The 136,923-nt window shown below is 59.6% G+C and overlaps 6 protein-coding genes across 12 annotated transcripts in view; 4 read left to right on the forward strand and 2 right to left on the reverse strand.

The window, feature by feature from the left end:
* Nucleotides 1-5,426: 5,426 nt before the first annotated feature.
* Nucleotides 5,427-61,983, forward strand: LOC117641132 (transcriptional activator cubitus interruptus). Its single transcript, XM_034378249.1, has 13 exons — nt 5,427-5,928; nt 45,010-45,185; nt 54,297-54,383; nt 56,225-56,413; nt 56,585-57,075; nt 57,162-57,311; nt 57,422-57,586; nt 57,866-58,285; nt 58,365-58,790; nt 58,864-59,094; nt 59,181-59,525; nt 59,631-60,142; nt 61,232-61,983. Exons 1-13 carry the CDS (start codon nt 5,726-5,728, stop codon nt 61,329-61,331), a joined length of 3,495 nt encoding a protein of 1,164 aa, XP_034234140.1. The 5' UTR covers nt 5,427-5,725; the 3' UTR covers nt 61,332-61,983.
* Nucleotides 61,984-62,822: 839 nt separating this feature from the next.
* Nucleotides 62,823-66,947, reverse strand: LOC117641812 (endoplasmic reticulum chaperone BiP). The gene is made up of 9 exons (XM_034379459.1): nt 66,800-66,947; nt 66,066-66,209; nt 65,590-65,956; nt 65,273-65,509; nt 64,898-65,164; nt 64,599-64,781; nt 64,135-64,485; nt 63,828-64,052; nt 62,823-63,740 (listed from the first exon to the last, which is right to left on the reverse strand). Exons 2-9 carry the CDS (start codon nt 66,191-66,193, stop codon nt 63,519-63,521), a joined length of 1,980 nt encoding a protein of 659 aa, XP_034235350.1. The 5' UTR covers nt 66,194-66,209; nt 66,800-66,947; the 3' UTR covers nt 62,823-63,518.
* Nucleotides 66,948-66,959: 12 nt separating this feature from the next.
* LOC117641813 (tRNA N(3)-methylcytidine methyltransferase METTL6) lies at nt 66,960-68,702 on the forward strand. 4 transcript variants are annotated; one of them, XM_034379465.1, is made up of 3 exons: nt 66,960-67,097; nt 67,716-68,381; nt 68,462-68,702. In XM_034379465.1, the coding sequence occupies exons 2-3, from the start codon at nt 67,726-67,728 to the stop codon at nt 68,628-68,630; spliced, it is 825 nt and encodes a 274-aa protein (XP_034235356.1). In that variant the 5' UTR covers nt 66,960-67,097; nt 67,716-67,725; the 3' UTR covers nt 68,631-68,702. The 4 variants fall into 4 exon arrangements, with proteins under 4 accessions (XP_034235356.1, XP_034235354.1, XP_034235355.1 ...); XM_034379463.1 differs by having other exon boundaries at nt 66,990-67,118; XM_034379464.1 differs by lacking the exon at nt 66,960-67,097 and adding an exon at nt 67,125-67,367.
* Nucleotides 68,703-68,858: 156 nt separating this feature from the next.
* LOC117641814 (uncharacterized protein C05D11.13) lies at nt 68,859-70,879 on the forward strand. Of its 3 annotated transcripts, none has more exons than XM_034379466.1 (6): nt 68,859-68,984; nt 69,592-69,705; nt 69,781-69,918; nt 70,104-70,241; nt 70,339-70,664; nt 70,746-70,879. In XM_034379466.1, exons 1-5 carry the CDS (start codon nt 68,874-68,876, stop codon nt 70,603-70,605), a joined length of 768 nt encoding a protein of 255 aa, XP_034235357.1. In that variant the 5' UTR covers nt 68,859-68,873; the 3' UTR covers nt 70,606-70,664; nt 70,746-70,879. The 3 variants fall into 3 exon arrangements, with proteins under 3 accessions (XP_034235357.1, XP_034235359.1, XP_034235358.1); XM_034379468.1 differs by lacking the exon at nt 68,859-68,984 and adding an exon at nt 68,997-69,044 and having other exon boundaries at nt 70,746-70,874; XM_034379467.1 differs by lacking the exon at nt 68,859-68,984 and adding an exon at nt 69,063-69,215 and having other exon boundaries at nt 70,746-70,874.
* Nucleotides 70,880-74,624: 3,745 nt separating this feature from the next.
* Nucleotides 74,625-87,147, forward strand: LOC117641096 (phospholipase DDHD2-like). Of its 2 annotated transcripts, none has more exons than XM_034378201.1 (13): nt 74,625-74,803; nt 81,885-82,988; nt 83,065-83,309; nt 83,575-83,722; nt 83,804-83,994; nt 84,075-84,242; nt 84,501-84,651; nt 84,735-84,973; nt 85,057-85,299; nt 85,386-85,734; nt 85,818-85,957; nt 86,031-86,218; nt 86,298-87,147. In XM_034378201.1, the coding sequence occupies exons 1-13, from the start codon at nt 74,656-74,658 to the stop codon at nt 86,605-86,607; spliced, it is 3,624 nt and encodes a 1,207-aa protein (XP_034234092.1). In that variant the 5' UTR covers nt 74,625-74,655; the 3' UTR covers nt 86,608-87,147. The 2 variants fall into 2 exon arrangements, with proteins under 2 accessions (XP_034234092.1, XP_034234093.1); XM_034378202.1 differs by having other exon boundaries at nt 84,075-84,218.
* Nucleotides 87,148-87,294: 147 nt separating this feature from the next.
* The window catches only part of LOC117641100 (spondin-2-like), a 468,689-nt gene continuing 419,060 nt past the window's right edge, over nt 87,295-136,923 (reverse strand). Inside the window, exons 3-9 of the mRNA XM_034378209.1 lie at nt 96,628-96,839; nt 94,138-94,242; nt 93,848-94,027; nt 89,642-89,847; nt 89,305-89,570; nt 89,001-89,226; nt 87,295-88,812 (exon numbers count right to left, since the gene is read on the reverse strand). Of these exons, the coding sequence (XP_034234100.1) occupies nt 89,030-89,226; nt 89,305-89,570; nt 89,642-89,847; nt 93,848-94,027; nt 94,138-94,242; nt 96,628-96,839 (1,166 nt within the window). The 3' untranslated portion in view covers nt 87,295-88,812; nt 89,001-89,029. The remainder of the gene's footprint in view (nt 88,813-89,000; nt 89,227-89,304; nt 89,571-89,641; nt 89,848-93,847; nt 94,028-94,137; nt 94,243-96,627; nt 96,840-136,923) is intronic.

Raw genomic sequence — 136,923 nt, forward strand, 5'->3', positions numbered from 1 at the left:
CGATGGGTCCGCGGAGCAGCAACAGCAGCGGGCGGTGGAGGAGGAACAGACTACTGAAATGAATGGAATCGGAGCTCAATCAAGAGACGTGTGTGATTGCACCAGCTGCCTTTTCGGTCCAGGAATATTATTGGCAGTAAGTGCGACGGGAAACGGGGCTCAGGTACAATGAATGGATCTATTTGCCAGGCGTTTCTCTAACGACGGCACCGAAGGCGGGCCTAGGGCGGGCCTAGGGCGGGCCAAAGGCGGGGCCCAAACAAAGGACTCGGCCAACATTGACAAGCCCAGCCAATCAATCAAGGGGCTTTTCACCGCCTCAAATCAGACTGGGAGACCGCAGGCCGTGGGGCAAATAAGCCCAGCGACCACGGAATGAAGTTCCAATGCCTCCCTTTGCGCAATCACCGGTGGCCTGCTATGCCTGCTGGACGTGCTGCCGACAGTAGTCCCGAGAGAGAAACCCGGACAAACCGCACTGGGAAAGGCGCTGCCTGATTTGCATCAGAAGGCCTTTGCTACTTGGTCACCGCGAAGCCCTTTGGGTTGACCCAATGGCGAGAGCCCTGTGTCGTGCCACCCCACCCCAACTCCGCAGCCGAGTCGGGACCAAAGTCCTCCACTCCGGCACCGTCACCCCTTCGACGCGATCGACCGATGGGACGCGACGGAACATGAGTACCTGTCATGTTTATACGGAACTCTGACCATCTTGATGCGTACTTTTGTTTGGGCGACGGAGATGTCTGCCCTGGATTAGGCCCCGCTCCGTCTTCATAATTCTGTCTGGGACTCTGTTGAAGGGGCGCTGCGCCTCGGCGCTGTTCTCCGCCTCCGACGTGGGGAAATTGACACGCCGCCGGTTTCAATTTGCACTTCCGAGTGGCCCGACAATGTTGCATGCTAAGAGCGGCCATAATGGCCAGCGGGAATTGGTGGCAGAACATCAGTCGATTTAATTGAGTCCACACGTGTGTGTGTGTGTTTGTGTGTGTGCGTGTGAGTGTGTGAGTTGCGGGTGTGGCTGTAACGAGAGAGTCGCATCGCGTGTGGCTGAAATGAGCCCGTGTTGTACGCATAGGAGGGCGCTTTATAGTGCTGAGAAAGCCACGAGGTCCTCGCGTGAAATTCCTTGCGCGTCACCGCGGGCTGGCACGCATATAACAAATTAATTGAGCTCGACCTGTCTGGACTCGACCGGCCGGTCGGCCCTTGGGCCCTTCGGCCCCGTGAGTCATTTTTCCAGTCTCCTTTCGGAGCCCCCTGCAGGGCCCTGTGTGTGACGTCGCAGAGTTGAAAGGGCTGCGGAGTGTCTTCACACAGTCACACATGAATACAAAACTTATTGAAAAAGTGGAAAAAAAATAAAATCGAGAATTTGTGAGAGCTAAACTGTATCACGGGGTTAGGAGACACGCAGTTTGAACGGTATTTTCGGTCAGCGTAGAAGGCCTTTTACATGGAAAAGATCATAAGTGCAGTATAACCATGAAATCATCCAGATACAACTTGAGAACCCTTTTTGGCACCAAACTGAACAATTCCTGTCGTGGTTGCGCCTTCTTGGTGAGGGTTCGGATGTCGCTGTGTGCGTGTGCGGTGCCATGGTCCGCTGCCATGGTCCGCTGCCATGGGCCGGTGCCATGGGTCGGTGCCATGCGGCGGGGCTGTGCCCAGGCTGTGCCCTCGCATGAGCGCGTGTCGTTTGTTCCGGGCCGTCACCTACGCACGCCAGCGCGCCCAGCCCGCGCACGCGCGCACGCGGCTTAAACAAAGTCATGAACTGGCGGCGGCAGTAATCTAACTCAACAGGTGTAATCCTCGCAACAGCGCGCTGCAACACACGGCCACAAACTGGCCGCTAAATAATTATGCCGCTTCGGGAGATTGTTTAGTGGGCGGTGGTCGGGCGGTGGGGCATTTTTCCGCGGGAAAACTTCCGGGCCGCCATGCCAGCCTTTGGACACGGGCTGTGATTGGTCCCCGCGAACCCTTGCCAAACTGCGGTGCGGTGCGTGTCCGGCCGGCACGAAGGGGCACGAACGGCCGGCGATAATTCCGTCGGCGTAATAAACATGTTAATACCCGTGTGTGTCCCCGCCACCACGCCGTATCGACCGAGCTCACGTCGGCCAGCGTCGGCCGGACTTATATTCGCACGAGCACTGGTTATTCGCAGGCCCGTGTGCGCCAATGCCTGTACACGCAGGACGTATGGGAAGACCAAACTCAGCACTGCTGGTGTGTTCCACCAGTTTAAGTCAAATACTACCTTAAAAACAACGCATTGAAAATATTTTTTTCGCAAGTTCGCGAGCCATGCCTGCTGGCTGGCCAGGGCGATGGGCAACTCCTCTTTTTCGGCGGCGGCCGCCTGTCCCCTTTCTTGACGCGCCCCGTTCGATTTGTGGACCGCATCATGACCCGATCCATCACACTTTGGCCGGTCCGGCCGCCCCGTCGGGCCGCCCCGGCGAAACGGACCGGACCGCTCCGCTCCAGAGCCACTCGGACGGGGGAAGAGAGCGCTTGTTGCTCTGACTGTGCTGAAAGGAATGCCCTGCTTCTCCCCCTTCCCACGCGCAAATGCAGGACGGCTCAATCCAACACGTGCCCGTGCCTTTTGGCGAGTTACGCCCTTGGCTTGTTGCAGGCGACGCCCCTGCATTGAGCTGCATGTGCAGGCCGGGCCTGGCGATAACATCGGGATCTGCAATGCAAAGCAGCGAAGCAGCGAGCGAGCAGAGGGCCAAAGTGAGCCGTCGGCAGCAATGCAAACAAAACGATTGTTTTTCTGGCTCCGCAGTGCTCCGCAGCCCCAGCTGCACCGCGGCAGGACAAGCCGAGGGAGGCTGTGCGACTTGCTCCAGCCCAGCCAGTGCGCCAGCCAGGCTGGCCAGCCCTTCCCTTCCTGACCTGGACACGGACACAAACGTGTTGACACAATGAAATGGAGGTGGCCGGCGCGGCTGGCGAGGCCGAGCTGGCCGTGTTGGTGTGTTGCCTCACAATTAGGCGGCGCCCGACTGCCCCGTGTGCCCCGTGTGCCCCGGCCCCTGCCCGGCCCGCCTAGCACCCCTCGGTAAATCAGCGACCGATTGGATTTCTTTCCGACCATCCGACCGGACCGGCGGCAGGCCTGCGGGCTTTATCTCTCCATGTTGTGAGTGTGTGTGCGCGCGCGTGTGTGGGTTTGTTTGTTTGTGTGCGTGAACGGGAGAGCGATTTCGCTTGCTTCGCAGAGCAGCCGTGGCCTCGATCGAAACCGTTTTGGATGATTGTGGATACAGACTGGCGCTACTAATAGGTTCATCTTTATTTCGTCATCCCACAGCTCCACATTTTATCCCCGCTGCGCGGCTGCGCGCGTCAGCTCAGCCCCAACAATCGTAAAAAGAAGAAGATCGGGGGACGGGAGAAAATAAAAGGTTTGTTTTCAGAGGAATAGGTCTCCGGATTCCAGCTCTGTCGGGAGAGGTGTTCGTGAAAGTCATTGTTTTTGATGACTTTCGTGTTTGTGATAAGGCGAACCCGTCGTCGCGTCTGGCCGTCCCTTTGCAGCAGGTCAGCGAGAAAAATAAAACCCACGCTTTTAACACTGCCCGCTTATAAATGGTTTGTTCTTTATAAATTGCTCGTTGAACAAAGCAGAGGTGCCTGTGTGTTTGGTCGCTTAAAATTAATTTGTGCTGTGCTTTCACATACCCAGCATGGTGATTTGTGTCCCTGCCCACGCAGGCCCTGCTCGCCCTGCTCGCCCTGCACAGGTCCTCCATTATGCACGCTCACAAACACACTCCCGGGGGCCGTACGTCAACGGGGCGGGGAAACGTTTTCCCATACCGCACCGGGCCGCGCCGCGCCGCGCCGGGCTGATAAGGTACTCCGAGTGCCTCGCGAAGTCCTTCGGGACAGGTCGACGGCCGCCTTGTTGCCGCTGATGTTGTTGTTGTTGGGCACGCAGAGTTTCCCTCGCGTCCCGGTGCGGTCCCGATGCTGTTCAATCTGTCCGCGGTCACCCTGAGCTGCCGCGTCTCTCCCTCTCGCGCCCCCACGGGGCATCCCACGAGGGCGAGAGAGACAGAGCGACGAGAGCGCTGGTAGGAAGCAGCCTGCAGGTCTGCCTGTGGTCGCAACCCTCTCAATCCAGTCGCTGCTGCATTCGAATCGCCGCGCGGGGAATCATGCATGCCACTGCACCATTTCATGACCATTTCGGCGGCCTCGGCAGCGCAGCGTGCGCTCGCCTTCTTTCCCATCTCCTTTCCCCGTCCCTCATAATTAAGGGCGATTATTTAGCTCGTGGCGTGCACGCGCGCGCCCCGCCTGCCCCGCCCACACGGTGACGCATCAGAAACGCCACGACACCGTAAAACAATATCCCGCGGAACAATGGCGAGTGTGAGTCTTTGCCGTGCCGCGTTGGTCGTGCGGCAATGAGGGGACCAGACCAAACGGGACGAAAGCGGAGAGAGAGAGAGAGAGAGAGAGAGAGAGAGAGAGGGGGACGGGAGGGGGGCGGATGCTGCTTCTGTTTTCGTTCCTCGGTCCCTTCGCCTGCTTCGCCTCGTAGATCTGTCATGCCTCTCCCGCGGCAGTCAAAACTCTCCTTGACTCGTGATCCAATTCGATAGTATCGCGCGGTCGGACAGCGGGAAGACCTCGGGCTGCCCTCGGCTGTCCCGTGGTTGGACTTGATGGTGTAGACGGGAAGGTTGGATGCGACGCGGCACCTGAGCGCGCCCGCCGAGTGCGGCATAGGCAACCCGACCGGCCTGCAGCCTCGACACCCTGTAGCAGTGCAGCGGCCAGCAGGCGGAGCGGCGCAGCAGGCAAAGACCCGCACCCTCGCCGCTAATCCCTCATCAGCGTGGCCGGAAGGCCGAGCAGCCGGGGGTTGGGTGGCGGCCACCGCGGCCACCGCGGCCTCGGCCACAGCGGCGGCCTCTGCTGGGGGCCTCGCTCGCCTTGCTCGCCTTGCTGGGCGGGCCCTGGGGTCGCTGGGCGGGTCGCTGGGCGGGTCGCTGGGCGGGCCGGGAGGCGCGTGCTTGGTGCTGGCTTGGTGCAGCCAGGCAGCCAGGCAGCGCCATGCCAGCAACGTGATGCCCGCCGCACCGCGCCGCCGCCGTACCGCGCCTACCGCGCCCACCGCGCCTACCGCGACGCGCCGCCGCGCCGCGCTACGCTGGGGGCAGCCACCTCTCGCCTCTGCTCACGCCCCTCCCTGCCCCTCCCCTCCTGTCCCCTCCCCCCGAGACGCCTCCCCCTTCTTTGTCTCGCCTCGCCTCTCGCACCTCCGCCCGCCCCCTCCCCCTCGAGAGGGCGGCGGTGGGGGCAGCCCGGCGGCGGAGGGGAGGGGAGGCGTTCTGGGCATGCGGCGGCGGCGGCCTGCAGGCGAGGCGAAGGCATGGAGTGTAGTGGCTTGCCCTGGTGGCGTGGTGTGTTGTGTGCCGCAGCCGTCTTGCCGCCTCGCGTTTGCCGCGCCGTCGCCGTCCTCTCGGTTCTGTGCTTCCCTCGACGCGGTCCTCGTCCTGGACGCGCTCCTCGCGACGCCGCGGCAACGTCCTCAAGAAGCAGGCGACAAAGTGGATATCAGTGAAGTGATGTGCGTGCAGTGTGCAGTGATCTTGTTGTTGTGACGGAGGGTGACCCGGCCACGCCCGGGCGCCCCTCCCCCTCCCCGCTGGCGCCCCTGGACCAGGAGGGTGACACGGCCGCGGCCAGGATGCCCGAGCGGGAAGCCTTCCCGCTGCACCTGCCGCCGGCCCCATCCGCCCTCCCTCTGACGTTCCCGTCGGCGTTCGGGGCGTTCCACGCCCCCGTGGGCCCCATCCCCGTGGACCAGCGCACGCACGAAGGACGCTACATCTGGGACCCCGCGCTGGCCGCCCGCGCCGCAGGCCTACCTGGATTCCACCATCCCCATGGGTAAGCCCCCCCTGCCCCCGCCCCCGCCCAGGCCCCGCCCCCGGCTACCCCCACCACCCCGGCCCTGACCTCCGGCCGGCGGCCGCCCCTGCGCACCTTACAGTGCGTCAGGCCCAGATTGGGGCGGCTTACCGGGTGCATTGTCTCGTCGACCTCATTAGGAACAAAACGCAAAGCCGAAAGCCGAGCCGGCGTGCATCCTGGGCGTGCAGGACGCCGGCAGAGACAAGTCGTTGCCGGGCCGTCGACGCTCGGCCCGGCTCGGCCTGCCCGGCCTGCCCGGCCCCACAAGCACTCTAAGCACCACGACCACGCCAGCCACGCCACGGCGGAAACGGCCGGACATTCGATCCGGCGTGGCAGCGTGAGCGGCTCAATCCGCACTCCGCAAATTATGTGCGCGCGTCGGCCGCGGCACTGGCGGTACTGGCGGCACTGGCCGGGACGCTGACAGGCTGGAAGGGTTGGACGCAGCTGCGGCCCCCGCCGGCCCCGCCGATATCAAAACAAACGGCTCTCAATCGACTTTGATTCGGGCCTCGAATTACGCTGTCAGCCACGCGGCGGCGCGGAGCCCTTCGGCGGAGTTCGCCCTTTGATGTCCCGTCGGGAATCATTGAGAGACGCAGCAAAGTAATTGAAAACCCTTTTACGAAAAGCAATATGTCACTTGGGCACAAACAACAACGGCGGCGTCGGCTACCCCGTCCGGGCCGCGTGCAGAACGCTGTGCTCCAGGACGCCGTGCTGCAGGACGCCGTGGTCCATAGGACGCCGCTCCACGACCTCTTCCAGGTCGCCGCGTGCTCCAGGAGGACGCCGTGCTCCAGGACACCCTCGTCGGCTGTCGCCTCATTAGCGACATTAGAGACGTGTCGACGGCTCGGCGCCGGCCGATGTGTGGTTCCGGGGCAGTTCGCCACGCCCAACATGTGCGTCGTCTCCCCTTGCGTGCCGGGAGCGCCGCCAGCACCGCCGGCAGACGGTGGGGCGGCCGGTTTCGGCTGTCGTTTGGCGGCAACCAGGAGGAGGATGAGGATGCTGCGGCGGTGGCGGCGGTGGCAGTGTGTTTGGGCTGGGAACGGCCTCGGCTGGGCCTGGGCCTCGCCAATCGCACGCGAATCACGTTCTCTCGCTCGGTTTCTACATTTCCAGCTTCTTCATGTCTTGCTCGCTGCCCTCGTCTCGTGACCCGCCCCTTTGGTTTCCTCTTATTTTAGCAGCATGCACACACTCACACACACTCACACACTCTCGGGCCCTGACGTGCCGCACTGTTCTCCGAGCGGTAATTACACTTTCGTGCTCTTTGGCTCCCTCCATATTTCACCCATCCGTGGCGTGTTTGGCGTTTTGCTGTATCATTGCCCCGCGTGAAATCGGCAAAACGGCGGAGTGCTGCAGAACATCTCGACGGCCCCGCCGGACCGCGCCAGTCGCCCCTTGGCCGTTTCAGCACACGGCTCGCGCGTACAGCGCGTACACTGTAACGGGCCAAACCACAAAGCACTCAATTTCCCCTGCCCTGCTTCGCCCTGCTTCTCTCCGTCCCGGTGTTTTAGAGGACGCGTGCGCGCGCTCGCAGCGCCCCCCAGGGTCGTGCGGCCGCGCTCGGAAACTCCGGCGGCGTCCGTCTCCGTCGCGGCCGCCCTCCGCGCCGTGGGTGCGACGAGGACGGCCAGCCGCGGCCGGCGTGGACCTGGCCGGGCCCCGGTGGAACGGAGGAACGGTGGAACGCACGCATACATTATGGGAGCATCGTGCATCCCTGCAGGCCCTGCGGGGCGGGTGCATGCCCTGCCCTTTGGGCCCCCCGGCCCCCCCGGCCCCGTCCCTCCGCGCCGGGCCCCGCACACACACACAAACACTCACCCACACACACAGGCAGGTATTTATGACTAGCGCTGGATTTATAGCGTGAGGAACAATACCTAGGTAAGCCCCTGGGCTGCTAACATGTCTGCTGCTTTCCACTTGCAGTGCCTCGCAGTGCCTCGCCTTGCAGGGCCGCCATGCTGCGTCCTGCGCGTCCAGCGGCATCGGGCTTTCCGTTTCGGCCGGCTGGCCGGGCTGGCCGGACTGGCCACTGGCCACTGGCCTGCCCATTAGATCTCTTAGACGCCGTCCTTGCTCTAATTGTTCGGCCGAGCGCCGCGCCAGCGCCACGCCAGCGCCACCGTCTGCGGGCCGTGGGCGTGCTGGTCGAGTTGGTGGCCGTGTGTTGCTGCCGGGTGCGAACGTGCCCGCGGCCGCGGCCCGCCTCTTACACTCTCACCCCGCCCTTGTTACGCCTAATGCCTGCCAGGCTCGCGGCCGCACGGCCCGGCGCGCCCGGGGGTGGCAACCCTACGGTTCCCACTATAGGGTTCCCACCACCCCGCCCGGATCACCGCCTGCTGTTCGCACTGGTGTTGCCGACAACACACTGTGAGTCCCCGCGCTCCGCTCTGCATTTTTTTGGAGACCCCCAGAACGTCTTCCGCTGCGTCACCCACCACGCCTCACCGCGCCGCCGCATGGGGGTGCCTTATGGCCCAAATCCCCGGCCGCGCCGCACCAGACCCCGACGCGTGGCTGCCTTGGCTGCGCCGCTGAGGAACGATGCGCCTCCGGCGGACGGTCACTCCTCGCAGTCTCGGCCGGCCTGCCCCGTGGACCCGCGGCCAATCACCGACCGCTGCCTCTGGCCCATCATCGCGGAGCCGAATTTGAAACGTCCCGGCCGCGCGTGCGGTTGCGCCACGCGGGGGCGAGGCGGGCGAAGCGAGGGGTGCGTGTTCATTAGTGCGGGGCTGGCTGATGCAGCACCCCGCCGCGCCCCGCCGCGCCCCGCCGCGCCCCGCCGGGTCACTGACTAAGGGTTACAGGGCCAGAGACTTACCGGCGCGCCGCGCCCCGCCACGCTCCACCACGCCGACAGCTCAACTTAGCTCGCTTGATCGGATTTCTGTCGAGGTTGCGGTCGCTAAGTCGTCGCGGCGTGCATTTATAACGTGTCAAGGAATGCGCTTTAATCTTTTTCCAGTGCGGCGGCAGTTTGGCACACGCCAGGGTACAGCGCGGCGTCTGCCTGAGCGGCAAGCGGACCGCCTGCCCACCGGCCGCGGGGGCCTAACTGATTTGCTCGGCTCTTGGCTGGGAGTGTACCTAAGTGCACACAACGTCTCTATATCAGCTCATAAGCCATGTATGCCTCGGGATAGTGTGCACTGCCCCCCCTCCCCCCACTGGAAACCGCACCGCAGTGCCCCCCACCCCTCCCTACGGTTATTCCTCGCAAACACGTATCGCTATGTCGACCTAAGCGCACCCATAAACTGAGATGAAGTCGTCAGGAGCGGTTTGGCCGGCCGCCTGGCTGGGGGCATGCTGGCCGTGCTGGCCGTGCTGGCCGCGCTGGCAGTGGAGTGGAGGGGGTGAAATAAAGACGACGACCCACGTGGTCTCCGTCTCTCTCAACATTCTTCTTGGCCGTTTTGTTTTCGCCTTGCTTGCTCACTCTTTCTCCATGCCTGCCTTCCCTCCTCCGCCCTGGAATTCGTGTTGTTCTGTCGTGCGGATTCGTTTGCTCGTTTTGCGCCGTTCGGCCGCCTCGCCGTTGTTCCTGTGACGCCGAGAGGCGGGAGAGAGGGAGAGGAGAGAGAGAGAGAGAGAGAGAGAGAGAGAGAGAGAGAGAGAGAGAGAGGGAGAGGGGCGCAAGGTGAGTGCGCTGAGCAACGCTGCAGACAGATAGGACGGCTAGCGATATCGACTTAATCAGCGAGGCTGTCTCATTCCAACCCAAATGACTACCGTGTGTGTCTCTCTGTTTTCGTCGTTCACTCCGTTTCAGGGATCGAGAGTGTTCTTTTCACCAACTTCAGCCCGCCGCTGATTTTCCGCGACCTCACCAAATGAAAATGTCGTTGGACGCGCGCGGTGTAGTTCTCCGCGTTCGAAGCCGCGCGCCGCGCTTTTAACAGTCATTTTATTCCCTGTCCCTGTCTTATTGTGTGCCTCCCTCCCCTCCCCGTTCGTACAAGGGCCTTCCCTCAGTGCATAATGCAGAGATATCAGTACAAGCGTTTTAAGTCAGTAAATAAATGCAGACTGCACAAAAAGAGGAGTGGCTGCAGCAGCGCTGCGGCATGAGGACGGCGCGGTGGCGCGGCGGGGCGGTCCAGATAGTGCCATTGGCACGCTCGCCTCTCTGCCTCCCTGATTCGCCGCTCCGTCTCGCTCGCACTCGGTGGGCGTGGCGCGGTGTCGCGAGAGAGACGGAGCCACACTGTTCGGAATCCACCTCCTATGCGCCGCTCCGCGCTGCTTCGGCGGAAATTCGCCGCACGAATCGAGCCGCCGAGCAAAACAAGGCAAAAGTGAAGAAAAAGTGTCTCTCCTTGGCGGGACGCTGCGAGACGCTGCGCGAGACGCGGCGCGGAGGCCGGCCAGCCTCGCTGATGGAGACGTCTTCTGTGTGCTCGCCTCGCCCGGCTTTTAATTCACGACCTGGGAAATGGGCTGGCCAGTGGCCATGCCAGTGGCCATCCCAGTGGCCGATTCCGAGCACAGGTTGTCACTCTGCCTCTCTCGCTCGCAGGGAAGTCCCTGGCGAGAGAGCGACGAAAGCATTTCTAAAGTCAGTGCATGCCGGCGAAAGTCACTGAAAGACACTGCAAGTCGCTGAAAGTCGTGGCTTCAGTCGCTCCCCGTAGTTCCTGGGCCGGCCGCCCGGGGCGCTAGTAGCGCGCTAGCGTCGCCCGTTTCCGCCTCTATGCCGTGACGCCGCTTAGCAATTCAGCCGAGGTGATAATCAAAATGACCAACGTTTACAACGGAAACAGAAAAGTTTATTTTGGCCTCTTTTTGTCTTTTTATTGTGATACGCGCCACATAAATGTCACGCCGTAATTACCGCCGACTGTAACATTACACATTTCCGCAGGTGATAGAGGCGAAAATTATGCAGACGGCCGCCGGCTTTAATTTTATGAGTGTTGTGCGGTGCGTGCGCGCCGCGCGCCGCCCGGTCGCGGCACTGTTGCCAACTTCGGCGCCGTTTTTCGTTTTTCACTTCCCAGAACTTGCGATTCCTACGATGGACGCGGAGCGACGCGAAGCGCCTCCGCCGCAGCGTTCAAGCAGAGCGTAGCGCTGCCGAACGCGAACAAGGGGAAGGAGGAAAAAATACATAAAGAGCTGAAGGCTTGTGTGAGATGTCTTTGCTGGTGTGTGTGTGTGTGTGTGTGGTGTGTTGTTGTTAGAATTGCTCCGCGGTGTGTGAACTGCCTGATGGCCCTGGACACGCATTATTATACCCGGTGCAATTTAATAGCGACCCACAGCAACTTTTACACACACACACACACACACACACACACACACACAGGGCGCACCTGCCGTCCGCGACACCGCGAGGCACTGGTCGGCCGGGCGCAGGCTGGCGCTGGCGTGCAGTGGTGCGCCCAGACGGAACCACACTCGTCGCGGCGGCGTCCTCGCGAGTCGCGGACCGCCGCCAGGCCGCCACGCCCGCCACCCTTTGGTGCGAACGACACACCCATTACCGCGTCGGGCTGACTCCGAGCAGAGAGAGAGAGAGAGAGAGAGAGAGAGAGAGCGGCAATCGGAAATTAGGCGTGCAGAATGGAGATGATGGCGCTACTGTAAGGGTTGCACTGTAATACGGGGCGATAAACAAACGCAACAGGTGTTCAAAGAGCGCCGCCGCCGCTGTGCCGCCGCCGCCGTGCCGCCCCGGTGCCGCCAGCTTGACGTACTAATTCGTGGAGCTGCCGATGCGTCCGTTGATCCGTGACGCGCTCATTGGTCGACCTTCGCTCGACAGTGGCGCTGCGTGCCGGCCAGAGCGGCGTAACTGCGGGGCCGGGGCGCGGCAGTTGCGTGGGTCCTAGTGGGTCCGGCCGGGCCCCTCCCCTTTCCCCTTTTGTTTGCTCTGTATAATTGATGGCTGTGCAGGTGAGCCCCGCGGTGGCACTGCCTCACTTTTGGGCGCGGATTAATTCGACGTTGCTGGCGATGCTGGCGATGTCAACAAGGGGCTGTGTTCGGCTGCAGCAGCCCTTGCTTTCCCCGGATTGTTATTAGGACCGTCTCCCTGCCTTATGAAGCTCAGTGAGGAAGAGGTTCCGTGTTGATTATGATTGTTTCATCCCCTCTTTTTTTTCTGCGAAATGATATCCTAGAAAAAACGGAAGGGTTGTCCGCCCCGCCTCGGCCCTGCCTCGGCCCTGCCCGTCGGGGAGGGTTAGGGCTGTCGGTGTTCCAGTGACTGCTCAAAGGCAGCCGAGTGGCAACGGAGTGGCCCGGAGTGGCCTAGGATGGATTTCGGGGATCAAAGAGGCGGTGTCGTCATGGTAATCGGAGGGCAACAATAAACTTAACCGGCCACACTGGACAAAAACGTGGCGGGCACCGCTTCCCGACCAACATTTTGACTCAAAATTTTCAATGTGGAAGCTGGCACACTTTTCTCTTTTTTTTCCTGGAGGAAAAAGGGAAGAAACGCATTAAAAAAGAAGAGACGGATTCCCGGCTCCGGCGAAAGGGGTGGGGGGCATGGCCGCGGCGGTGACAGCACAGCTGTGAGAAAGACGCAGGAATGTTCGAACATAATTAAAAAGCCGAAAGGGAAGGGGGAGGGGGGCCGCCGGGGAAACTTCCCACGACGACGTGCGAGGGTCGTTCGAATTAGCCGCCCCTCAGTTTCGAGGCAGGGAAGCAGGCTTGTTGTGACAGAACCGAGCAATCGGGTGCGTTTCTGAATTCAAATCGTTTCTTAGACTCCAGGAAAATCCGAAGACAGTTTCAGTCGTCTCTGGGGTTGCTTTTTCCATTATGCGGGAGAAAAACTTAAGGTGGAGGGGACATGGCCGCGACGGGCGAGTGACACTGAAGAGGCCCGGGGACGGCGTTCGGACATGGGCTGCTCGCGACGCAGCGACGCAGGGACAAGCCGCGTAACCCTGCGGGGCTGGCCGCCAGTTACAGCCGTGTGCACCGGGAGGCTGTGGAGACGTGTGGCCGAAAGGCCGAAGGAGGCGCGCCTCCGGCCTGAGATTTCCAGGGCCGATACCCCGGGCAGCCTTGAAAAGTGTTTCTGTCAGCCCGGCCGGCCCGGCCCAGCCCAGCCCTTACGGCCGCCCGGGACTGCCCTCAGCCAATCAGACAGGCCCTTCGGGCCTTGGGCCCTTCCCCCGCGGCTCGCCGCGGCCCGGCACGCTTGTACGCGGCGATTAAAACATTTTCATCTGACTGTATCGAAAATTTAAATCAGGTAATAAAACAAAACGATGAAGTGATATGCAGGACCACCTCCTCCTCCTCCCAAATATAACTCAATTTACGGAACGTCCCCACCCTCGGGATATCCGTACAAACATAATAACAATGATGAGACAGCAGGATGGGGATCTCTCAATCCCAAGGCCGCGACGGCCCACGACGGCCACTGCCAGTATGACCGTACAGTTTTAACTGTCATTGTTGTCGGAGGTGGTAACGACACGCCATTGTGCCCATGCAGACCACAACGACAACCTTTCTATTTCTAGAGGGCGACAAGCATAATAATAATAACAGCCGAGGAGGTCAGCCCTTTTCCCACTTTCTCGTCGACTGGTCGAAAATTTTAAATAAATTACTTTGGCATTGTTGTGGGAATACGCTCGGCTGGAGGCTTTCTTCGCTCACCTGTACTCCCCTCGGCGTCCTCCCCTCCCCTCTTTTTGTCGCCCGACTTGTTGGTTATCCACACCCCTAATCATGCCCTCCACCATTTCCGACCCGAGAGGATGAGGGTCTACTTGGCTACGAATAGGTTCGCGTACGTGTCTGTTACGCATCGACCCCCACCGGCCGCCTCATACCCGCAAGCCGCGGCCGCGAGCGCGGATTTACCGGCCGGGTTGCGGGTCGTCCTCTTTGGGGGGCGGCGAGGCGAACCAGACCGGAGGCTGTTTGAAAGTGTATGGCCCAGTTTTGGGAGCGATGCGTCTCGCCGGCCGGCCGGGGCCTTGAGGAAGTCATCATCTCGATCCTACCTGCGGCCCGGGGCCCGGGGCGCAGGGGCGGTCGGCGGGGCGGCACCCACACATCACACGGCCACGCCCCGCATGAGGCTGCCGATGCAGACACTGCAGGCACGGTGCAGGCACCGACCCGAGCAGCGAAACCCACCTCTCGATCCCCCAGCGTTTGCACCTGGGTTTCACACTGTCCTTTCGCGACCCTTCCGCCAACGCTGCGCGCGCCGTTCTAACGAATTTGTCTCTCCGTCTGTTGCAGGTAAGTCCCTCTCGCACTCGGTGACACTCGGTGTTGTCCCGCCGATAAATCCAGGAGGCGAACGAGCGTGTCAGCCGCTTCAGCCGCGCCAGATGCAGCGACGCAGCGCCCCGGCATTCGGCACGCCGAACACCTGTCGGAGGCTGCGGCCCCAAGCCCTGGCGGCCCTGGCCAGCCCGCCCCCGGAAGGCGGACTACCTGTGTGCTTCTAATTTACTTTTCAATTTCGTGCGTCCGCAATCAGAGAAGCCCGATGATCCATCTATCTATCCATCTCTCCGGCCGACTCCGTGTGTGTCGCGCTGCCGCACGCTCGGACTGAATCGCTGGCCAAAAGAATTTCCCGGCGGTTCTCATCCGCTCGCCCCGCGGCGCGCCATTGAACCGACGACCCCCCGTGGGCCATTTCTCGGTGAAAAGCAACAGGACATTCGGTTTGCCTTTTATAGCCCAATATTCATCACGGGGTTAACACGCGGGGAGCGAGAGAGACGGCCAGGTCCTTTTGAGGTCTCTTTTTATTGTCACCGGCGGGGCGGCCCCTCCTCCTGGAGGCCGGCAGGCTGGCCGGCCCCGCAGGTGACTTGTGCCGTACCCGCCCGGCTGCCCGGGGCCCATTATTGATGCTGGGACATTTTTATCAGGCGTGGGTATCATGCTAAGTTTGGACTGGAGGGTACCTGCTGCGTGTCACTGCGTTACCCCTGGGCCATTAAAGTGTCCCGGCCGGCGTGCGAGGCCGAGGTCGCGGGGGACGCCGTCGAGGAGACGGAAGCCAAGAGCCACTTGACGAAAATTCCATCCGATTCCAACGTAACCCTTACATCTCGGCAACGGCGGACGCTACGAGAGCGATTCAGGTTGATACAGATTTCAGTGCTTTTCCGTGCTATTCCGCGCAGATTTCCAAGTGAATACTTAGAACGCCCACCGTTCTGGAGCTGCAGCCCGACGTCGAAATGATGCTTGCCGACGCTTTGAGAAAGAATCGGTGAGGTGCTGCTCGGTGCGCGACGAGCGAATGGCGAGTACTTGTCGCGGAGTCAAACTCCAAGGCAGAAGGCAGGCTGCGTCCTCATTACCCCTCTGATGGCAGCAATTAAGGCCGAGATTGAATGCAATTGTCTCGATGGGCATCAAGGGCCGTCTCAAGCAGCAGCTATGGCAGCTATGGCAGCGGCCGACGCAGTGGGGGCAGGCGCGGCTCGGCGCGCCAAACGGATGCAAGGCTCCGCGGCGCGGTTCCTCGGGTTCGAACCCCGGTCGCCGCCGCAACCGGTTGCGCCTTTTTCTAGAGTGCGCTGCAAGCGCACCTCCGCCGGCGAAGCCCGGCGAACGCCAACTGCTGCTGGCATTGTCGTATTAAGAAGGGTATAAATTTACGGTCTCCTCATCCCCGCCTTACTCATGTTTCCCGGCGATGCGTCAGTGCGCGGCCCCGGCGCGGCCCCGGCTGAGTCCCTCGGCGACAAACACCTTGCAGCGCCTCGCAGCCTCGCAGTTGGTACCCGGCCAATCCCATTGAACGGCCGTCGCGTCCCCGAGGAGTCCGGCCGGGTCCCCGCCAGGTCCCCGCCCTGTGGGAACAGAATGCGGTTGCCACGGGATCCACGCGCAGCCGCTGAGTCGCGGAGTGAGTGGACGCCGCGACGCCGCGACGCGGACGGGGCGCCGCGAGCTCACCTATCCAGGGGGACGGAGAGCTTCGCGGCGGCCGGGAATTTTTCGATTGTCTTGCCCGGCCAAAACGCGCGTGTATTGAAAACCAACAAAAATTGTCGAGGCGTCGAAGAGAATTGACGCCCGTCGTCGCTACACCCCGCGCGGAAGGCACTGCGGGGCCGAGTCGGCACGCGGGGTATCGGCGCGCGCCCGTTTGTTGTCACTGATAGCACTGGGTATCGCCGATTGTGTGCGTGTTTGTTTGTCGTCGTCGTGGTGCTTTCATCTCGTCTGCCCGTCCCCTTTTTTTGTCGTTTGTCTGACGAGAAAGCGGCGCGCATCGCCAAGCGGCGATTTCGCATTGTTTTGCGCAATGCGATGACGAAGGGGAGGGGGGGGGAGGCTCCCCGCAGCGCCACCGCGGGGCCATGCAGCGCGATGCAGCGCCGCGCTTTGTTTGTTTGCTTGCCTTCGCGCGCCACTATTTTATTTCGCCCCGAAAAAAAAAAAAAAAGGCTTTCACCTGGACGCGTTCGCGCACAAAAGGTGGTAATTACCAAGCCTTTGTCGTCAATTAAATCAACGCTCTGGTGGTGTGTGTGCGTGTGTGTGTGTGAGAGCAGTGTGTGTGAGAGTGCGTGAGAGAGAGAGAGAGAGAGAGAGAGAGAGAGAGGAGAGAGGAGACGCGGTCTGTGTGTGCGATTCTATGTGTATATAGGTTTACGGTGGAAACGTTGGAAACGTGCGTGAAACCTGTGTATGCTCTCCCCCCCCCCTCCCCTCCCCGCTGTCCGTGGCGTCTTCTTCGCTGCGCTCCTCCCCGCAGTATCTGATCATCTGCCGTCGATTAGTCCGGACGTCAACAGATTACTACAAGGTGCGAGGCGTCGCGGAGGCAGGACGAGGCAGGACGAGGCAGGTGGGTGCGGACAGGTGTACGTCACACATTGTCGCCCCGCGTCGCCACGTCCGTCGCCGCGTCCCTCGCCGCGCGGCGGACAGCGCAGCCCCCTTTTCCCCTTTATTAAAATTTTTCAATTCCCGCGCCCCTTCCGCGCCCCACTCTCCGCGTCGCGCGGCAGTGACTGATGCACCTTCTCCTATCCGCCCTTGTATTTCTGTCCCGCTTGGGGGTCGCCCGCGCCGACACCACTCTTTCTGTTGTTTTCTGCCGTGTGTGTGTGTTGTTTTTTTTGCTTTCGAGAATTTCTGCGTGTTTGAAGAAGCGGGGAATTGCTCTGCGTGCTTGCTGGCCGCGCTGGCTGCATGTGCTGCAGGAAGACCGAATGCGTCGCGCGCGGCGGAGCGTCCGAGCGAGTGCCAGACTGGTGCCCGTCGGTCTGTCTGTCTGTCTGTCTGTCTGTCTGTCTGTCTGTCTGCGCGCCTTTCGGTCCATCCGTCCGCCCGTCCACGCCCGTCTATTTCTGGTTCAATTAATAGATTTTTGCGCCATGTCCCTCCGCGGTGTCGCGGTGTGTGAATGGGCGCTGTGGCGTCGCATCCCCCCCCCCCCTTCCACGCGTCGCCGCGCCCTTGGCAAGCCGGGCCGCCCTGGCCGCCCGGGGGGCTTGGACGGTGTGGACAGCGGACTAGTGGCTGCAGCGGTGTGACGGTGTGACGGCTGCGTCGCGAGCGTCGCGAGAGAGGGGCGTGTGCCCCCCCCCCCCTCCCCTCCCCCGCTCTCCGTTTTGATTTATTCCGACGCATCATCACGTCGTGAATTTCAATTACGGATCGTTGCCGCGCTGCCGCGCGCTGCACCACACGCGCGCGCTTCGAACCTCCCGCGCACGTCACGCGCGGCGTGCGGGTTCGAATCCCGCCGGGGCCCGGGTTCCGCCACGCTCGAGAAAAAACCGTACCGACGTTTTCCGACTTCTTCCTTTTGCCGATTTTGAACTCGGAATGGCGCGCTGGTGCGGGCTGTGTAGTACTGTGTGGCAGCATATTGTCTGGCGCTGCTCGCAAACCACTTAATCTGACAATAATTGCCCGGGGAACAATGACCACCAGGCGGCAGCGCGCTGGCAGCGGCGCAGCACAGTGGCAGCCAGCAATCTGGGGCTGAGGCCGAGACGAGACCACAGCCGCGCCGCCCCGCGTGCTGCCATCTGGCGGCGGGAAGCGGCGACGTCGACGTCGTCGTCTCGAACGACGCCGGCGTGCCTCTCGTGCGGCTAAACGGCGGCCAGTTTGACGGCATCGCGAAGGTTCACAGCGTTAGTTTGTTGCGAGCAGACCTCACTGCATGTGAGTGTGTGCGTCGCGGGGCCGCGCGCGGGGTGCAGCGAGAAACCCGGTCGCATGGCGTCCCAGTTTTGCGACCGCAGGGGTGCTTGCCCTGCCGGACGAGCTGACGGCTGCCTGCCTGCGGTCCGCGGGGTTCGGCCGCCAGCTCGGGCTGCCGGCAACCTCTGACCGAATAATAGCCCCAGTTGGTTTCAGCAGTGATACTACACTATACCGGGCCGGGCTGGCGGTGAAAGCTGCACTTCGCCTGCCTTCCATGTCGTCGCGGCAGCGCCTCCTGGACGCGACCTCTCTCTCTCTCTCTCTCTCTCTCTCTCTCTCTCTCTCTCTCTCTCTCCCTCTCTGTCTCATGGAGGAATGCCACGGTGACATGAGGCCCTCATGTCTCAATCCCTGGCTGCCTACGGAAAAATGACAAAAATTCGCTAGCAGCCACAAATTGAGTCGGCTCGGCCCTCGGGCTCCAAGGCCTCCCCCCCCCCCCTCTCTCTGTCTCCCTCTCTCCGCAGCCGGTCGTGTCGCCGCAGCATTGTTTTTCTCCCTCTCCGTCTGAAGGCTGCGCCTCATGGCTGCGCTCTGTCGTCCTTTTGCCGTGGAACTTGTTCCTTCTCTCGTTCGGACGATCGCCTTCTCCATCTCTCTCTCTCTCTCTCTCTCTCTCTCTCTCTCTCTCTCTCTCTCTCTCTCTCTCTCTCTCTGTCGCTGCCGCGATTGCCCCGCCGCCACCCCCATGTGTGTCCTTCGGCAGGTCCAAACAGCGTTCCGCGGCTCTACGGCTCTACGCCCCACGAGTGCGAGAGAGACAGAGAGACTCCCCCCGGCATCGCCCTCCCGCGTCGTTGCCGTCGCGTAAAACCGGGAAACTGCCGTCCAGCACTTCCGCCACTTCCGCGCGAACAGCGGCGAGCAGCGGCGAGCAGCCACAATGTCATATTTGTTTAGTCTCGCACGACCCGGCCGTTACGGCAACGCCACATACCTAATTCTTTTACGGGCTGACGGACAGCCGGGCCCTCGGACAGACAGACAGAAACAGACAGCAGAAACAGACAGACGACAGACGGGAAAAAGGGACGGGGACCCGGCGGGGGCGGGGCGGGGCGCGGGCTGAGTCCGCTCGGTCCCGAATTCTGGACAGGACAAGAAACTATTAGTCGTCCGCTCGGTGGCCGCTCGGCCCGGCTCGGCTCGGCTCGGCTGGCCGCGAGGACCGAGGGCCGTGACTTATGCCTCGGCCGCTTCGTGTTGCGTCTTCTTGGCAAGCTCGCCGCCCCGGGGCAGTTGGCAGCGGGCGTCAAAGTAACTTGTCTCTCCAGGAACACGACCAGACTAACTCCACAGCCGTCGGACTAGCCGCGCGGGAGGGACAAAAACAAAACGAAAAGAAAAATCTGGGTGCTTTTTGAACCCACGACCGTTTTTGGCGGTCGGCAACGAGGCGGGAAAACTAGACGAGGGGCGCGGCCGGCAGTGCGACAGAGACAGCGATAAGCGACGCGGCGTTAATGGATGGGCCGCTATAAAGGAGAGGCGACGATAGTGTTTTGAATCCATTGATGGGCCACGGCTGTATTCTGCCAATTAAGCCGATAGCGCGGCGGGGCGGGGCGGGGCGGGGGGGGGTGGGGCGGCGGGGACCCCATCGGGTGCGACGGAGACAGATCGGAGTCCCCTCTAGGAGGACGATTTAGAGTGGCTGAGCCCCAATCTGATGAGGCTCCCCTCCTTTTACGAGGAAAGCCCAATTTACGTACCTCCTCGCTGGTCCGATATAGTGGTCGGGGCAGTGGCGGTGCAGGCCATTCAGATCGGGCACCTCGGACAGCACTTGGTGGAGGTGGACCACTGCCTGAAGTTGAAGCGGGCCGCCCGCCGCACCGGCCTGCGTCGCGGGATTGCCTACCCGGCCGTCGTCAGGCGCTCCGTCCTGCCATCTTTGATTCACGGCGCGATGCCCATGTGTCCCCCCCCCCTTTCCCTTTCCCCGGCGTTTCTTTTTAGACGCCGTGTGCGGCGACGAAAAAGAATAACGCCGAGTATTTTTGAGTCATGCAGCCCGCCGAGCCCGCCCGCCCGCCCCCAGTGGCGGCGCGGGGCGGCCGTCGGCGCTGCGTGCCTCGGCGACCACGGCGGCCTCGCCCCCCCCCGCCGCCCCGCGCCGCGACCGGGACGATGAGAAATTTCCGAGCGAATCGCCGAGCAGGCCCGGAATCCCCGAAAACGATGTCGCCGGCTTGCGTTTGGTGGTCCTGGCGGCGGCGGCGGCTTTGCCGGGGGCCTCCAAGTGGTCCTCGCGGAATGCCCGACGCGCGCGCCGCCACCGCCGCGGCCGGGCCATGGCTCGGCCAGCCCGGCCTGCACGTCGCCGTCGTGCCAATGACCGGCCGGAGCGTGGCGCTGTCTGATACCGGGCCGGGTTGTCCCGGGAGGGGGGGGGGGGGGCCGTTTGGGCGCGGCTCCCAGTGCCGCGGACGCATTCGGCGGCTAATTTGCGACACATTGTCAGACTGCCGATCGGCCGGACCCACTGGTAATAGAAAAGGCGGCCTGGCCGGCCACGCGATGCGGGCCGCGTTGTTCAGCTAGCGGCCGAAAACCAGATTCGAGTCACCGGCCGCGCCGCCATTATTTTGTTGCCTCACTTTCTTCTTTTCTTTTCTCCTGTCGATTTTTCTTTTAAGTCCCATGAGCAGATAGAATTAGTGTTTTCAATTCGATTGGATTCGCGTTCGCGCGCGCGGGGCGTCCTCCCTCACGCGTCCTTAGACTGTGTGTGTGTGTGTGAGTGTCTGTGTGTGCGTGTGTGTGTGTGTGTGTGTCTGCCTGTGTGCTCCTCATGATCCTCATGCCTGACGTCCGGCACGACTCGTGTCCGTCAAAAGATGTGCATACGAACTTACGCAACGCGCGTGCCGCTTGCCTGTGCGCCTCACGTACCGTCAGCGGCGTCAGCAAGTGAGGAAGTTTGAGCGCGCGCGGGGGTGTGTGTTTGTGTGTGTGTGTGTGTGTGTGTGTGTGTGCGTGTGTGTGCGCGCGCGTGGGCTGGCACCGTGCGGGGGTGTGCCAAAGTGGGTGTAGGTGTCGTTGCGTGGGACGTGCAGGCGGGTGCGTGCACTGCTAGAAACGTTTTCCGTCATAACTCCCCCCCCCTCCCCTCCCGATTTCGTTTGGGCCGCCGCTTTAGGTCCCGTCCCCGTCCCCCGGCCGGCCGGTTTGTTTGACGGATGCTCGGACGGATGCCTTGCGGTGGCAGCGGCGGCGAGTGCGACCGTTTCTGGTGCCAGATTTCGACTTCGGCAATCAGCGATCTGTTCCAGCCTTCCAGCGACAATGGCGCGGCGGACTCCAGCGGGCAAGTGGCGGCGTGGCGGGCAGTGGCGACCACTCCGAACCCGACCCCCAGAGTGAGAGGCAGAGTGTGCGAAAGCTATCGCTTCCCATAATCCACGGCCGCGGCTGGCGCTGCTGGCTCGCGCTAGCTTGCGCCAGTGTCGCGTCGCGCACCGCGCCGCGCCGCTCGCCGTGCAGGCCGCGCAGGCCGTGCGGGCGCCCAAGATGGAGGCGGGAAATCGGGGTGGTGGGCGGTGCCGTGGCGGCGCCCTGGCGGTCGAGAGGTGTCAATGTGCACGTGCACGCACGGCGCGCGTGCGTGTTGGTGCACGAAAGCGGGCCCGTGCGTGTGTGTGGGGGGCGGTTGCATACGCGTGCGTTTATGCGGCTCAGCAAGCGGGGCAGGGAAAGGGGAGGGGGAGGGGAGGGGGAGGCGAGGCGCGTAGCGAGAGCAGGTGGCGTTCTACATGAATATGGCTGACTGGTTTGAAGTATTCACTGAGCACTCACTCCACGTAACACCCGTCGTCAGCAACAACAAGGGGAAGTGAGTCGACGCTCACTTCGTATTCGTGCTGGGGTGCGCAGCGCGCTGGCCGTGCCGTGGCCGTGCCGGGGACACGTTCTGTTTCTGTCTCTTGTCGGGCTGCTGGAAGGAAGCAAGGTGGAGGCGTTTGACGGGCCGTCGTCGCCTAGAGACCCTAGAGCCGCATTCCCGTGCGGCCGAGACTGGTTTTGCTGCCGCTTCGGAATCGGCACCCCGTTCGGCTTTCGGCACCTTGGCACCGCCACACCGGAAGCGAGTCCTCGGCCGGAAACCGCACCGCTTGAAGCGCGCGCCGCGGCCAAATATGATTCTTGGCGCGCGGCCGCGCGAGGCTTCCTGCGCTTTGAGCCTTGCAGCTCGCAGACTTGCAGTGGCGCGACGCTGCACCGATGCGTTCGCAGCGTTCGCAGTGACGACCAGCACGGCGGCGTGGCGGCGGTTCGCGCGGACCGAGCCGAACCGCGGCGTGCCCCGCTTTGGTGATTTACGCCGCTCGGCCCAAAGAGCGCGCTGCCTGGCGTCCTGGCCGCGTCCTGGCCGCGTCCTGGCGTCACAACAGTCACAACGGCACGCACTAATTGCTGCTATTTGTCATTATCTCGTGCTCCTCATCGCCATTTCTCCCGTCCGTCCGTCTGTCTCCCTGTCTGTCTGTCTGTCTGTCTGTCTGTCTGTCTGTCCGTCCGTCCGTCCGTCCGTCCGCCTCATCGGGGCTCGCGCGCGAGATCTTGATCGCGGCGGTGAGCCTTTGGCTGCCTTTGGCCTCAAGCCTTTGAGGTCAACTCGGCAGGATATAAATCTGTCAAACGGGAGGAGGGGGAGGGGGGAGGGGCACTGTCGCGTTACTGCTGCGGTCCCGCCGCGCCGCCACCGACCGGCTTTCCAACGCGTCGTCTCAAAGGCGCGACAATTGACCGTTTCCAGTGTCGAAGGAATAGAAGAAGGAGGAGGAGAGGGGGAAGGGGCAGGGCGGCTCGGCGGCGACGACGGCGGCGAGGTGTCGCGTCGCGGCGCGGTATTGGCGGCAGTGTAACCCACATGTTCACGGAGCTACACACGAGTCGGGCTATTTTTCAGCCGCAAGTGGAACGTAGTGGAACGCGCCGCTCCGGTACTGAAAGGTCGTTGTCGGCAGCTCGGCAGCGCGGCGCGTCGCGGCACGGCTTGGCACGGCACGGCACGGCACGGCACGGCACGGCGGGGTGCGTCCAGAGCGGCACTAGACACAAAGCCCCCCGCGTCCTCCTCCGAGGGTCCTATCTCCTCCGCGGCGGCGGCCCGACGGACGAGTTGAGGGGTTTTTGGACGGGCGGCCGCGGAATGCAGGCAGGTGCTCCAATGAATTCATTCAGCGTGCCGTGCCCTGCCGCGCCGTGCCTCGCCTGGCCATGCCGCGCCGCGCGGTAGCAGGCTAGCGGCCTTGTTAGGGCAACCATCGTAAAGAACACGAGGCAAAAAAAATAATAAAATTGAAACAAATTTCGCCGTTTTCCTTTCCTCACTTCGCTCGGCTGGACACACGCACGCACGCACACACACACACTCACCCACGCTAGCGGCGCGGCGATGAGTTGCTGTGTTGTTTGCCGTTGTGTTGTTGTCGTTGTGTTGTTGTTGTTGTCGTCGTTGTTGTTGCTCGGTGCTTCGGCGCAGCAGCGACCTCGCATGTACGGAGCCGCCTGTCGAAAAGCAAAAGAATACATCTAAACGTCGCGCGCGGCTTGTGCGCCGTGCCGGGCGCACTGCCGGGCCGTGTGCGGCCGGGCGGCCACGGGGAAATAAGAAGGCTGTTGTCGTGTGTGTTGCAGAACAATGGTGACGCCGGCGCGGCCGGGGCTGCGATTGGCCGGCGCATCAAGATGGCGTGGGGCGTATCTCGCTGTGTGTGTGTGTGTGTGTGTGCATCCAAGGAGGTCCAGGGCAGCATTGCAGCCCAGTCCAGTACACTGTTTACACTCCACGCGGCCCCGGCGAGGCTATGCTTGAGGCAGGCTGCCGTCGCTGCTGCAGGTGCCCCAGGAGCCCCAGGTGCCCCAGATGCAGCGTTTTCGCCGCCGGTTTGGCGCGCGGCAGCTGGTCGAGGAGTGCTCCGTCGATGACCCGATCGATACGTATCGGGCAGCGCGCCGCGCCGAGTCGCTTGTTTGATCGATCGGTTCATTTGAATACGGAGCCACGCGGAGCCACGCGTGTCCGAGAGTCCGGCCGTGTGTGCAGTCAGTGGGCCAGGGACCGCTGGCTGCAGACTGACGCCGGAGAGTCGCCTGTCTCCGTCGCACTCGTGGAGAGAGAGAGAGAGAGAGAGAGAGAGAGGAGGGGGGGGGGGAGAGAGACGGCCCCTCTGGATCGCCCCGCACCACAGTGGAGGCGGACGTAGGCTAGGCACGCTTTCGGCTCTAGATTTACTCACATGCTGTGGGGCTCGAATCCGACCGACGGATGGCGTTTCGAAGGGGGAGTCCATCGCGTCCATCATACGCTTGATTGGAGTCGTGTCGGAGGAGCTGGAGAGCTGGAAAGGGAGTGTCCACGCGTCGGTGACGTCACTGCTAGCGCCTGGCTGGGTAGGCCGTCCCGCCGAGCGCCGCAGTGCGACGGGCCTGCCCGCCGGCCGGGGGCTTCGCCCGGCCTCGCCCCTCCTTGCACACGCACACGTTCTCATCCGGGCTTTTTGTGTCTGTCTCCAGGTAAGGCGCCGGGCCGCTGCCTCGCCGGATCTGATATCATCGCGTGGCGCGTTCGACAGTGTAACGGTAACCATCGTGCCGCCTCCGGCTGCCCTGCTGCTGCCGGCTGCTGCTGGCGCACTCTCTGTTCCATTTCGCAAATTACAAGCATCATATCGACGGGTGAAATTGAAACGTATACCGTGACGGTAGTGGCTGAGCATCGCGCGCTCTGTGTGCGTGTGTCTGTGAGCGTGCGTGTGTGTTCAAGGAGCGCTATGTCTTCTTATTGGCTCAAGTGCGGTAGCGTTGGGCGTAAATGCTGGGATTAGCCGGGCCGTGTCGAGCCGGGCCGCCAGACCGGTGTGAGGCTGGCCGGCTGGCTGGCTGGCTGGCTGGCTGGCCGGTCTGGCCGGCCGGTAAATCAGCGCCGCGAAATAAGACATTTGGCTCGTGATTGGGCATTGTGGCCGCGACCGTCGCCCCGAGCCGTGGAGCCGTCGACAGCAGGGATTAGGCCAGACCGAGTCAGGCCGCCAGCCGACTCGGATTCAGCTCGGTGGTTGCTTAGGACTCGAAAAGTCTTTATCATTATTCAAAAACGTTTTTGTGGGTGTGGTCAGTCGGCCGGTGGACTCAATCGGCTCAGGCCACAATGAAGCAGAGGTCATGTTCATGTTGGTGAGATGGCAACTACTTCAACAACGCTTAGGTGCTGTTTCAGACATCGATGATGTCTGACCAATGCGGAACAACTTTTTTTTTCAGAGCTTTTCCGGCCAAGTTTCCTTTTTTTTGCAGTGTGGTCGCTGAATGCATTGAAGCCGCGCGCGCCTCGATTCATCACCGCGGCGCATAACTGATGTCATCTCAATCCGTTAATCCGCGGCGCCGCGCGACCCCCGCGAGAGGGAGCGAGAGAGACAGACAGAGAGAGGAGTGGCGGCGTCGCGCCTCCAGCTCCAGCCGCTCCAGCCAGCCGCCTGGCCGGGCCGCCGTCCCGTCAGTCTCATTAATTCCGCCACTACTGGTCTAGCGACGCCGAGCGACGCCGAGCGACGCGCGCATTCCACACGCGTTTTGACGCCTTAGCGCGCCTCAGCGCGCCTTAGAGAGACTGTCACGCTTGTCCAGCAGTACGACACCCCCGGCCAGCCGGCCGGCCGCGTGTCTGCGCGCTGGAGCCTGCGTGCTGGAGCGGGGCGGGGCGTGCGCCTGGTTTGCATATCGTTTGGCTGTTGAGTCGGCCTGACCAGCCTTTCGGACCTAATCTATTTTAATGACACCGCGTCCACTGACAGCTCTCCCGGCCCCCTTCCTGCTGGACCGCCCCTCGACGAGTCGCACCGCGTCGCCCCGGACACTTGTGCCCGTTGTTGTTGTTGCCGTTTTTGTTTGTTGTCGTTTTTGTCCGTCGCTGCCCGCGAACCCTGCGCTTGCACTGCGAGGCCATGCTCACGAGCAACTCTTGCCAACCCCGCGGAGTTAAGATATTTCCCGCACGGCACGCCGCGGCACGCCGCGGCACGCCGCCTCGTTGGCCGGCGTCGTTGGCAACATTGCTGCGTTGGGAGTCGTGCGAGCTGCGAGCACTACTGCTTGCTGGGGTCCACCGTGAGCACGCCGACGAGACTTCTCCCTAACGAAGCGTAATTTTCGTTTTGTGTGCAGTGGGGAAAGTTAGAAGAAAATTCCATAAAAACGAAGAAGAATGGACGAAGAAGAAGAAGAAGAGAAGTGAAGAAGAAGAAGAAGAAGAAGAAGAAGAAGAAGAAGAAGAAGAAGAAGAAGAAGAAGAAGAAGAAGAAAAGTGAGCGGCAAAAAGAGGAAGGGTTCGTTAGGGTGGCTTGCCTGCCTGCCGGGATTAGCGCCTTGCTGAATTAGCCGATTCCGGCGCGAGGCCGCGAGGCCCTGAGAAACGCGGAGAAGAAAAGGGCCGCGCATTTCCATTGCAAAGCGTGCGGCGGCCCGGTGCGAACACGCGTATATGCTCTTCTTTTGTTTTCGTTTTGTTTTAGTTTTTTCTCGGGTGATTTGCGCGACTGTGCGCTGGAAAGGCGACACCCTGGCCGCACGCCGGCGAGCATACCGCCAGCCAGCCTTCTCCACCTCGTGCGTCGCGGTGAGGCCGACTTTAGGGACGGCCCCCGGAGGCTGCGCCCCGCACGGCCCCGTGCCGTTGACCGGCGCCAAGCACGGCACGCCGCTCGCTGAGCCGCTAATATTGCCTCCTGCGACGACGGGGAGGGGGGGGGGGCACCTAGCGCTTATGCCCTGGCCTTGCCTTGCCTGCTGTCTGCGGCGACTCGCTTATGACATTTTTCACCGGAAAACACGACCGGTTACTCTAAATCTCGACTACGTTTTAGATTTCCTTCATTTATATTTTTGGGAAAGAAATTAAAATGTGATACGGTTGTTATTACAGCGTGTTTGTTTGTTTTTTGAAAGGCAGTGCATGGTACCTGCCCTGCCCTACTGGCCGAAAATACCGGTCCTTGCCGGGGTCGCTCGCCCGGTCACGGCCCCCGCCGCGGGGGTGGGGGGGGGGAGAATCCCCCAGGGATCCGTCCAACGGGACCCCGCGCCGGTCCCCGCTGCCGATGTCTCAATGTTTACACTGGGATCGATCCTGTTGGACTGTTCGATTACCGACCGGCGGCCGCCGGGGAACCGAGGAACCTAGGCCAATCACATGCAGTAATTGAGACATTACGACTCGTGCGGTGAATATAATCTCACCCGATATCCCCTGGACGAAAAACGGCGGCGGCGCGCGGCCGGCCGGTCGGTCACGCTCGCAGCACGGCGCGCACTAGCCGGGTGCACTGCGAAAAAACGAAACTGGTGAAATGAAAACTCTATTCCGATTATTGCGGCGCGCTCGGCGGTATTTTCGGGGCGGGCCGCCTTACGTAAAGAAAGAAGTGCCTTACATAAAGCGGCCCGGCCCGCCATTGGCTGCGTGCGTCGAATGGTTAGCGAGGCAGCGACCGCGCCGTGCCGTGCCTCGGCCGGGCCTGCGGTCGTGATGTGACAGCGAGGTGCAAGCAACTCGTTACTCACAGAGCGAGCAAATGACTGATTAGCCACCTCAGCGCGCTAAGCGCACTTCTGGCGCTCGGCGCGGTGGCCACCATGGCTCGAGCAGCTCGCCTGGATCTTCGCACTCCACGCCGCGTTCCTCGGGCGCGCTTCGAAATCCGCGTGTCGCTCTCCTGCTCGGCTATTACCACGCCCCGCCTCGTCTAGAGCGTTGCACTCCGCGGGCCCCGCCCCGCCCCGCCCCGGCGCGGAGCGTGTGCCCGGTAGAGCACCGGCACACTGCTTTGTTTTGGCTCCAGCCCCATTTAAACTCATTACGGCCGAGTACATTGTGTGATGCTTTATGTCCGTTCGGGGAATTCCACTTTGTGTGTACACTGTACGCTGCGCTTGCTGGCCGCCCTTCGGGGCCCTTCAGGGCGGAGCATCGGGATTTAAAGAGCCCTCGGGGTCGGTGCATGGGGTCATCACCTCTCTGGTCCGGCACGGTCCGGCTCGGTCCGGCGTGCCGAGCCAAGTCCCGGGTTCGAATCCCAGGCTGCGCTCGCACTCCTCGAGGGTCGCCCCGCCCCTGCTGAGCTTGCAGTGCACTTGCTGCGACAGTTTGGCGTTTCCGCCGCCAAAACAAAGGCGAAACAATAAACGTGTAAAAAGCGATCCAGACAAAGCTGGTCCAGCAGTGAAGGGCACGGTGTGGCACGTCACGTGAGGGAGAGAAGGGGATAATGACGGAGAGGAAGGAAGAGGAGGAGGAGGAGGAGGAGGAGAGAAGTAAGACATTTCCATTTGACCGGCTGGCGGGCTGGCTGCCCCGGCTGGGCGGCGCGAGCGGGTCCGCCGCAGTTTGCAGGTTCGCGCCGCCTGCCTGCCCGCCAGCCCCGGCTGTCCCGCCTCCCGGCTCGGCTCGGCTCGGCCAGGCCCGGCTTGCCCGGCTCTGGCTGCAGGAGATTGGTGGCCTCCACTTGGGTGGTCCCCTCTTCCCCTCCTCCGCCCCTCCCCCGCCCTCCTCGCGCTGCCGGGTAGACCGGGTAGGGGCATGCGGCGGCCCTGCGGCCCCAGAGCTCCAAGCCCGAGAGAGCTCGCCTCCTCAGTCTGTGTCTTCATTTCCACTAAACCACAGCCCGCTCGCCGCCGTCGCGTTTTCGCCCCTTTTTGCGCCCCGCGGCCCCTGGAGGCCCCCGGAGGCCCACCGCTGGGCCACCATGCGACCGCGACTCCCCCAGACGCGCAGCCCCCCCGACCGCGCAGCAGCCAACCCCCTCGCCGGCGCCGTCAAGAGCCCCCCGTCAAGTGCATAGTGCAGTGTAGTGGTGTGCCTGGCTCGGCTGAGCGAAACCCTCATGTGATGCGAAACGCTGTCGTGACCGGCAGCCCGCCCGCCGGGCAGTGTGTCTGTGTGTGTGAGTGAAGTGTCAAGTGAGTGAATCAGTGATGACGGCGACCTGACGGATACCAACCTAACGGATTCACCACGGCGCGCGGCGGCGTCGCCCACCGCGGGCCTCTCCATCTCCCAAGGTAAAGGCAAGGGCCGCCTTTGTCGAGTCGGTGCGAGGCGGGTTGGAGGTGGGTGGCACCCCTAGCGCCACCCGGCGCCACCGGCCGTGTCTGTGGCCGCGGACAGGTGGCACCCCTAGCGCGGCTCGCCGGCGGCGTGCCTCGTCGACTGTGATGGATCGCGGTTTGGCCGAAAGCCCGTCGCCGAAAGCCCCTGTCGCGCTCACCTGGCGGGGCGCCGCATCGCGTTTCAGTGCTTTCAGCTTTCAGCGGCTTTTAGTGGCGCAGCGCGCTCTCAGACGCTCTCGTCGACAGGCACTCCCCGCCCTGACCCGAATCAATCGCCTTTCCCAGTGTGCACGCTGCCAGGCTGCCAACGTGAGAACAGGCACTGACATTGTGGCGGTGGGAAAGCAACAAAGCGACCAATTTGAAGTCGGCGCGGCGGCATCGCGCCCTAACTGGATCCGGAAGGCCCCCACACTGCCCTCTGTTTGTGTTTACAGATATTAATCTGGGCGTGTTTGCCGTTTGCGCGCGACTCTGTTTGAACCAACACGTTAGTTTGCTCAGCCTTCTCGCTGCCGGCTCCCGTGCCGTGCGCCTCCGGTGCCTTTGGCCCCTCCGCTGGCTCCAGTTTGCTCAACGGAACCACACTGAACACACCTGTCCTGTCGCGTCGGTCATTCATACCCCAGCCGGGGGACCGCTGGGGCCTGAGAGAGGGAGAGAGAGGACCGATGTTCTGTTGGGTGTTCCACAGAACCTCGACGTGCAGAAGAACATGTTCTGCCTGCATCAATGCATGCATGCACTGCAAACCCAACTTACTGTACTTGGTCAGACGATCAGTGGGCGTATGAGCGTGCACCAGGCACGATTTGAGCTAAAGTGGTATGAGATGAACGCGTGGCAGTACCAATAGATTCCTCGTTGGACGAAGACCTCTGCGCTTGAGAGAGCGCCTGCGGGTCTCGGGGTAGGCAGCTCCACGAGGCGGCCGTGCGCGACGGGCCGGCCTACCCCGCCGACGGCAGGCGCTCCGGGGCTGGCGCAGGGCACGCACGGCACACAGGGCTCGAGAGGCGAGGCTGCGTGGCTGCGATTGGCCGCCCGTCCAGTGCAGGAACATGCCGGGCAGGACGGCCAGGACGGGCAGGACGGGCAGCCTTCACGAAGGGGCCTAATTGCCGAGGCGGTTTCGGGGGCCGGGCTGCCTGGCCGGCCGGCCTGGCTGGCCTGCAGCGTGCAGCCAGTGGACTCCCTCGGTGCAGCACGGGTGGGGTCCGGCCCGCCGCGGCCCGCCGGCCTCGTATTCGATTACCGAGAGGTGAAGTTCCGGTAATAATAGGTTGTGATATCGCGATGCATCGTGGCGGGGCGTGGCGGGCGGGGCGTGGGGCCGGGATAGATCCAAGATGGCGGCGATGCTCGCCCACCGACACCGCGCTGCCGCGCGCACGACTCTCCGCGGGACATTTCCCGCTCGGCGCGCGGACGGCGGGAGAATTCCCGCGGCGTGCCGCTAATAGAGCGCGCGGCAACCAGGTGTCACTGGAGTGCGTGACTGCGGATACGCGGCTAGTTGCCTGCCAATAGCGCCGTGGACGTTGTCGCGTTAGCGTGTTCCTGATTGGCTGGGCAGGCAGGGCAGGCCGTCCGTCGCTGGCGTGACCGAGCGGCGCGCGGAAGGGAGGGGCAGAAGGGGCCGTAACGAAATGCAGGGCTCGAGTTTATCGCGTAATCGGTGAGAGTAACAGCGTCACACACAGGGAGAGACTTCGCTCTCAAATTGGGGGTCCCTATTGTTGTTACTCTAGGGCAGCGGTTCTCAACCTTTCTCGGCTCGCGACCCCAAATTTGAAGCCAAAAATTTCCGCGACCCCCAGGAAAAATTTCGCGACCCCACGGGACCCCTCCTTTAACATGCCACGGCGTCTGATCCGAGGCGGGCAGTTTGCTCCCTCAACGGGCAGTTGGTCTTTGGACCTTCCTCTAGCATGCCTTTGTTACGGAGTGCAATTATCAGTCTTAGTTTGGGAGCAGTATTGTCTCAAAGTTGGCCGAAACGCTCAGAAATGTCTATGAAAAATCGTGTTTTGGGCCGATTTTAAGCAGCCACTGCGTCTGATCCGAGGCGGGCATTTTGCTCCCTCAACGGGCAATTGGTCTTTGGACCTTCCTTTAGCATGCCTTTGTTACGGAGTGCGATTATCAGTCTTAGTTTGGGAGCAGTATTGTCTCAAAGTTGGCCGAAACGCTCAGAAATGTCTATGAAAAATCGTGTTTTGGGCCGATTTTAAGCAGCCACTGCGTCTGATCCGAGGCGGGCATTTTGCTCCCTCAACGGGCAATTGGTCTTTGGACCTTCCTTTAGCATGCCTTTGTTACGGAGTGCGATTATCAATCTTAGTTTGGGAGCAGTATTGTCTCAAAGTTGGCCGAAACGCTCAGAAATGTCTATGAAAAATCGTGTTTTGGGCCGATTTTAAGCAGCCACTGCGTCTGATCCGAGGCGGGCATTTTGCTCCCTCAACGGGCAATTGGTCTTTGGACCTTCCTTTAGCATGCCTTTGTTACGGAGTGCGATTATCAATCTTAGTTTGGGAGCAGTATTGTCTCAAAGTTGGCCGAAACGCTCAGAAATGTCTATGAAAAATCGTGTTTTGGGCCGATTTTAAGCAGCCACTGCGTCTGATCCGAGGCGGGCATTTTGCTCCCTCAACGGGCAATTGGTCTTTGGACCTTCCTTTAGCATGCCTTTGTTACGGAGTGCGATTATCAGTCTTAGTTTGGGAGCAGTATTGTCTCAAAGTTGGCCGAAACGCTCAGAAATGTCTATGAAAAATCGTGTTTTGGGCCGATTTTAAGCAGCCACTGCGTCTGATCCGAGGCGGGCATTTTGCTCCCTCAACAGGCAATTGGTCTTTAGACCTTCCTTTAGCATGCCTTTGTTACGGAGTGCGATTATCAGTCTTAGTTTGGGAGCAGTATTGTCTCAAAGTTGACCAAAATAGTCACAACGATTTTTCAAAGACACTTGCGACCGTTTTGATCGACTTTGAGACAATACTGCTCCCAAACTAAGACTGACTATCGCACTTCGTAACAAAGGCATGCTAAAGGAAGGTCCAAAGACCAATTGCCCGTCGAGGGAGCAAAATGCCCGCCTCGGATCAGACGCAGTGGCTGCTTAAAATCGGCCAAAAACACGATTTTTCATAGACATTTCTGAGCGTTTCGGCCAACTTTGAGACAATACTGCTCCCAAACTAAGACTGATAATTGCACTCCGTAACAAAGTCATGCTAAAGGAAGGTCCAAAGACCAACTGCCCGTTGAGGGAGCAAAATGCCCGCCTCGGATCAGACGCAGTGGCTGCTTAAAATCGGCCTAAAACACGACCCCAGCATCGCCGCGACCCCTTAAAAAAATTTCGCGATCCCGCTTGGGGTCGCGACCCTAAGGTTGAGAACCACTGCTCTAGGGAGGCCTTCAACGCTTTCAGTGCTGAATTGATTTCCCATCCGCACGGATATTTTTCAGTGAGGTCCCCGCCGCTGTTGAGGACTCCAGACTGCGTCGAACGGCATCGCCGAGCCTTTGGGCGCGCGGGAGGCGGGCGGCGGACTGAGGGGCGTGCCGGCGTGCAAAGACAGCCCCGCTCCCCAAATAGCCCCGTCCGCGTGGCCGCGTCGACGGCGTCGCCCGCCGCGGCCAGAGCGCGGCAGCGTTTCCACTGCCTTTCGCGAATTCCGCGCGCTTCGCTCCGCGCGGCTCGATGCTCAGCGCTCAATTGACGCGATTGCTGCGACAAGTGGCCTGGCCTCGTCACTGATTCCACTGGTCCATTAGTGCCCTCCGTCTCTCTCGCACCCCCGCGGCCGCCCGCGAGAGAGAGAGGGGGGGGGGCGACCGCTCTCATCCAATGTCCGCGGCGGCCGTGCATAGTTTTCGGCGATCCGCGCAAGCGCAGCTCGAAGCGCGGGGCAGCCAAGTTTCACTTTTCAGTCGTGTTGCACAGTGTACACGATCCGGGGGCACTACATGGCCTTCTGTGTGTTCGTCGGGCGGGGTTTCGCTGCTGGCGGCGGGGTTCAGGCAGGAGCGGGGTCGAGTGGAGCGAGATGGATATCAAAGTGCAAACGCAAACGCTGAAACCACGCCAGTCCGTCTTCCCATCGAGACTTTTTCCTGTCGTTTCCAAAGAGTCGCTGAGCGCGATGTCCTGGCACCTCGGCAATGCGGTCCCATCGGTCGGACGACGCCGAGAGCGCCGCCGGTCCGTCTCCCTCACACGCACGGCGCGCGGCGCGTCCCGCAGGGGTGCGAGGGAGACGGCGCGGAGACTCATGACTTCATTAGCGCGACATTATACGGGCCTTCGGCCTTCGGGACGCTGGACACCATTAGCAGCAACAAAAATTGCTGCACGCGAACCATAATCATAAAAGGCGGCCGTTTACACGGCGGACGTGTTCAAACAAGAAGGCGAGGGACGGGGCGACAGGATTAAAGGGGAGGTAATTAAAGCTTCCGGTGACACGGCCTCTGCCATCGGCCTGCCGGAACGCAGTGCCGGAACGGTGACGTCACGCTAGTGCCGGGTCATCGTCCAGAAAGTGAAACCTGGATTTACCTGTCTGGACTCGAATCCGGCTATAATCGCGAGACAGATAAAGACCCGCGCATTTTTCGCGCGCCCGTTGTCTCTGGCTGAATATGCGCGCTCGCCCGGCCAGCCGGCCTCAACACATTTTTGCATCGAGATGCGCCTCGGCAGTGCTAAACAAGGCTTTAAACAGTCATTGCTCTTAATTAGCACATTTCCCCGAGTCGCCGGCCGGCGTGGCAGCGCTGGCCTGGCCTGGCCTGGCCGGGCCGCCAGCAGTAGCCCCCTTCTTTGAAGCCGGAGATACCATCGGCCGCTATCAACTCATACTCAGATCGCATGATTAAATGCACGGCTATTTTGACTGCTCTTTGAGGCCATTTCTCTCCGGCCGCTGCCTCTGCTTGGCTTCAGCCCACGCGGCGCTGGAATGCATGCTCTACGCAGCGGAAGACGCTGGTCGCTACTTTACAATTGTTTTACAGCACTTCTTTTTTTTTGCATTGCAATTTGTAACTGCCGCGGTCGTGTCCGGGAACGGGTTTACAGAACCCCAGAGTGACCGTCCGGGACCATAACCCTGGCCGGCTGGCGGGCCGGCTGGCTGCGGTCGGAGCCGTCCGGCTGTGTTCCCATCTCCAGCGAGGCGACAGCCAGCCCGTCGGCCAGCCAGTCGGCCAGCGCCAACGCGAGGATCAATTACGCCCCGATAATGAAATTAAACTGCCGGGCGACCGCAGTGCGCGCCGCTCAAGGGGAAACTGTGGACACACATGCATGTCCGGCAGAGTGGCGGCACAGCGGAGATGCCTCGCTTCGCCTCGGGACGGACTTTGACATTTTTCGAGACGCAGCGTCGCAGCTCAACCCGGGTTTTTTTACTTGACCGCTCTGGATTGTACAGCTGCTTCTCAGTTTCGCCCCACTGTTCGACCTGAGTTTTGGGTTTGCGCTTTGGCGTTCTTCGACGCTGCTTCAAGGCCCTCAGCTTTGTGCGAAATTGTGCCATCGGCCAAATGATCGACCTCAGACAGCGGCTTTGCGTCGTCCTGTGCGTCTTCTCGACGTCTCGGGCGTCCTTCGTTTTGGTGCAGAGAGAAAAGTGCAGCTGCATTTCATGCGCTGTGCCCAAACGACATACCCCCTCAATAGTTACAGCGGGCTGTTGGCAGTGTCACGTGGCGTGGCACCCACCAGTGGCGTGGCGCGGGGGTCCCCGTGCGGTGCAAAGACCTACCTAGACGCGAGTGCGAGACTGCGTTTCATCGCTGTCGCTCGGTGGCTCGAACAGTATGGAGCATACCACCGCTGGCAGTAGATTCCGAAAGTGCGCGTGTTGCGCTTTGCGCCAGGGTCCCGTGGCAACCCCATGGCGTGAGACAAGACCATGTTCGGCTCGGCCCGCGGAGGCCGCCCGTGCATGCTCAAGTGCTCACTACTCTGACAGTGCCGTGCTGTGGGCCAAGGCCGGGCAAAGTGGGCAACAGCTCCCCTCGGCTTGTAGTTGGGGTGCCCCACAATGCCCCCACCATGCTCTGACCACAGCTAGTTTGGGAGCATTAGCTTCACAAAGTTGGTCAAAAAGTGATTGAATCTCCGAAAGTAGCCGTTTTTGCTGACTTTGGGCGGCCAGCGTGTCCAATCTACGTGCGGTCAAAGGCCTCCCTCGACGCCTTAGTATTCTTAAGACCCTTCTCTTCCATGTCCCGCCTCGGGAAGGCTCTGACCGCAGCTAGTTTGGGAGCATTAGCTTCACAAAGTTGGTCAAAAAGTGATTGAATCTCCGAAAGTAGCCGTTTTTGCTGACTTTGGGCGGCCAGCGTGTCCAATCTACGTGCGGTCAAAGGCCTCCCTCGACGCCTTAGTATTCTTAAGACTCTTCTCTTCCATGTCCCGCCTCGGGAAGGCTCTGACCACAGCTAGTTTGGGAGCATTAGCTTCACAAAGTTGGTCAAAAAGTGATTGAATCTCCGAAAGTAGCCGTTTTTGCTGACTTTGGGCGGCCAGTGCGTCCAATCTAGGTGCGGTCAAAGGCCTCCTTCGACGCCCTAGTATTCTTAAGACCCTTCTCTTCCATGTCCCGCCTCGGGAAGGTTCTGACCGCAGCTAGTTTGGGAGCATTAGCTTCTCAAAGTTGGTCAAAAAGTGATTGAATCTCCGAAAGTAGCCGTTTTTGCTGACTTTGGGCGGCCAGTGCGTCCAATCTAGGTGCGGTCAAAGGCCTCCCTCGACGCCTTAGTATTCTTAAGACTCTTCTCTTCCATGTCCCGCCTCGGGAAGGCTCTGACCGCAGCTAGTTTGGGAGCATTAGCTTTACAAAGTTGGTCAAAAAGTGATTGAATCTCCGAAAGTAGCCGTTTTTGCTGACTTTGGGCGGCCAGCGCGTCCAATCTAGGTGCGGTCAAAGGCCTCCCTCGGCGCCTTAGTATTCTTAAGACTCTTCTCTTCCATGTCCCGCTTCGGGAAGGCTCTGACCGCAGCTAGTTTGGGAGCATTAGCTTCACAAAGTTGGTCAAAAAGTGGATGTGATTCGACTGTTGTGGGACTTGCCAACGTCTGAATCGACTCGCCAGCGTGCCATGGCCCTACTACCGTCTCCGAAGGATGGGTGTCCTGGCTCTGTCTCTCTCGCACTGTAGTTGGCGAGTGCGAGAGAGACAGAGCGACGGAACGGTCCTTCGGAATCAGACGGCTGGCCGTGTGAGTCACCGCCCGAAGCTGGAGATAAAGTCCCCCAGCCCGGACAACCGGTCGCACGGACTCGTCCTCGAGGGGGGGATCCACGGCCCTTAGGACGGCCGGGGTGTCATCGCGCCGGCTACCCGGAAGGGGTCACGCCGAGGCCCGTCGTCACACCGTAAGTTCCCACTTATCAGATTCCGAAACCAAAAAATTTCGGATGAAAAGTTTTATTACAAAATCGAATCGTGTCCCTCTATCTCTCAAAGAACAAGAAGGATCATTTTTCGCAAAGTACGGAAAGGATGGTAGTGTAATCATGAACAAACGCATATTTAGCTTGATCAAAGATCCAAGGCTGTGCGCCCAGCCCGACGAACGTCGCTGTCCTCCGTTTCCCACGTGACAGTCTTCACTTTCGAGTCTCATTTTTTGGGAGGACGCATGCTGCGGTTTGGGGATGCCGCGGTTTTTCCTTTCTGTCCGCGGCGCTGGGGCGCTGCCTGGGCGCTGCCCGCCTGATTGACTTGCTCACCTTTTTCAGTGGTGGGGCTTGCTGCCTGGCTGGCTGGCTGGCCCGTTTGGCCGTACAAAAGTCGGTGTAACCGTGTAACCCGACACCCGCCATCCATCCCGCATTATCTCGCATCGCAGCCCGTCCGACCGCCTGCCGGGGCCTGCCGGCTAGTGCTGCCCACTCCCCGCCACTTTCACCGTCACTCGGGAAATTCGGCCCGCCGCCCGGGAAATGACGGGGAAACGCGTGGAAATCGGGAAAGGTCAGTAGTACCGCGCGCCCCGCGGCACACACGCCGCGCCCGGCCGGACTTGGCCGCGCCGGCCTGCCACCATCACCGCCCTCGCGGAAAACGTTCTTCATTCATTTATGCGCTTCGCAAGTTTGCGCTGCTTTGTGGGCAGCCTGCTGGCCGTGTGTGTGTGTGTGTGTGTGTGTGTGTGTGTTCCTTGTCCAGTGTGTGAGTGAGTGTGTGCACCAAGGAGCCCGTTGGGCGCCGCGCGCGCATTCCAGAAGATGGTTGGCTACCCGGTTAAAATAATAATCATCGCAATTAGTTTTTTAATTTCTTCGGGGTTCAATTTTGTTTTTTTGTTATAACACTTGGGATGTCTGCAGGTGCACCCTCGGGGTGCATCCCTCCACCAGGGGCCTCGCCCTGCTACGGCGGCGCGGAGCAGGTGCTATCCAAAATGTGTAAATGTGGAACAAAAAGTTATGAATCTTGGTGTTCCTGTTGATCGCGCTCGCGCCACGATTGAACACTCTTGTCGGTTCACGTTGCTCTTCTTCCTGGACTGGTGGCAGTGACGCGCACGCAGCCACGCGCGCCGTCCCCGCCCCTTTCCGTAACCGGAGAGTAATTTATGGACTAGGTGTACGTACGCGGCGTGTCCCCAGCCCCGCGGCACCCCGGGCCGGGGTCGTCCGGAGCGCCGCGCCTTTTCCTTTTTATCTTAAAATTAGAAGGAATGCGCGGCGATGCGGCGATCGGATTCCTGCCGCCCGTTTTCACAGCAGGACGACGGCCTATTTGGCGGCCGCGGCGCGGGGCGGCGCGGGGCGTGCGTGTCAATGCTCTCGGCTAGTACAGTGCAGTGCGCGCGAGGCTCGTATCGAGTGCACCGAGTGCGCTGCTTTCCTCGGCACCTCATTACCGGAATGCGGTGGCGCCTGTTCCTTGGCGCCGCCGCGCGCTCACGCGACGCCGCGGAGGGGAGAGGGGAGGGGGAGCGCGGACCGCGGCGGCGCGCCGGGGCGTGCAGGCGGTCCAGATTGAGTTACACCAAAGCCCGCGCGCTGCTTCCAATGCCGCTGACGTTAGACAAGCCACCGCCACAAGCCCGGCCTGGGTCACACACTCACACACACACACTCACACTCACACACATACACACACACACTCACACTCACGCACGCATCCTGCCGCGCGTCCCGACCTGCTCCAACCGCGCGGCCGCGCGCGAAGCCCGGCGCGGCGCGTCGATCAACGAATGCCGAACGGTGTAACAGTGTATCAGCGAGATGGATCGAGTGCAGCCGGGCCGTGGCGAGCCGGGCCGAACGGAGGTGAGCTGCACGCTCGAGCGGGCCTGCCCCGCCTGCCCGGTCGGCCGGCCTGCCCGATGGTCACTAACAAAGACGCGATTCTCAGAAGGTCCTCGTCCGTAGTGTGGCTGCACGGCTGCGGTGCTGCGGCTAGGCGCTGTCGTGGCGGCGCGGCGGCGTGCCGGAGGAGCGGCTCATGGCAGCCCAATCAGACGCGGGCAGCGCCGCGACGACGACATGAAAAGGAGAGCGCCGTTAGGGCCGCGGCCATGCCGCCCGCCAGGGAGAGGGGGAGGTTGAACGTGCCCGCGGCGTCGGTCAGCGGCCCCCGAGGCGTCGCCGACGGCACCGCCCCCTCCCCTCTCTCGCACAGTGGCCTTGACCTCCATCAGCCAAGGCCACCTGCAGCTGCGCGCACCGCCGCACCTGGACGCGCCGTCCGGGCCACCCGGGCCATCCATCCCCGCGGCCGCGGCGCGGCCGTGCCCGGGCGGATGCGGATCGACCGCACCCCCACTGGAAAGGCGGCGGCGGGCGACAACCCTCCCCGGCGTGCCGCAGGCCCGCAGGACTGCGTCCGGCGAGCGCCCGCCGAGTCGAGGGTAGGCAGCGCCGCCACGCAGGGCCTCGCGCCGGGGCGGCCTACCCGCACGGCGCTCCCCGTCCAGACACCGAGGCGGCTGGCTTGGCGGTGCGGTGTTGGAACCCGGGCCCCGCGGCCCCGCGCGAGGGTGCGAGATGCAGTAAAGGGCGTCATGTTGACGGCCACATGGTTACCCTGGTGTTATACGGGCCCTGAGCCAGTCGTGGCCCCGTGCGCCGTGGCGGTGGCGTGGCGGTGCCGAGGCCCTCCCCGCGGCCCGGGCCGGAAGTGGCTGGCGTGGCGGCGCGGCGGCGTGGCTGGGGAGGTTGTTGTCGGCGCTAAACAGAGGCGGCTCACGCCGAGGCTCACGCCAGATTTACGCGCTCCCTCCGTCTTCCCGTGACACCTCTCTCTCCCTCCTGCTTCTAACCCTGGGCGCGGCGGGCGGACAGACAGACAGTCGGGCAGACGGACAGACAGACGGACAGATAGATAGACGGACAGGCCAGCGCGCATGCACCTGATTGTACGTTTACCTGGTTCTTGGCAATGTGGCTGGACTTACTTGGCGGCATTTCAGCCGAGAAAACTGCCGCCACCACTTTACAACAGCCACACAGCCAGCTAGACAAAGTTAGCGCATGAAATAATAATAAACTCATAAAAAATGGGTAAACACAGATTACACGCGTGCTGGTGCTCGCGTGCCAAAGTTACGAGTGTGATGCCATCGCGCACGGCCGTGTTGCCGTGTTCACATGGTGCCCGCGGACATGAATAAGAGATGAGCGTTTTCAATAAGCGGGAATTGTGAGAATGAAATGCTTGTGTTTCGCCGGCCGTTGCTGTTGTTGATTTCCCTCCTTTATTGAGAATTCTTTTCTCGGCGGCCGGTGCGGCGCGATCAATTTGGACGGAAATTCTCGGCCGCTGACGCCGCGTGGGGGAGAAGGAGGTGGGGGGGACGTGTGGGGCGGACACAGCTGTTGTGACAAGTTAGAGAAATTAACAAGCTGGCGACTCCTCGGCGGTTTTCCGCGAAGACAAACTGCCGCACCGCGGGCCTCACACGCCGCGTCGCACACCGCGTCGCCGCGTCTCGCGCCGCCGTCGGCGGCCGTCGGCACCTGCGGGTGGCGGCCACCGTCGGCGCGCCGAAAGCTCGGGCCGCCCCGACGCCGGGCCGCGGACACGGCGGACTCAGCTTGGGCGGGACGGGCTGTTGAAAGTCACAGCTGTCGGGGCGTGCTGCGCGCTGCGCGTCGACCTGGGCGCCCTGGGACGGTGGAGCGTCTAATGAGTGGCCTCCATGGCGCGGCCGAGCGCGGAGCCTCTCGGACGCGACTTTGTTGCACGGCGCCCCGCCGCGCCCCGCCACACCGAGCCCCGCCGCGCCCCGCCGCTCGCCGGCCGAGTTGCGCTGGCTGCTGACCCGAGCTGTGCCGCCGATGCACTTCCTCTCGACCACTTTTGCTGTCTAATCTCTCCGTTCCGGCAGCAGCACAGCAGCCCGGCCCGGCCGCCCTGACTTTGCCTTCGGCTCAGCCGCCCGTTGGCTGGCCGTTGGCTGGCCGTTGGCTGGCCGTTGGCTGGCCGTTGGCTGGGCCTTCTTGTGATCCTCGCCGCCCCCCGCGGAGCCCCGCAGCCCCACGCAGGGGCTGCACATCCTGCCCCGCCCCGCCCTTGGCATTCACGGCCCGAAAGGCCCCGAAAGAGCCTGAAAGAGTCTGAAAGGCCGGCGGGGCTGTAATTGTTGACGATAATTCACCTGAATTGAAACATATTGTGCGGCCGCGCAGCCTGGTGCAGCCCGGTGCAGCCTGCACAGGTACGGGCCGGCCGGCCTGCAGGCCTGCAGGGATGCGGAGATGAATGCCCGTCGGGCTGAGGCTGAGCGGGGGGCGGCGGCCGTAGCACTGTAAGTGTGGCTCGCAGCGCGGCAGTTACCGGCCGGCCCACCTGCGGCTTCCACCCCTACACACGCTCAACATAAAGCCCCCCTTCCCCCTCCCACCGCTCTCCCTTGACGTCATAATCGGAGATTGTGTGCTTAGGGCAGGCCGGACTGCCGTGCCGTCGGAGCAGTTTGCTTTTCTGTTCGGGTTCGCTGCTCCCGGACAGCGTCACAATATTGCAAGGATGAATTTGCTTTATGTCACTGGCTAATATTCCCCCGGGATTTGTTCGCCCATGGCGAGCCACGCGGAGGGAAGGAGTGCCTGTGGGAAAGGGGATCGGTGTCGGGGGATCGGCGGCATTCCTGGAACTGGGCCGGGACGCAGGGCTTCGCCACCTCCAGCGGATCCCCGCGCTATCTTGATGTCGCCCACACCAGCGCGCTGCCCGCACTCTGGCCACTCTCTTCCCCGTCCGTCGTCGCTTTGTCCGTGGTCGCTGAAATTCCCGGACGGCCCCCGACGAGCGGCCGAGCGCCGGGCAGCGCCGGGCAGCCAGTTGGCGAGCAGGGCAGGGCCGGGCAGGGCGGCTGGGCTGGGCTGCCCCGCGGGGGGTGTGCAGAAACTGTGCAGGCCGCCGCTCGTCTCTCCGCAGTGCAGGCCCTCAGCCAGGCCGCTCTGCAGCGCGACTTTCATGGTGACGCAGGATCATATGTCACCCGCACGGTACTGCACCGCTGGAGTCTGGAGCCCGGCCGAGCGGTGCTGGAGCGGTGCTGGAGCGTCAACAGGTGGCCGGGTCGGCGAGCGAGCACCGCCTCCGTCCGTGTCGTGTGCACTCGGTCATGAAGGCTTCCAGGAAGGCCCTGCCGCGCCGCTCGGTTCGGCTCGAGGTTCGGCTCGAGGTTCGGCTCCACGGTTTCGGCGTTTAGCGACTGCACCCCGTTTGGCGACGGCCCCTGCGAGCGCCGCAGCGTGCCGCAGCGCCGCGGTGCCCCGATGCTGTTTACGTTTATTGCGACACCTGCCCGGGATGCGTTTGCCGCCCGGCCGTCCTCCGCCGTCTGGTGGGCCTGCCTCGGCCCGCCTCGGCCCGCCTTGCCGGCTCATTCGTCGCTCTGTCTCTCTCGCACTCTCTCGGGACGCCCCACGGGTGCGAGAGAGACAGAGCGACGAAAGCAGTCTTCGGAAGCAACCCCCTGGCGCTGGGCTGGCGCTGGCCGGGCCGCGCCGGGCCGGGCCCACTTCAAGATCGTAAATCGCGCTCGGCGCCACAGAAAAGTGTGTCCTCCTTTCAGGAACGTCTTTTTTCGAGACCGTTAAATTTTACGATTTTGTCTGCGACTTGTGCGTGTGAGCTGGTGGTGGTGGTGGCGGATGGCACCGCGCAGAATGGAAAGAAAGGCAAGTTTTTCGGTCCTTTTGGGTGCTGCGATTGGTTCGGCTACCTCTTGGTCGGGGGCGGTGGCGGCGGGGGAGCGAGGGTGAGTTGCGTGAACGGCAACAACTTAATCTGTAAAGTTACGCCCTCGCTGGCGCGGTGGCGGGGCCCTCGAGCCTGCCTGCCAGTGCCTGCCAGTGCCTGCCCGCCCGACGGGTACCTCACTGTATGGAGGCTGCCGGATAATAGAGTTATTAAATCCGACGGGCAGAGGGAGGGCTGGTGATTAAGGAATAAACATATCACGGCTTGTTGACTCACCCCAGCAGTGCGATGTGGGTGGGGTGGGGAGGGGCGGGGTGTGGCGCGGCCCGGGGCTCCGCCGCGCTCCGCCCTGCACCACACAAAAGGTGTGCGTCCTACCTGGCGGCGGCCAAGGGCCTGGCGGCCCCTGCGGCGCGGCAACGCCGCCACCTCGCCGAGGAGGCCGAGAACACCTTCATCCCCGACACCGCACCACCACCAGCAGGCAACAGCAGGCAGCCTCCAGCAGCCTCCAGAGGCGGCGGGCTCTGGCTCGCCTTGCTTTTGCGGCTCCAGTTTCTCATGACCAATCCCGAATAACTTTCCGCTCCACTTGAAAAATAAGATAACGCGCCCTTTTATTTTCACCCCACTTGTTTTTGGGCGTGCCGTTGCGACCGATTTGAATACATTGGGGGCCGGGCGTGGCGTGGCCTGGCGGCAAGGGCAGGCGGCAGGCGGCTGGTGTCAACGGGGGCGTCGGGGGCGTCTGCCGTTATCGGGGGCGGAATCGGCCGTGCTGCCCAAACACATGGGCCCCGCTAACGAGAAGACGGACGGCAGGGGCGGGGAGGAAGAGCAGCAGGAGGAGGAGACGAAGAAGAAGAAGGAGGAGGAGAAATATTACGGGGGCGCCCGCTGACTCTCTCCCGCTTGTTCTATTCATTTGATCGCTTTTACTGGCGTTGCCAGGCGTTGCAGATGACAGGGAGAGGTGTTGTGACGGAAATAACGCGTTCACGACCAGCCCCTCCCCCCTTCCCCCCTCCCCCTCGGCTCTCGGGCGTGACTGGCGGCAAGTGCATGGATTTCTCGCGGCGGGGGAACGCCCACGAATTCGCCGTGAAAACGCTTCATTCTTCGACGCTCTCCGACCGTCCAACTCCGCGCCGCGGCCGAGATTTTCGTCGTACGAATGCCGCCGTGCCGCGTCGCGTCGCGTCGTCTGCTTGCTCGTGTGAATCGTAGGATCGCCGTCGGCGCAGGCCTTGCCGCCGCGACGCACGCCGCGCACGCCGCGCACGCAGGGGCTCTGTCCCTTCGGTTGGAAATAGCCCCCTCCTCCTGCCGCGGGGGCGGAGGCGGGGGGAGGGGGGAGAGGTCGTCTACGCCGCGCCCCGATCTTGCACCGAAGCCAGCCGAAAGCGTTCAGGGAAAATCACCTGATGACCTGGCCGGCGTTGCACCGCTCCGGTTCGCTGAGTGCCTGCGCTGCCAGCACACTGCCAGCACGGCAGCGGGGTGCCACTAGGGGGTGCCATTGCTGGATTGCAGGGGAATCGCATTTGCATTGCACTGCCTCGACTGCCGGCCATCCAGGCGAGATGAGCCTCGAGCAGCCTGCCGCGACCTGCCCGTGTTCCTGTGGGCTGAGGTGGCTGAGTCACAGCGTCTCCGGCCAGCGCCACCACCACAACAACAACAAGATCCGTTTTGCGCTACCATGAGACACCACCAGCATCACCAGTATCACCACCAACATCACTACCAGCATCATTACCACCAACATCACCAACACCACCACCACCAACATCACCACCAGCACCACGATCATAGCCATGAGCGACGGCCGCGACACTGCAAGGGGTAGTCCGCCAGCCCGGCGCCAGCAGGCGCACCATTTCTCACCCTTTAGTTGACGCGTCCGCCCGTCGGGCTGTCGGCCTGTCGGCGAGGTGCCCACACTGTGCACACCGCACACCTCCCTGCCTTCTGCTTCCTGGGGGATGCGATGTGCAGCCTCTCCGCCCCGCCGTCCCCGCCGTCCCCCGGGGGCGTCGTTTCGGAACAACAAGAAACAGCAAATGGGCGAACACGCCGCGCCGCCACGCTGCCAACGCCAGGTTCCGGGAAAAAAGGTTTCTCGTTGCGTTTTCGTGTTTTTCGTGTTCCGGCGCGCAAGGTGGCTGGTGGCTGCAGCGCGAATGGGCCGCAGACGAATGGGAGACGAACGGCCGCGCTGACAGCGACAACATTTTCCAGAGCAGGAGTGAGCGGAATGGCCCTCGCCGCAAATTAACGACCTTCTCTCTCTGTCTCTCTTTCTCGCTCTGTCTGCAGCTTGCGCCCTGCGAGAGTGGCCAGGCGCAGTAGGGGCGCCACATTAGCGCGAGGGGCGGCCAGCGCGCCGGAAATGCGTGGAGTCTGTGCAGTTCCTCCACGACCATCCCCTACAGTGCCTTGACGCGATGCACTTGTTTTTGTTTTCTGTGCACCATGCAGTATCGCATCGGGCGTGTTTGTCGCAATGCTGGATTCTGATTGGCGCTTGTGTTGCAGGTTGAGCGGCTCCGGCTCCAGCCTGCCGGAACTCCAGCTGCTGGCCGCGCGGCGGGCGGCTGGCGCGGTGGCGGGGGCGGGGGGCGGGGGCGCCGCGGGCGTCGAGCACTTCCACCCCGCCTACCGACTCAACCCCTACATGGAGCACCTCTACTCGCCGGCAGCCTCTCTACACGGTGAGTGTCATTTCGTCACTCTGTCTCCCCGAGAGCGAGGGAGACGGTGCGCCGGCGTCACGCGGTTTGCTAATTGTCTGGTTTCCGACACGTGTCCGGCCCGTCCGGTCACGACTATGCACGTGTGGAGGAAGTGGAGGGGGCCGTAGGCGTCGGGAATACGCGACGACGTCCGCCAGCCTTCGGGGACCTTCGGACACCTTCGGGCCAGCGACCGCTAGCGACACCGGTCGATCCATCGCCATGCGAGGCACCTCTGTGCGAAACCTCTCCAAACTGATTTGGAAAGTGCGGCTGCCCGTTGAGACGTTATGAAATCTGCCACCGCCACTGTTTTTTCGGATGGCGCGGCCATGCAGGTTGGCTGCGCGCGCTGCCGGTGGACGCGGCGACACTCTGAAAACAAAGCCCCTCCGCCGCGCTGCGTCGCGCTGCGTCGCGCTGCGTGCTGCGCCCTTCCTGCGCACGCCACGCCGCACGGCCCGCAGCACGGCCTGCAGCACGGCCTGCAGCACGGCCTGCAGCACGGCCTGCAGCGCCTGCAGTGAGCGGCACTTGGCGCCTCCTTCGGTTTATAATTACTCATCAACCGGAAAATGATACTTCCTCCGCCCCTCGCCGCGCCACCTTCTCCTCCTGCTTGCGCCCCGCTTCTTCTCCATCCTCTTCTTCTCTTCCTCTCTCGTCTCCTCCTCCGGCGCGACACTCCATCGAGTAGCTACACGCAGTCCAATCCAGGAGAACAGAACGAGTCGAGTCCCTAAACCACTTTATACGTCTGGAGATCCAGTTCTCAAACGAGCACTGCTGCCCCTCGCCTCCTCGCCGTGCGCGTCGCCGTGCCGGGGCCGCGGGGGCCTGCGGGGACCGCGGGGACCGTCCGCCATCGCAGTGGCGCTGCGCGGCGATGCGCTCCCAAATAAATTCCTCTCCCTCGCCAATTTCCTTTTTCGTGCGGTTGTAGTCTCCTCACTTTGGTCTGGGGACTTGACTCGTTGAAAATTGTGGCGGGAAACAAAACCGAAGCACCAATGCTAATCGACAAAACGACATCGCCCTCGATCCTATCCTGATCACGTCAAGATGACGCGTCAAGCTGAGTCTCGTCCCGTGGAGGGCAGGCTGCGGCCTCGTTGGCCTCGTTGGGGATGCCCTCTGCGTCCCAGCTCATTCCTCGACGGCCCCCGGACGCCAGGTTCCAGTCGCCCCGGTCCGGCACCCCCGACGCGTGGCCGAGGGCCGAGCCCTGGTGGTGCCGTGGTGCCGTGCGCGGCCCTCTAATAAAGACGTTATTTACCGGCAATTTATGGTAATTGGGTCCTAAGTGACGCGCCTGGCCGCGACACGCAGCACCACGCAGCCGGGGGCCGGCCGTAAGCGAGTACGGCGGCGGGGCGGGCTGGAGCCGGGGGCCGGTCGTAAGTGAGTGAGTCATGAGGGCCGTTGGCGCGGCGCTGTGCGCGGTCAGCGCGGCCATTGTGGGGACAGCGGCCGCCATGTTATTGGGCCCCGTGTTTTGTTTAGAGCGGCCCACGCCTTGGCTCACTCACACACACACACACGCACGCGCACACACACTTCGCTTTAGGCCCTATCGGGGGCACGCCGCGCTATCCCCTCGTCGTCCTTCGGCGGCTGTCCGGAGCAGTCGACGACGAGCACCACGACGAGGACGACGAGGACGGCGAGGACGTAAAAGAAGTAACTGTTGCGGTTTTCGGTGCTGCATTCCGGATCGCAGGTCGCCGCGCCGCCATGCCGCGAGGGCCGCGAGCCGCGCTGTCAACCGTCCATCCATCTATCCATCCATCCATCTCGGACTGTTTGCAACAATAGTGGCGGTGATTGTGGCTGCGGTCGCGACACGCCGATCACGTGCCAAAGACCTCGCGGAACGGGTCAGGAATGACGGGCACACCGACGGACGGACGGACGGACAGGCAGACAGACAGGCAGACAGACATACACGGATAAAAAAGGACGAGTCAGGTTGAGGCTTCCATGTGTGCGATGTGCCCCTCGGCGCACACGTGTCCAGGACGCCACGCCGGCTGGAAAAAAAGCACAATAAAAATAGAAACATGCGCATTAATGGGGCGGCAGGGAGGAGAAAAGAGTTCCATTTCTATAGGAGAGCATTTTTCATTTCATGTATTGGGGTTCGGGGTTCGAATCTCGGTGGGGCCGGCGATTTGCCACGCTTGTTTTCTGATTTGATTACCCGGCGACCTGCTTCATCACGACAGACAGTGTAGCGGTCATGTTGTGCCCGTGGGGGCCGTGGCGGGGCGGGGCGGGGCGCTGCGTCCGTGGGGGGCACTGGGAAGTAATCAGGGGGCCCCCTGGACTGCAGGCCCCACGTAACTATAATCTCTTATTCTCACAGAAAAACCACATCAATATACATTCATCCTTTTCCGTGTTCTGTGAACACGACTGCTGGGAAAAAAGGATCAAACAGAAATTGTTCCGCCCTTCAAGAAAAACGTCTGTTGCGGTGGTTTTCTCTCGGTTGTGTGGTTGTGTGCGTGTGTGTGAGTGACGTCCCGGGAAGAAATTCGTCCGGAATATAGACTTTCTTTGCGCGAGACATTTTCTAAAGAACAAGCTCGTGCGTGAAGGAGAACGCAGACAGTCACACACACACACACACACACACCCCCTCTCTCTCTCTCTCTCTCTCTCTCTCTCTCTCTCACACACACACACACACACACACGCTGCTGGCTCGGCACCTCGATCACCGCCTCATAACAGATTTCTCGTTTGATTCCGGCATCGAATTATTTCATTGCCTCGATCGATAATCTGGACTTTGATGACTTCTTTTTCGTTTATTAATACCTGGGGGGCTCAGGCCGCATGCGTGCGCGGCGCGGCGGCGCGCGGCCCCACACGGACCCCCTGTCATCTTCGGACGATTCTTTCGGACCGGCTATAACGGCCCGGTTTGTGAAGGCGAAAAATGATGAGCGTGAACCCGGACTGCGGCGGCTGGAAGAATATCGTTGTCTGCATTTGCATTTGCTACTTTCTGCGTTGCGCACAACCAAATCCGGGTTTCGGCCGTTTCAGTTTTTGTGCAGTTTCCTCTTTCCTGACCAAAAACTTGTTGAATTTGGACGGCAGGCACAAAGGCGTGAGGCACTTCTTCGGGCGCGGCAGGCAACCCGCGGCGGTGGCAGCCACACCTGAGCCGAGACAGCCAGACAGCCCCGAGGACCCCCTTTGGGGCCACTCGCTGCCGCCCACGGCTCCGCGGCCCCACCGCGCGGGGCCACCGCGGGGCCCACACTGCCTTCTCCCAGTTTCGTTTCTTTTTCATCCTTGTTGTTGTTGTTATTATTAATATTATTTTCGGGGCGCACGAGATGAGACGTCGGGGCGAGTCTCATTTACCGCCTCCGGTATCTCCCTCCGGCATCCTGCGCGTCTCCGCGTCCTGCAGCCCCACACTGCCCACACTGCAGCCCCACACTGCAGCTCGGGACTCATTCATCCCCGAGAAGTTCGCGTCGAGTTTGTTTGCCTATCCGCCGATGGAGCACTGCAGTGTTTGCGCTGCGGATCGCACACTGTAAGTGCATGCCCTGCGGGTGGATTGTGGATTCAGGGATTCGGCTATTCAGTCATCCAGTCAGGGAGGAGGCTGGAGAGGAACGAGACGGAGACAACGACGTCCTGGACCTGGAATCCCGGAATGGTATTGATAAAGCTGTTTTGTGCCTCTCATTTCTCGGGGCCCGTATCTCCGCGGCCTGATCGAGCGTGTCCCGGGGAGGGCCGAGAAGGGCCCGGGGCCCAGCAGGACCGGTGCCGCCCCGCCCCGCCCCGCCCAGTAGAGGGCCTCGAAGGGCATTAGAAGGAAGGATGTCCGCGGCGTGACGGCGCGCCATCATCTTTCCAGAAAGTGGAGGGGGCGAGGTTTCTATCGTAAAATGGTTAGACCGCGCCATGCCGCGATGAATGGCCCCCGTGCGCGCTCTTGTGTCTGTCCGTGTGCTTGGCCGTGCTTGGCAGTGTGCTTGGCCGTGTGCGTGTGCAGACTGCGGCTGGAAGGGCGGCTCCGCGTCGTCGTCATAACAGCTGCCAAGCGACAAGTCTTATAAATCAGGTGCACCTTTGGGGTAACGACCGTGCGGTCGCGGGTCTGCACGCACACGCAAACGCGCTCGCACGCACACACACACACACGCACGGACTGGACCAACCAGACGGCGACGTCTCCTTCAGTCATTCCTACACACACACCGGCGGCTGTGCACCGCTCTGCCACGCTCTGCCGGCACACCGCCACTCGCGCGCTGTAATTTCTCAATTTCCTCCGAAAGGAACGATCCCGGACCCTCGGCCCCTCGGGTACCCGGATCGCTGTTAGGCCAACTCCTCCCCTTCCGACTGCTGCTTCGCAGGTACACACGTCGCCATCATCGTCATCACCTTTGCCAAAAAAAGCACGCCCCGTGTGTAACAACAAAAAGCCCGTGTTTTTGTTCGGCGCCTGACCCCGTCCCGTGCCAATGAGTTCGCGATGTTGCATGGCGTCATCGGCCGGCCGGTTGGCGGGTTGGTCAGGACTCCACCAAGACGCCGTCGGGCGGCTGTAGGCTGAAGTATTACGGCGAGGTGGCTCAAGTTACCCGCGCCCCCGTACGCCGCCACGCCCCACGCCGCTACGCCCGTCCCGCAGTGCGTCCCGGACAACGTGTCGGACGAGGCGGCTGCCGCCACAAAGGGGCCGAGTAGTGGAGGAAATGAGCGTGGTGTTAGCAGGACGATTGTTGGCCGCTCCCCACCGCGCCTTTCTCCCTGGACCGTGGCTGCAGCCTGGAGGAGGCGGGCATGGCGGCGGGCCCCACCTGGAGGCCCTGGAGGCTCTGGACTCCCTGGAGCAGCCCCGCTGGAGAGGGCGCAGCCACGGCGCAGCCGGATTGGGGCGTTTCATCTCAACATACCAATTACCGGCACCCGGGAGTTCCCGAGGAAGTACCCGGTACCCGCGGGGAACGCATACCACAGGCCGTGGCGGCCGTGCCGGCAGTGCAGTGCCTGCAGTGCCCCCCACGAACGAGTAAAGCCTGCCCGCGTCCTTGCGGTGGTCCTTGGAGGCCACCGCGCCGCGCCGTGCCGTGCCGGCTCCTTGACTCGCAATCACTCAAGGACACTTTCTCCGTCGAACAAAAGGCAGCACGCTGCGAGGATGCGTGTTGATTTGGTCCTCACGGCGACGTCTAGCCCGACGGCCACGTGATCTTGTCGCGCGGATCAGGTTCGACGGCCCCGCTGCTGCCGGCGCGGCGCGGTTAACTAATTATCTCATTAAGGACCTTATCGCTGGCAGTCCAGGTGCGAATCGGCTCGACAGCCTCCGCCGGGTCGCCTTGTTTCGAGAACACGGCGCGGCCAGCGCCGGGCACGCCAGGCACGCCAGGCCGGCCAAGAGCGAAATGGCGGACGAGGGGCCGAGGCCCGGAAAGGGTCCGGGGACTTGAACGCGGGCGTCGCACTAGCGTCGCACTTACCAACTGTAGTAAGCGTGATACCGCCGGCCGGCAGGGCCAGGGCAGGGCCAGGGCAGGGCCAGGGCAGGGCCAGGGTGGCCAGGGCAGGGCGGGCCGTCGACCCCACGCCGGAACACGGAGAGCTCGTCTTGGGGCGGAAGCACCGCGCTTAGCTACGCCCCTGTCTGGGTGGAGCCCTCTGGCCCTCTGGCCCGCCAGCCGCCAGCCCGCCGGACCGGGGAGGCTGAGGCCGAGGCTGAGGCACTAACTATAACACCTGACTGGCTGATTACCGTGGCACCGTGGCCGGGCGGACCGAAAGGAACCGAAGGAACAGAGCCAACGATGCTTGATTTCTTAATTCGTGTTGTCCTCCTCCTCCTCCTCTTCCCGCTTATCTTCTCCGCCTTTCTTCCTTTTTCACGCTGTCCGCGCTGCCTCGCCGCCCAACCGCCCGCCGCTGCAGCCGCTGCACCACCTCCCCTCCACTTCTTCGCGCCCGCCGCGTCCGCGGCCCTCTCTCCCTCTCTCTCCTCCATGCTCCGGCCCTCGTCGTTGCGTGCGCCTTCCTCCCCATTCATCCTGCAGGCCCTGCAGCCTGGAGGGACGGGAAGGGCTGCAAGGGCTGCAGCAACTCGATGCGGGAAGATGGCCACCGCCTGCAGATTCCGGCGGACCTGGAATCACTCCAGAAAGCGTTTCAGCGCCACTCCGGGCGGCTGGCACGGCCGGCCATCCCCTGCGTCTGCACGCCTGGAACCCTGGAACGGCTCGCTGGAACGCCACACTTCACCCACACCGCACCCCGCCACGCCCCGCCACGCCCCGCCACGCCCACCGCGAGCCACCACGTCGATGTATGATTTATCAATCCGACGTTTCAGTAAATAAAAACGAAATGTTCGCCTTAATTAAAGCCTCGCCCGTCGTGAGAGCATGCACACACACGCACGCACACACACACACACATACACGCGCGCGCTGGAGCGGTGCTGGAGCGGGAGGGGAGGAGGAGGCGGCCCCGTCGTTGTAAACCCAAACAGTGACTTGCATCCGAGGCCGATGTCTCTTTTCTTCTCTTCTCCGGACTGCACTCGTTGCCTTGCGATGCGATTCCAGCGATTTTCCTTGTTTTTCTTTTCTTTTCCCCCCGTTCTTTATTTTTCTTATTTCTTCTCTTGCTCTGCCGAGAACGCTGCTGCTGCCGTTGTCGTTATACTGCCGCGCCGCGCGCATGGCGTAGCATGGCGTCTCCGAATGACCCTCGCGTCCTGGCTGTCCTGGCCACTCGCCCTTTTTTGGAAACGTGTGGAGCACACACACACACACTCGCACGGAAGCACCACACACTGCTACCGCCGGGCGGTGCTCGCGGTGGGCTGGACAGGCCGGACGGCCCCCTGCGGACAAGTCCCACCCAAATTCTTCTTCTCCTTCTTCTTCTTCGCACTGCCGGCCTCCATCCTTCCGGTGGTGTTGCGCGGCCCGGCGTCTGACGCCTTCTCATCAACCCGCGCCTGTGGGGGCCAGGCCTGGCCAGGTGAATGGACCCCGTTGTTGTGGGCGGCATGGTCACCTTAGTTCGCCTTGGTGCAGTTTGGTCGCCCCGCACCCCCCGGCCACCCCCGGCGGTGCCTGCGTCCAAGTCGCACTGAAAGGAATGCCCGTTTTTTTCCCGCCCCACTATGCCAAGGCCTCGCCAAGGACCATGGACCCTGCTCGGGGTGCCGGGCGGGGCGGGGCGGGGCGGGCGGCTGGGACGCCTTTTCCTCATAAAGCCGGCGACGTCTTGCTCGGGCTGCTCGCTGCGCTGCAGAGTGCCTCGCCGACAACACGGCGAGCGACAAGAGCAAGAGCACTGCTTCCTCGCCTCCCTCCTCCCACGCGGCCAACGCGGCCCGAGCCGAGCCGGCCGGCCAGCCGACGTGCCGAAGCCCCCCTGCATTGCTGCGGTGCTCGCTGCGCTCTTCCTCCGCTCCTCCGCCATCTAGAGACCCTCCCGTGCCGGCTGCTCCCCCTCCTCCTCCTCCTAGTCCTCTTCTTCTTGTTGGGCTCGCCGCTCGTTTCGGCCCCGCCGCTCGTAGCGCGCCGGGGCTCCGACCTTGCCAGCCCCCTCCCCCTCCCCCGCCCGCCGCTCCGGTCTCATCCTCCTCCTCCTCTCCTTCTTCGTTTTCGTCTCGTTCGTCAGTGCTAGCTGAGCCCCCGCGCGAGGAAGGTGTGCGCCGCGCTGTGGTCGTGCCGTAACGTTCCGTACCCGTGCTGGCCGGCCCCTGAGCCGATGCGTGCGTGCGTGTGTGTGCGTGTGTGCGTGTGCCCCAGAGTGACATGATCGAACCGCGGGTCATGTGGGGAGCCAGTGCACTGGGGCCGCGGCCCATGGAGTACTGCCACCCGCCTGGATACCAGCCCCTGCCACCCTTCTGTGAGTGCCCCCAGTGGATATCCGGGCCAGCCGGGGCGAACCCCCCGCAGTGTGTGCGCGTGTTTGTGTGTCTGCAAGTGTGAGCTTGTGAGTGTGGCGCCTAGAAGTGCTTCGGGAATGCGCAGAGCGCCGCTCGGAGCGCTCCCAGGACAGATAACTTCGAACCGGCGCCGCCAGAGAGGAGTACCAACCGCCGGAAACTATAAGTGGATTCCCCGCGAGTGAATTATGCCGAAAGGACTTTCTGAAGGATTGAGTTTGGAAATGCCGAAGTGTATCTCCGCCCTGCTGGCGGCAAGGCGGCGTGCAGTGCGCCACCCGGAGGCTGCGCGAAGTGACGAGGGAGGCCGCTGCGTTGGCAAAACTGCTGCTGGATTTTTCGACAGCCGCAGTGTGGATGCATTTGTCGATTGGGTGCCGTTTTCTTGCATCGGCGAACGTCTGCGAGAAATCACAGGACGGTCGGGTGCATTGCTGCATCGGAATGCATCTCAGTGCATGATTGCCGTGCGTTGACTGCGGTGCGATGCACCCATGCGATGCACCCCTGATGGTGTAGTGCTGCCGACGAGCGCGAGGGACACCTCCCCGTCGGCGCGCGCAAAATTAGCATGTTTCCACGACACTTTGCAAATATTACCTCTGCAGTCGTCAGCGCGGCGAATCGCCGCCATTTTGAATTGGTTTTCCGCGTCCGATTTTCTCTCCCGCTCGCCGCCGTGCGTGGCGTGCGTGCCGGCAGCGCTCTGGCAGTGCTCGGACAATGCGCGGGCCTCATTGTCCGATTGTTTCCAGTCTATTTTGCCTTTGCCCGTCTTCGCCGTGTCTTCGCCCCAAAGGGACCCGGTGAACGTCGTGGCCTCCACGCCGCGAGCGGCTCGCGTCCTGCAGGCTGATTCCGATCGCCGTCTTGGTCGGTACACGTCTCTCTCGCACTCATGGAGCGCCCGCTGTAGGTGGGAGAGAGACAGCGACGAAAACGACAGTCGGAATCGGTCTGCAGGGGGTCGCCGGACGCTCCAGGGCGCGTCCAGGCTCACTGAGCCTGCAGGCCTGCAGCCGCAACCCTGTGCTGGCCCTGCTGGCCCTGCTGCTAATGTTCGCTGCTTGTGACGGTGCACGTGCACCTTGCTCGCGGTGACCAGCGCGTGTACCGACGTACTGACGTCGCCGTCCTCCCTGTTCCAGGGCTGGGGCTTCCTCCGGACTACCTGGGCTCACTGCAGCCGCCGCCGTCCACCCTGGCCAGCTCCGAGTTCCCGTTCTCCATCGAAGGTGAGTAGAGTTGGACGTGCGGACGTGGAGGAGGGACGTCGCGGACGTGGACGTCCTGGACGTGCACACAATGACCGCGCTTGCACACTGTTGAGATTGTCAACAAATCTGCCGGCCAGCCGGTCCGACCCTGTGTCCGACCCGGCCGGCCGGGCTGTGCGCGCTGTGCGGACAAAAGGCGGGCTGGGCTATTCGCGTGATCAGAGAGAGGCAGAGGCAGAGAGAGAGACAGAGAGACGGCTAGGCTCGGTAATCCCCCACAAGTGCATCGCCAGCATCGGCAGGAATGCGTGGTGCCGTCGTACGGTACTTTTTTTGTCCGTCCCTCCTGTCCCTCCCGTAAAGGCGCGGGTAAGGTGGCGTGGTGCTATCCGCGCGTTGCCGTTTGCAAAATTTTTGTTTTCCTGTCATCAATTAGCATTTTTTTTATCCGCGTCGTCTATTTCATTTTTAAATTTCGAGACGAGCGGATGCATTTTTGACAAGCGGGAAATTTAAATGCTGGATGTACGGATATCGCGCCATATTTTTGCGGCTGTACTCGATTGGGTTATCCGTCCCTTTGTCAGTAATCTTTGTTCTTTATTCGTGTGGGAGGTTTTCCTTTCAACAGTCAACTCTATTTACAATTTGTTTTGAATCCAATAGGTGGAATAGGTGTAATAAAGTCCAAAACGTAATTGCACAATGTTCACTGAGTAAGCACATGTCAAGCCACAGAGGTGAGTGCCTCCTCCCCGCAGAGCACAGGCAGAGCGGTGCGGGGGAGGGGGTGGGGTGGGGGTGGCCAGTTTGTGCCACTGGGGACGAAAAGGCCAGAATAAGAAAAAGGCCGGTGGACAGCCTGGCCGCCGCCCCTCCCCGCCCCTCCCCGCCCCGCCCTGCCTTTCCGAGAAGGTGCAAGGGACGCGCACTAAACCTAGGCAGGGCTGCGGGCGACGTGCCCGCTGCCCGCCGTTGGCCCGTCCCTGGATGCCCCGCTGCGACACAGTGCTGCGACGCGTTCGGACGCGTCTCGTATTTCGGCCCGAAAAATGTTTCCAGGAACATTTCCACCTTCGGCCTTCCAGCACTGGGAGAGGGAGGCTGCCGCTCTGACGCGGGCCGACTTTTGCCGCCGTCTGATAGAAGTCGTTGAACGTGTTCCTAGAAGGGCTTCGATAGCGAGAACGCGTCACTCCCGGCGGCAGTGGCGGATCCAGGGGCGGCCTTTTCGGGGGGTGGCATCTTGCCTACCGTACTTACAGGTGCAAAGTATGGCTTTTTGCCCACCTTTCAGGCGGCTATCTAGAGCCCTAAAATCAGCGTTTTTTGTTGTTGTTTTTTGTTGTTTTTTTTTGGGGGGGGGCTGCTTGCCGCCGGCATACAGGGCACGGCTACGGCTTGATCTGTGGTGTTCTGTGATGCGGTTTTGCAAATCCCGTGAGGCGGAACTAACGCGATGGACTAATACGATGCGAGACAATCAGCCAAGCGGGCAATTAGGGCGAGAGAGAGGGAGAGAGAGAGAAGGGGGGGGGGGGGATGCTCGGCCACGCAGTCCGGTGGCGACGTCCTGACGGCCTGCCGCTCTGCTCGGCGCACCTCGGCGCGCTTCAGGCTTCAGGCTTCAGGTTATTGTTCGCCGGCGCTTCCTTGTCTGCGCTTTGGCCTGAGAGTCCTTTGGCTGCGCGCCGCCAGCGCCGCCAGCCCTTCACGCTCGGCCTCCCTCACCTGGCCGATTGGCGATTGGGCGGCCGGCTTCGGCTTCGGTGCTTCGGAAGCAAGACGCGGCAGTTCTACACAGTTGCAACACGCGAACGGACATCCATTTGAAATTTTGCCTTCCTCTGCTGTTCCAGGGTCTCGACTGGCCAGTCCGCGGCCCGGCAGTCTACGGCAGAGCCGCAAGAGGGCGCTGTCGTCGTCGCCGTACTCGGACTCGTTCGACATCAACTCCATGATCCGCTTCTCCCCCAACTCCCTCGTCTCCATCGCCCATGGATCGCGGTCGTCGTCCGCTAGCGGCTCGTACGGCCACCTTTCAGCCGGTAAGATGCAGTAAGATGGCAGGCCAAGAAGGCCCTCCCCTCGGCCACTCGGCGCGAGGCTGGCCCGTGCGATGGGTTGCCTACCCTTCGGGCGCTCCCCTCGCGCCGGGTCGGCGTGCGTTGGGTTGCCTACCGCGCGGGCGCTCCGTACTGACTCTGTTTGCTCCGCAGGTGCCATCAGTCCCGCCCTGTCCATGCACCCCGGCATGGCGCCCCACCTGCAGCAGCTGCAGGAGCACCTGCTGCGGGCCAGCTCGGGCCGCTTCCAGCCCCTGCTGCCGCCGCTGCAAGGCCTGCACCCCGCCAGCCCCTTCTCCCTGCCGCCGCACCCCCTGGCCGCGCACCTGGCCGCCCACAAGGCGGACATGCAGCTGCAGCTGGACATGAAGCTGGAGTCGCCGCCAGTGGCGGGCAGCGTCACCGCCGAGGCCGACACGAGCGCCTCGGGTTCGACGCCGCGCAAGGCCCACCGCATCAAGCGGGAGCCCGGCACGGGGGGAGGCGGCGCGGGCTCGGCGCTCACCTACCAGCAGGAGAAGAACCACCCCTCGCCCGGCGGCGCGGACTGCAACGACGAGCCCGCCGACGACTTCGTGGAGACGCACTGCCGCTGGAGGGAGTGTGCGGCCGGCGAGTTCCCGCACCAGGACGAGCTCGTCAAGGTAGAGCGCACCGCCCTGCCCGGCTTGGATCACTCCGTGTCCTCAGTTGTCCGCAGGTGTTGACGGGAGATTTTGTCTGTTCACAGCACATCAATAGTGATCACATTCATGCCAACAAAAAGTCCTTCGTCTGCCGGTGGGAAAAGTGCACGAGGGAGGAGAAGCCCTTCAAGGCGCAGTACATGCTCGTCGTGCACATGAGAAGACACACGGGAGAAAAGCCACATAAATGCACGGTGAGGCCTAAGGGTCGATTCAGATTATTTTGAACAGATTAGTCCCAGTTTGGTTCTTTACCATCATCATTGCAAGTGACACTTGTTCATTCGTGATTTCTCTATTGCAGTTCGAGGGTTGTTACAAGGCGTACTCCAGGTTAGAAAATCTCAAGACCCACTTGAGATCACATACAGGGGAAAAGCCATACATGTGCGAGTACCCCGGCTGCAGCAAAGCTTTCAGCAATGCTTCGGATCGAGCCAAACATCAAAATAGAACCCATTCAAATGAGGTAAGACAAAGATAGATTTCTGTTCTCTGGGGCACGCCCCATATCTCCTTCTACCTTCGTCTCTTCCTAACACTTCTTCTCTTCCTGGATGCAAGCGTATTCAAGGGATGGACCGCTAGGTAAGACACCCTGTAGCCGCCATCCCCTACAAGCGCTGCCTCCGGGTTCGAATCCCCAATCTTGCTGCTATCTTCTGTCTCCCACTCGCTGCAGTCGCTGATGTCATGACACCCCGACTTGTCGCAAACGCTAACGCAACCTCGTCCTCTGTCCGTACAGAAACCTTACATCTGCAAGGCGCCGGGCTGCACCAAGCGGTACACGGACCCCAGCTCGCTGCGCAAGCACGTCAAGACCGTCCACGGCCACGAGTTTTACGCCAACAAGAAGCACAAAGGTGACTTGGGCGGTGACGGCCTGGGTGGCGACGACGGTCTTGGAGGCATGGGCGCGCTCAGCCCCAGCCGGTCCGAGGATCTGCTGAGCGGCAAGACGGCGTCCATGTCGAGCCCGAGCGTCAAGTCCGAGGAGGCCAACTCGCCGGGGCAGCAGGGCAGCCCGCTGGGCCAGCAGCACGGCGGCGAGCCGCTCAGCGACTGCAACGTGTCCACCTCCACGGCCAACATCAACAACGGCGCCAACAACCCCGCCGCCCTGGCGCTGGCCGAGCCGGACGAGTGGGAGGGCGAGGAGATGGAGGTAAGGCTGCCTCTCTCACTGCGAGGTATTCCACTCCGTTAGTCTTCCGAAGGTCCTAACCAACCCTTTCCGTCCGCAGCTCCCGGACCTACCTGTTGCGCTTCGGCAGGCCGTGGGCCTCGGCGCCGGCGACGGCGTGGCCGAGGTGTCCGTCGACCGCAACAGTCGGAACCGCTTCAAGTCGCGGCTCCAGGCCAAGGGGCTGGCCTCCCCCAGGCACCACGGCGGTCACGGCCTCGGTGGCCACGGCCTCGGGGGCAACGCCGGCAACATCGGCATCGGGGAGATCAACCGGAGAATCAGCGACCTCAAGGTGGAGAGCGGCACGACGGGCACGACGGGCAGCCAGAACATCATGGACCTGCACGCCAGGCTGGCGCCCCCGGGCACCACCACCGGCACCACCACGGTCCCCGACATCCGCAGGGACTCCAACTCCACTGTCAGCACGTACTACGGCAGCATGCGCAGCGCGGACCTGGGCTCCAGCCGTCGAAGCAGCGGGGTGAGTCCTCTTTCTGCCTCTTCCCGAGTGTCGGCGTGTCCGCCAACAAGTCTAACGGTGCGTCCCCTTGCAGGTGTCCGCCGTCTCCTCGCACCACCCCAGGCTCCTGGCCACGCCAGGCTCGCTCTACGACCCGATCTCAGCGGGGAGCTCCCGCCGCTCGTCGCAGCAGAGCGCGGCGTGCGTCTCGGCCTCCACGTCCACCCTCAGGCACAGCCTGGGGCCCAACCACAGCCACGCCTCGGCGCCGGGGCAGCACAACCAGCGCCACGATCTCTACTCCACCTCCAACCTCGTGCTGCAGGTAAGGGGCGCAGACCCTGACAGTGTTCAGACGTTTTCAACCCGGTCCACGAGTCCGATTTTAACGTTCATGTCGTTTCTCCTCAGACGCAGAATATGTCGCTGCAGCAGAGTGCCGCCGCCATGGCGTGGAGCCCCATCCCCTCCGCGGCGACACCCGTGTGCCCCGGCACCGCCAGCACCCACGGCGACGGCCGCCGCATGTCGGAGCCCTGCCGGGTGGGCCTGGCCGCCGAGCACCAGCAGCAGCCGCCGCGGCCCCACAGCACCCTGTGCCTGCCCATGCCCCTCGGGCCCGGCCTCGGCCCCGGCACCGCCCTCAAGCAGGAGCTGCACCCCAACCAGGAGGTGGCCCTGGAGGAGGTTGGCGAGGGCGAGATGCTGGAGAGCAAGCTCGTCATCCCCGACGAGATGCTGCAGTACCTCAACCAGGTCAGTACAAAGGCTGACGCCAAAAATGCCGATGCTGCGCGTAGCTCTCGGCCCCGTTACATCAGGCTGTGTGAATCATGTGACTGACGGTGGCTTCGTTTGCAGGTCGCGGACGTCCCGGGCTTCAAGAACGAGGACGCGGCGCAGCAATCGAGCTGCAGCTACAACGCGCATCCCGCCGCCCACCACCACCAGGCGGCACAGCACCCTCAGCGGCCCGCCTACGGCCACCAAGCCCACCAGGGCCACGGCCACCCCATGGCGCACGGCTACGCCAGGAGCATGCCCAGCCCGGGCATGCCCACCGCCACCACGGTGTGCGGCGGCCCGTCGACGCCGTGCCAGGGCCAGTGCCAATGTCCGAGCCACGCACCCGTGCCGCCCGTGCCGCACGCCCTGCCCAGCCCCCACAACCAGCCCAGCCCGCTGCCGCACCCGCAGCCCGTGGCCAGCCCCATGTCGTGCGCGTCCGTGCCCAGCCCCATGTCGCACTGCCACAGCATGCACTGCCAGCCGAGTCCCCAGCCCCAGCCCCAGCCTCAGCCTCAGCCTCAGCCCTGCCAAGGCTACATGCCGCGCAGCCCCGCCCGGCCTGTCCAGCAGGATAACTACCAGCAGTACCACCACCACCATCACCACCACCACCAGCCGCCGCCCGCGCCAGGCCGCGTCAACATGTGCGGCCAGTACGTGTCGGAGCCGCACGGTCCGCATGGTCCTCATGGGCCCCACGGCCCGCACGGCCCGCCGCTCAGCCAGCAGCCCATGACGAGCCCCGCAGCGGGCACGCCGGCGCCGCCCTTCGCCCTGCCGCAGCAAGGCCTGCAGTCCATGACGGCGCGGTCCAGCAGCGCGGCCAGCAACACGTGCTACGCGCCGTGCAACGGCAACACGCAGCCGCACACGCACTCGCCGTGCAGCAGCCAGGTCCTTCCAGTGGCGCCCGCGCCCGCGCCGCAGGGCTACTACTGCAGCACGGCGCCCCCGCAGCAGCCCATGCCGCACATGCAGCAGCAGCAGATGTGCGGCCAGGCCTGCGGCACCAACAGCCAGGCCTACGCCAACCAGGCCTACCACAACCACCACCACAACCACGGCGCGAGCTGCGGCTGCAGTCACCACCAATCGCAGCCTGCGCCGCCCCTGCAGTACCACCAGCCGCCCCAGCCTGTGCATGCGTGCGGCGGCGCGTGCGCGTGCGGCGTCGCGCCCCACACGCCACACGGAGGACCTCATGCAGGCCCTCACGGTGGGCCGCACGGCTCCCCAGCGGCGCCGACGCAGACGGAGATCCAGTGCCAGGACATCAGCCAGTCGACGGCGCGGCAAAAGGCGGCCGGGGCTGCCGCGGGCGCTGCGGCCAGTGCTGCTGCAGTCCCCGCTGCAGGCCCTGCTGCAGGTACGGCGCCGGGTGCGGCCGTCGGTGCCGCGGCCGTTGCAACCGCTGCCAACCCCGGCCAGCTCGCGCAGGCGGCGCAGGGCGCGGTGCCGCGGCCCCTGGGCATGCGGCAGGACACCTACCAGCGCACCCTGGAGTACGTCCAGCAGTGCCAGAACTGGGCGGACCGAGGGACGGGCGCGGCGGGCGCGGCGGGCGCCGCGGTGACGGCGGCCGGGGCGGCGGGCAGCAGTGAGCCCGTCACCAGCAGCACGCACCCCCCCAAGCAGGCCGGACCTGCCGCCCCCGCGGTCGCCCCCGCGCCTCCCGCCCCCGCCCCGCCACAGTCCAACATGGTGATCAACGACATGACCTCCTCGCTCACGTCGCTCCTCGAGGAGAATCGCTACTTCCAGATGATTCAGTAGTGACTCCCACCCTGTACTGAACCCTTGTTGAGATAAGTCTGACAACTAAAAGCATCTCAGTAGTTTGTACTTCTTTGTGTTTGTCAATTGCGTTTTGTGAATAGATTTTATGCAAACTGTAGTGGTGGGGAAAATTGTGTTGGAGAAACACGCATCTCATACTTTTGCAGGTGTGCAGAATTTCCTTTGAGATCTGCATCTGTTGAAAGCCTGCTCGCTGTGATACATGCTCATCATATTCCGTTGTATATACTCTGTAATCATGAGCCTGTCTTGTTATGGAATGAAATTATAGTACAATTACTTTAATAATTTAAGTAATGTGAAAGAGCCAATTTGGCTCTCCTTTTTTAAGTTATGACTGTGACTTGTGTAAGTATTTTATTTGGTGAGTACTGAGCTGTGTTTTTATGTTTTATTTCTTTAATGTAAAAATTTAAGTGATTGGAATGAAACTTGTAAATTTTATTGAACTTCAACTATCTCCGTGAGAATGATTTGACTGCTTTGACAATAATGCCGTTTGAAATTTTGTCCTTTATTTAATGAAACTAGATTGATTAATGTACAGTTATTGTCAGTAAAATTTATATGTATTGTTGTGCTAAGAAAGATAGATATTTTGAAAAAAAAAATTGTGGTTGAACAAAGACACAAGGTTTTTTATTCTGCGTTTCTCCTCCCAATCAAACTGATGCAAATACAAAGATTTTTTTCTAATGCAGAAATTGCTTTTTGCTGGCCTATTATAGTTTGTTTGCTAGTTGGACGAGCTATGGGACCAGAATATAACACAAACATATCCTAAAAATCATCAAAATCAGATTTTTAAAAAAACTTGCAATTCCACCACCTAGAAGAGATCACTCAGGAGCTTATAGGGGCCAGCGCCTCGAGGGTAGGCCACCCATTTGGCACCCACTCGCCTTTCGGCGCCCATAACCAGCTCAGGGCGAGGCCTTATGGGTCGAACCTGTCTGGAAATGTGTGAAAAACGTCACATAGCGCAGAGGAAGTGGTCACGGCGATAAAGGGCCAGGTATTACTCGCCTTCCCTGCGGCGTGCCAAAAGGGTGCTCTACCCTCCCAGCGCTATGTAACACTGAAGACAAATTCAGCTGGGCCTGTCAATGGTGAAACCATGGCTGAGCTTCATGTTAGTGTTCTGTTTTCATCTTGTGGATCGCCCAAATTATTTGGCCTGTTGGTGTGGAGAGGTGGTCACAAAAATACAAGTTGTGTAAAAAATGTTTTTATTCATACATATATACATATATCAGATATATACAGGATATAAAGGAGACATATATATATGTATACTACTCACAGAGAACATTGAACAGTTTGGTCAGACTACTATCCCTTTCATACTGAATCAAACAAATCCAATATAATGCTGCTTACATTGATCTTAATGTGACATGTACTTATATAATAAGTACAATGCCAACTACACCAACTTTCAGTTCGAATAAATACTCATAGCACGACTCGAGACATAACACTAATTTATTAAAGGAATTCACACATAAATTCATACATAAATTGCTTGTACTAACAGATAACATCAGACTTTGGCATCTGAGTTAATAAATAATGCAGCAGAAATTCGGAATGAAAAATGACACAAGACACACATCACAGGGGTTCAGTCAAACGAACTGGGACACGCCACAGTATTGTCAGTCCTGAGGTGTTTTGCATCGCCCAACTGAAACAGTAAGGCATGTGCTCCACAGAACTGGAAGCTCAACACACAAGTACCCGAGAGCAAACCATAATCAATACTGCGAGAAATTGAAAAACAAGCTAGAGATGAAAATGATTCTTAAGGAGATGACTCAAATGGATTGCTCTGGTGCTGGTGTGTTGTAAGCAAAATAATGAGGACAAAACTAAAATTGAGACATTGGGCAAAGTAAAAATTTGAAGTTAAGTTTTTTAAAAAAGTAACAGATAATGATGATCGTTGTGCTCTACTGGAAGCATTGCAGAAGACCTCCTTCATAGAGCATCAGCACCTTGTGCTCTGGCAAACTATTTTACAAATAAATCACAGCAGTTCCAGCACAAAATCAGAACTTGTCACATTCTGGGCTCTTCACTTTGTTACTGTCTTTAACTCATGAACTTCTTTGGGGCAGTCCATGAAAATTAATTAATCTCCTAAGTTAATGTCAACAGTCTTTAGAGTTCATCCTTGAGTTCATCATCGTCTGAGGTGCTTGGTGGAGGGGCTCCGGCGCCACCGGCTCCTTGGTACAGCTTGGCAATGATGGGCTGGACAACCTCTTCAAGCTCCTTCTTCTGTTTCCTGTAGGCTTCAGTTTCAGTGTCCTGGTTCTCATCCAACCACTTGATCTTCTCTTCAATGGCTTCTTCCATCTTGGTCTTGTCAGAGTCGCTCAGCTGCAAAACAAGAAAAAAATTAGCTACAGCTCTCCTCAACTAATACCTTAAACACAAGATCAAAAGCAGCATTTGATCTCATCTCACCTTAGCACCCAACTTGTCCTTGTCAGCAAGCTGGTTCTTCAGGGAGTAGGCATAAGATTCCAGCTCATTCCTGGCCTCAACACGCTCCTTCAACTTCTTGTCCTCATCGGAGAATTTCTCAGCATCCTTGATCATACGGTCAATATCTTCAGGGGTCAGTCTGTTTTGGTCATTGGTAATGACAATCTTCTCACGGTTTCCAGTGCCCTTGTCTTCAGCAGACACCTAATGAAAGAAAAATAACATAATTTAGTTTATGATGGCAGAAGATTTAAAATTAGTACACAGAAAGGATAAGAAAACTCACCTGCAGAATACCGTTGGCGTCAATTTCGAAGGTGACCTCAATCTGAGGAACACCACGAGGTGCAGGAGGAATGCCAGTCAAGTCGAATTTACCCAGCTGGTGGTTGTCCTTTGTCATGGGGCGTTCACCTTCATAAACCTGGATGGTGACGGTGTGCTGGTTATCAGCAGCAGTGGAGAAGATCTGGGATTTCTTGGTGGGGATAACGGTGTTGCGGGGAATCAGTTTGGTCATGACACCTCCAACGGTTTCAATACCCAGAGTAAGAGGGTTAACATCCAAAAGGACAATAGCATCAGTGTCTTGTTCACCAGACAGCACTCCAGCCTGAACAGCGGCACCGTAGGCAACCTGTAAAGCAGAGAAGAAAAACAATTCAAAATTTTTGTCTAAACCGCCATGAAATGTGATACAAGTAACTATAAAATAAAACAGTCCTCAAGGCAGGATAAAATCATACTTACAGCTTCATCAGGGTTGATACCACGGGAAGGCTCCTTGTTGTTGAAGAACTCCTTGACAAGCTGCTGAACCTTGGGAATACGGGTGGAACCTCCGACAAGCACAATTTCATCAACATCCTTCTTGTTCATGTCAGCATCTTCCAAGACTTTCTGCACAGGCTTCATGGTGGAGCGGAAGAGATCCTGTGATACAAAGAATGAAGGGGTTTAATTTCTAACAGTTACCAAAATTACTAAAAAAAAAATTTTTTTAATTAAAAATAGTGTACAGAAATAAATTATGTCAGAAGGCAGCTCACCATGTTCAGCTCCTCAAACTTGGCACGGGTAAGGGTCTCAGAGAAGTCATCACCCTCGAAGAAGCTTTCAATTTCAATGCGGACCTGGTGGCTGGAGGAGAGCGCTCGCTTAGCCTTCTCAACTTCACGACGCAGCTTCTGAACAGCACGGTTGTCCTTGCGGATGTCCTTGCCCTTCTTCTTCTTGTACAGCTTGATGAAATGATCCATAACACGCTGATCGAAGTCCTCACCACCCAAGTGAGTGTCACCATTGGTGGAAACGACCTAAAAGAAAACAGTATTTTTTAATTATCGGTCATTTAAAAGGTTTTAAAAAGGACATGGAATGCGAAACTTTTAACCTTCCAAAAACAAGATAACAATGTTTCTTACCTCAAAGACACCGTTATCAATGGTCAGGAGAGACACATCAAAAGTACCACCACCAAGATCGAAGACAAGGACGTTCTTCTCTCCTTCACGCTTGTCCAAGCCGTAAGCAATAGCAGCAGCTGTGGGTTCGTTGATGATACGCATAACCTGGAGACCTGAGATGGTACCAGCATCCTTAGTAGCTTGACGCTGGGCATCATTGAAGTAGGCAGGCACTGTGACAACAGCGTGAGTGACCTAAACCAAGAAATGCAACAGTTAGATTCCAAATCGAAGTAATTAAAATGCAACTTGACAGATACAGTTTCAAGACCAACCTTCTTTCCGAGGTAAGCCTCAGCGGTTTCCTTCATTTTGCCGAGAACCATGGCAGAGATTTCCTCAGGGGCGAAGGTCTTGTCACCCTGACCAGTCTTGACCACAACATGGGGCTTGCTGTTCTTCTCAATTACTTTGAAGGGGAAGAACTTGATGTCAGCCTGGACAGTGGTGTCTGTCCATTCACGACCAATCAAACGCTTCGCATCAAAGACAGTGTTTTCAGGGTTGGTGGTAAGCTGGTTCTTGGCAGCGTCACCAATCAGACGTTCACCCTCAGCAGTGAAAGCCACATATGAGGGAGTAATACGGTTACCCTGGTCATTGGCAATGATTTCCACACGTCCATTCTTGTAAACTCCAACACTGGAAGAAGGAAACAAGGAGTTAAATCACAGTTATAAACAAAGAACATAAACTGTCTAACATTTGAGTATTAAGTAAAACAAGCAAAAAGAGATAAAATTCAACTTACCAGGAGTATGTGGTTCCCAAATCAATACCAATTACAGTTCCAACCTCCTTTGCCTTGTCCTTCTCGTCTTTGGCAGCCAATGAATTGGCGACCAGAAGGCACACCACTCCCGCTAAGAATAACTTCATGGTGGAACGTTCTCACCTGAAACAAACAAAGAAATTCATTGAAGATGTTTTCCAACACACTTTCTTTCATCTCAACAAGGTAAGTCACCGAAAATGAAAGAGCGAGAGCAGAAAGGAAAGATGCATATATGATGCCACATCACTCATTGACACATAAGGGTGTGAGCAAAGTGGCGAATAGTTTGATAAATTGCTGAAAAGTAGCACTGTTCTTTCGAAATATGGACCACAGAGACCATTCAGAATGGTTTTCGCAAACAAATTCGATGCGAATAGTTAATGACAAACCACTGACGTGTCGTATTTGAGGATGATACAAGCAACCAATGGAGGTTATGGCTAGCTATGTCGGCCGAAAGAGCCCGTTTCTTCTGTTAAGCCCGACACGTATCCACTTGCTCACACTCAGAAAACGAGTGAAAATGTCTGCTACAATGCAATTCCTTGTCAAATTCCACGACTCAGGCACGAACACACTCAAATACGCGTCTCAACTCGACGGATAGAGTAGCCGGCGGGCGGTGTTCCGTTCCGCAGAGTTTCGCTGCTTTCAAAGGCAAAGGCAGCACAACACAGAGAAACGAGGCGATTAAAAAGTGAACGCACCAAATTTAGGGAAGAGTCTTGACGCGTCCGCAGGACAATATAGAACGCACGGCGAAACACAATCCACTGAGCTGTCTAACGGTCTGCACTGAAGTGAAGTAACACGACGTCTGCTTGGTACGTCCCGAATATCAATGCCAGAAAGTTCCCCTCCGCGGATGTGGCCCAACGCCATTGGTCGGCGTGGATGACGTTTCACTACGAGCGTAGCCCTGATTGGCCGCGGGACCAGCAGCTGGCTGGCTCCCATTGGCCCACGTTGGTCTGAGGGGCCTAAAGCTCCTGGCAGTAGCGGCAGGTAACGGAGTATCGGCACGGGGTAAATACTGGGTCTGGCGACGAGGCCGAAAGCCACAAATCTGGGTCTGGTCAAGCGCGAGATCGAGATCGGCCACGAAGTATCTGGAGGCGGAAATCTGGGGCATGTCGTCAGCCACCTCGTTTGTTCGAGACTGCTGATATCGGCATCGGTTCATTCTGACCTCTCTCGAATAATAACCTATAGGTACACATGTTACACGTACACCGACCTCGAAACTACTTATTGCACGTGCAGCAGAAACAGGAGGTTGGGAATGCTGCAGTTTCTGCTTAGGTTACCCAATGTAATCCCTGGCAAGACGGAAATAAGTCACGGTGGAGTGACGGGAGAAAACCGTTCACTTCTTACACCCTGATCTACCAAGCCCCTTCATTTCACTATTTTCTCCAGTTTTTTGTCTCCCTTGCCTCAGAGCCACTCAGGCGTGGCAGTGCAGCTGCCCATGACAGCAGAGCCAGTGCTTACAGATAAATATTTTGTAGCCACTGACTCAAAATTGATCCCGATATTTTGAATAATTAAGATCAAAGAAAAGAAACGTCAACACGTTGGAAGCAATGCTGGTGATTAATAATTTTTAATTTATCGTTGCAGATCTTGCAGAATGGATCACACAGAAGACACTTCCTTCAAAGGGCATTGTGCCCGTGTACTCTCAGAAGAAGACCGGGAGAAGCTGCAGAAACAAGACAACCGACTTGTTTCATCATTTCAAGCTCAGCAACTTGAAAAAAATGCTAAAAAGCACTGGGACCTTTTCTACAAACGAAATGAGACAAGATTTTTTAAAGACCGTCACTGGACTACAAGAGAGTTTATTGAACTAGTTGGTTGTGCTGAGAATAAACGAACTCTTCTTGAAGTCGGCTGCGGCGTTGGGAATCTCATTTACCCTCTTGTGGAGGAAGGCATGAATTTTTTTGTGTATGCATGTGATTTATCTCCAAGAGCTGTGGACTTTGTTAAGTCTAATGTCAATTATGATGAGTCCAGAATGAAAGCCTTTCAATGTGATATTACTACTGAAAATATTTTTGCAGAAATTTCTTACAGTTCAGTTGACATAGTTACATTAATATTTGTGCTTTCTGCCATTCACCCAGATAAATTTACTGTCACTTTAAGTAATATTTTTAAGATATTAAAACCAGGAGGAATTTTATTGCTTCGTGATTATGGTCTGTATGATATGGCTCAACTAAGGTTTAAGCCTGGCAATAAAATATCTGAAAATTTCTATATGAGACAGGATGGAACTAGGTAAGTGAAATCCCGGAACAATTTTCTGATTGTTTTTATGTTTTAAATTTTGTACTTACAAGGATACTTAAATGTTTCAGGTCCTATTTTTTCTCAGAGGAATATCTCAAAGAATTAATGTTGAAAACTGGATTTGAAATTATAGAAAATTCCTATGTCCAAAGAAAAACTATAAACATAAAAGAAGAAGTTGATGCTGACCGAGTTTTCATTCAAGGAAAATACCGCAAACCAGCTGTTTGTTCATAGTTTTGTTCTGTATGGTTAAAGAATCAATTTGTGTAAATGTGATTTTTTTTCTATTAAAAAAAGAAAAAGGTTGCTGTCATCAATCATTACCACAAAATCCATTGTAACACAAACAGCTTCTCTCGACTCAATGCTTGCCTTATAAGACATACCTTCCTTAAAAAATGTAAAGAGAATCTTTGCTCAAAAACAAGCGTTTCTGATCGTCGGCGTATTTTGATAGTTCGAAAGAAAGCGCGCAGCATGCTTATGGCAACCTGCTACTACTTCCGGTCCATCTCCTCTGCGGGGGAATACACAAGAAGGGTTACGTTCAAAATCATCTCATTTAAAGGGTGGAGCTGTAACGCTATGGTAAGTTACGGTGTTCCTCCAGATATGGCTAGGATTTGACGTAAATGCAGGATATTTGAGGTATTTGTAGGGGGATTTTGACTTTTATTGATCAGACGGGGAGTAGTGGGGTGGGTTTGCGTAGTATGTAAACAAACCCAGCTTGCTCAGTGATGATGATGCTGTAACAACTTGGCCTTTTCCTGTCCGAGTTTCTTTGCTGTTATTATATTAATTGTCAACACCATTCACGTAAGTGTAAGCCTTCCCCTTAAGATTTTTGGTTCATTTTTTCTAGGTCTGGTTTCTTTTGGAAAAAATGCTTTATGCAGTGGGTTGAGGTTATGATACTCTCTTCCCGAAACGATATATCTGTTTGCAACGTTACCTAGTCCACAAACGATTACCATTTCTTTTCAAATTGTTTGAGTTCATTAAATTCAGTTCTTTTACTGTTGCTTTTGTCATTTCGTATGTATGGTTGGGTTATTGCTGTTTGTACATGGGTGTAGACAGTTTGATTTTAGGTTGTTTGAGTGTGCAAGAAACTTCTTTGTTGCTTTCAGCTTTTGAATGGGTATGGATGTGGCTTGTTTTAGTTTCCTTAAGCTCATTGGGAATGTTACAGGTAATGGACGATCCTAACAAGACACCCACCCTAATGTGGTCAGCAGGGCCCACAGTAGAACCTCCAAAACCATCAATTATTGCACGACGTATCAGAAATGCTGCTTCAATGCAGGTAAAGATTATCAAATATCATACATTCAGTGGCTGTTGCTTTCAATTCTATTCAAGGACATGGTTTAACATATAGGCTGCCCGAGCACGTGAAACACCTGAGGGTTGCGCAGCCCGTAGAGAGCAAAATGCAGCTCGCATGGAGGTTCTGAGAGCCCGCGAGACTGCAGAACAAGCAGCTGATAGGAGAGCTCGTAATGCTATTGCAATGCAGGTGAGTAGTAAATCCTGTCCTGATTAAAGATCTGTGGCGTTAATTGGCTGAGGTTGTGGATTCCTTCACACCGTGTGACCAGGGAAACCTTACATTCTGTGAAGGCTTGTTACAATCCAGTTTTACCAAATGTATTTCTATTGACATCTGTAAAACAGCATTGACTCATCTCTTTCCACCTGCAGGCGGCAAGGGCCAGGGAGTCACCTGATCAGGCAGTGGCGAGGCGTGCTCAGAATGCTGCACGCATGAACGTGCTAAGAGCAAAGGAGACACCCGAACAGCATGCAGCCCGCAAGGCACTGAATGCCAAGCGCATGCAGGTAAGGAACAACAACCTTCCCACATGAGGGCAAGGGTAGTGTTGCCCATGACAAACATTTCAATATTGTCAACCAATTTTCTTTTCTTTCCACACAGGCTTCACGAGCTAAAGATGCACTTCAAGAGACAGCAAGCACCGTAGGTTTGAGCATGCTCATGCATGACGATGTGATGCGGAATGCTGTCCTAGCTACTCATAGGCGCCCTGTGAAGAAAAGAAAGGATAATGGAGATAGTGTAATAATAATGGATCTTGATAAACAAGAAAGCCAGGAGCATGTAGTTGACCTAACTCGATCCTCAGAGGGAGGAGTGCTGGAAAACCGAGAAGGATCAAGCAAGTTTACTTTTCATGTCAACTAAGTGTAGCAGAAAATTCGGACCTTGCACAGCTTTGTTGGCTGTGTGTTTTGTGCTGCAAGGTGAGAATTATTACCTAAGTTTAAGGAGACTATATTTTTTATCCTACAATTGCATCTTTTATTGTTATTTTTCTGTTTTAGGTAAATGCTTTTCCTTGCTGGAATGCTTTTCCACAGAAGACTGATTCTTGCATCTCACTTGTTTAAGCCTACTGCTAATTGTGGACCAAAACCAGATGAACATTTAAAATGTTATTATTTGACTGAATGTAAGGTGAGTATTCACTCCATTCTCTTCTTCTTGATTACTGAAAAAATAGCCAATCCATCCTTCCATAAACCCTTTTTCCCTCTTTTAGGAAACAAGACTCTAAGTTTCTGCATTGTCCAATTGGTGCCATGGTCTTCATTTATTTATATATTAGTAATTATTCTGTATGTTCCTAACAGAAGATGTATTTTTAGGTAAGATGAAAGGAAAGGAGAGAGGGATTCTCTCTATAGTTCATCACAAAGCTATGCAATCTCTTACCAGTCAGTGAAGTGGGACTGTATAGCTATGGAATGAACCCTGTTTTTTTGTTTTGTTTGGTTACCCTGAACAATAAGCATACATATTCTTTGTTAATGAATCTGTCATTTTCTTGTTACAGGGTGTGAATTTTTTTTTCTTTTTGTTATTTTATAAATTGAGAGAAAATGTGACTTTGCTTTCCTTGGAAGAGGCGGCAGACAACTCTCCATCTTGAGGTAGCAAGCAGACGCACCTCCTTTCGTTTTCTGTGTTTTGTTTCATTTCATGTTTGTTTCTTAGTTCTATGTATTCAAAATCTCTAATAATGGAGAATAAATTTGTGTTTTAATTTAAATTGATATTTCAATAATATTTCATCCTATCCCAAGCCATTGTGACCGAGTTGGACTTTAATTCTTTACGCCCAACACTGCACTATTCCACACATCAGGCAACATGACAATCTGGCACAATGTTTTCTGGAAACTGATCTCCTCACGGACATAAAAGGCGTGATGTGAAAATGTCCCCCCCTGATTGCAAAGCACACACAGACAGACCTGCCGTCTCCACCAGTTTCCACCGCTGTCCTGCCTGGCGTGCCACTGGCTGCGTGCTGTGCTCGTGCTTCTCCGTCGCACCAGTGGCCGGCATGGCCAGCACAGGCCAGCAGCACCCCGCCCAGCCTGCCCGGCAGGCCCTGCCGTGCACACCACGCTCACCCTCGCTCATGAATGAAGTAAGGCACGCGTTAATGATGAGCGGTGTGCGTGAGCGCTTCGGACTTCGCAACGCCTGCCTGCCACCACATGAATACTGCACCCAGCAGACAGGGCGACGGGATCCCCGCTCAGAATCAGCCCGCTGAGTTGGCGATGGATGGATGCCATTCGGAACCCTCAACTACAGATCCCCGACCAGTACGACTGTGTCTGTGCCTCCGGACTCAAATCGTCGCCGCCCTGCTCGTCGTGGGTCTGTTTCGGTTGCGCCCCGGAGTCTGTCGCTGCTGAGTCTGGCTGGTGGTGACTGTCTGGCCCGTCACGTCTCGTCTCTCGTCCGCACTCCAGTCGTGTTTGCTCACTCTCTCGCTGCTGCTCTCAGGCCCAGAAGAAGTTGCGCTGGCGTTGCTGCGGGGATAACCGCCCCCAGTTCCTTTCCCCACTGGCGGGCGGTCTTCCCCGCAGCAGTCGCTCGGCTCGGGCGACACCTCAAGATGGTCGTGGTCGAGGTGGCGCCCCCCGCTAGGCACAGGCTCGCTCTTTCTCCCACAGCGCTGCTCGTCGTGGACGTCCTGCGCCCCGACTGGCTGGTCCTGGCGGGGCTGACAACTCACCCCTTGCAATGGTGGCCCGCCCCGCCCATCCGCGGGCCCTTCCCCTTCCCGTGCTTCCAGTCCGTTCTTGTTGCCGGGCGCAGCCCGTGGGTGCTGTCCGCGCCCTCGCCTGGCGGCCTCCTGCGGTCGACATGTGTCCCACGGCCACCTCCGGGCTGGCGGCGCATCTGCAGGCCTTCTTGTGGTGCCTGTCGGTGGACGGCGACAAGGACGTGCTGCTTCGACGTGTCCTGCGCTACATGAGGGAGGCCCGGGTCACTGGTGCGGCCGTGCTGCTGTTCATGTTCGCCTCGCTCGCCGACGTCGTCCTGGCCGAGAGCTCGGAGGCGGCGCGGCTCCCGTTGCGCGCGTTCCTCGGTGGCTACTCGAGCTTCGTGGCGCACTTGATGCTTGCCCAGAAGACGGGGGCCGCCATAAAGGCGCTTCGCCTCGCCATCTCCGTGGCCGTGGAGGTGGAGAGGGAGGCGACGCTCGACGTCAAGGTAACCAGGGGGTTGGAGCGCGGGAGTTTGTCCAGGGTGCTCCAGGAACGGTACGGCGAAATGCTTGCTGCTTCAGGCTCTTCTTGAAGGGGAAGCCCGAGTGGCTGTACGTCGAACGCGCGTTCTCGTGGCGTACGCCTTGCTGACTCAGGTGAGGGTGCGGGGCGGCCTCAGCCTGCGAAGCCCGGGGTAGGCAGTCCCGCAGAGCGGGGCTGTGTTGCGGGCGGGCCGCAACCATTACCATTAAGGGCTAGACCACACTGATCGCCTGCACTGCAAAACGAGATATGGCCGTCCCTGGCGCGCCACTCTGTGTGCAGGTGTTCGTGGTGCTGACGCTGGCCGCGGACACGGACTCGGCCACGACGCGCCTCCTGTACGAGCACCTGGGCGCTGCGGCTCGCTGGTGCGCCCTGCTGGTCCTGGTGTACGGCATCATGTGCTGCCACAACTGCCTGTACACGCTGCTGCTGATGCAGATGTCCCTGCACCAGGCCTGCACGGCGTTGTACCTCCAGCTCGGCGCGCGGCTCAAGGTACGCGAGTTCATTCCATGCACGGCTTGTGTCGCGCTGTCTCTCTCGCACTCGTGGGGCGCCCGTAAGAGTGCGAGAGAGACAGCGCTAGCGTGCTGGTTGTGCAGGCCCAGCGCGGCGCGGCCCACACGTCGCGCAGTCTGGAGATGCACGGACGCGTGACGGAGTCATGCCGCTTGCTGAGCGACGTGTTCGGCCACAAGCTGCCCCACTTCCACACCGTCGGGCTGCTGCTCCCCATGGTGGGTAAACGGTGCTTCCCCGCGCTCTCTTCCTTGTCTTGGAGTTTTTCTGTTTAGTTTGGTGGGGAGAAAGGGGTCTCCGCGCCCGCCGGCCTGCCCATGGTTCTGACTGGCGCTCGCCGGCGTTGCAGGTGAGCACGGTGGAGGTGATCCTGTCCGTGGGCCGCACCGACATGTTCGCCCTGGCCATGGTGCCCCTGCTCTTCATCTTCTTCGTGCCGCAGTGCGTGGCCGGCCAGCGCCTCGAGGACAGCAGCGAGGCCGTGGGCTGGGGCGCCTACCAGGTACAGCCGTCTCTCTCGCACCTTCAGGGGGTGGGGAGCCGACTGCGACGCCGCGACGCCCTTTGGAAGGAGTCGGCTGACGCGTCTAGGGTTTTGTCCACCCACTGGTCTTCCGGCCCACTGTGCGACGGCGACCTGCCGGACCTGGCTGGGCCTACAGTGTATGTGTGGTGGGCGCAGGGTCCCTGGCTCGCCGAGGACACCACCTCGCGCCGGTTCCGCCTGCAGGCCATCCAGAGGACCGCGCGGCCCGCCTGCTTCGGCGTGCCCGGGATGGTGTCGCTGAACCACCGGTCCTGCGAACGGGCGCTGCGGACCTGGTTCCAGTACTTGCAGATTCTGCTCAACACGTCGCACAGAAAGGGCTTCGCCCACTAGTCGGCGTGCAGCAAACACGATTAAACACGTTTCTTAACCAACACGGCCACGTTCGTTCCTTGCTGCCGACTTGGTCATGGTGGCGCGGACTTCCCTCGGCCCGGCGCTTGAGAGAAATGTCTTCGTTTCGTCTCTCCCTCTCTCTCACTCTGTTCTCCTGAGACAATCGGTATCGACTTCCGGGCGGCCTTCCCTGCCCGACGCGCGCTCACATCTTCCACCTCTCTCTCTCTCTTCTCTCTCGCTCGCTCACTTTCACACTTGTCCACAACAGCTGTCATGGACGACAAGCGGCGAAGCGACACGTTTAAATCGCCGTCAAATCTGCTCCTTTCCGGGGCTAGGGGCGGTTTTTCCCTGGACGATATCACCGCCAGCCCTTTGCTTGTGCCCGTCACCGAAAACTCGTCGTCCGTCCTGACTGGCGGTGAGTACAAATCGCGGGGGTCCGCTCGCAACAGATGTTGTCTGCTAGGCCGAGTCGGTTTCTGAGAAATGAGAAATGTCCATTTGGGCGTGTCATGCGAATGACAGGGGTCCAACAGGTCATCAGAAGGGTTCCGCTCTCATCGAAGTCTAAGAGCAGGTTGCGGGAATCTGCTGGCAATGGCCTGTTAATGTGTACGAGGGCGTGAACTTTTCGTGTTTTATGTCTGTTTACATTACACAACATGTTTGTTGACAATTTTTCAAACTACAATGGTTTTTCAGTTTTGCTTAATTTTATTTAATGGTTAAGAATTTGCTCACATTTTTCGCAGCAAAATTTGTTTTGCATCGCCAGTTATCTTTCCGAACGCATAACCTCACTTTTTATGAGGTTGGTTGTCAAATACTTTATTTTCATATTAATTTGTCTTGAAAGATAACACCTTTCTACTTTCTTACTCTATTCTACTATTATTAATTACTGAGATTTTATCAAATGTTAGTACAAACAATTTTTTTTTTTGAAACGTTAAAATTAATCCAAACATTATCGAGCATCACGTTCACGTGCTAATCTACTGGACAGCTTTCGTTCAAGTCTTAAAGACTCCCTCCTTCTGCACAGCAAAATAGCTAGTATGATGATAACAACAATAAGTATAATGGCTATCACACCCATTGAAATGCCAGCAATTTCTCCAGGACTTAGAAACTCTGTGGAAACAAAACAAAGTTAACATCAAAATTAAGAATATGTTTCACAGGTATTATAGCAACTTATGAGGCATAGGCTACTTACGAGATCCTACATCATATGTTTGTCGAACGGAGTTCCCCCTTAAATCTGTTGCAACAATATCAACCCTCTTGGCACAGCAAGAGGCAGTATAGTAGGCTCGTACTGGCTGACGAGTTCCAGAAACAAAGTCTTGATTCCTAAACTGAATTCCTCTGGGATTGGATGTGATTGACAGTAATCCTAGAGTAATTGAGGAAAACATTAGTTTTTATAAAAATCTTGAAGTGAACTATTGGAACACTGTAAGCAGAGAAAACTCACCCGAATCTTTATCTTGAATTTCAAAGTCAACTGTCCAAATGTTTGTGTTACATGTAGCAGGATCCCATGCTCCAGAGCATGTACTTTTCCAGGTCGCCCATATAGTTGGATTGTAAACGTCATTTAGCTGCTCTTGTTGAATGTATAAAATTGCACCTTTTGTCGTCTCCTGTTGGCCAAGGTTAACTGATCGAGCTGAGAAAACGACTTTGTCTGTTTGGCCGTAGGCTGCATTTTGCTTAATGATCAAATTTCCAACTACTTGGACGGTCTGCCTTGGGGGGACCAAAGCTCTGCAAAAGAGGAGAGAATAAAAATATTGCATGTTCAAAAAGACTGCTAAAAGGCTGGGTAAAGGCAAAATTGATAGCAAACAACTGGACTCACTCGACGGGTGTCATCGTCAGGAGGAAGGCGAGGTCGTCCTTCATGTTGAAGTGAAGGAGCTGAGGGAAGTCCCTGTTGTTGGTCACATCGTAGCTCATCTGCAGGGTCTGGCCCTGCCTCACCAGCAGCTGGGTGTTTGGGTTGAGCTCGATATCGACCGGCGGCAGCACCAGCAGCACGTTATCAACTTTCGTCAGGTTGGCCACACGGGTAAACACTTCTCCTAAAGGAAAAAAAAATGGATGCATTCTAATTTTTTTTGTCATTGGCTTCGGTTTATGTCGAGTCAGGAGGACTCACCTTTGCTGTTGTGGCCCGTGGTTTCCACGAGGGATGGTTTGCCCCCTGGTAGTGACTGCACCTCCCATTCCGATTCTTCTTCAAATTCAGTGCGGGCTGTTCGGGCGGCTCTTCTAGCCAACTGTCAGAAAAACAAAATCACATCAAGAATTAATGAATTTTTTTTTTAAAGCAAATATTTTGCAGTTTAGTGTCTTGCCTGTTTGGAAGTGTTGCCTGCAGTGGGGCTGGCGCTGCGGGCTGCCTTGCCCAGCTCGTGGCCGGACTCGTCCAGCAGCCTCACTGAGCTGATGCTCACTCCCTGGGGCTCCTGCAGTCGGACCCTGTCCACCGTCACTGGAGGAGGAAGACTCACTCAAATTATTATCATTTTAGGGTGTGTCGAAGGCTGCTTGTTTGCACCTGGAGAAAGTCGGCAATGTGTTTTTTTTTTTTTTCGTCTGTTGAGGCTGCGTGAGGCGCTTGTCCCACATTTGCGCCACCACGCCTTCCTTGCACATCTTCGTGTTTTTTAATTGACGCCGGCCTGTTGTTTGCAGCCCAGTGCACTCGCATGTGGCGTACACTGGCACAATGGTGGGGCTCGGATCCCCGTATCGCCATGATTGTGGCGACGGGGCGCAAGAGGCTTTAAATAGTTTGCTCTTACGTTTATGACCCCGCAGTCATTTTTTGTTGTGTGTGTGTGTGTTTGTTGAAAGGGGAGGGGGGGTACTGCTACTGCACCGGCGACTTTGTTGGTGTTTTCCGAGTCAGCGCGCCAATTACATTGGAGATGTGCCGATACTGACCGTGATGTCATTCCCTGGCGATAATGGGCGGCTAGACTGGCACACCATTTAGGCGCGGGCCCGGGGGAGGGGGAGGGGGATGCTGCGCGACTCATGGCGGCCCGGCTTGCCCGGCTGGGCGCGGCGTGGCTGCGAGGCTACGCCAGGCCGCAAGGTGCTGGCCGTCACTACCGCCAGTTCTTCCCCGGGAGCGTTTCGCGAAGGACGCGCGCGGCTCGCAGAGTAGTGTGTAGGGTCGCGGGCGTCGCGGACGTCGCGGACGACCAGCAGCACCGCGCGGGGCTTCGGACCGGCCTCCTCGTGCGCCGAGTTTTGTAAGTCTGCGGTGCGGTGCTTCGAACCGCTCGGGCCCGGGTTCGAATACCCCGCCGACGGTCTGCGCCGCCGTTTGCACTTGCACGCATATTGCTGCGTTTCTTGCTTGAATCCGTTCCTGCCGTTCCGTGCCGCGCGCACCGGTGCGCTTCTCACTGCGCCGCCTCGGGAAACGGGTCCCTACACTGCCCGCCAAATTCCGCCGCGCTGACGCGGAAGTTGAGGAGGATGAAAAATGAACTGGTTCCGTGTCACCCGCACGCACGCCTCGAGCGGCGACGGAGCAAAGTGACGGACAGTCGTTGCTTCACGCTCGCCGTTTTTTCCCCTCCGCTTTTCGTGATTGTGTATTCATGAAGAGGAGCCGACGGTGTCCCGACGAGTTAAAACTTAACCGCGGGTTAGAGGCGGGCCCTCGGGTGGGCCGCACCGCTCCGTGTCGCGCCGTCGCGACAAGAAGACGTTGTCATGACGTCATGACAAGACCACCGAACTTTAGTTTTCAAGTTTGTTTTTATTGCGCAGGCGGCACCCCCCTGACGGCCTGACGGCCTGTCGCCCGCTATCGGGCTGACCATGGGAAACTAGAAGGCAAGGCCAAGGCCGGGGCATAGCCGGCCGGGGCGAGTGACGCGGCCGCGCTGCCGCGCTGCAGTGGCCAATGCACTGCGGGGCGCATGCGGTGACGCGACGCGGCGCAGCGGTGCAAGCCGGGCGTGACGGCATCGTGTGACGCGTCGGCGACGCGTCGGCGACACGCGCGTGACGTGGACGTTGCGTGTGACGGAGTGACGGCCGGGAGATGTGGTTGGTGTGCTTCCTCGAGCTTCCTCCACACGTACCTGCCGCGGTGCGCTGCCGCGCCGCGTTGACGGCCTCGTCGGCCTCCTCCACGAGGGTCGCCGCCACGTCCAGCCTGCTCATGGCGCGCACCTCCACGTCCACGGGCACGCGGTCCAGGGGCGTCAGCACCCAGGGCGCATCTGGAACGAACGACCGTCGGGTCAAGACGACGCGGTGCTGCGGAACCGTCTCCCTCGCACCACACGGGCACGCTCCGTGAGTGCGAGAGTGAGAGTGCCACTCACCCGCGTTGCCGGCCGCGCCCCGAAGCTGCTTGCCGTCCAGGGACAGCGTGGAGGGCGCCGCGTCTTCCGTCCCCAGCGACCAGCTGCGACCTGGCCAGGGAAAAACAACAATAATTGCAATACGATTGCCGAAATGGCGTGCCACTATGACGCCCAGACGACGCTTAAAAAGAGGCAGAGGCAAACAAAAAATTGAAAGGTACGCGTCAGCGCTGCGAATGTTTGTCCCGCCGTACATGTCTACCTGACAGGCGAGAGGCTGATTCCGAACCGAACAGTGTGCGTTCGTCGCTCTGCCTCTCTCCCACTGCCGTTGGCGAGCGAGAGAGAGCGACGAAGCACTGCTCGGAATCAGACTACAGGTGTCGTCCGTCTCTGTCGTCTTGGGCGTTGGGCAACGCGGCTCCTGATTGGCTGCGCCGAGCGACGCCGCGCGATGCCGAGCGGCCGGGCCATATTAATCCGTCTTGGTCGCTTAGTGTCCGTTTTGCCCCGCCAAGGGTCGGGCCTGGCGGGCCTAGCAGCCCTGGCATTGCAGTGTACGTGGCGCGTGTATTTTTACCCCGCACTGTACCTGTGCACTGTGCACCCCCACACCGCCCTGCTGCACTGAGCGGCCTGCCTATGCCTGCCCATTGTCTGGTCCTGGTCGGCTTTAATTTGAGAACGGCACAGACAGCAGGCACACTGTCGGTGCCCGCCGCTCTAAGACTAAGGCCGCTTGCTGCCGACAGCAATCTTCTTGTCGGATAAATGAGTGGTGTGCGCGGCAAGGGTGGCGCGAACCCGCATAGCGAGGCCTGCACTAGCGAGCTGCTCGTGTGTTGTGTGTGTTGGCGCGCCTCGCGCGGGGGAGCGGGCTGAAGGGGTTGGGGTGGGGGCAAACTCGGGCGCCGGCGACAAATTTAGCCGCGCAAGTTATATAGGAACTGCGTGTGTTTCGGGCAAGGTCGAGGAGGGCCCGGCCAGCACGCGTGCTCTGGTGTGACGCGGCGTGACGCGGCGTGACGTGGCGTGACGTGGCGTGACGTGGCGTGACGTACCGGACGGTGCGCGTAGAGACGCCGCGCCCCGCACGACGGCCTGGAGGGACGCCACGCTGCTGTCCACGTGAACCTCCATCGGCGTCGTCAGCCCCTGGCGCCTGGCCAGCGTCACCTGGGGCAGCATCAAAGGGTTCTCAGTTCGAGTACCGTTGAGGGCGTTTTGTTTTGTTTGGCGGAATCCTGGTGGATCACCTCTTTGAGTCTTTCGGAGTCCTTCCGCTGTTCTGGGTTGAACGTGTCGATGACGCCGTCGTCCGCGCCGTCCTTCGGGCCGACCCCCGGGCCCCACAGCTCGCCGCACCCCAAGGAGCCTCCCGTGGTCTTGGACACGCTGGTGACGGCGTGGTAGCCGCTGCAGTCGCCCAGCGCCCACGCGTCCAGCTACAACAACAGCCCGAGCTAGAGTGACCCGCCGGCCCCGACGCACGCGGAGTGCCTTGGCGGCGGCGTCCACCCACCTGGATGTCGGCGCCCTTGAGCGCGCGCCCCACGTCGGCCACCGCGGCGGCCTCGCTGTCCTCGCCCTCGGCGCCGTGCTCCGTCACCAGGACGATGCGGGTGCCGCGGGGCGCGACGCCGGCCACCCCGAGCACGGCGTCGAGCGGCCCCGGGGCGGCGCCGCGGCCCTCGGCGTCCTGGCCGTCGCGCGTCGCGTCGGGGACCGGCACGGCGGCCACGGCCTTCTGCAGCTCGGACCAACTGGATAAGAGCCGCGGCTGCGACACGCCTGCAATAAAAACGATAGAGGTTTCACGACCGCCGAACCCGCAGCGTGAGGCCTCGGAGAAGTGCACGGGCGTGCAGCGCTCCAAGGACGGCACACTGGCAAACACGGCCCTCTGCAAACACGCGCTCCTCCAGCCCGCGGCCTTGCATACGATAAAGGCGGCATCGGTCGGCATTGGTCATCCCGACCGGAAAGGAGACGGGGCGACCGCGCGATGGATGATAAGGAGTCCGGGACGCGCCGGAAGGGACGGGGCGCACGCCCGGAATGTGGGCGCGGCGACGGCGAACAGACAGACAGTAAGACAGGCACGCGCTGCTAGGCACATTCGAGCGTCGTTATGGGCGCTCTAAACAAGGGTTTAGAGATAAACGCAGACCCGACCCAGGCGTTCGCTTCGCCGCTTCAGCCAGCCTTCGCGCCTGCGAGGTAGGCCACGCCAAGGCACGTGTGCGTCGATGTGCCGCGGCGGCCTACCCTCCAGGCGCTTTTCGCGGAGCGAAGCTTACCTGTGCGGTGGAAGGTGGCGAAGATGAAGGGCCCGGTGGCGTTGACGTCGGCGCGCTGCAGGTCGGCGATGGCGTCCTTGGCTCGCCGCACCGCCGCCGCGCTGCCCGTGTCCACGACGACGCCCAGGGCGCCGGGCGCGCCGCCGGCGTGGTGCTCCAGGAAGGCGCGCAGGGCGTCGCTGGAGCGCACCAGCTCCCAGATGGGCCTCCCCGACGTGAGCACCCCGTCGTCCAGGACCACACCTGGGGACAGAGAAGGGACGTCCCCCGTTGGCTCGATTCGCGCCTCCGCACGACGTCCGTCGGCCTGCCCCTCGCCCTGCGTTACCTCCTCGGACCGCCACCGCGGCCACCGCGGCTACCGCCATCATGAAGAGCAGGACCGACATGTCTGCGTTGCGCTGCGTTGCGCTCGGCGTGCACTGCGACGACTGGCTGTCTGGACGGTCTTGCTCGTCGAAGCACTCTAGGACCCGATCCGTAATCAGGGTTTTCTTTGGCGGCGCCGCCCTGATAACCCCCCGGTCCGTGGCCCGCCTTCCTGTCGCACCTTCTTCCGTTTCCAGAACGCGGCGTGAATGGGCCGCCGTGGGCCGCCATGGCCAGCGTGTGTCATCGGCACACTGATAAAGCGACGCCCCCTCGCGCAGCGCGCAGCCACTCAATTAATTGCTCGGCCCTCGCGCCTCGCAGCGCTTTGGGGACCCGGATTGGATTGACCGAGGCCGTCGCCGCCCTGGGCCGCGCGGCAGATAACGCCCAAAGACTTCTTCTCGCGAAGCGCCGCCGCCGTTCGCAGACTTCGGCACGCGACTCATACGTCAAGGACTCACCGTATCGCTTCCTGTTGTTGCAGATGTGGACGTGGACCTGTCCGCTGGATCCTCCAGCGTGCTGCTGCCCGCCCCCTCGCCTGTTCCCGCCTCGGCGCCTGCCCCCGCTGCCGCCCCCGCGGCCGCCCCAGGCTGGGACCCTGCGTCGTCGGCTGCCTCGTCGGCCGCCCCCAGCGGCTTCGCCTCCACGTTCGGGAGCTTCACGTCGGCGCTCTTCGGAGCGCTGCCTTCGGCCGCGGTCCCCGGCCCGGCAGCGCCGCCCGCTGGACCGGTAGGGCAGCCAGCGCCCGCCGCCAACACAGACACCGCGGAGGACGCGTTCCAGCCCGTGTCCTTGGAGCCCGCCACCGGGCCCACGCCCACCTTCTACAACCCGGGCAACATCCCGGGGCTGGGCGCGGGGCATGGCGCCGGGCATGGCGCGCCCCCTCGGCCGCACTACGCGCCCCCGACCGTGAACCAGGTGGGCGGCGGACGGCCCTTTGTGCCGCAGCCATCGGACCTGTACCTGACCAGGTCCAGCCCCCAGCTGCAGGGCCAGGGCCTAGGCCAGGGCCCCCCTCTGGCCGGACGCCCTCTGGCTGCACCCCCTGTCGAGACCGCGGCCCCGGCTGCCGTTGAGCCCCTGTTCCTCACCCCCACGGGGCCGCCCGCGGCGTCGCCTTTCGCCACCCCTACCCACTCCACGTCGGTGCCGTCGTCCGGGCCGCCGTCAAGGCCGCCGTCGAGGCCGCCGTCAGGGCCACCTCTGCCCTCATTTGGGGCGCCGCCTGCCTTCGGCACTCCGACGGGTCCCCCGCCTGCTTTCGGCACTCCGACGAGCCCTCCACCTGCCTTCGGCACCCCGACGAGCCCCCCGGCGGCCGCCTTCGGGACGCCGACGGGACATCCGCCCCCGCCCGGGCCGCTGTATTCAGTGGGCGCCGCACCGCCTCCAGGCGGGTCCTCTTTCGGGAGCCCCGTCGCTCCAGTGCCGGTGCCGTCGTCCTTGTTCGGGACTCCAGCTGGGCCACCGCCGCCGACCTCCGCCTTTGGGACCCCCACGGGCCCACCGACCTCGGGGTCCCCGTTCACCACCCCGACCGGGCCGCCACCGGGACCCGGGTTCGGACCCCCGCCGTCAACGAGTAAGTACATGACACTTGATGTACGGCGCTGCCGGTGCTGGACCAATTTGTGCGAACCCGCCCCGCCCCGTTTCAGACGCCGCCTCAGGCAACGCCTTCCGACTGGGAGGCCGCCGCCCCGTGTACGCCCCTGTGCCCGGCCTGGAGACGGCAGTGGCGGCGGCGCCGGCCCCCGCACTGTCCACCTTGACCTCAGCCCCCGTCTTCGGCGTCGGCGCCACGCCGATGAACCCCGTCGTCATGGCTCCCACGGTGGACTCGCCCTCTTTGCCGCCACAAGTGACGCCGGAGGTCTTTGGCAGCGGGGAGTACTATCAGGAGGTAGGTTGCAGGAAACGCATTCTCTTTTCCTGTGCATCGTTTGGTCGGGTAGTTAAGTCTTTTCAGCCAAAAGATCTCCTCAAACGCAAAGCACAATTGTAAATCACTCTTTGCAAGTGTTATTGTTGAAAGTGCTACCAGGAGATGGGAACTTGGTTTTCTACTTTTGGTCTTGATCCCATTCCATTTGTTTTAATTTCCTTACCTCTTTAAACATAACAAAACTTGCCTTCTAATTTTTTTTTTTCATTTTTTTCTGTCCCAGGCTGCTATGCCTCTAGAGAACTCTTCCTCCATTATGTATCGGCCAGTGTACCAGCATTGGTTTTACAAGAGAGAGGTGGATGGCAAGGTGTGCTGGCAGCCGTTCTCCATGGCAGATTCCATGGCTTTGGAATCACAATTTCTCTCACGTGAGTTCAGGAACGACCATTCCATGGCTCATATCTGCAGTTGCCATTGTACTTTATTTTAAGTATTTTATTCTTTTTTAGCTGACCTCACATCAGAAACGGAGGTGCCTACTGATGGAAGTCGTTACAATGTGAATATCCTGAGAAGGCAGCGTGCTGCTGTTTATTGGGAGGAAGCCCCCTCAGAAGTTCGTCGATGCTCATGGTATTACAAGAATCATGCTGATAGTCGATATGTACCTTACGATGAAAATGTTGCAACAAGACTTGAAGTAAGTGATTTGGTTTCATTTTTGTTTAAATGTATTTAATGACTTAACTAATTTAATGTTAAATTTTATTTGTGCCATAGGAGGAATACAAGTTGTGTTACACAAAAAATGACTGGCAGGGGAGGGTTGAGTTTCCAAATGGAGAAGTGGTTGTTTTCCACAGCGCCAATGCAATGGCACATTACTTGACCAGCACTTCTCCTGATGCATGGGGCAACACACCGGTGAGCCCCAACATGTACACAGATGTATGTAGAGCTTTGCTTTATGCTTTTTTCATTTTATCTCCCCTCACTGTGTTGTCTTGTGTTGTCCCAACTCATTTTTTGAAGTATTCATGAAAAGCTGCAGCTTTTTAGTAGTCATGCCATGCCAGGCCAAGCTTTAGCTAAGAAGCAAATGCTTTGCAGTGCATAGATGCATAGATGCATTGCATCCAAGGCAGCTACTATCATGTGCAGCTATTGATTGTTTTGAAATCTCTCCTAATAAAATAATTTCACCAGGGTACACAGCACAGACCGAGAGTTGTTAAACGAGGTGTTGATGAGTTTGACATTGAAAGTGGGGAGTCTGAAACAGTGGACCATTTGCTTTTCATTGTCCATGGTATTGGTTCAGCATGTGATCTAAAATTCAGATCTGTTGTTGAAGTTGGTAAGTAATTCGTACTATATTTGTTCACATGATACTGGTTGATACTGGTTGATATGTTCTTTTCCTTTATTTTTTTTTTGCAGTTGATGATTTCCGCTCTGTCACTCAACAGCTTGTTGAATCACATTTCTCAGCCTCTGTGGAAAGTGGCAAAGCCAGGCGCATAGAGGTTCTCCCTGTATCTTGGCATGCTAAACTGCATAGTGAAGACATTGAACGTCAATTAAAATCAATCACTCTCCCAAGCATACCATGGTTACGGAATCTAACCAATGATACATTAATAGATATTTTATTTTACACTAGTCCTATCTACTGCCAGGTAAATAAACTTAATTAACTATTCTAAATGATTTGAACCTTATATTATGGTCTAATGAACAACTCATTTTTCAATTTTTTCAGACTATTATAGACACAGTGGGAAAAGAAATGAACAGGTTATATGATCTGTTCCTTAAACGTAACCCTAGCTTCACTGGTGGTGTGTCATTGGGTGGACACAGTTTGGGATCATTGATTCTTTTTGATCTCCTTTGGCACCAGAAAGGTGGTTCACAGCCAGCTACCCCCAAGAATTCTCCTTCTACCCCGCCTGCTAGTGATGTAGGAGAGACTATTCCTGAAAATCCTGAAGATGCAGAAAAGGTAAAGTTAATCTTTTTGTGATGAATGTTTTGAAAGTGCTTTTGGTTTTGTTGGAAGAATCTCTACTTGATCTTTTTGTGTTACAGGAGGGTCCGTCTCGTTTGGGTCCAATGAAGAGTAAACTCAGTCGCAAAATTAGTTATGTAATGATGGGCCCGGCTGGAACTGGCCAACCTTTCATCACATATCCACAGCTGATATTTAGTCCTGAGAACTTTTTTGCACTTGGTTCACCCATTGGTGTTTTTGTTACTGTAAGAGGAATAGATAAGCTGGGTGAAGACTTTAAATTCCCAACTTGTCCAGCATTCTTCAACATATTTCATCCCTATGACCTAGTTGCCTACAGAGTTGAGACTCTTATTAGATCAGACATGGAGAATGTACCCCCTGTTCTGATTCCTCACCACAAAGGCCGCAAGCGAATGCATCTTGGTGAGGCCTTATCTTCTCCCTCTCTTCCTTTGCCCTGGGTCTTGTTTCCTCATGTGCTGATGTTTTTTAATGTTTTTCTTCAGAATTGAAAGAAACTGTTGCCAGAATGGGAGCTGACCTTAAACAAAGAGTCTTTGATTCTGTTCGGAGCACATGGAACTCTGTGTATCAGCTTGCCAGCTTTCATCGTAACAATGAAAGTCTGACAGATGAAATGAACAAGGTATATTTTTCTCCCTAAGTGAATACTGGCTGTTATATCACATGTCTCACATGAGTTTGTTTCCTTGCATCAGGCTTTAGAAAATGAGATGTTGCAGCAGTCCATGGGAGAGTGCTCAAGTTCTGCAGAATCTGAATCAAACCTAAATATTGCAGTCGGTAAACTCAATGGTGGACGCCGCATTGACTATGTTTTGCAGGAAGCTCCTTTGGAAAGCTTCAATGGATATCTATTTTCTATTGGAAGTCATCTTTGCTACTGGTAATTATCCTAATTACACTATGTTTTCACCTTTTTCAGTTTTGAGTCTGTAATTAAATTGTGTCTTTAATCTTTATAGGAAATCTGAGGACACCATGCTGTTGATGTTAAAAGAAATGTACAGATCGTCTGGCGTCAATGTTGATAGTCAAGTTCCACAGCAGCAAATAAACCCACCTCTGGGAATACTTTCCTCGTCATCTACATCTGAAGCATTAAATACTTACTCACAAGCCTTTTCCTCATCTGAGCCTGCGCTTTTGGAACCTAGTCCATTGTTTCCAACCTCCAGTCATTCACAACAGACCATCGGCATGGACCCCACTGCTCCTCCATCAGACAGTAGGGTCGCTGGCCCTCCACCGGTCAGTGGCTTCTACAGAAAGTAAAATTTGTTATCTTAACTATTTCCCATCAAGAGAAGCCACCCTAGACCTTTGAACTTAAACAATCGACTTGGGAGGAATTAAAAGGCTTAGTAAAAATGTATATAGGTCCACTTGTAATTAAGATTTTCTATTTAAATTGTTAATCTTACAGTGTCAACAATGTATTTTTGCATTTGTGCAGTTTGTAAGAGTGTTTGAACCAGAATAACCTTCTGAAATGTTAAGTGTTATCTATTTTATCGATGCCATATGTATTCTATTCATGCTCTATTTTTTGTTCTATGTGTTCATTGAGTGCAAAGGTTGTCTTCAATGTATAAAGTGCCTTATGAAATTATTTTGTTGACTGCTGACTACTGACTTTGTAATGAAAAAGATGCATTGCATTTGTAAATACAATAGTTTCTATTTTGACTCATAAAAGCATCCATATTTTTATAAGCTATTGATTTTTTTTGTTATTATTTTTTTCTTTTTTTTGAGACTGTGATTTTGATAATAATGCAAACGTACAGTAAAATAAACAGTGACTGAACAATTCATAGCATTGCCACCCCCCCCCCCCCAATAATTGTATTTCTCAGATTCTCCCGAAATTGTGTGTGTGTGTGGCACAATATCTCCCATATGAGGGAATAAGTGTTGTCTGATAGGGTGCTCTAAAAATAGGGAAAGATCAAATACAACTAGATTCTATTACTACACTTTATGAATATTTCACCACTAAAATTATACACTTACACAGACACTTTACTGATTGACATTATAATGACTAGCTTTAAAAAATTATGTTCAGGTCAGTCAGAGAAAGAGTAGATTGCTGAGGCAAGAGAAAAAGGCAATCCTAATTAAGGGATAGAACTCTGGCTCTGTGCATAAACTTAACAGAAAAATAGATGACCAAGTGACTTGCATTCCTCCAAGCCCCACTAGAGAGGCCATGAATTGGCTAGCTTGTAACTTGGACCTTGAAAAGCAAATCCATGTTTTTCTTTAAGTTCATACATAGAGATTAGTTATAATATTGTGCAAGACTAAAATCATTTCCACTTTGAGGATATCTGAAATACAAATGCTGTACGATCTAAACAACTCTGGTCACTTGTCCTGTAGTTACATACAATGACAATGCTTTTGCTAATCATATTGGAAAATGAATGGGCAAATTAGGAATGAATTTAATAAATACTTCTCTATAAGCTAACACAATAAGGTTTAGCGTAGACTGATGTATATACAATGATGTAAGCCCAAAATGACTTTCTTCTATACAAGCTTTTGGGAGGAAATGTCCTATAGTACCCATTTTCTGCAGTTTTCCTTGTACTTCACAGTATTTGATAGGTTTGAGTCAGTACATGACAGAATAAAATACAAGTGAATACTGCCGTGAGAGGGTATGCAGGAAGCAACCCTTTTGTACTTAATACCTTTTTTTTTTGGTTTACAGGTATAACATGCAATAAAATTTTGATAGGGCACAATAATCCAAAATGCGACTTTCAAAACTGATAATTTTCTTTTCTCTTCATTTTTTAAAGGTCTTGTTTCTATAAAAGTGAGGAAGACAATTCCAGAAACAAAAAAATAAATTTAAACTTACTACAAAACAAAAACAGAACTGTACGACTCTCCATTACAAACACAACCTTTGCTACATTATTCTACTCATATGCACAATGAAAGAAAACATTCACAAAAATCTGAACAAAATCAAAACCAGTAAAAATACTTCGGTCCTTAAATGCTTTTAGGTGGCAGTTTTAAATGTGACTGAAACACATTAATAAGAAGTAACATTAGTGTTTCATTCTGACAACTTTTTCCAAAGAGAAAGGGAAATAAAAAAGTAAATAAATCTAAGGACATAGGATTGAATCCACCAAGTATATATAAGTAAACAGTGATCAATGTGCACTTTGACTATGTGTCAGACCAACGGTATCTGACAGCTGCACTCTCAAAATCGTCTAACAACAGTAGATAGAAAAATAATGTGTGCTCGCATTATCGATTTGTCTTGCAGACCCTTCCGCCATTTGACTTCAAATGCATCGATATGACTGTCCTCCTCTGCCAGCGAAATCAGCGTCCCGGTGAGGGCGGACCTGAGTTCGACTTCCCCTTGCGGTGTCGGTGTATCGATGAATCGATGTTGTGAGGACTGACGAGGATCCACCTGAACCCTTGTATCAAGTCAGGCACCTGAAAAAAAAACAGAGTTTGTGAACGGCAAGTTTGTTTCTGAAACCCCAAGCCCAAGGGAGAACGACGAGTCAATTGTTCTCGTCAGAGTGACGTCATGGCACGACGTCCACATTGTCAAAATGGTCTCGAAACTTGACCCTCGTCAGACTTGGGCATTCCCTGTTGGCGCTCCCCGCGTTCCCCACCTGCCGTGCACTGCCGCGGCCCTCCTCCTTCACCACTTGAAGTAGCTCTTGGCGCAGTCCCGGGCCGAGCCGCACCACTTGGTCTCCAGCAGTGGCGGGCACACGCGGCCGCCCCTGCGCGGGTGCTTGACCACCGTGCGGCGCCGCTGCATCTCGCCGATGCCGCAGGACTTGGAGCACTCGCTCCACGGCCCCCACTCCCCGACGCGGCAGTCCCGCGGCGCCCCTGCAAGCACAAAGCACGCGGGTTCGAATACCGGCAGATACATCTACGTTTTAGTTGGGTAGTGTGAACGGCACGCACTTATCTTCCGCACGGTCTTGTGCTTGCGGCGCTGGCTGCGGGGCGGCGGCGTCGTCGTCGGCGCCACACTGGCAGGGCTGGTCGTGGTGCTGGCCGCGCTGGCGTGGCTGGGGCTGGCCGTCAGGCTGTAGCTGGGGCCCTGGCCCTGGCCCTGGCCCTGGCCCACGCCCCACGGCCCGTACGTGTTGAGGATCGAGTTGACGACGGCCGTCTTGTCGCCGGCGGGGACCACCGTGGCTCTCCGAGTCCCGGACGCCAGCGGCCACCTGCAACAGGGGGTCGCCGTCATCGCGGTGGCCGGTGGAGGGCCTCCCCCGCGTCGGGGACCCAGACTCACCCCAGCGTGGTGAGCTCCTGCTGCTGCAGGCGCCGCTCCTCCTCCAGGCGCTGCTCCTCGATCTCCTGCTGAACGCCGTCGGCGCCGTCCGCGCCCAGGACCGGGATGCTGTTGGGGTGCGGCGCGGCCGGCTCCGCGCGGAATACGTCGAAGTGCTGGCTGTCCTCGGAGTGGCGGAACACCTCGGAGAGCTCGTACTCCTTGACCTGCGGGCAGCCAAGGCATCATGGCACTGAGCAGCGTCCCGGCCCACAATCGCTCTAAATTAAAAGAATTAATTAAAAAAACGGTAATGTTTTTCACGTTACACGTATGATGAGGGGAAAAGCTTCCTGGGTGACGCAGTGCTCGCGAAAGGGAACGACTCATCATGGTAATGACCGTAAAAATGATGATTATTCACGTCGGACAGGGGCTGCCGGGGAGGGGGAGGGGGAGAAGGGGGTCATTTGAAAGGGATTCGCGCTGAAATATCACCTAGTCGCTTTTCCCAATAAAGCAGCAAAGGAGCGGGGTAAGCGCCAGGACCCGCCCCGCCCCCTCCTACTTTCCACATTACACACAAACACACACACACACACGCGCGGGGGGAGAAAAAGAAGGGAGGGGGGAATGGGCGCGCGTATGCCCAGCAGTCAAATTACTTAGGGTAATTTGTTATTGAATCTGAAGGAGGCGAGCGTCGCTCCCGCTTGATGAAAATTGGGTCCGTCTTTCCCCAGGAAGAATGGAAAGAAGGTATAAGAGCGCGGGAGCGAGCATTCCTTCTGGAAGTCCTGACACGACACCGTTCATGGTTTCTCCTTTGCGTCGGATCGCCGTATTCAGCGGCCTCTACGACCTGCGCGGGCCCCGCAACCGGTACGGCCCCACACGGGAGTCTGCGCCGCTCTGACTGAACCCGGCCGGTGAAAAATAAATGCAGCCACCCTTTGGAGCGAACGCGAACGGGAACCGGAGCGGATGAGGCGAACGCCCGGCGAGAGGCTAGGCGGTCCGAAAAGTGGGTCATGGCGTCTAAAGGCTGAAGGCGTGAAGGGGTCCCTCCCGACCGGCAGGCCGGCAGGGCACATGGGGACCCGATGCGGACCCAGCGGGGACCCAGCGGGGGACCCAGGAGGGACCCAGTCCGCCGTGCACGGCCACGGCGCCACGGCCGTGTGCCAGGTCAGGGCAGGCGGGGCTTTCGCTTTGACAGCGACATATTTTCTGGTGAATGGGCGCGGCTGCGCGCGGAGAGAGAGCGAGGGACCGCGAAGGGAAAGAGCCCCACGGCCTCCACGTCGTCCTGCGTCGCCCTCGGCCCCTCCGTGGGTCGGTCTTGGGGCCTTCGGTTGTTTTCGGCCCTTCGGTATTCGGGTCGGCCCTCACTGCGCGGCTACGCGGCCCGTGCCAAGGACCGTCGAACGAGTGTCCCATAAAAATGAGAAACCCGCTTCCAGGCGGCGGTAATTCACCCCGCAGCCTCATCTCATTCATTATGGCGCCGCGTCACAGCGCTGCTTCAATCGGTGTCGGGGCTGTCTCCGTCCGTCTCTGTCTCGCCGACGGAACACCGGGCCGCAGCGCTGCAGACACGGCAGCGCGCCGCAACGCCAACAGCATTCGCATTTGCAACGCCAATCCGCATAATGGCTTCCATAAAGTCCCGCTTAGCCGTTCCGAAGCACGAAAACATGCAGAAAAAAAAAGACGCGTGACTCGGTATTTGAACCCAGGACCTCTCCACTTGATTGAAGCCGCTCTGGAGCGAAGGAGGATCAAGCGGTGCGTAAGGCCCGATGAAAAGAGCGGGAGTGGTGGGGAGAGGAATAAGCGAGGGGGAAGGGGGCAGGGGGCACAGGAAGGCCCCAAATTTCATCTCAACTATTGCGCTAGCGCGGCGCGGTGCGGCGCAGGGCCCGGTGCGCGCCCTTGCTCAGACTAAGCCTCGTATTAGCACACCATGTCCCGCGCCCCGCCCCGCCACGCCCCGCCACGCCCCGCCACGCCCACCGTGCTTCCCTCCGATTGTGCAATTCACAACGGAAGAGTGGTGCGTGGCGGGGCGGCGCGGGGCGGGGCGGGGCGCATGAAAGACGGCTGTAATTTGGGCGCGGGCACGGCAAGGGAGCATTCCATCGATGGGGGAGGGGGAGGGGGGATTGCTTCCTTTCTGAATGCCGACAGGAGGCTCGAACCTTAAGGTTAAGCCCGATGAAAAGGAGGGGGAGGGGGGAGGGGGCAGACGGTCGGCGAGGGGGCACACCAGGGGCACACGGCCGCACACCGCACTCGGCACACCGAGCGCGTCATCCGCAGCGCGGAGGCGCCTCGCCTCGCCTCGCACAGTGGGCCAGAGGACCGGTGGAGGCGGCCAAAACTCTAGACGCGTTTTGAGCTCCAGAGCCTCTAAATGGGACTCGAACCGAACGTGTGGCCCCACCAATGGATTCCTCGTTCGGCTATCCGTTGGTGGGGTCACACGTTCGGTTCGAGTCCTATTTAGCGACTTTGGAGCTCAAAACGCGTCTAGAGTTTTGACCGCCTCCACCGGTCTTCTGGCCCACTGTGCCTCGCCTCGCCTCGCACTGGCATTCGATTCGTGTACTGCTCGGCAAGTGCTTCAGCCGAGGCTTCAGCCTGCCCGATGGAAAGGCGGTGAAAACAGCCAGAAAGTTGTCAGCGGTCTGTTCAGAGGGATCCGGCCGAAGCGTGTTTTCAACGGCGGCTCGCCCTCTCTCACTCGCACTCGCGCTTTGCCCGGTCGTGTGGCTCGGCCTCCGTTTCGGCCCGAACTACGAGGCGAATCCCCGAGGGAGAAAAAATATCATCGAGGTCCTCCCTCTCTCTTTTTGTCTCTCTCGCTCTCGGTCCCGATAAATCAAGGGGCGTGCTGTGCCATGGCTGTGCCATGGCTGTGCCGTGACGATAGTAGGCGGACTTTTTAAGACGCGGTCGTAAATAGAGAGAGACAGACAACATGAAGGGAAAGGGGAAGATAAGGACGCGCCTCTCGCAGCGCCAAAGGCATGGCCAAAGGCATGGCCAAAGCCCCCGTCGCACCGTCAATACCACACTGGAAAAAAAGAGGAAAAACCGAAAAGGAAGGGTCTCATGCCTGTTTCTAAAAAAACTCTTCTTAAATGGAGAGGAAGCATGGCAGCAATTTGTGAAGGAAGGCCGCATTTCGAGAGACAGTGAAAGCAGGGCCGTCTCCCAAATCAAGAGAAGCACGCGCCTCTTTACTTCCTTCGCAGTGTGGCTGCGACAGTTACTCCGGAACGGCGGAACGCCGGAACGGCACATGGCCTCGAGCCATTAACCCTGAGTCGGACTCGATCCGGCCGACGCACCAACACTCAAATTGTTTCCCTCGACAGCTGCCGGCCAGGCAAGGCTTGGCAGGGCTCTCCATCCTCCCCCCCTCCCCCCTCCCCCCTTCCGCGCTTCGAGACGATCTGCATTTCTCTTCCTGATCGAGGACCAAGAGTTCGGGAAAAGAGGCCAAGTGGGTCGGACGGGTTGGGGTGGGGGGAGGGGGAGGGGTGATGAGAGAGACCCCCGACGCGCTTTCCAGCTTTCCCGAAAAGTATTTTTAAACCAACAATTTACATGATGCTCATGTCGGGGAACGGGGTTGCGAGCAGGCCGAGAGTGCGCCGGGCCGGCCGGGGATGACGGCAGCCAGTCTTTGTACGCCGGAATGAGATTTATGTGAATGGTTATTTCATGGTTGGGTAGGCTATCCTCGCGCAGAGGCACGGGGGACTCGGAGGGAAAAAGAGGGGGGGGGGCTCCGGACGCCCCTGTGTGGACACGACAGTAACTCCCCCCCATCAAAGCACTACTTTTTGAACCCCGACCCGCGTGGACGGTCACGCGCAGAGCACGCGGACGCGTAGGGCCCTACACTGGTAGGCAAAAATTCCCACTCTTCCTGCAATGCTCTCGAGAGGTTGCTGGGTTCGCAACCCTTTCGTCAAGGGTGCACCCAGGGAGATTTCGCTGGCGTGTGAGGAAGCACAAACATCTCCAGGACCGGGGACGCCTGCGAACCGGCGCGTAGGCAACGCGGCGACGCGCGAGGCGGGCGGGTTGCCTAGCCTGTCTTTCGCAGGCGCCCCTAGCCGACGCGACGACAAGCGGCACGACAGCGCGCGGTCTGTCTGCCTGCCTGCCTGCCTGTCCGTTCGTCGCGCCGCTCTCGGCTCTCACGCTGCTCACCTTGATGAACTGGAAGGTGGCGATGGCGGGCAGCCGCTTGAGGAACGGGTAGTAGAAGGAGCCGGCGGGGTGCTGCGGGTGGCTGCTGGTGATGCGGTACACCACGCCCTGCGGCTCGGTGGGCCAGTTGGGCGCCGTGAAGGTGAAGCCGTTGTCCGTGCCCGCGTCCAGCGGGTCCACCTGCACAAGCACGCCCTCAGATTGAACGACGCCGTCGGACGGGGAGAACGAGAAAACAGCAGAAACCAGTTACACTGGGCGAACACGGCCGAGCACGGCGCGGCACTCACCTCGATGGTGATGGTGTCGATCCAGCCGCCGTCCACGCAGAGGTCGAAGCTGTCAATGCCCACGAACCAGTCCGGCGAGGGCACGATGCGGGACATGAGCGACACCTGTCGGCACACGCCTCAATCATTCAGAGCGAGAACACGGCGCAAAGCGGCGCAAAGCCACGCGGAGCGACCGGGAGTCGAACCCGCGCCCCCGCGGCCAGGCTCCGCCAGGCTCCGCCAGCCTCCGTAGAAATAAAGCCAATTTCAGAGGCATTACAAGAGATAGATCACGGCGGATAAGGCCGCCTCGCCTCACGCGATTTGTTGGCACGCCCTGCCTGCCTGCCTGCCTGCCTCGCCGCCTCTGATCTCCATCTTTCATCAGTTGGAGCGAGCGATAAACTGAAGCAGTCAGGCGGCCGCACCTCTCCTCCCCGCCCCTCCTCCTCAATCCCAGTGACCTCTGCTCAATTTGATCCCCCAGATCCCGTTTCGCGGCGACACACACACGCCCGCACTCACTCACAGAGAGTTCGCGTTGCTGTGGACCTCCTCATCGTTAATGTCTTGACCCACAAGTAAACAAACAAGGAGCCCGAGATGCGGAGGAGAGAGTGACTGCGCGCGCGTACACACACACAATCAATCCTACGCTCAACTTCCGGTATCGTCCCCCCTTCCCCCACCAAATGACGCGCTTCGCCCCCCAGCACCCGAAACTTTTTACGGATATCCTTCAATACCGTCATCGAGATGGAATCGGATTTCACCATAGGGCGTGGCCTTGGTGGTCGTTTGGCCTTGCTGGCCTTGGTGGTCGTTTGGCCTTGGTGGTCTTGGCGCGCTTTGGCGAGACGTCAAACAGTGAGAGGCGTTTAACTCGAAGACTGTCGCCTCCATTCCACACAATCCCCCATCAGCCCACTGACCTTCCTCCGCCCTCCAGAACGTCCTGGCCGTCCAGGATGCGGTCGTCATCGTCATGCCTAATGGTGCCTAAAAAACCGCATCTCAAAAAAACAAAAAAAAACTAGGCAGCAACAAAGTTGGGTCTTCCCCGCCACTGCGGCAAGCCTCCTCTTCTTCCTCCTTTTCTCTTGCTTCTTTAAATAATGGGGCTATTGACTGCCAATAATTAATCAGGCCGTAATTAAAATCGCAACTGGGATTATCTGGCGGCGCGGCTCAGCTGATGCGCCTGACTCTGTCAGCCCGCTCGCCTAGAGTATCGTAATTTTCGATATAACCGCCCTCCCCCCCCCCTCTTTTTTCTTTTCTCTCCATCTCTCTCCCTCCGTCGCTCTCATAAATTATGTATGCAAGTGCCTTTGCTTTATGAACGCCTTCTCTTTGCTCACCCCCTTATACCCCCTACGGCTTCCTTTATTACTTTTTCGCAAAAAAACGAGGAAAAAATGGTCCGAAACTCCTTGTGCCCCAATTAAAGCCCGCATGAGACAACGTCGACTTATGCCGAGAAACGCGGGGGCCCTGCCGCTAGTGCTGCCGAGACAAAACAAAATGGAATCTGCATGACAAAGCTCTCAATCCGGCCCTGGCCGCCCCGGCGTCCTCCCCTCCTCGAATTAGACCAAGTGCCACTCAACTAATAAGGACGGGACCACCTCAGCCTCACTTACATTAAAAAGTTGTTCCCCTTCCCCGGCCAAGATCCCCCTTCGCGCAATAAGGAAAGAAAAACCCGAGGATGACAACTTGCAAATCTCGAGGAGCGTGGACCACACTGACTGCGTGAAAGGCACATCAAAATATCAAAAAACGAAACGCACTAATTTTACGTGAATCATCTACAGTCCCATTAATCTAATTCACTCAAAAACTTCACACCCTTTTTTGGCATTTTTTTTGTTATTTTTTTCTCATAAAGAAAATGGCACACACATATTTTTGGCAGCGCCCGTTTGAGACGGATTCATGGACCAGACCTCCATCTCAATGATTACGACCGGGGCCCAGCCGCGCGGCCTCTCAATGTGTCTCCAAGCTCGCTGCCAAATATGAGCCTCATAAAACGACCAGCGTCCTGTATTGGAAGCGCGCTTCCCCCGGCCTTCGGGCCTTCGGGCCTTCGGGGTGTAGTAATCCCTCCTTTTGCCTTCCTTTCTTCTTTCATTATTTTTGAAGCGATTTCCCAGCCATCCGTCTCGGACAAAGATGCTGATAAAAAAGGCACAAAAAACTCTTTTCCCCTCTTTTTTCTTGGCGGACTCGGCTTTCGTCGCCTCGCGAGACTGAGGCGAGGGCGAGGCGGCTCAGCGGACGGAACTCCAAGTTTTGGCGGCACGGACCGGCACGGACGGACCTTAGATTTTGGCCGACACGGTCGCAGAGACTGCGAGCCAGCCCAGCCAGCGGTCAGGCCCAGCCGGGCCGGGGGCACTGCATCAGGCCGACTCGACACCCCCATTTCTCTCAAAACCTGAGCTCCACTCGAGTGAGCGCCGCGCGACAACGAAGAGACTTTCTCCGCAACTTGAGCCTTACCCGTGAGTGGTTGCCGTCGACGAAGAACTCGGCCTGCGTCCAGCCGGCGCCGGAGTGCACCGGCGGCGCGTTGAACTCGTCGAAGACGCCGGCGACGCCCTGGTTCTCGTCCTCCAGGACCTCGGCGTGGCCGGACTCGGCCATGGCGCGCACGCCGGCGCTGGCGGGCTGCCCCAGGCGGAACAGGCTGTAGCTCGCATCGTGCGACCGGCCTGCAACAACGAAGCACCCAGTGTGTCATCACCAAAGCCAGGCCATTTCCAGGGGTTCACTGTGAACGCAGATGCCTCTCTTCCGCTCCGAGGCCTGCCATTTTTCCGCGTGCGCTTCGGCGAAGGGAAGCCGTCGGACCCATTCGGCTCGCACACTCGCGCGCCAGCGAACAAGGCGGAGTCCCCCCTGTCCTTGTACCATGCAAATGAAACCGCCGCGGCCACGCGCGCCCCGCTGGGGGCGTCCGACGCCAGCGGCAGAACCCCGCGGCAAGAAGCCGTGTCGCCGCCACGGACAGCGTCTTGTCCTACCCCCAGCCACGCCTTGGCCACGCCGCCATGCTTCGGCCCACTGGGAGTGCCAACACGACTCCACGAAAAAAATATGTGAGGTGGGGAAGGTTAGGGCCGGAGGCAAGAGTGGCGCTTGATTAAATTCTATTGAGGAACGGAGATGTTGAGAACACATTTTTCCAGGACTACGACCAGAATACCAGAGAACATCGATACATCGATAAATCAACTACATCGACGACCAAAAAACTACCACTACTCGAGATTTTGATCGAAATCGATGTTTTCTGAAACGGTAACCGCTACCAAAGTTAGCATTGCATGCGGTGACCCAATTTCAAAATTCGATTTCCTAGCAGTCACAAACTTCAGTGACGCTCACCATACGGGACACAGAAACTTGAAATTGGATTTTGGTTAAGTTGTCATCCCCGCCTCGGCAGCCCTTCCTTGATACATCTTCGTCCCGCGTCTTGTTTTCGGCGACGCTGTATCACGCGAGCATTAATAACAGCAAGACAGACTCCAGGCTCCAGGCTAGCGGCCTTGATGAATGAACCGCCGCCGTGGCAGCGCGTGACAATTCTATTCGGAGCCCCTCGGGGGCCCTCGGGACATCGGTCTGCCTCGCTCGCACTCGAGGGGAGGCGCGCGGGGGTGCGAGAGAGACAGAGCGGATTCCGGCCTGCTGCCTCGGGCCCAATGACTTAAAGCAGCCCCGCTGCCCCCGACGCCACAGCGGGGCACACTGGGGCTCTGCGTCGCCACGTCGCCACGTCGGCGCGGCCATGACGTATAGTGGCGGCACGCGGGGGGGACGGGGAGGGCGCGGCCAGAGCGGACATGAACACATCGCGGTCGGCGGCGCGGCGGAGCGTGGATTGCAGACACACGTGCAACACGTGGAGTTTACTTCTTCACCGAGAATGGCTGCACTTGGGTTCACTTTCCGCCGCAGAATTGAAGTTTCGGGGACGCGGGGAAGGAGAAAGGCACGCGGCAGGGTAGCAGTGGACCGGCTGTGGGGGCGGCTGTGGGGGCGGCTGGCTAGCGCTAGCGCTCTGCAAGGTATGCAGGCAATGATTTGGCGACGTGGCAATACGCGCGGGCCGGGGGCCGCTCCGGCCGCTCCGCCGGGGGGTGTGTATGGTTGGTACGACGTTGGGCGCAGCTGGCACGCAATTTACGGTCTGTTATGTTGCCGGCCCTGAGTGTGCAGAGTGCCTGCGACGGGCACCGCGCTACAGCCGCGCGTTACAGCGTTACAGCGAGGCGCAGATGGCAGCGGCGGCCCGAGTATCTGCCAGCGGGGCGGCTGGGCCGCCAGGCCGCCAGGCAGGGCTGGCAACCTCGGCGGACACGGCGCGTCGTCGCGGCAGCAGTGCTGCCAACGGCACGACAGCCGCGTCACCGACGCCATGCAGCAGGGCTGTTTACTCCGGACACGCGGTCCGGTGAATCGATTGGACGCTGCAGCAACGGCCCCTGGGAGTTTTCGGGACGCCGCGGCCCTGGCGCGTCGGGTAGGACCAGTTCCAGGAAACTTGGGGCGTCGGTTTGGACGCGGCGACGCGGCACTCGACCAACGGAACAACGATGCCAGTGCCAAGAAGAGTGTACCCGCACCGACCCGCACCGACCCGCACCCCGCAGACCGATACAGGGAGTAAACGGCGGTCGCGAGGGCGAGGCGGGTGGCGGCGGCGGGTCGTTGGCGGTGCCGCCCCCTGCGCCGCCCCCTGGGCCGCTCCGCCCCCGCGCCGCCCCCGCGCCGCGCTCCACGACCGGAAACGCGACGCCGCCGGACCGGAAGTGCCGAGCGAAGGGAAGTGCGCGCCGAGCGCGGCGGCGCCAGCAAGTTTTCGGTCGTTAAAACTTGCAGGTAAGAAATCTTCGTATCTGCACCGGCGGCGCGGCAGCAGTGGCGCGGCGCGGTCGGGTTGGCTGCGTCGTGCGGGAGGCCAACGAGCCCCGGATGATGGATACGTTGGAGGAGAGGGTGCCAGGGAGCCCGACAGCCACCTCGCTCTTCCTCGTCATGGTGTGCCCGGAGAGCGCGGGAAGCTCACGATAGGCAGGTGGCTGCATGGGGCCTCTCTGTTGTCTTGCAGGTGCTGCGTGTACTGCACGGTGTGCTGCACGGTGTGCTGGGTGGTGCTCGACACTGCTTGCGAGACGCGCCGCGCTACGCGACGCGAGATGCTGCCGTCGCCCCGGGCGACGCCGCGCTACGCCGCGCGCCCACGCCAACTTGTCTGACAACAGGTGGGAGGGGGGCGGCCAAAGCCACGCTGCTGCGCCAGGCAGCAACCCCCACCCTTTGCCCTCCTGTTACCTGGCCTGCCAACTTGTGTCGCGTTCCAGGAAGCGAGACTCGTTCAGTCAGACGGTCCAGAAGCGGCCCGGGGTGCTTTAAGTGGCCCAACACACACACACACACACACAACACACTCACCATGCATGCACACCTTCCATCCTCTCGAAAAAAAGGGGGTAGAAGTCGGAAGGACTAAGCAGGCAGTATAAATGCAACCCATTGCACACACGCACAGCGCGAGGAGGTTGCTCGACCCCCCAAAGCTTTTTACTTTTGTCACGATAATCGTTGGTGAGACTAACTCACGTTGTTCAGTGGCGTACGGTGGGCCAGCCCTGCGACAGGTGTGGTGGGATACGCAGTCACAGCGTCCACGCACAGAGTTTACGCTGTCGCCCACACAAAAGCAGCGCACCTTGTTTGCCAAACGCGAGAAATCTTCATTAAAATTAACCCTCCCCACCATAGCACCCGGCCTGGCCCGGCCCGGGTGCGCGACGTGGAGGTAAAAATGAGTGCTTTATTCCTGCGGAGTCCGTGCGGCTTGCGCGGGGGCGCTGCCGGGCGGGGCGGGGCGACTCGCTTTAACTAATCTGGTTCGGGCGCGCGGGCTCTGCATGTAGAACGCGCCATTTGCGCGGGGCGTCCGCTACACTGGCACCGCCTGGCCAAGCCCGGCCAAGCCCGGCACGACCCGCAGTACGAATGAACCGCGCGGAATCCGGCCGGACCGTGTTTGGGCAACCGCGGCTGGGGCCGGAGGGCGGCGGCGACGAGGAGAAGAGCGACGCACGCACTCCATTATTTCGTCCCAATTTTGTGCGAGGCGTCGCAGTCTCAAAATCACCCCATTTTGCTTTACGTTGCCGCCGTGCTGCGAAGAGAAGACAGTCAATGCTGGAGGCCCCGGCGGCCGAGACCTGCAGCAGTCGCCATCCCCACAACTCAAGCGCGTCGTGTTTTTTCCAGCGTTTGTTGGATCGCGAAGTCGCCCCGTGGCGGTGCAGAAGAAGCGGGCCCGGTTCATCACGCCTGACCGCCCCGGAGCCCTTATTACCACCCAACTAATCCTGTCCAGCGGGTCCGCACGCAGGAGGCCCGTCCGGTCGCAAGGCCCGCCTAACAGCCGGCTGGGTCCGAACGGACGCTCCGTCTCTCTCGGGCAGCAAGGGAAGTCCCACGAGCGTGAGAGAGACAACATCGGGGCTGCTCGGAATGGGGCTGCAGACGGAGGGGAGCGGGCCGACGCAGCGCCTCGGGCCGAGCCGAAGAGAAGCAGGCCAAGCAGGCGAAGCGCTGCAGTGACGAGATTAGCCGCGTTTGACCGGCCAGGGCGGCCATGGCCAGCGGCTAGGCATGGCAGGCGCGGCCAGGCACGGCACACTGGGATCGTCTGATGGCTTTCTTTCCTGGATAATTGCCAGCCAGTGACTTAGGGGATCATCTGACGCACTTTAGAACGGGGCGACGGCTTCACTCCGCCGTCTCGTGTTTCATCAGGGGGATTAATTTCTCCGTCCGTCTGTCTGTCTGCCTGCCTGCTGCCTGTCTGTCTGTCTGTCTGTCTGTCTGTCTGTCTGTCTGTCTGTCTGTCTGTCTGTCTGTCTGTCTGTCTGTCTGTCGTCAGTGCCGAGACGGGCCCGCAAACGAATTAACTTTAGTCTCTATTTTCTGTCCGTCTGTCTATCTTGTCTGTCTGTCTTCCGTCTGCATGTCTGTCTGTTCGGCGGCCCATACAATGCCCCTGTTTGTTCGTGGCGCGTCCCATATTAATTCTTGCTTCATTTGCAGTTCCTACTTCGCCCGGGAAATATAATACGTCTGGAGGCTGGAAGCTGGATGCTGGAAGCTGGAGGCTGGAGGCCCGCACGCACTTCTTCCCCTCCAATAACGCGCTCTTTGGTACGCCGCCGCCGTGCCGGTATTCCTAATCACGCTCCTCTGATCAGCATTCTTGATTTCCGGGGCCGCCCCGCCCCGCCCCGCCCCGCCCCGGCGAGCAGGTCGCGGGCCACTTTGCTCCCACGTCAGGCCCGGCTCAGCCAGGCACGCATCGCTGCGTATTACCGCCGCCCCTCCATGGCAGGGGTGCCACCGCGTCGGCCACCGCCGCCTAAGCCAATGGAGTGCCCCGTTTCCATTTTATTTTATTTTTTGAATAAAAAATTGATTTTATTTTTGGGCGTGCCGGTGCCGGAGCTTGCGGAGAGGATTTTTGACGCACTGTTCGCAGAGAACGCCGCATGCGCAAACCTCACCATATTTTTATTTAGAAAAAAAAAAAAAAAGAATTCAACTGAATGAGGCAGCAGAGCGTAAACATGACAGCAACAACAAAAAAGTCTTTTTGTGTGGAATTAAACAATGTGGCCATTTCCGGCGCAGCCGCTGCAATCTGGCTGCAGCGCAACGCCGCTCGCTAAATTTGTGAACAGTCTGGCAAGTTTACAAAAGTTTGGCGAGCTTTGACGAAGAGCGGCGCTGCCGAGCCGCGCCGCGCCGAGCCGTGCCGAGCCGCCCGACGGTTCACCTGCTTTCGAAATCTCAAAGGGCGCCGAGCAGCCGAGCAGCGGGGCGCCGAGCAGCGGGGCGCCGAGAGGCGCACAGCATCGCTCGCTCACTTGACTCCGGACCTGAGCTAGTAGCAGCCAGCGGCCGGGCCCGGGTTCCAATACCCGAAAAACAATTTCGATTTTTCCTTCCCCGGCGTCCTCTAAACATCGCCACCATAGAGCCTTGCGGCTTTCTGCGAGCTTATCAATCGATATTGCCTTCCCTTCCCGTGTCGATAGTTTCAAAATTTCACGCTCGTGAGGAGAAAGTTCTCTTTATTCTTTGCGTGCCAATTCTCACACGCGAGACTGCAAAACTTGTTTCGGGACACAGCTCGCTGACGGTGGCCGTTCGGGTGCAGAGAGAGAGAGAGAGAGAGAGAGAGAGAGAGAGAGGAGAGAGAGAGAGACAGACAGGGATAGAGAGCTAGACGGAGCCAGGCGGAGAGAGTGGGGTAGGGGGTAGGGTCGGAGCTGACACAGGCTATCTCGCAGCTACAGCCCACTCAAGGAACAAATCTGCTAGAAGCAATCAGCGTTTCATCCGCTGGGCTGGCCTCGCCGCCGCCCCGCCGCCCCGCCGCCCCGTGTGTCTCGTCTGCTATCCATGCAACCCGGCCCTGCCCGGCCCTGCCCTGCCCTGCCCTGCCCTGCCCTGCGGGAGGGTGGCACACAGGTTCGGGCTGACCAGTTGCTATCCTGTGCGTCCCGAAATCGCAAGTGTGTGAGTGTGTGTGTGAGAGTGGCCAAGTGTGTGTTTCTATCCCGGATGAGATGGGTTCTATCCCCCAGGCGGTCCCCTCTATCCTCCCCGAGGCCAGCCTGAGGCCAGCCTGAGGCATGTCTGCGTCGGCCCCACATTTCCGATTATTTGGCTGCGTGCATCGCCAGCCCCGCCCAACGGACTGGCAGGGCCGCGCTGTAAATGAGTGCCGCGCGACCAATCAGAGGCAGGGGTTTTCAATCCGAGAGAGCCGCGCGTGACGTCATCGCTGTCCAACACAATCGCGGCAATTCTTCCTAATTTTCCGGTGTGTCGGTGTGCCGGCGCGATAAGGGGGCGAATAACGAACTCTCCAACGCGGCGGACACGCACGTGCACGCACACACACACGCGCGCGCACACACACACACACACACGTTGCTGTTCGGGCGGACTATCTTCACACGCGACGCTGCGCCGTTTTACGTGCCGTGGCTGCGACACACACACACACACTAACACACACACGTGTGCAATTGCGAGTGTCATGCCTACGCGGCAAGAAGAGCCCGGCTAGGTTCATCCCCCCTCTCTACCCCCGGCCGAAAAGCGCGTGCGGCCTTCTCGTATTTGGACAATAGTGTCTCCCTCAGAGGCATGCATAGCAAGCAGCCAAAGATCGCGTTACCTCCACGTTACCCATTAGCCTCCCCGGCTAATCCTCGGGTATCGCATGACGCGCCCTGCTCCCCCCCCCCCCCGCGTGTTGGTTGGTCCCGCCGGAAGTGTTTTCGCCTCTCATTATACATTCCGTAATTAAGTCGCATACGGGAGGGTACGCTCCGTTGTGTTTCTACTTTTTTGTATTTTATTTTTCAAATTCTACTTTCTTTAATCCGCCGACCCGCTAAGCCCCTGGGTGAGATCAGCGTAATTAGACCGCCCGTAAAATTGTTTTTACTTTTCATGCAGTTTATTGGTTTTTTTTGGATCTTTTTTTTTCTTTAAATAAATATCCATGTCGTCGTGCTGCTCGTGTGTGTTTTTTCCTCTCTTCCTCGTTTTTTTTTGCAATGTGCCTCTGGGGACCGTTGTCGAACAGGATCATGCGAATTGGGACTGAGTAGGACGGCGGGCAGGGGCTACCCCCTCACCCTCTCTCTCTCTCGCTCAGAGGTGCGTAGTCATCAAGAAAATAACCTTTCTCTCTTTTCCATGCCATTTCGCCCTGATTCGGCCAGAGAGGTGGCGACAGCGAGACGAGGAAAAAGGGGAGAGGAAAAGGGGGGGGGGGCAGCGCTCGCAGTCGCCAACATGGAACTGGACGCAGGCCAGGGCGAGCCAGGGCAGCCAGGGCCAACGGGATACGTATCAGCCAGGGCCTGCGCACGCATCCAGCAGGATAGTTTCATCGCTCCGTCTCTGTCGCGCCGCGCCGTGGGGCCCGATGAGAGCGAGAGAGACGGAACGACGAAACGATGCATCAGAATGAGGCAGTGTAGGAGCCCTCCGCGACGCCACTCCGTACTTTGCTTCTCTTCACCGACACTGCTATGGAATAATTAGCATTCCGCCGCAAGGACCAGCAGCTCCATGTCACTGCGTCACTGCCAACGTCGGGGAGCTGGCTCATCCACGCGCGCTGTCGTTGCCAAACTTTAATTCGCCGCCGGCCGACTGTGTGCGTGTGTGTGTGTGTGTGTGTGTGTGTGTGTGTGTGTGTGTGTGTGTGTGTGTGTGTGTGCGCGCACTCCTCGTCGCAAGGCGGCGGCATCATGTTCACTATTCATTATTATGCAAATGGCGTGGTTAACGCGTCGCGGGGGGATAGACAGACAGGGGGGAAGGGAGGGGGGGGGCATCAAACACATGCACACCCACACAATCCGGAAGCAGGGGCGGATCGGCGCGAGAAACTGTTGGCGTTGCGAGAACAAGAAAATTCAGTTATGATGGCTTGAGAATATTTTTTTAAAAATTGTTTTTTGAATTAAAGTTGACATGGCGAAGACTCCTTAAGATTCCAGTCCGCCCTCACTTTTTTTTCTGTCGAACTCGACACAAACTCGACACACATCGTGTGCAGGTCCGCGTGCAGACGGAGAGATTCTCCGCCTTGTGGAGGCGCGCCGCCCCACTGCGTCAAACTCGATAAGGAGCAGAGGGAGACAGACAGTGCATCTGCAGCCCAGCCAGCGCAGCGCAGCACGGCTCCAGAGGGGCTCGTCAATATTTACAGATGTGCTCGACGGACGTCCAAAAAGGTAGCGACGCTGGGACGGAGTTACAGACCGACAGACGTTCAAAACGACAGACGCCAGCAGACAGACTGACAGACAGAGAAAGGAAGACTGACAGACATTCAGACGGCCCATTCGGCTTGTGCTAAGCTACCTGCTCGAGGGCTGCTCCACGACGGGCAGGCCCCCCAGTTCGCGACACGCTGGGCGCGTTGGCGGTGGTTGATTTATCCCCTGTCTCGGCCCACGCGACGTTGCCGTGGCGGAGCCGTGGCAAACTTGTGAAAAAGGGGCGACGCGCGTTGTCAAGGGTTTGAAAAGTGAGCGGGCTGTCCCTTTGTCGTCGTGATTTCAACCACGTGCCGAGCCGAGCCGAGCCGAGCCGAGCCGAGCCGAGGCACTTGTCACGCAAGTCACATTTTCTCCCCCAGACTTCGCTCTGCTTCGCGCGCACCACGCGCCGGCCCCTTGCAGATTTATCACTTTGGTAATTTCTCCTCTTTCTCGTCCTCCTCGCCGGTCCTTCTGTTGCGTGCCACCCTTTTGTTGACTGGTCTCCCCTCACGTCCGCGTCCCACAGTCCCGCCGCTCCGCCCCCGACAGACAACCCGAGGAAGCCAGTCAAACATATCGCACCCTCCACGCAGGGAGATGGAAAAAAAATTAATCGACAGTGGAAATTTTTTTCCCCCGACACGCGTGCTGACTTCACGAATTTCGACTTTCGACCGTTGAAACGCACCCCGTCTAAATTATTGAATAAATAACAGCGAATGCGAGAGTGGCCTCTCTTCCGGGGACTCCTTCCGGGGAGCCACTGTCCCCCGGAACACGGACCAAGGAGTCGAGCCGGCCGGGCCGGAGACGGCAAGCTGCTAATAACAGTGAGCATTGTCACAGACGGCAGCCCGGGCGCACCCAGCCAAGCCTGGCATTGGCCTAATTAAAATTAATGAAGTTTCTTCATTTTTCATGGCGGCCCGGGCCCGCGCAGCCCGCGCAGCCTAGTCCGCCGGCTTGACACTTCCTTGCCGCTGGCGATGCCGCGCGCAGTCCAGGGCCATCTCAGCGCCAGCTTGGGGCCAGCCTTGGGGCCAGCCTTGGGGCCAGCTTGGGGCCAGCTTGGGGCCAGCCTTGGGGCCAGCTTGGGGCCAGCTTGGGGCCAGCTTGGGGCCAGCCTTGGGGCCAGCTTGGGGCCAGCTTGGGGCCAGCTTGGGGCCAGCCTTGGGGCCAGCTTGGGGCCAGCTTGGGGCCAGCCTTGGGGCCAGCTTGGGGCCAGCTTGGGGCACCTTGGGGCTTCAGCAAGCCGCGCCCCATTCGAGACATCATTGTCTGGAAATGCGCCCGCCCCAAGCCTTGTGGTCCACCTTTACGTGCTTTCATCTAGGTCGGCACTCTTGGACCGGAATATTTTTTCTGAAAAGGTGCGCGGCCCGAGCACAACACTTTAGGAAGATCACCTACGAATAGCATCTGTAAACCGTAGGCGTACCCAAGGCCTGTGCTTCTCAGCGACCTTACGTGCGTTGATATTCGGCAACTTTGACGCAATCACTTTCTGAAAGAGTTTGCACGACGGCGCACATGCCAATGGTTGCTTTGGCAAAGAGGCACCCGACACTCTGAAGTAACGAGACCCAACAATACGAGGGATTGAAGGCTTAAGGATTCCTCACTAAAGCTACGCTTGCGTTTATGTCGAATCCACATCCTTTTCGAGTCGAAATAATGAGGTGTGAAGGTTAGAACCGTTGGCGTGTCCAGGACTGAGGCCTCAACCGGGAGGGCGGCGTTCATGACTGGCAGAGGCGGCGTTGACCGAAGAGCGGGCTGCTTTGAAGGTTTGCACGACGGCAGGCAGTAGGCAGGCCCAAGGCGTGCTTTGCAGGACCCACCTCCAAGAAACAAAACCGGGGGCATAAAGGGAGAGGCATTAATATTCCTGGCCAGCAAAGCGAGGCTCTCGTTTATCATCGTAATCACATCTCCTTTTCGTTTTGTTCTGAATAATGAGGTGTGAAGGGCCGACGGGGCGAGGACGGGCCCCAGCCGGGAGGGCGGCAGAATGTTTATAGACTGGAGAGGGCCTGCGGGACCACAGAGAGGGGCGGGGGCAAGTAAGGAGCCAGATGAACGTCATTTGGGTCAGCGAGTCGTCAAGGCCCGTCGTCGTCAGGCGAGTCGGCGGGCACGCCGTCAAAGCGAATAACACACGGTGGCAACCGCACAGAATTAGCCACGCGAAAATGTTAGGGTTTCCCTCCGGTTCCCTTCCTTCCTGCCGCAGCGAAATCATTTTTGCTCCACGCCCCGCGTCTCGCGGAAACGCCAAAGGTAGGACGGCGCGCAACACAAAGCGCCAAGCACGAAGCCTCGAAAGCGGTTCGCGGCGGATTAATTTGGCCGAGAAGACCGAACGCGCCGCGCACGGCGTCCCAGCCGCGCGGAGAAAGGAGGCACCTCGAGCCTTTTGCAGCGACCTCGCCCAGAAAGCGCGTAATTCATTTCATCAACTATGACTCATCGAGGAGCAAATTTCATTGATGGGATGACTAGTTTGCGCTAATGCCCGACACTTTGTCCAGGCGACCTCAAAGAGAGCTCTCCGAGGAGGGCTCCGAGGGCTGGAAGAGCTCGAAGAGAGCGGCGCCTAAATTAAATGAGTGGAATCATGTCAAAGGGAGAGCGGCGGGAGGTTGGGCTCTTAAGGCCGGCCGGGCCTGCGCCTGCAGCGCCACGCCCAGGATCGGGATCAAGGGATTAAAAAGTGCACATCCCGCGCCGCGCGCGCCCAGCGCAGGTTTGCATACCAACAACAACAAGAACAGCACCTCACCAACAACAGCGGCGCGGCAGCAGCAACAACAACAACAAGAGCTAAGCCTTTTTCGCGCCTTTCCTGCCGAGATAAGGCGCGCCTCATTAGGAATACAGGGCGACCCGTTTCGGCGCCGCTTGGTGTTGTTGTTTTTATCTTGTTTTTGCCTTTTCGGGGCGCCAGAAACAGCAGTAAGAATCATCATCGGGCAGGGCAATTAAGCGGCCAAATCGAATGAGGAAGTAACAGCGGGGGAGGAAGAGAGAGGGAATGAGGAGGAACCGGCCGGTCTGTCTCTCTCGCACTCACAGGGGACGCGCCGCACGGAAGCGAGAGAGATAGAGCGGCCGGGCGCGATATTAGCTCATTTGTCCGCCGGTTTAATCCTCGCGTTTAATCGCCTTGTGTGATGGTGTTGACACGGCGAGGCGAGGCGAGGCGCCGAAAAATGTTTGCTTTGAATCCCCGCGGACGGCGCGTCGCGGCGCGTCGTGTCGCCGAGCCAGAGGCGCACCAGTGTGCGCCCCGCGTCCCATGACAAATTGGGGTTCGGCCTCACCGCGCGTCTTCGGTTTCCAATTGGGGTGCCAAGTGTAGCGTGGCGTGGCGGGGCGGGGCGGGGCGTGGCGGGGCGTGGCGGGCGGGCGTGGCGGGGCGTGGCGGGGCGTGGCGGGGCGGGGCGTGGCGTGGCGGCAGGGTCAGCCAGCCGGCCGGGCCGAGGCCGCATTCTCCAGCGGGTGAGGGTCGCAGCTGGAATCCCTTTCTGATCAGTGACCTTGCCGGCCTTGCCCCGCACCGGCGTCCACGTCGAACATTCTTGCCCGGCCAGCGGATACACAAACCTGACGATGAGGTAGTGCGGTGCGGTGCGGTGCGGTCCGGGGCGGCCGCTACCCCGGGCCGGACCGCCCCCGCTCGGCCCGCACGGCTCCTTGGGTTTCTTCGGACCCTTTCACACGAGCCGGCCAGCCGCAGCAGGAGGGAGCAGGCCCAGGCAGCACCGCAGGCACCAGGCAGGCACCAGGTCCGCAGGGGCCTCGCCGCTCGTTACCCACGGCCGGCTAGGGTTTCGGCCGGCCCCTCATGAACGGGGCGCCCAGAGAGAGAAAGAGAGACTAAAAACGAGAAAGAGAGACGAAATGTATTCCGCCGCCGCGCAACAGAGTAACGGCACACGTCTTATTTACGCGGGCCTTGAGCCTTTTTGCCGCATCGAGCTGTCAGCAGCACGACGGGGAGGATGGAGGAGCCGAGGACTGCGGGGACTGCACGCTGCAATGGAGCCCACCGCGCCTTCGCCGCCGCCCTCACCGCCCCCGGCTTTGTCTGCAGGTGGCTCACTTGTTTGTCACTCTCCGCCCCGCCCCGCCCCGCGCGCAGCCCACCGCCACGCCCCCGCCAATTTTGTTTCCTTTATTATTTTCCTGACGGCGCGCCGCGCACCGCAGCGCCGCAGCGTGTTCTGCGGCGAGCGAGGTTGCCGCCCCGCGGCAGCGCGCAGGCAGCGCGTGCACTGTGCAGGGTGGCAACCCTACGGGAGCGGCAGCCCTACGCCCCCAGGCCGCCAGGCCGCCAGGCCCCGGGCCCCAGGGGGTGCAGGGGATTACATGCATGCACACTGGGAGGCTGATCGCTTTGAAAGGGCCTCGGCCTCGCCAGCGATACACCGCGCCGACTACATCCTCTTCTCCCACTTCTTCTTCTCCCTTAATTTTGCCGCGCGTTTAGCCCTGCCCCTCCCCCCTCCGTCCTGCTCCTTCCTGTTGCTTCGTGATTTCGGCTCCCCGTGGCGTCTCTGGTCCCTGGTCCCTGGCGGCCAGGCAGCCCGGCAGGCCAGGCCCATCACCCGGCGGGGCTTTAGGGCCGGAGACCTATTTCCGGCCGAGAAAAAGACAATAGATTTGAGCACGCTGGACCGGCGGGGATCCGGTGCCTCGGGGGCGTCCTTGCCGCCAGCCTGCCTGCCTCCCTGCCTGACTGCCTGCCTGTCTGACCGCCTGCCTGCCTGACCGAAAAGGGGATCCGAATGAGCTGCTCAAGTTGAGTGGCGTCTGCCGGGCTGCCGCAGCGAGAGAGTAGCACTAGGGGCAAACGTCGCGCAGGTTACTGACACGGGTATCAAAAGGCCGCTTGGTTGCCACGACGGCGTCCCCGTCGGCCCCCGTCGGCCCCCGGCCCTCAAAGGCAATGCGTTTGTTTGGCGCACGCCCGGGAAAAGTGTGCGGCGAGGCGGCGAGGCGGCAAGGCGGCGGCGAAGGTGGAAAGTGGATTGGGTGCCACATCAAAGCGCGCGTCCCTTCAGACCTTCAGACGGTATTGCTTTCCCCGGCGGGGCGGGGCGGCGCGGACGCGACGAGCAAGAAGCGGCCGAAGTGGCGCCAAACAGGACGAGCGCGGCGCGGCGGCAGCGGCCGAGCGAGCGACTGCCAATGAAAAGCCACCATGAGGGACGCCGAACGATTCCAGCATCGCGCACCGCACGCCATGGGAATAGACATGACAGCAGTTTCCAGTGACGCGCCGACACGTTTTCAACTTTTGCATAGGAAAAAGTTGATGAACTGGCCGGGTCGAGCGGCAAAGTGAAAGTGCACACGGGCAGGGAAACCGACCGACGGACAGACCGACAAACAGGCAGGCAGACAGACAGACAGACAGACAGACAGACAGACGGTCGCGGCGGCGGTCGGACGGGCAGACGGCTTGAGCTGCCGAGCCTTATTCGAGCCCCATAAGGCCCCAGGGCGACAGAAACTTCTTGGTGGCCGCCCCGCCGCCGCCGCCTTCCCACCGCGTCCCCAGCGTCCCCTCCCCAACCCCAACACTACTTTTCTCGAGGAGCCAAAAGCTTTCCGCACGTTTTGTCGGTGTCAATCACTCCGCCCCACTCAGGGCCAGCCCTTCATTACGAATTCTGGACAAAGGGCGCGAGGACAGCGCGGCGGACGTATTGACAGACGGACGGACAGACGGACGGACAGGCAGACGGACTGACGGACTGACGGGCAGTCCGACGGACAGCCCTTTACTGTATATCCCTTACTCCAGTTCTTGGCCCGCGCTGCCCTCCCCCTTGACGATTCCCCACAGCGGCAGCGGCTAGTTGCTTTCCTCGAACTTGGCCAACAACGCCAAGAACGAGCTCGCGGTGGCAAAACACACACACCTTGGCTCGCCTTGGCTCACCCCGGCGCAGTTCGGCGGGCAAAAAGGCGGGAGGGGGACGGGCCCTGCCAGTGGAGGTGCCGGCTGGCTGGCTGGCTGCTTCTGCAGGTGGAAACTGGGCCGGGCTTGACACAGCTCCAACACCGCTCTAGCAGACTGATTCCAAGCGTCGTTTAGATCGCTCTGTCTCTCTTGCACTCATTGGGCGTCCTGAGCAGGTGCGAGAGAGACAGAGCGACGCTCGAAATCAGTGTGCAGTGCCGCTCCAGTGCCGCTCCAGCGCAAAGCCAGCACGGCCGGCAGCTGATGTCGGTCTTCTTGCAGTAATTAATCAAAGCAGTCGCAGTGATTGTTCTGCCTCTCCACACGGAGCGGAGCGGAGCGAGAGCGGAGCGGGCATTGCCTGCCAGGCGGCGGGCGGCTCGGCGGGCGGCCTGCGACTCGAGGGGGTTGACGGCGAGCAAACTTAATCCGAGGCGTGACGTGAACGGAGCGCGACGTGGCGTGGCGACCGGCACGGCGTCAGGAGCGCGTCAGGCCGCCAGGACGTCAGGACGACAACCAACCACACGTTGCCGTCGTGGCTCAGCGCCGCCACAGTGTACTGGAAGGCATGCTTGGACAGCTCGAAAAACATGGACTCGTTCGAATGTCAGTCGCTTTCGTCGCCAGTGCGGTGTCGTGGACGACTGCCGGTCTGATGCACCACGGCGCGGCGCGCGCTGAGCCACGGCGCCTGCAGAGCACCGGGTAGGCAACACGCCGACACTGCTGTGCGGCGGGCCTGACTACGCGGCAGGCGCTCGGTCGCCCCAAGAGTGTGAGAGAGAGACAGAGCGACGGAACCACGTTTCTGAATGGCTCTGCCGCCGGCTGGTCTTCAGGCACGCCGTCGTTCGCTGCCGCGGTGCCGCGCCTCACGTGGAAGAGTAGCGCCCCTCTTTTAATTGAGGCTCGAGGGAAGCGAAGGGGTTCGTAATTAGAACAAGAACATTTCCCGGCGCCCTACATCGCGGTGGCCCCGGCCCGGCCCGCCCGGCACGCCCAGCCGGCCGCCAAAAGCCGGGCGGGGCGGGGCGCGGCGGCAAGACACTTAAAAGAGATGTTTACGGTGAGGCGCACCGGACCCAGCCGGGCGGGAGAGCAGCCAGAGCAGGGAGCGGCTCTAGAGGAGCGAGGAGAGCGGCTAATTTTGCCGCTGTGCCTGCGTCTCGGCCGGGCCGGAGCATGGCGAGCGGGAGCGGGGACTCTCAAAAAATAAAGATAAGAAGAAGCAAATCTACTTCCTAATCCTCCGTGCAGAATAAAATTTCTGTAGGGCAAACTGATTTTTCCAACAGCAGCAGACAGAGGCAGCTCTCCCCGCGCCGCGCCAAGCGTGCGTGCGGCGGCCGTGCCACCGTGCCTGCAAAATCAGCAGTGGACATGACCAGATTTCCGGATAAGGTTGCCAGCCAGCCAGTTCCCGGACCTGTCTGCAGTGTTTTGCCTGCCCGCTGTGCCGCTGGACCACTGTGCGCGCTCGAGCGGCCGGGCCAGACCGGGCCCTCCCGCCAAGTGGCGTATTGGCCCCGGTATTGTCTCCGGCAGACACGCCTGTGCCCCGCCAGCCCCGCCAGCCCCGCCAGGCCCAGCGCCCCCGGCTCTGATCAAAAGGAGCAATATTCGGATGTTGCCGTGGATTACAACCTCCTGCTGCTTCCCCCTGCCCGCTCCGCGCCCCGCCGCCTTGGATCCGTTTCCCGGCGTATTTCCGGTGTCACGCGCGGGGGGCGTGCCCGGAGCGGAGTGGCCCGGAGCGGCGCGGCCCGGAGCGGCGGGAGCGGGCTGACCGGAGCAACGCGACAGCGGCAGACGACTGATTCCGACTAGAGTCGTTTGGTCGCTCTGTCTCTGTCGCGCTCGCGGGGCGTCCCGGGCCACGCCGCGAAGCTACTCTTCGGAAGCGCTCCGCAGACGCTGCTCGCGCTGCTCGCGCCCTGTCCCTCATTTCCGGTCGCCGGGTGCCGCCGGGGCCCCGGCCGGGTTTTGCATCATTAGCGGGGCTGCAGACGACACAGCGTCACGCCGCGCCGCGCAGGCTGTGTACAGTGTAGTGCACGCGGTGCAGGCGTTGTCTGCCGCGTCCAGACGCGCTCCTGCTGCTTTGTTATGCCCAGGCCGGGCCAGAAGATCGTCCTCGGCCTCGCCTCGGCCGGCGGGCAGCAGCGGCTACTTCGGACGACGCATTTTAATGTCAAAAGCATAGCACCAGCACGTCCGTTCCCTCCCCCCGCTCAGCGCGTCTCTGCCGAGCTGCGGCGGAAAACGCAGTGAGGACGGAAAAATTTGGAATCGGGAGTCCGCGGCCGCTGTGGAGCGGGCGGGCTGCGCGGCGGCGGCCTCGCCGCGCACGAGCGGGCCGAGCCGGGCCGACACTCCTTTTGGCATTTTAATGCCGATTTATCAACTTCTCCTCTCCCCCAGCTGGTGTGCGGTTTGGCTCCGTGCTCCCCCTCCCTCTTTCTCCCTCCCTCGCTCTCTCCCGGGGATTAAATAGCGGGCGAAGCCCTTCAAAGTGTTTCGCGAGGTTCCGGGCCAGACCGACCGCCGCCGCACACAGCGGCACGCCGGAGAGCGCGGCAACCCCGCCGCGCACGCCGCGCACGCCGCCGCCGCGCCGTTACGCCACTGCCAGAAAATCGGGCGCGGTGTGTTCTGAGCTCCGCAGGGCGGCGCGGGGCGGCGCGACCTCGGCGCCCCCGACGTTGACTCGGCCGCGGCGGCACCGCAGGGCTGCCAGGGCCGCCAGGGCCGCTAGGGTTGCCACCACACACAGTTCGGAAAGGGGTTGCCAACCCCGCTGGTGTACGTCAGGCGGGGACCGCAAGGGGGAGCGCGCTCGCCAACCACAATAAGGGAAAAGAGACAGAGGACGTTGCCGCGCGCCGCGAAGGACGCCGTCCCCGCGACTCACGCGTCTGCCGGGGACGTTATTCGGCTGCGGGCGATGCCACCAGTGTGCGTCAATACCTGAAAGCAGAGGAAAAAAAGCACGATTAATTTCAGAATTTTGCTTAATGTGCAGGAAATTTATTATCAGCACGAAACAGAAGCAAAGACTGCGTTTTCCAAACTCCTAGGGTCTTACAAGCGAATTTTTTTTTTTCGTGGAAAAGAGGAAGCAGTTACTGTTAACAGTGCGCCCCCTTGTTCTGCCCTATCCCAGAGTACCCCGCCGGCCGCTCTCCCTTGAGGTCGACACTGTCACTTCCATCAGGCCGTCGCATGGAATCCACTCAACTGGGGGTGGGGGCGGCGCGGCCGGAGTGAAGCCGGCTCGAAAATGAATCCGTTTAATGACTCAGAAGGCAGAATGGCGCAGCGCCGCGGCCTCGACATTTGACACGGCCGGATTAAGAAAGCGCCACAGTGTAGCCGCGCCTGCCAAAGTGATGGCGCGGAGATGGGGTTAGGCCGTTAGGGGCTGGCGGCGTGGCGCGGCCTGGCGCGGCCAGCCAAGTGCCTCGGCGAGGTGGGCGACGCGTTGAATAAATTCACCCCCCTCCACCTCCCCGCGGCGATGCTCAACTTTTCTCATTGCGGATTGAGACGGCACGGTCAGATGGAGCGCGAGATAACAGGCCGCATCTGTCGGCAAGACGGCTGCCAGCTCGTCTGTCTGGCTCCAGCGAGCCTCCAGTGTGCCTCCAGTGTGCCTCCAGCGAACCTCCAGCAAGCCTCCAGCGGCGGCGGCTGGACAGACCACACCGCTGACAAGGAGCCCGGCCCGGGCGGCCAGGGTGGTGACAAGCGGCCAGACAGATGGTGGGGCTTAAAGACAGAGGCAGGGAGTGCTGGGGGTGCCGGGGGTCGGCAGATGGCCAAGTATCGACACGGCAGACGACATGCACACTGCGGATTTGTCCCCGAGTTCGGGGGCCAGGTCGGGGCACTGCTTCGCCGCCCTCGGGTCCCCTCGGGGGGGCCCTTCGGGTTCGGGGGGCCCTTCGGCTCCTTCGGGGGGCCCTTCGGCTGGCTGGGTGACTGACCCTCGGGCCGAGGTCTGCTTTACGGCGGTGCGGCCCTTTTTTACGGCGCGCGGGACGGCTGGCTGGCATGCCGTGGCGGGGGACGCGTCTCGCGGGCGGTGCAGGGCGCGCGCGTAAATCCGTACCGAGGCCCTGCCTTGCGTCGCCCTGCGCCCTCCGATGCAGCACGCCTGTCAGCCTTGCAGCTCACCGACCACAAAAATGTCGAAACTAAAGGATTCTAAATAATGTCTGGGCTAAGTCGGATGGAAGCCAACGCTCGCGGAGTCCGGATGGCAGTGCCGGGTGGTGTGACGAGGCGTGAGCCGCGCACCGCCCGTGCTCCGTGGTGGCCAAGGGCAAAAGACGCGTCGGTTTGTCCGACAAACGGTGTAGTACAACCTGCAACGCCGAGCCGAGCCAAGTAAGGCGCCAAGATGTGCGCAGTGAGCCAGGCGGCCGTGAGCAAAAAGGGGAGGGGGGAGGCGCCACGTGAGCGCTAATCCCGAAATTAGCAACATGATCCGGCACTTAGGGGGCGGCGCGATCGGGTGACAGTCACTACCGTCACGACCCCCTGCCACCCCCACCCCCCGCCGCCTCGCGCCGCCTCGCGCAGGGCCGGCCGAATAAACTCCCTCAAACGAGGAAAAGATGCCTTCCCTTCCGCCCTGCCCCGCCCTGCCCCGCCCTGCCCCACCCTGCCTCGTGGAGGAAGAGGGTCTCGATATCGTGGACGGACCGGGACGGACACACCGGCGGGGGAGGGAGGCATTCGCATTTAAAATGCAAATTAAACGCTTTGCGCGCGGGGGGCGGAGGGGGCGGTAACAGTCTTTCAATAACTGACAGACAAGCCCTCCCATGAAGAGACACCGTCCAATTTTTTTGAGTACTCATAACGCGAATCGCATGAATTCAATAAGGAAAGTTCTGCAAAAACAAAACAAAAAAACATCATTTTTCACCTTACCTCACCACTGTTATCTTTCTATAAAAGTCCAAAAATTGTGTTTCCTCGTCCCCTCTCTCCCTCACGGCGCTTTGAAAAGTAAAACGCTGGTACCGTTTACCCTGAAACTGCGTCCTTCCTTCCATCTCCGGTCGAATTTCCACCGAGAAGCCATTAAAACGTCACCGTCACCGAGAAAACAGTTGCTTCCATCTTCGAGAAAGCTCAAAGTGCCTCGCTCCGATTCGCGGCGAACTTTGGCTTCAGTATTAACGCGCGCCTCGAATGGCCAGGGTCGATTCCGATTCCCAGTTTTTTTACGGTGCCCTAATCCTCGCTGCGCCACCGTTCGGCTCCCACGGACTTACACAAACACCATAACCGGGTGTCGACGTACCGAAAGGCGGGCGGCGATTTACAAAACAGGGACCCCATAATATTATGATGAGACCGCAAAAATACATATGAATAGCGTGGCGTCCCTCCGCGATATCCAGTATCCAGCTCCAGCGGCCCCTACACTGTGCTGTCCCCGGGGCTTTCTTGGCGGCGAGCGCCTCGACTAAACACGCCCTCAAAGCGACCGCAGAGGGAGCGGCCCCAAAAAAAGGGGCGTATTAAAATTAGAGCGAAGCCAAGAAAGAGAGAGGGGGAGAGGGGGCCGGGCAAAGGTAAATAGAATGAATAAGTGAATTGATGAATGCGCAAGAAGTGACGACAAGGACAAGGCTGGCACACTGTAACTCCGGGCCGGACCGGGCCGGGCCGCGGACACCGAGTCCTTGTTTCCAGCGTACTGGCGAGGTCTTGGACGAGGGTGAAGGGGAGGGAGAGGGGGAGCGCCACGGGATTCTATTGCATATGGAAAGCAGAAGGAGGCTGCGAGCACATCAAAGGACGCAAAAGGATATCCGGGGATCGGCGGCCGCCACAAGGGGATACAGACCAGACCCCTTCGCCTCGCGAGCGTGATCCCGCGCGTTTTTATTTCCAAACGCGATTCAAAGGAGGCGATCTTCTTCTCCTCGGAGGGAGGGAACCATCACACGGGCTGGGCTGGGCCGCTCCACGTCGCCAGAGCCAGTTTAGCAGCGCGGTCGCAGTGGAGGTCCGGCACTGAGAGCGAGAGAGAGAGAGAGGCCGCCGACGACGACGTCTGCAATCGACAGGAGCCCCCGCCTCCTTCAGAGCCCCCCGGGGGGCCGGTCCGCCCCCGCCGCCCCCGCCCCTCCGCGCTGCGGGCAGTACATGTAGAGCACTGTTCTGCAGCGGGCACGGAGTGGCACGGAGTGGCACGGAGCACACACGTGAGGGCCATCCAGGCGCTTACGGCTGCGGACCGCGTCCGAGTCTCGTCGCTCCGTCTCTCTCGCGCCCATCCGGGCCGCCCAACGAGTGGGAGAGAGACGGACGGAGTGAGACCTCCCGCTGGGCATCGGTCTGCAGGATGGGTGGACACGAGTGTTGTCGTCTGTTCGAAGCCATTTGCGCTGAGCGCGGTGCCGCCGCCAGCATGTCGCCTCGCCGCTCCGGGCGACCAGCGCCGGAAGAGCCGGAAGCGTCAAACACGCGACTGTCGCGTCGCACTCTCTCCCGAAAAACTGAAAGAAGTTGCTCGCGATTTGCGGAAGTAAATCCGGTCCTTGTTCCGGGCCGCCGAGGCCTGCGGCTCGCCGCGACGACGACCTGCGCGGCGACATTTAATAATTCTGGCAACGTAACAAAGGGCGGCGAGGGGAATGCAAGATGCACCGCGGCACAAAGGAGGACGACGACCAGGAGGAGGAGGAGGAGACCAACTGGTGTCGCCCCGTGTTCCTGCGCCACTGTCACCGCGCCAAAGCCCCAAGCAGCGCGGCGGCGCTCCTCCCCTTCCCCGCCAGGCGAAATCCCGGCGCGCGCAGGGAAGCTGCCGGGGTACGGGTGGTGGTGGTTGTGCCCGACGCACCACACCAGCAGCCGCCAGTCGCCACAGACCGAGATGATCCGCTATCCGAATAATCAAAAGCTTGCGCCACGCCGCCGCTCCGGCTGCTGGATTTCTCATACTCTGCCCTAGATGGCTGAGGCGGCTGAGATGGCTGGGATGGCGCGCGGGGCCCAAGTGGGGGCAAACACGCCGGGCTAAGTGTGACCCCCGAGGGCGAACCACAACGCCTGGCGGCCCGGCCTCGGGCCCGGCAGGCACGGCGAGGCGCGGCGCGGCGGGGGAGCTAAGACAGGCACGGCTAAGTGGGGCTTTGTGTGTGCGCGCCACTCGCGTGTAGGGGACCTCCCACAAAACTAACTCCCGCCCCGCCCCGCCCCGCCTCGCTCAGCGTCGCGTCTTGCTCCCGTTGACTCCTGGCTGGTCGTAGAGTAATACCAGCCCCACATCTATAGAGCCCGCCTCCCTCCTCTGCCACCCCTCGCCCTATCACCCTCTCTCTCGCACCCCCATTCTCGCCCGGCGCGTCTCTCTCGTTCCGGCCTGACAACTCGACGGCTACAATTTGTCCCTCTTGTTCTCGTGCGGAACACTGCTTGGCCTGTGCCCCGGCCGCCGCACCCTCTGCCCCGCCACGCCAGCGAGACGACGAGGACGCCGACGACGCCGAGGGAAAGCCGCCACTACTGCAGCTCCACAAAAAGGAAACCCGGCAAAAAACGCGCGCTGCCACCGAGCGAGCGTTAGGCGCCAAAATTTGAATGCGGCTCGGAGCAAAAACGAAAACAAAAGACGGGGGGAAAGACAAAGCGAGCAACGGCCGGCAGCAAGTGATGAAATGCAGTGGAGTTCCGGGAAGCAGGGGGAGGGAGCGGGATGGCGGTGCCTCCAGATTGAGGTACTCGAGTTTACCTTCCTGGCCGCCACCGTCGCGAAGGCTACGCTGGTTTGGACGCCGCTAACGAGGAGAAAGGGCCACGGCGAGGCCAGCGTCCACCGCAGCGGGTTCAACTTGAGGTCGGCGTCGACACGCCACGCTGCTGGTTTTCTCTTCCCCCGTCTGCTTCCTGTGTGCAGCCCGCCGCGCCCCGCCTCGCCACGCCACGCCCGGTGCACATGTCGCTGCCGCGCTGATGTGGCCCCCGCCCCGCCCCGCCCCGCCCCCCGCCCCGCCCGCCCCGCCCCGCCCCGCCCCGCCCCGCCCCGTCACCACGCCCTGACCACCGCACCACCGGCAGCGCCCCGATGTGCAAATGACGACCGCCAGCTCTTGTCAGTGCCAGGCGAGGCGAGGCGAGGCGAGGCTGGGCGAGGCCGTTCCGAACAGGACTCCGTCCGAGACGCTCTCTCCGTCGCTCTCGCACTCCAGGGGCGCGCCGCGGGCGAGTGAGAGAGACGGAGCGCTTCCTCGAGGCGCGCGGCGGCGGTCTTTGAAGGCGATCCTCCCCGACGGCCCCGCCACCGCCGCCACCGCACCGCCCCGCGGAACGCGCGCTGCTTGTACGACGCCAGACCCGACGTGATGTAGAAATTTTCGCAAAGCAACAACTTGTGCGAGGCGGAAGTTTAGCCTGCGGTTCCCGTAAGCGGCCTGGGGGGGGGGGGGGGGCAGCGGCGGCGCCCGGGCTTCAGTTGCTGGCGGCCTGGCCTCCCCCCAAGCTGCCCCATCGGGCCGAGGCCGAGGCCGCGGCGGGTTGTTGACTGTCCTCCAGGACACCAGCGGCGTCCCTGGGGACCCCGGGGACCCTTGGAGACCGCCGGCAAGACACTGCTGCGTTCCCACCAATGTGTGCGGACAAGCGGACTTGGCGGTCGCCTCGCCGCCATGCCGGGAGTAAGGGAGTAGGGTCTCGTGGACAAGGCCGCGCCTCTTCGTGCGTTTCTGCTTTGCCCAGCTGGGTCCAGAAACCTATCGTGAGTGTGAAACCGTGAAATCAGCGACTCAAGCTAACTCAGCGGTTATCTCCACCTTTCCTGACTCGCGACCCTTGAATAGCCACTGAAAATTGTAAAGGAACTACAGCCAAAATAAGGTGCCTCCCCCTTCCGTGACCCCAAAATATTTCCGTCGAGCTGACCACGGCCGGTGCGTTTCCTCCGCAACAACCGGCGACTTTTCCGAATCGGGTCTCGCACGGGCCACTGGCTCTGCAAGGAGGGAAACAGGCCTGCGTCTGTTTTGTCACTGCCGCGCGCTGCCCTGCTGACTTTGACGGTATTTGTCCTCCGCTGGGTCGTGATTTCGTCGTGATTCGGTTCCGCCCGGCTGCCTGCGCCGGCTGCCTGCCCCGGCTGCCGGCCCTGCTGGCTGCCAGCCTCGGCGTGCCGCCGCGACAACACGCACGCAGCGTGGCGCAGCCAAGGCGCAGCCCCTCGGTGTTCTAATGGAGTGTGAAATAAAGGCGTGGCTTCCTAGCGTTCGCCGCGCGCCGTCGTCCTCTCCCTCTTTCTTTTCCCTCCTTCTCGCTCCTCCATCTCCCGACCCTTGGCCCTTGGCACCGCCGCGGCACGGTCCTGGCTAAGGGCCCTGGGGGAAGGGCCCGCCGCCCCGCGCGCCGCGTGCTGCTGTTATGGGCAGGGCCAGGCAAGCCGCACGCGCGACTGCGAATAGTGGGGAGAGTGCTGTCTGCGCGATATCTGTCCTGCGAATAATAACCCCCCAGAGTCCGCGGCCGGGCCACTGCCAGGAAAAAAGGAGTGAAAAGGAAAAGAGGGAGGAAGGCGGACCGGAAATGCAAGAGTGTTCCCGATAAGTTTGCCGCCCCAAGCCTTCCGAGCCGGGCCATTAGTTTATTCTTCCAACAGACTGGAGTTATGAAGATATCATGAAATAAGCCGGCCCGCCTCGGCTCGGCCCGGCCCGCCCCGGCCGCGCCACTAACTTGATGAATTTCTCATCCCGCTCGCGTCCCGCCTGCTTGCGGCCTTCTTGATTATCGGGAATCCGGGGCACGGCTGGCATGGCGGGCTGCCTGCAGTGCTTCCCCGAAGGGCTGGCCGAGTGCAGAGTGGTCCGGGCGGCCCGCCGGATTCGAACCTCCGACACCGCCCCGCCCCGCCCCGCAGAGCGCGTCATTAACACGAACCTTTAATCCGTTATTCATCACAGCTGTTTGACAAAGGGAGGGGGGAACACGAATTATTGTCGAGCAACGTGGAAATGATGCGCCCCTGCGAATTAAGGCCTCCTCCCCCTGGTAATGGCGAGGGGCTCTGGTGTTGTAATGCCTTCCGGGCGGCTGGCCCGGGTTCGATTCCCCGTCACGGCCCATCTGCACACCGTGAATGGGCCTGTCTTTTTCTCTTTTCGTGGAAATTCTCATCGGAATGATGATGCCCTTTCATGCGTAAGCTCATCATGGAGCGTCGTGTGAAGCTGCGCAAAAACTGCAATGAGAATTTGACCGAAAATGAACAGCAACACACAGCGAAAGAGAAAGGCTTTGAGGAGCAGGAGACAGGGGTCCACGTGTGCGCGTGCGGTACACAACCGTGAGTAAACCCCATTTTCTTTCATTTCTCACCAAGCCTTTGCTTGCTTAGTCTGTGGGTGGGAGTGGCAGACCAGCTCACGCCGCAGTGTCCAAAGATTATGCTGCGAAAGCCCGAAAGCAGGCCCTGCGAGGTGGGCCAGTCGCTGGGAGTGGAGCGGAGTGGAAGCTAAAGCACAAACCAGGTCCTCGGCGCATTAGCGCTGTGTCGGCAACCGCATGCCACTCCAGGCAGGGCGGGGAGGGGAGGGGGAGAGGGGAGGGCCGCCCGTGGAGAGATGCATAGAGAGAAAGAGCGGCTTAGAGGGAGCCCAGCCCGGCCCGGCCGGTCCCAGCCCCTGGTGGGTAGGCAACACGGAGACAGACCCGAGCCGCGGGAACGCCTACCTCCCAGGCGCCCGGCTCCTTAGAGTCGAGTGTTCGTCGCGGTCCCTAATTCGAACGATTCTGAAAAGGGAGATTCCAGTTTTCGGATGCTTTTGCTTCCGTGCTTGCCGTGTTTCCGGTCCTGTTTTCTATTGTGCCTTCGGACACGGTTGCGGAATGCGAAATTTCGATCCGTGCGTGCGTGCGTGCCTGGCCGTGTCGCGCCGAGCCAGGTCGTGCGCGGGGCGTGCGTGCACGGCAGTGCAGTCGGATGAAAAGAGCACACAGTATGTTTGCTAAATTACAGTCTATAAATTGTGGAGCCCCCGGCCCGGGAGGGAAGCAGGGGTTTTGTTTCTGTGCGCGTGACGCCCCCCCCCCCCCCTCGCGTCGCGACCCACCCCCTCTTCTGTTTCACTCTCGCTTTGTTCAGAGGAATTCCCTCATCACTATCATCCATCTATCCCTTTCCCTCGCGCGCGCGCGTGCACACACACACACACACACACACACACACACACACACACACACACACACACACACACGGACCACCCTCCTGGCCCCATTTCATGTCGAACGGACTCTTTTTTAAAGCTCGTGTGTCGGTATATTCTTTTGAAAAATCGTGTCATCGTCGTCACACACACACACACATCGCAATATGACTTTGCCGCAGTATTTAGAGCTGCCATTCCACTCCCCTGCCGTGAGGGGAGCGCGGTGAGAGGGCAGCCAGACAGACAGACAGAGAGGGAGGGTGGGGGAAGTCGCGACATGTTAACGCACTCCCCCACATTAGGAAATGCGTTTCCCAGAACAGATTTATGCATCTTCAGGGCGAAACAACAAAATAACAAGGCACTCGGCGCCGCGTACGCCAGGCGACGACGCCAGGCACCACCAAGCAGTCCGTCTCCCTCGCACCCGCGGTGCGCGCCGGGCACAGCCGCAGTCCGTCTCTCTCGCACCCGCAGCGAGCCGCAGCGAGCCGCCGCCGCGGGGGAGCGACGAGGACGGAACAGCGCGCGGGGAGGGCGCGCCAAGGTATAGGGGGCGGCCACGGGGGCTGGAGCCAAAACAGTTATTCTTTCCTGTATTTCTCTGTGTCACACACACACGCACACACACACACACACACACACACGTATGCTTCCGCCGCCCGGAGGCTCCCCTCTTTAACCATACACCGAACATTAACATAAACGTCAACGAATGCTCAGCCAAAAAAAGTGAAATACTGCATCGGGCGTATAATGTGTGTATGTTGCGTCGCGCGCGCACTTTTGGCTTTCCCTCTCGCCGGGCGACTTTCTTCCCGCCGCTGCCCCGCTGTGTGGCCCCCACAGCCCCCGCGGCCCCCGCGATCGTCGTCGAGTGATTTGTTCGCTTTTTATGGCGTCTGCGGCTTCCTCCTCCAACAACAATCTCGCATTATTGGCGGCGAATTATTGAAAATGGGTCCGGGACGGGGCGCCCTGTGCGCTGCGCGATGTGGGCCTGCAGCCAGCGCCATGGCACCTCCGATGCCCCGAAAATACTACACCGCAAAAAAATTAAGACGGGAACGGGCTGCTGCTAATTATTTGAGTCAGTATTTTTTGGAGGGACCATTTTGACCGTTTGAAAACAATGCAGATTTTCTTTTGTTCCGTCCTAGAGTTTTATTTTTCTTCATCTATTCTTTGTTTTTTACTGTTTTGATGCTGTCATCTGGTCGGAGCGCTCAATCTGTTCGGTGCGGCTAATCCTTGCTGCCGCACAAAGCGGTGCGTGAGGGGGGGGGGCACAGCGAGGCAGAGCGAGAGGTGGAGTAGTTGTTGAAAGAAACAAACGACACGGCCTTTGTCGCTGCAGTCAGTCAACGAATACATGCTCCAGGGTGGATTAAAGAGACTCCCCCGCCCCCGTGAGCTAAATCGGTGCGGACAGACAGATAGGCAGACTGACAGATAGATAGATGGATGGGACGTGACGGGGGCCACCCGATATTCCCACCGTCTGTCCTTCGGCAAGAGTTTCCGGTACGGTCGCTGCTCGAATCCTCGAACCTCGAATCCGACCTCAGACGCCAACAATGGGCTTGATTACACCCTTAAGAACCGCCCCAGTCCGTCTGTCGGCCTGCTGGTGCCTGTGCGCGTGTGTGGGAGGCCGGGCGCGCGCTCCCAGCTCTGCTTGGCCCGCTCCGCCCCGCCCCGCCACGCCCTTCCCCAGCGGTTCCATGAGCTACGAGTCCGGCGGACGGCCGGGCCGCTGTGCCGCTCTGCTACTAGCAGTGCCCAGGCTGCCAGGCCGTGGCCAGGCTATGCCATTGTGCGCCCACAATGGGGAAGAACCATTGGACCTCCCCGGCAAGTCGGACTAGCCTGCCGGCACCCACGCCGTGCTGCCGCGCTACGTGCATTGAATAACGTGGGTACCGCGGCCAGGTACTCGGTCAGGTACACTGTCGAATAAACCCGGCCGGCTGCGCGGCTTGCACTGCGCTGCTAACGATTGCTAATTGGGCTGCAAAAGGAGAGGGGAAAAATCGGAACGCAGAAAAATTCGTGCAATTCGCCGCGGGGTGCGGAAAAGCGAATCGGCTGCAATTGGGCCGCGAAAAAAAAGCGTGGATCTAGCTCGCCGGGACGGGGCGGGGAGGGAGTACGAATCCCGGTTGGACGCAGTGACCCAAAACCAGCCCAAACCACGACTTTTCTGAACATTTGTCGCCGTTTCGACCAATGGGGATGATTTGCGGGGGATGTCCTCGTTGTATCTTTCTTGGGCGCTCCGACAGCAGGCGCTGCCTCGCCTCGACGCAGACACCCGACCTTTCCAGGGCCTCCCGGCGCCCTCCTCGCCCTCCAGTGTGGGGGCTCAGGGCGTGCCCCTCGCGGAGTGCCGACACAGCGGCGCACTCCTTCTGATGAAGGGCCGGCTTGGCGGAGCGCCGCTATCAGATCGAGTAAGCGGCCGGCCATCCGTCTGGCCTCGGCGCCTCGGCCAAGGAAAAACGGAGTGCGACTCGCCGACGGCCTCGGCCACCTCGGCCCCGCGCGCCCCGCACGGACTCCCGAAGGCCTGCCGGATATACACTGCCAGAAGCCACGGAGTGCTCTTCCAACACACAGTGACAGGCTGACATTTCGAGCGCGAAAGACTGGAATGAAAGACCAGAGTCGAAGACGTGAGCGCCTGCAGCGTATTTGATGCAGTCCCGCCGCACACCGGTGTCTGTGCGTTGCCTACCCGGCGCGCTGCAGGCGCCGTGCCCAGGCGGGGAGGCAGCGTAAATTTTTCTTATTTCTCTCGCATGGACCACGAGTGACACGCATGGTGGTGCCTGCGAATTCATCGTTCGAGAGGCAACCCATCACGAGTTTCACTCGAAGCCCATTCAGCCGATTGAAGCAGCGCGGAAACAAGAAAACGAAACTTTTTTTATTTTCGCTGTTGGCTACGCTTCGCAATGCTTCGCAATGCCGGCCGACGCGAGAAGGCGGAAAGGAAAAGCGGGCGGAGGCAGGCCCATCGATGTTCCGGGCTTGACTTGGGGAATTTCACTCAGCGCCTCGCTCAGCGCCGTGCCTCTCCGCTGCGGAGATGTAGCTCAAGGAGTCCCGGCTTACTGATCTACCCCAGGCGGTCCCCGTCCCCCTCCCCCTCCCCCGGAGCAGAGGGAGCCGGCAGGAGGTGGGGGCGCGATGGATGGGCCGCCCTGGCTGGCACTGGCTGCAACGCTCCGTTTGGTTGCACTCCGGACAGGCCGGGACAGGCGTGAATGTGTGCAGCCACAAGCACGCCGCTTAGCCGTCCGCTCGTCCGCCTCACTGTGTCTGCCTGCCTGCATGACTGCCTGCCAAAACAAGCACCCAATACACACATGCCGACGACAACAAGGAACTGCCATGGTTTCTTCCTTCCGCCGTTTTTTTTTCTTTTTTTTGCGCCATTCGAGTACCTGTCCACATGTTTACCGAGCTGACGAGACACGGGCGGCCTGGCGGCACTGGGGCAGTGGGCCGTGCCTCATGGCCCGTGCCTCCGGGCCGCTGTTTACCTGCCCTTCCGACAGAGACGGAACGCACTCCGGCGATGTGAGCTCTAGCTAACGACCGGGCTGGTCACTGGAGGCTCGCCAGCCCGAGGCTGCCCCACACTCCCTACACGCAGCAGCAGCACAGCGAGGGTCCTGCAGTGTTGACCTGGCCGTCCCCCTAATTTGGGCCAAGGCCGACATGAGCATAACCGAGGGCCACTGCGGACCCAAATTCCGCCCCCCCCCCCTTCCCCACACCGCGCTACACTCTACGGCAGTGTCGTCCCAGGGCGGCGTGGCGGCTGCGGCATGGCCGTTGTCGCGGCCCGAGGACGACCCGGGGCCCTCAGGCGGCTGCACTTGAACTGCACTTGCACCGCACTGCACTGGCGGCGCACTTGCGCACTTGCAGATTGCACCAAGTTGTTATGAATAACGCAATACAGCTGCGGGGCGGGGCGGGCGGGGCGGGGGGTGCGCGGAGGAAAAAGGGGAGGGGTGGGGGACGCCACCGGGGTTGGGTGGGTTTAGGACTGGCAGGCTGGTGCTGTTATAACCGTGTTAAGGAGTTCCGAGTCCCAGCGAGGTACAGTAGTAGTTGGCACACGGGCAACAACCCCCGCCTGGACCGGCCAGAGGAAGTACACCGCGCTGAAAATGTGGGCAGCGAATGACACTAACGCTTCAAACCGCTCGGCAGCTGGCGCGCCGTGTCGGAATGGGGCGAGAGAATGGCCGGCAATACATTGTATTCACGCCACTGAGAATGTTGAAATTGGCACGCAATCGGCGTGTAATGGCGTTGCTAATGCCTCGTTAAAAGTGGGAGCGCCAGTGCGCTCGCACGCACACACACACACACAGGCACAGGCACTGACACACATACACAGAGACGCGCGCGCAGAGTAAACTGCTACGCTGCGGGGAGGGCGAGTCTTGGCCCGCTGGAGCCGGCAGGGCCGGCAGGGAAGGAGGGTCGAGTTTGAGGATGAGTTTTCCCAAAGCGGTGGACGGGGCGGCGGGGCCGCAGACCCCCGCGGGGCGTCGTGGCCGTGGCGCCGTGGCCGCCGCGGCCCCCAGGCAAAACAATTGAAGAGTTCGGTGCGCTAATCGATAGCAAAATTAATTATTAAAGACAATTTTGGGGTCGGGTTTTGGTGGGAAGGGGGGCGACCCGCTTCGGCACCTCTCACCCCGTCGGCCGTCGCGTCGCTGCGGTGGCCGGGGTGGCCGGGGTGGCCGCGGTGGCCGGGGTGGCTGGCAGTCCGGATATTGCGGACGCGTGGGGCACTCATAAATACCTGAGTTGGCGGTCGGGCGGCCAAGGGTCGCTGCAGGGCGACACTAACAGTCACTCTCGCAGCCAACGTAAAATTCACACACGCGCACTCACTCACACACACCCACGCGCGCGGGCACGTACACAGGAGCAGGCGGCAGGGACAGCACAGACAGACAGACAGACAGACAGACAGACAGACAGACAGACAGACAGACAGACAGACAGACAGACAGACAGACAGACAGACAGACAGACAGGCGCGAGTCACTTGGATGAATTGGACGAGGAAACATGGATGGATCTAACTGCAGGGCGGCGCGCCTGCCGGGGGCCCCACGGCCCCACCGAGGGTCCCGAGGGACGCGAGACGTGCCCCCGACCCCCCGGACTCCTCCGGACTTGGTGTGGTTTCGCAGAGTAGCCGCAGAGATTCCAGGCGAGTTCCAGGAGGAAGGCTGCTCCTGGAGAACTCCGGGCCAGGTTTATGTGAGCACATTGGAACGGCCCCGCTGGGGTTCGAGGCGGGCTGGGCTGGGCTGCGCGGCAGCGGGTGGCACCTTTTGCCCCCGAAAGGGTCTCCAACTTGGGCTGATTAGTACTTTCCCACTGAAATATCTCACAGGGGAGTCTTTGAGCTGAGCTCCGCGCTTCCAGCCCGCACACGGCTGGGTACCGCTCCGCCGCTCCGCCGCACCGCCACACTGTGGCGCGAGACGCTGCGCGCGCTGCGGTCCAACTTGGGCCGGCAGCCTCACCCAACCTGCCAAATAAACGCTCCCCGCCACGCCACCGCCAAGTCGAAGGGCAAACGGGAACTAAAGTAATCCACGCTCTCCTTCCTGGCGGCTGAGGCTCGAGGCGCTCCGCGTTTCAGCCGCTCCTCGCTTTAACCGGACCCGCCCCGCCGCGGCGCGCCGCGGTGTCAGACGAGGCCGTCTTGGCTGCCCATTATCCGCGGTAGTGCAAAGAGCGGGGGGGGGGGGGGGAGGCTGCCTTGGCTCCACCGACCCACCTTCCCAAGGGCCGGAAATCATTTCGCACCTGGAGAGGCGTCAGACAGCGCCGCCCCCGCGCCGCCCCCGCGCCGCCCCCGCGCCGCCCCCGCGTCCCTAGACTCCAAACAAACAGCCCTCAGACCGCGTGATGGGTTGGGCCCCTTGTGGCCCTTCAAGGGGCACGTCGCGTGGCGTGGCGCGGCGCGGCGCGGCTGAATTCACCGCGCAAATAGTCATTTGTAGCTGCTTGCACTTTCCAACGCCGCGCGGCTCGGAATCATCAGCGGCTTTCGCGGGGCGCAACAAACAAGCGGCGTGATTTAATCGACTCTGCGTTTCCCTGTCTCTGCGCGCGGAAACGCGGAATGGCCCGCCGGCCGCTCATAAAGAGACTCAATACAGTGACAGGCGGAGCGAGAGAGACGGATAGCGCTGAAAAGAATCTCGGCGAGCCCCGCTAATCCTGCAGCAGCGCGCACGCGGGGGAAAAACGCACCCGCACACGGCCGGCCGGTTAAAAGGGCACGGGGCGAAAATAGAATTTCCACGCAGAAAGAAATAATTCAGACCGGGCGGTGCGTGGTGCCCGTGCTGCGGTCGGGATCGGTCTGCCTGCCCCCCTTCGCCCTTCGCCGCCCTTCGCCCAGTCGGACGATAGCCGTTATTTCGAGGCGAGGCCTGGGCGGCCGGCCGGGCACACAAAGAGACTAATTTGGAAGTTGCCGGGCGGAAGGCGCGCGCTGCGCTGCCGGGTCTGGCTGGCCCCCTCTTGTCCGCAGAAAGAGCCAACTTCATGAAATAACGAAACAGAATCGAGCGTAAACTAATGACAGATACACGAGAAAAAGGAGGGGAGAAAAGGGAAATACTGGGGGCGTCCGGCCTGCCCTCCCAGCGTCACCAGTTTGGCAGTTGCTGAACGGAAGTTTTATTGTCTCCCCGCCCGCCCCGCCCCGCCCCGCCCCGCCCCGCCCCGCCCCGCCCAGCCCCGCCCGCCGCAGCACCGTAGCGCTGCCGGAAAAGTGGCTTCTATTTTGCCCCGATACGCGTGAACGCCCTGTTTACACTTCCCTCGACGAGCTGATTAAAAAAAACAATATCACTATACCGCGTTCTTTTGCAGATGAAATACGGACCGGTGCGCTGACGATACACACACACACTCACACACATGCAGGCACCTCTCACCCCCAGGCGCACCCACCACCACCTACGCGCACACCGACACACACGTTGGAACAGACGACGGGTTAACAGAGTCCCATAACGCCCGGGAGAACCTTACATTTTCCCAGTGGGGTTACTTGAGAAGGGAGGAGGAAGACGGAGTGGGGTTACGGGGGACAACGGGGGTCGGAGAGAGAGAGACAGACAGAAAAGGGAAGGGGGGGGGGCAACACTGTTTGCTGAGAAAGCAGCGGCGGGCAAACCAGGCTGATCGGTTTCCAGTTTATTCCATCACGTTAGTCTGCACACACACACACACGCTCGCGGTCACACACACACACACACATCCGCTCCGCAGGCCGCAGTACCATCGCGTCCAATTTTAATCCGAGGCGCGCTGAGTTTTTGCAACTTGTTTCGTCCGAGCGCGGTTACGGTGAGGGGCGGTGCGGGGCCGCGGGGCCGCGGCCGCGGGGCTGCCACTGCCGCCAAGGCTGCGCTGTCACGGCCAGGCCATAGCCAGGCCAGCCAGGCCAGCCACCCGCAACAGTCTCGCGATGAGGCGAGGCGGTCGCTGCTCCGTAACTTTGGCCCGCGTGCTGCCGCGGTGACGGTCGGACGGACGGACGGACGGACGTCGTCCGCGTTTTCCGGTTTTCCGTCGCCGCCGAAATGCTACCCCGTAGAAGGAAACAGCACTTTATGCAGTGGCGGAGGACGAACTAGTGAGGAATAAGGGCCAAACTTTGTGTACACGCCGACACGGGGCTCCGGCCAGTAACAATGCGAGTATGATACAGAGTTATACCTGCGTTTTCTCGCTCTTGGCTGCTCTTTTTTTCCCCCCTCTCTCTTCCTCTCACTGCCCGCCCGGCCCCACGGTGCCGTGGCGCGGCCCTTCCCGACCAATTTACTGTTGTTCTTCTTCCTTGGAGTAAAAATAGATTGTTTTACTACCCCCTGCCCTGCCCTGGCCTGCCCTGCCCTGCCCCGCGCGGCTCGCGGGGGTAGTCAAGTTAGAGGGCCCGCGCGGAATCCACCTGTAGGTTGTTGCGAATAGCCCGATGCCACATTTTTTTCCCACCCTTTTTTTTCAGTCTTGCTTGTCTCCGCGCGTAGGCCCTCCGGGGACGCGGCCCGGGACCTCCTTAAATTTGGAGTGAGTCTCTCTGAGCGGCGAGGCACGGCGAGGCACATATCAGGGGAATCGGGTGGCATTTTACGGCCGGGAAAACGGGAAAGCCACGCCAACGCCCTCACGCATAGCGGATAAAGGTTGACAACCGGGATTTGGGTTCCTAAACCATTTATTTCAGACAGCGGACCGACCAGATCAAACCTCATTCCTCAAGCGATCAAAAAGTCAACTTTTGACAGGTCCGGGGCGTAGTCGAGAAGCACTAGTTCATTTTGAGGCAATTCATTTTTCTCTTTAACAGGAACGCGGAGTGTGGTAAATAAATAAATTTAAATAAATAAACAAATAAGCGCTAAACCTTTGCATTTCACGCTTCCCTTCGCAAATGTTTGGGCAGCCCCAACCCTCCATCAATATTACACCGGCCACTTTTTATCCCCCCCTCTCTGTAAAACAAACCACGATAAAAACAAACAAAGAAACGGAAACGGAACTGGGGCAGCAGTATTCGAAGCCCGACGGCAGTCGAAAGGGGATCGGGTGGCGAGCCAGGCCTTGGCCAGGCCACTGCAAGTCCGTCGGAAGAAAGACGGCATCGTGCTAATTAAGTAAATAAAGTATGGCCAGCTGGGCCACCTGTCTCTGTCTCTCTCGCCGCCTCCGAGGGAGAGGGGATGAATGGCCTCACAAAAAGTTAGTTCAGTCCCAGCCTTGGGAGACCACCTCATTGAAATAGATTGGTTGACGAGGGAAAAGGCAAAAGGGGGGAGGGGGCGTTGGAAGAAGAAGAAGAAGAAGAAGAAGAAGAAGAAGAAGAAGAAGAAGAAGAAGAAGAAGAAGAAGAAGAAGAAAGAGAAGAAGAAGAAAGAAGAAGGGCATAAAACACACCAACCGTGTATCAGCGCTGCATGCATCTTAGAGGATTTGGCCTGGTCCCGTGTTTTTCCACGCCGCGGCAATATTTCCTTGTTTGCCCCTTCTTTTCCAGCTACAACAGATACGGTGAGGAAACGCGGACTGACAGAATGAAAAGGGAGGAAGAGAGAGGGAGGGAGAGGAAGAGAGACAGAGCCAGGCTGGCTGGCACGGTGGTGGTTAGAGCGGGTCACGGGGGCACGGCGATAGAGGGATGGAAAAATAGAGCGACCCGGCCGGTTTAAAGAGAGAGAGGGAGAGGGGAGGGGGCACGGGGAGACCGCAAGCGAGGCCAGCAACACAAAAAAAAAACGCCGGCAAGAGAAACTACAACGGGCGTCCAGGATAATGAGAAAACGCCAAAAGAACATTACTTTCAAACTTCTTGGATGGCGTGGAAATTCGCGAGAGAGGACTCTGAAACGCCCTGTCTCAACGTCTGGGGCGCGGGGCGGGGCTTTTCGAGTGTACCCGCCTCTTGGCTGCACGCCGACGACGGCGCGGCCCTGGAAAAATTCATAAAGGGTGTGTCGCACTGTGTACCTTGGCACTGTGTGCCCGGACGGCCCGCGGCAAGGCCCGAGGCAAGGCCCGAGGGGCCCTCAGGGTGCAAACGCCACGAGGAATGTCCCGGCCAGCTTCGCTGCCAGCACGGCACAGCACGGGAACGAGCAGAATCCGTCTTTCCCCGGCCGACATTTACCGAGGCCGTCGAGGCCGTCGAGGCCGCCGACCAAGACGCTCACACAAACACGTTTCTATCATTTCGACTGTCAGTCCGAGTCCGAGTTCGTTGTCGAGTTGCTGTGAGTGCGGTGTCTCTGGCGGGAGTGCCGCGGCGCAGCATCAAAAATGGTGGAGCTTTGTGCGGCCACCGGCTGCCCCCACACTGGCGGCATGCCGGCGGATGTCAACACACCGAGCCTTCGGGCCTTCGGCTTGCTGGGCTTTCCCTGGCCTCGGCTCGCCCAAGGGCCGAAGGGAAGGGCCTTTGCCGGTTTTACGGGCGGAGAGCCGCTCCACTGTTCCGGACTGTTCTCTGAGGGATGGGGCGGGCCCCGGGGGGGTTTTGGGGGCCCCGGCCGGACGGGCCCGGCGCGGGGGCAACCGAGGCCGGCCCGGCCGCGGCAGTGCTCCGACATCAAAACGGGCCCCCAGGGCCGGCCACGCCTTGCCGCGCAGACGCATTCCATCCTTCCCCATTTCGTTTTGCGTCCCCGGCCGCCCGCCTTGCCCCGCCTTGCCCCGCCTTGCCCCGCCTTGCGGCGCCTTGCTTTGAACGCGCGCCTCGAAGATCACTGCTTACTCGCAGGTGGGCGAGAATGATACAGCGGAGCGTGGGGCCCGGCCCGGCCGGCCCAGCCCGGGGCGGCGTGGCACGGCGAGCAGAAAAACCCATCTCATTGTCTTTTGTCCTTTTGGAAGGAACGACAAAGGAAACAACATCCAGAGGAAATAATAGTCATGATAATACTGTCCGGGACGAGCGGGCGGCGCGCCGGGCCGCCGGCCGCCGGGCCCGACACACTTCTCTCGCGTCCCCCACCCACCTTTAGAAAAAGACAAAACTTTCCGATGGGGGCGAGCGCGGGCGGGCAGGCAGGCACGCAGCCAGGCAGGCGAGGAGCAAACGGCTGCGCGGTGCAATTTGGGCAGGCAGTAATTTGAGCGTCGCATTCATACGATGTCGCGAGTGAAATTGGTTCCAGGGTGGCCATCCCCTTGGCAGCCTGGCCATCCTCGTCCGCCAGACGCCCCTCCGCCTCGTCAGGGAAAACAGCCACGCGGCACAGTTTGCACCGCGATCCGCGGGCTGTGCGCTTTGCTTTGTCGCCGAACGACGACCCCGTCGTCCGGCAGGGCAGACAGGCAGACAGACAGACAGACAGACAGACAGACAGACAGACAGGCAGACAGACAGACAGACAGACAGACAGACAGACAGACAGACAGACAGACAGACAGACAGACAGACAGACAGACAGACAGACCAGACAGACAGACAGACACAGACAGACAGACAGACAGACAGACAGACAGACAGACAGACAGACAGACAGACAGACAGACAGGCAGACAGGCAGACAGGCAGACAGGCAGACAGAGCGGTGTTCCCGGTGGTTCCCGGTTCGCTTGTAGCGCAGCGAGGTGCAGCCAGGCGGGACTTGCGGGACGGGGAGGGCCGTGACATTCCCACGAAACAATCGTGCACCCTCCGTGTTTGAATCCCGGCGGGTGTTCTCTGGAGCAAAGCACACCATTACCGACCCCGCCCCGCCCCGCCCCGCCTGACCCTCGGCCACCCCGGGCCTCTTGCTAATTGCTACTGAATCCTGACTGGCCACTCCAACACCTGGCGCACGCGGCCGCGCTGTGTCTGTGTGAGAGAGAGACGCACACACTCCATTCCTAAATTCACGCGCCCCTTTCATCCACATTTAAAACGCCATTTCGCAGCGTGTGGTCTTTATTTTCGCCCAGATTCTCTCGCTGCTGAAATATCGCACGCCGCGAAGCCCGCGCCCCCCGCGCCCCAAAATCCCCACACTTGTCTCCCCTCCTTGTAACGCGCGCACACCCAAACCCAGGGCCCCGCAAACACGCGCGCACACACACACTCACACACACTCGCGCGGGCGCACACACAAATGCAAACAGTTCAAGTAGTTGAGCCCCGGCTCAGAGACCCTCACAGCAACCAGCAGGGCCGCCGGACGCAAGCGCACAGCGGTCTAAGCATTCTTGGAGGCGGTTGTCCAGGCCGTGCTCCAGGCCGTGCTCCAGGCCGTGCTCCAGGCCGTGCTCCAGGCCGTGCTCCAGGCCGTGCTCCAGGCCGTGCTCCAGGCCGTGCTCCAGGCCGTGCTCCAGGCCGTGCTCCAGGCCGTGCTCCAGGCCGTGCTCCAGCAGTGGTAGTCCTTAGGCCGGCCGGCGGGCTGCTTAGCGCCGCTCTCCATTTGTGGCATTATGTGCGCCACAGTTCGTGACCCGGCATAAATAGGGTTGCCGCCCGCGCCCTTCGTATCAAACCGCACTCAGCCCCTATCCCTTCCAGGCCGCGCGGCCGGGCGGCTCCCCTATAACGGCCGCGCGCCCCTCGGCCTTCTTATTTCCGCGATAATCTTCCCGACGACAACGAGGCAAACAAACCGGTCGCTCCATTTTCCGACAACGGCGTGTTTTTTTTCGGTGTCGGAACTACGCACTAACGGGACAGTTCAATTTAGCGCCACCAATACACTCTGGCGGCGCTAAAAAGTTAGCCACTGTGGCGGCGCGGTCGGACATTGACAGATTTTTCGGAGGTCTGGATCTGATGGTTTGGGAAAGCTGTCCAAACTTGTGGCAGATTATTACAACCCCTCCATCGCGCTTCCCCCTCCCCCGCCCCTCTCTCTATTTTCGCCACCAGCGGCCTCGCTTTCGGAAAAGGCGCGGAAATATCGAAATGTTCCCCACTCACGCAGCTGCTGTTTCCTACAGTGGGCCACTCTCGACTCCCGAGCGAACGCTACGCGCGCTGCGCTCTGCGCGAACCACGCCGGGCTCTCGAGAAAATAAAGGACCGGCCGGAGAAACTGCGCGAGCGACGAGGAAAAGCCGCGCGAAAACTTTACGCGAACACGCGGCGTCTTTTCAGCGAGCCGACTCAGTCCGGGCTACGGCCATAAAGGCCATTATTATCCAATCGCAACCAGCCCGGGCGGACCGGGCAGCCGGGACTTTACCGCGCCGTGTTTTCCCGCCTAGCTTACACAGGATCCACACTGTTCCAAGCTGCCTCAACCTACATAAAGCAGGCACTTCGGCCGACACACACACACACACACACACAGGCACGGACACACGCACGGACGTACACACGAGCGCGGTCCCCTGATTTGGTTGCAACACGCCTTTATAACTCAATATGCGGGCCTTCCTCCAGCCTGGCCCGCCTTGCCTGGCCGCTTGATGGCGGCTCTCCACTTTTATGACGGCGATTTTCCATGCATTATCCGGTCTGGGCCAGTCCAGAATCACCCCCCCCCCCTTCCTTCCTCCCCCGCATCCACTGCCGTCCGCTGCCCCCATATAATCGAACCTCCATCGCTCACGCCCTAAAATGTGTCTTCATCTACCCGCCACCTGAGCCGCCCCCGCCCCGGGCACGGCGGGTACCCCGCCCTCGGCCTCGGCCAGACCCGCGAGTGGCAGCCACGCAACAACCCGCCGCGAGGCCACTGCACCACGTCGAACTGGCCGCCGCCTTCCCCGGCGTTGTCAGCTCAAACTGGAGCCCCCTGGCCCGGCCGCCTCACGTGGAGAGATGCGCCGTTTTGCTTCGGACGACATTGTCACTTTACGCGGCGCGGCTCGCGGCCATGGCGGCCCTTGCGGCCTGCCGGCCCGCCCGTCCGCGCGGCGCCACCTGCATTGAGCACATTGAGGGCTCCATAAAGCACGCGGCGCGTGACGCCACGGCAGGCTCGCTCCGAAGCGCCCATCGCTGCGTCTCTCTCGCACTCGCAGGGCGGTTCGTTAGGGTGCGAGAGAGACGGAGCGAAGTTCGGAGGCAGCCCTGCAGCGCACGGCCGGGCCGCGTCGTCAACGCAGCCACGGCAGCCAACGGCAGCCTGGGCCAGGCCTGGCGGTACTGTTAAGTGCGCGGCTGCGCCGGGCTGCGCCGGGCTGCGCGGGGGAGAGGCTTGCCGAGGTTAACGGCCCGCCCAAAACAGGTTCGGGAAGGCGACTCGAGATGCGGAAAGCATTCCCTTGTTAGCCTCCGCGCGGAGTGACCTCCAGGGCGCCGCACCGCAGCAGCGCCACGGCCAGGCCAGGCCAGGCGCAGGCCGGCCTCGGGTTACTTCTCGATTCATGCGACGTCCTCGGACCCCTCCGCGGCCTCGGCGGCCCCACCCTCCAGAACCTCTTACACACACTCCCGGGCCGCCACGGCCACGGCCTGCAGCGGACAGCTGGCCGAATATACGGCGCGGCCTGCGGGAATCCGCTGCTGCGGGGTATTTCTTTTTAATTCACTCCGCGACCAAGCACTCGGCCGCGAGGGCTTGGAGGTTTGGAGGCTTGGATGCGAGAGGCCGCCGCCGGTGCGCACGCCGCCTGCGAACCGCCGGGTAGGCCAGCCCGCCGCACTCGCGGACGTGGCGGGCGGCCCACCGCGCACGGCGTTCGGCGGCGCCCTGAGGCAGCGGCGGCAGCCACGGCCCTCCCTTTCTGCGTGAGGTCGACGGCCTCCCCGGCTTTTGTCACTCCTTGGCGGCGTGCAGCTGCACCCGGCCGAACGGCGGAGGCCCTGGCGGCGGCCAAGGCGGCGGTGAAAGTTAGGGGAACGAAATGCAAACAGGGCGGCGACCGATGTGGCGGAAAGGCAGAAAGGCAGAAAGGCAAGGCGGTGGAACGGGCGGGTCGTTTGCTGCGTGCGGGGGGCGGGGGTGGCGAGGGGGCGGCGGCGGTCAGAGAATTTATTGAGGGCCCAGAAAGGCCGAGCGGGGCGTGGCGGGGCGCGGTAAAGGTGAGACGGGGACCATTGCGTTGGCCAGAAGGAATAAAAGTAAACCCTGCCAAAGTGGGTGAAGGGGTGAGGGGGGTCGGGGATGGAGTGAGGGCGGGGGTGGGGGGAGGGACTCGAAATTAATGGACAAGGAGTGGCAATAAAGGAGGGATCGTTCGTTGCGGCGAGAAGAAGCAGACCCCCGGCCAAACCACTCGCGCTTCTTATGAATATTGC

The sequence above is a fragment of the Thrips palmi genome, unplaced genomic scaffold (assembly GCF_012932325.1).
Source record: "Thrips palmi isolate BJ-2018 unplaced genomic scaffold, TpBJ-2018v1 HiC_scaffold_15, whole genome shotgun sequence".
Classification (NCBI taxonomy): domain Eukaryota; kingdom Metazoa; phylum Arthropoda; class Insecta; order Thysanoptera; family Thripidae; genus Thrips; species Thrips palmi.

What these genes read in the sequence shown, in the direction of transcription:
- LOC117641132 (XM_034378249.1), top strand. Translation starts at nt 5,726, where the DNA reads ATGCCCGAGCGGGAAGCCTTCCCGCTGCACCTGCCGCCGGCCCCATCC. An exon ending in GGGAGGGCGAGGAGATGGAG is followed by an intron (nt 58,286 to 58,364) that starts GTAAGGCTGCCT and finishes TTCCGTCCGCAG; the next exon opens with CTCCCGGACCTACCTGTTGC. An exon ending in TGCTGCAGTACCTCAACCAG is followed by an intron (nt 59,526 to 59,630) that starts GTCAGTACAAAG and finishes CTTCGTTTGCAG; the next exon opens with GTCGCGGACGTCCCGGGCTT.
- LOC117641812 (XM_034379459.1), bottom strand. Translation starts at nt 66,193, where the DNA reads ATGAAGTTATTCTTAGCGGGAGTGGTGTGCCTTCTGGTCGCCAATTCA. An exon ending in AGGCTTACCTCGGAAAGAAG is followed by an intron (nt 65,510 to 65,589) that starts GTTGGTCTTGAA and finishes TTCTTGGTTTAG; the next exon opens with GTCACTCACGCTGTTGTCAC. An exon ending in ACGCCAACGGTATTCTGCAG is followed by an intron (nt 64,053 to 64,134) that starts GTGAGTTTTCTT and finishes TTCTTTCATTAG; the next exon opens with GTGTCTGCTGAAGACAAGGG.
- LOC117641813 (XM_034379465.1), top strand. Translation starts at nt 67,726, where the DNA reads ATGGATCACACAGAAGACACTTCCTTCAAAGGGCATTGTGCCCGTGTA. An exon ending in ATGAGACAGGATGGAACTAG is followed by an intron (nt 68,382 to 68,461) that starts GTAAGTGAAATC and finishes TAAATGTTTCAG; the next exon opens with GTCCTATTTTTTCTCAGAGG.
- LOC117641814 (XM_034379466.1), top strand. Translation starts at nt 68,874, where the DNA reads ATGCTTATGGCAACCTGCTACTACTTCCGGTCCATCTCCTCTGCGGGG. An exon ending in GGTGGAGCTGTAACGCTATG is followed by an intron (nt 68,985 to 69,591) that starts GTAAGTTACGGT and finishes GGAATGTTACAG; the next exon opens with GTAATGGACGATCCTAACAA. An exon ending in TGAATGCCAAGCGCATGCAG is followed by an intron (nt 70,242 to 70,338) that starts GTAAGGAACAAC and finishes CTTTCCACACAG; the next exon opens with GCTTCACGAGCTAAAGATGC.
- LOC117641096 (XM_034378201.1), top strand. Translation starts at nt 74,656, where the DNA reads ATGGACGACAAGCGGCGAAGCGACACGTTTAAATCGCCGTCAAATCTG. An exon ending in GTCGTCCGTCCTGACTGGCG is followed by an intron (nt 74,804 to 81,884) that starts GTGAGTACAAAT and finishes CTGTTGTTGCAG; the next exon opens with ATGTGGACGTGGACCTGTCC. An exon ending in CTAGTCCTATCTACTGCCAG is followed by an intron (nt 84,974 to 85,056) that starts GTAAATAAACTT and finishes CAATTTTTTCAG; the next exon opens with ACTATTATAGACACAGTGGG.